This window comes from Artibeus jamaicensis, unplaced genomic scaffold (genome assembly GCF_021234435.1).
Source record: "Artibeus jamaicensis isolate MK-2021 breed Jamaican fruit bat unplaced genomic scaffold, CSHL_Jam_final contig_391, whole genome shotgun sequence".
NCBI classification, from domain to species: domain Eukaryota; kingdom Metazoa; phylum Chordata; class Mammalia; order Chiroptera; family Phyllostomidae; genus Artibeus; species Artibeus jamaicensis.
The window spans coordinates 20,951,036-21,095,214 of NW_026521814.1; the positions used below are offsets into that span (position 1 = coordinate 20,951,036).

Genomic DNA, 144,179 nt, shown 5'->3' on the forward strand with positions numbered 1-144,179 from the left:
TTTCTCTTTTTCTTCCCTCTTTTCTCTCTAAAATTAAATAACAAATAGATAATATATACATATATATTATTTGTGTATATATGTAAAAAATATATTATTTATTTATATATATATAATTTTATTTTATATATATAAAATGAAATTCTCAGTAGGTTGTAAGTGCTTCAGTCACCTTTAAAAACAGGTATTCAGGCCCTGCCTGGTGTAGCTCAGCTGATTGAGCAGGGGCCTGTGAACCACATGATCGAGGTTCGATTCCCAGTCAGGGCACATGCCTGGGTTGCAGGCCAGTTCCCAGCGGGGGACTCACAAGAGGCAACCATACATTGATATTTCTCTCCTTCTCTCCCCCTCTAAAGATAAATAAATAAAATCTTAAAAAAAACAAATAAACAGGTATTCTGAGGTATTTTAGGCCATAAGGGAAAATCTGAGATAAATCTCAAAAAAAATTCTGAAATTTTAATTCTGCTGCCTTTAATACTGTTTTATGAGAAAAAAGAAGGAAAATAATTACATGAATAAAAGAAAGGAATTTCCACTGTCGCTAGCAAGTTACTCTTTAGTTCTCTAGCTGGTTATTCACTCTAAAGAAGGTTCTTGAGGTCAGGATATCTGCTTTTTTGTTTGCTTTACAAACAATTATTTGGAGGACAATGTTGGTTTTTAGCAAGATATTGATAAAGGGAAGACAGCAAAAGGAACTATCATATTTTTCTGTGTATAATGAGCAATTTTTTTGCCCAAAATTTTCAGGGGAAAATAAGAATGCACATTATGTACAGGTAGTACTAATTCTGTATCTATGTACATGTTTCTAATTCTTTATTTATGCTTATGTGCTAAAAATGTAACTCTAGAAAGCAATAACAATATCCATGTGCAAATTTGTTACAGGCACATAAAATTTCTTGTACCTTGTATCTGTTGTGTTTTGTAATTATTTGTTATAAAAACTTTCTTGTAATATAATTTATTCAAAAGTAAATGTTAAAATTCCTTTATAATATGAAAAATAAGTATCTAAATATAAATAAAGAAAATATTGTATGAAAGAATTAAAACAAAATATTTTCTCCCTGAAAGCTTGGTCTAAAAATATGGGTGCACATTATACATGGCAAAATGCAGCAGATATTGAACTTGATCAAATGAACACAAACCTGCTTGTTCAACAAGGAAATTACAAGTTCACATTCCAGGGGACCATAGGATTCTGCTCCACTGAGAGGATTTTAATATTCCTCCCTTTCCTCCTCTGGTACCACATTGCCAGGTGGGAGCAGGGGAAGGCAAGCACACCTGCAATAAAGGTCAAAATGGTGTAAGGGGAGGTACCTGACCAAAGAGGCCTATCAGTCTAGCCCAGGGAAGAAAGGGATTGGTTGGGAGGTAAGCCCATATGAAGTCCATGGAAGCCTGGGAAGTTGATTGGTTCTTTTGAAAGGGTACCTGTTTCTTCCCAAGCCCAATCTCCTGGTTATAATACCAGGGGTGGGGGGGGAGCCCTTTTTCTCCCCACCTGGTAATATACTCACCCATGCATTTGTGTGCTCTCTTGAGACCCAGGAACACTCAATGACGTGGGTCTAGAAGCTACCAGGGCCCACTGCAGGCCATGAGCTGCTTGAAAGGATCAGTGGACTGCAGCTGGGAATACATAGTAAGCTAACTGGGTGCTGGAATGGAGTGCAGAACACTGGCTGTTGTTGTGGTCTTGCTGAAGACACAGCTGAACTTCCTTCATGGTGGAACATAGTGAGATGAGACACTGGAAACCCTGGGGCAACTTTAATTTCCACACAAATAAACCATCTTTTCACCTTGAAATCTCCCGAACATGGGTCCCTGGAATGCTATCATGATCACATGCAAGAGCCTAATTCACATCAACAACAGTTTGTCCTGGTCAACACTTATTTTGCTCAGTTCAAATGTTGCAAATTTTCAAGGAGTAAGACATGTATGAAAGTTCCTCTCAAATGGCTGCTCTTGGTCCTTTTTAAAAATGGCTCCATTTATGTCAACTTCCCACAAATTGAAGGTGCAATAATGTTTCATATAAATAATATGTGTTGGTTATTCTTCAAATTCTACTAATTAAAACTGCTTGACTTATAAACATTTTCTAGGCCATGTATGTTTTGTGAGATAGTCTCATCCTATCATTAACCAGTGTTGTGGCTGGACCAGCCCTTTTGGTTGTTACCATGATTGCAAGATATCCATTAAAAATAAAAGTCAGGAACTTTGAAAAAATTTATAACTTCTAGGTCATGCAAAACTCATGGCGCACCAGGGACCACACATGAGATCCAGGAGCGGGGATAAGAGGTGGGAGGGAAGTACATGAGAAAGAGCCTGACTCTGGGGTTCTGCTTTTGGGGGGTCAAGGGTGGGGGTCTCAGGTTTCCTGGAGTCAGTCTTCATTGATGAAATCAAAACATAAAAGTTAGAATTTAAAGCATAGAAAAAGACAAAGCAAGCAGTTCAGGTGTTCAGTTATGGAAATGAAAATCTTTAATAGAAATGAGTTTGTGGGAGAGTGAGAGGGGTCTTCAGAGGCAAGGTGTAGCTTAATTACTTACTTAGTCAATGTGCTTGTTGTAGATAGCTGGCAGTGTGCTCGTTGGAGATAGCTATTCCTGAAGTGGTTGCCTCTTTGAAGTAGATGCCATGGAAATTAAAGTTTAATTCAGGCACTTTGATTCCAGAACAAAAGAACAAAACAAAACAAAAACAACCAAAAAAACCTGTCAAGGCTTACACTACAATATAGTTTTAGGTGAAGTACTAGTAATAGTATATACATATATATCAATTTAAATACTGAGCACAGTTTTTATATTTAAGCTGTTCTCAGATATGAGTATCCCTCTTATTATAAATAAAATAAACATTAATCCAAATGGTGCAATCCAAAGAATTCCAAAGGGCCAACAAGATAACACCCACCTCTTCTTTACCTGCTTATTTTGAGTGAAGGCCTTAAATATATTGATCTCCATAGCTAAAGATCATTATGCACACATATGGAATTAAACAAAGTTAGATTTATGAGCTTGATGTGGGAAGAGGGAATACCCAAGCATAGAGCTGAGACAGTCTCGTTGTTGTGCTGGGTGATTTAGGAGAGTTTAAGGAAGCGGAAGTCTGTTTTGAATTTGATGCTATGTGGAAGTGAGCACGTCTTTAAGGGTGCCCTTAGCAGAAGCCTGCTGCTCCTTTTAGAAACTAGGAGCTCTAATCTGGCAGAGTACAAAATTGCATAGATAGCAAACATAAATTTCACATACCGATGATTAGAAGTGATAGTTAGAGGTCCAACTCTATTTCTATTCTTTGATTACATAACCTATGCAATCTAACCATAGGATGCGTAGCGCCATACATGCCAATCAATTGTAGGTTTAGTACGTACACAAAATTCTGGAAGACATCAACTCACAGGCTGTCATTCTGAGCTGGCAATTCAGCAGAGGCCCTACTGTTATACTTTTGAATTAGCTGTGTCTGGGTGATGATGCCACATATGCAAGCAAAAGTGAATCTTTTCTTTATGAGCCTATTGTCACACCATCTTTGCAATGAAATCAAACATCTCACTGAAGGATAGTATTCTGGTTTATCATGTCATCTGCAATTCTTAAAACCATGATGCTGGCAGAGGCACTCCAGGCAGGAAAAACAAAACCATGTCTGAGGTAGATGTCGATTCCAGCAAGAACAAATTGTAGCCCCTTCCAGAGTAGAAAGAGGTCAAATGTAATTAAACTGCCAAAAATGGCTAGCTAGTTGAGAAATGGTGCTGTATCAAATACTCAGTGTCAGGCTGGGCTATAGGCACATGAGTATTAGCAATAGCTACACTGACTTTGATTAAAGAGATTTCATGATGTTTATTCTGGTTAGCTACTGCTTTCTAACTAGACATACAGAAACTAGTATTTCAAACTAACAATCATTTTATTATTGATTACAGTTTCTTTAGGTGAACAATTTGGAAAAGTTTTACTGGACTATTGTGTCTCATGTACTCTTGTGTCAGTACAGACAGATGGTGACCAAAACCGGGACAGTGGGGGATGGACCAGCTGGGTACTAGCCAAGCATCTCTCTTTCTCTTTATATAGTTGTAGGTTCCTCTTCATTGTGCTGTACTGAACTTCCTCACAGCATGACTGGGTCAAAGAAGTTAGACTGCTTACTTGGTAGCAGAAGGAAAAAAAACCAAGAATGCCAGAGAAATTGCATTGTTATTTATGAACTAGCCTGGGAAATCACATAATGTTTTATTTGCTTTATTCTCTTTATTGGTTGAAAAGTTACAAAATTCTATACAGTTTTAAGAATAGTGTATTCAGTGAGAATAGTGTCTAAAAAACTGATGTGCAAGAGGAAAAGTTAATGGCATGGATCAAAAGCATTAGGTGATGGCTTTACATCTATATCTATCTCTCCATCCATATATAAATATATATATATTCTCTATATACATGTATAAAGGTTATTAAACTATAGAAAAAGTGAATGTGCTAATAACTAGTTATAACAGGAACACACTTTATTAGTATTCATCTCATATCTATCTCTCTTTCCCCCCGAAGTATAGAAAAACAAACATATTCTTTTTAGATAACATACAATGTCATGTTTTTCTTTCAGTAATATTAAATGTCTATTAAGCTGTTCCCACTTCCTTAGTGGAGTTTTGCAGTTCTACAACATGATTTAGTTAGCCATAATTTATTTTTTCTAAGTGTGAACAGATAAGACATATTTTATTGTAATTTCTAAAGATTAATTGATATTTAAAAGCATTTTTAAATTACCTGATTAAGGGAAATTGTTCAACAGAAGCAATATTTTATTGCATTCTTTCTAATAACTCAAAATGATAGAAAGTTAAAATGTGTTTTCACTCACTTTTATTGACTTATTTTCTCTTTAAAAATCAAAAAGACATTATTCATGCATTTGCATTTATCATCTGATATAAAATTCAGATATGCATCTGGGATGTTTATGCACGTCTGTAGTCCATCTGGGCCATTGTAACTCACTCTGAACCTGGCATGTGCATCTAGCCTTCTTTCTCTGGCCAGATTTTTTTAAACTAATAAATGATATGTAAAAATGGGCAAATAATGAAAATGTGGGTTTAGGAAACAGAAGGAACTAGCAAATGGGAGTTTTAAAATCATAGAGGATGGTTTTGAACAAGATGCTAAAATGAACAGGAATAAGCTAGTGCAATGTTTGAATAGCGGGGCAGAGAGGAAATCGTTCTAGGGAAAGACTGTGTTAACATCATTATCAGCTCTATGCAGCGCATAAATAAAAAGAATATGCAGAACTCAGAGGCCCTGGTATAAAAAAGTTGCTACAAAGCTCCCGCACTGTAATGGGGGCTGCCAGCCACCATATTAGTGACGTTGCTGTTGCAGAAAGGACCTGGATTCATGCTTTGAAATACAGTCTGTATGCTTCAACCCAGTCTCCTTACATGAAGTCTGATGTTTTAAATTTATTTTTATTTTAATTGTTGCTCAAGTACAGTTTTCTGCCTTCCCTCCCACCCTAACCCACCCCCCCACAATATTCTGATTTCTTATTGCCACCTAAGTACTCTGCATCCTCAGCTAGATGTCAGTTAGACATATCAAACTCAATACTTCCAAATGCATCTCTTCATATTTGCCATCAAAGTTAATAGCAATTCCATTTTTTCATAATTCTGGCCAGAAACCTTATATCATCCTTAACTCCTTTATTTCTCTCTTATATCTTATATCAAATTAATCAGGAAATCTACTGACTTTAAACAAATGTATACCTAGAATCCTACCACTTCACACCTACACAACAATAATTTTTCTCAGCCACCTCACATCTCACTTAAAATACAAAAATAGCTTCCTAATCATTCTATGCAGAAATCTGAGGCCAACAGAACAAAGTAAACCTGCAAATGCAGCAATAAACCACCAGAAGCCAGAAAGAGACAAAGAAAGGTTCTCCCCTGTGGGTTTCAGAGATCATGGCCCTGTGGACACCTTTATTTCAGATGTCTAGCCTTCAGAGTGATGGGACAGAAGGTTTATGTTGATTTAGGCTACTCGTTTTGTGGTGCTTGGAAACTAATACCAGCAGTGCAAGGAAACTAATACCAGAAGTTTGTGGTTTCTTGTGACACAAGAAAGAAAACAAGTATACGAAGTTTTGTGGAGCAGTCTGATGTCAATTTAATTATTATTCTGAAATTTTCAGAATATCTTCTTTTTTGTATTTTTAACTTCATAGTATTTTCTCATTTTTAACTTAATTACTTTTGACAGCAACAATAATTTTCTACCCAAAGGATTAGGTCTCTCTGTAGCTCTTAGAAATCCTTGCTCATTCTTTCTGCAAAATTTTCTATATTATTTACTTTTCATTTTTTCTAAAACATCTATAATTTTTATCCTAAATATCAAATATTTAATGTTATGTATTGGTATATTTATGTTTAATTATATATTGTGTGAGTGTGTATACAATATATATCATGACAGTAACATTAACAGTAAAACTCTCACGTGTCTCACACCCAGCTTAGAACTTAGAACAAAAGCAGTAGCCTTAGAATCTCCCGAGTGCCCCTGCATAACCATCTCTTTGATAGAAACTCCAACGTCCATTATCTGAGAGGAGGACAACTTTTCGTATGACTGCGTCGTCTTGTCAGGAATCAAAGTCCCATATTGAGTTTCAGAGATTAATTTAAACTGTGCATTTCCTCATTCAAAATTAAAATCCCTAATGCATCTTGACTACTTCAGACTCTGATTACCAAGGCTTTCCTCTAGGGTTAACATGTTTGGCTGCATGGAAATTTTTAAAATGTGTAGGTTAATTCTCTCATCTCCTTTTTTAATAATCTATTTAAAGTCTGTTTTTGTGACTGTTGGAGATTATTTTAAGCACTTCAATTTCCCATGGTGGCTCAAATGATCAACTTATATTCATTTCAATAAAGTATTTTTATTATCTGGTTGCCAATAGTTGCAAAAGTTTGGCAAGTGCTGAATCCAAGCAATTCAAGAAATAGATTTGTTTTGTTTACCATGTATGGGATTTGTTTTGTTTACCATGTATGGGAAGTTGACATTTGGATACCTTAAATATACATGAACCATAATCCCTAGCAAATTTATCCTTTCATTGCCCTTGTAATTACTTGTATTACTTGTATTACCTATATTGTAATTACACATAATTACATACATTACCTACATTGTCCACAATTACAACAGAATTTATACTTTATAGATTAGGTTGAAAAATTAGAAAGTCAATTTAGAATTCATAATGGAGGGGAACAATTAAACTTCCCCAAGTCTTTATAGTGCATTAAAAATCTTAATTTTGTATAGTATTTCTGTTTTTGTTAAGAATAAAGTGGAAAATGAATTAATGAGTGGATAAAACCCATGTGGTCCCTTTAAAATTCAGTTGCATTATTAACTGACACTCACCTCTTTTATCCCACTGTATCTTACATCCAGGGTAGATTTAGATACTCCTAATACTGTTTTCAATTTTTTCTGTCTTGAATGTGTATAGTTTGATTTCTGAAAACAGCATTGTGACATACTGTTATATCACTATATATAAATGATACAACTATTCACATATATAAGTATGTATATAACTATACATAATCATTGTATATAACTATACACATAATGTATATACATCTTTTTATATATATAAACTTTAAAAATATTCATCCATGTGCCTCTGCATTCATGTAATCTATTGTTTCTGTACCTTACCTATCCTCTTACCCAGTAACAGACACTAATATTGTCTACACCACATTGGTGACATAGATAGCACTGTAATAAACATTGCAATGCATGTCCTATTATTAAGCTTTGTGAGAGGTTTTGTGGGGACAAAATAGAGGGTGGAATATGTAGTTAGGAGAACAATTGCTAGGAAACAGGGTATGAGGATAATTAATTGGACTGCGTGGTGTCAGACTGTTCACTTGAATAGCTGCTGCATTCTGCATTCCAAAGGTGAGGGATCATTTTACATATTTCCATATATCACAACACTTGGTTAAGTTCTGTACAAATGCCCTTGTCCTCCTGTTCCTGATTCTTCGGAATGAAAGGTCTTTGTGTCAGTAGGGGACAAATGAACCAAAGGTAAAGTTGTAGTTACTGCAGTGGGGTAGCATGAATCTGTGAGTATCTAGGGAGAGAAACCACTTGATACTGGGGAGGAGGCACCTAGACCCCGGGAGGAATGTAGAAGAGAGAAGCACTTTAGAATTGCCCCTGACATCTCTTCATGAAGGGAAATAACTCTGCTAGGGTCCTCCCAAGCTGAGCTCCCAAACTTGCAAGCATCACAGATTTAAATGATGCTAGGTCTGCAGTGCCCCTCTGGGTAGTTCTGGATGTGACCTGGTTGTTATTCTTCTTAATATTACTGAAAAGGGCATAAAAATGCAGGAGATATCTCCAGCTCTTGTGCCTGTTGGGAAAAACACTTTCAGATGTCCTCCACCCCTCCCCTCTCAGTTATTCCATAAGTGTGTGGAGGAGGCCTCCTAGCTGGTATAGTGGACACATGGGACATCCTAGTTTAACTGTCTTCAGACAGCAAACCAAAAACAAGGATTATGGTCAACTATTTAGCCTGAACTGGGAACCCTGAAATTTACCAACCAACTTCAAGGCCACCTTAGTGGCACTTTCGATTTGTGCTTCTTGTTTGATGTAGACTCCATTGATAGGGAGAAGGCAATAATAGTAAACACAACTTTCTTTCCATGAGTACGTATGTGCTCCCAGAATTGTACATGTTATGTGTAAACAAGCCATCAACTGTCCTGTATTCTGAACGTTCACCTCGAGGGTGCTGATAAAAACTCACAAGTAGATTAGGGAGCTCTCAGTTGACTGAATGGGATTTCTCGAAAATGAAGCTGCATGAAGCAAATTGAATAGATTATGTCCCAGCCCTTGTCAGTCAGATTAATCAAAGGGGCTGATAGGGTGACACATACATGGAGGATTCACCAGAGGTCAAGATAATACAGAAATGAGAACCGAATATTGTTGAGACATTTCTCTAGGGATCTCTTGCATTTCTACATGTCTTATGAGCAGCGACACTGGCAGTGTTTGTTCAAACCACATTTTCAAGGAAGTTTGTATAGCAAACAATCTTGGGAGATGGATGTTGCATCTCCCACTGGAATAAAGGACACATGTGTTTGCTTGTACAGGTCAAAGGTTGGGCAGGCTTGTTTACAGAAACTTATAATGAATTTGGGTTTCAAGCTCAGAGAGCTGCTCAATAACAATGCAAACCTATGATGTATTCAGTATCCACTTGTTTCCTCTTACCTCTCCCTTGAGATATTAGGGGCCATAGTAAATAAATAGAAATATGAAATTCATATTACCTTCTGTGCTATGAGTAATAAATCCTTCATCTCTGACCAAGGAATCTCAGATATCTTTCAGTCCAGCACCCAGAAAGTCACACTGGTAACTTACAAGTAGGGTAATAACTCAGACACCTTATAGTTCACGACATTACTACAGGTTTAACAGACATCCATGAAAAAGTATTGCTCTGTTATATCAAGTGAACAAACAAAAAAAAACAAAAAAAACTCATAAACACAGACAATGGTATGGTGGTTATATGAGGGAAGCAGGTAAGAATTATTAAAGGATAAAAAGGGTAAAACATATAGTGACCAAAGATGATTTGACTTAGGGAGACAGGTACACAATGCAATATACAAATCATGTATAACAGAACTGTACAGGTAAAACCTTTATAATCTTATTAACCAATGTCACCTTAATACATTTAATTTAAAAATAAATAAAATGTAAGGCAGAAATAAAAAAGTTATATTTATGATACTACTTTAATGTCTATTGGACAACCAAAACTTTTTATCACATTAATGCTTATAATTGCAATTTTAGAAGTGACTGACTTTCTTGCTCTTAATTTTGGCTATTTTCAGAATAAAGGTAGCCCTAGCCTTTTTCATACGCTAAAATATTCATTTTTATGTAGGAAAAACTATTGCTCTTACACCTACTTTTCTCTACCTTACAAAGGATCTAACTCATTTTTAAAAGTAGAATCTGTGTTGTCAAATTCACAGCCATGTGCTATATCTCATACCATCTAATCTAATGCCAAGCAATCACTCCTTTTATCAATATGGACTTATACCATTAATAAGATATACTCATATGGTATATTACAAAAACAAAAAAGGAAAAATAAACCCTGGTATTTGTATCTTTTACAAACAGAGTTATCTGCTTTATAATTACTTGTACTTATCTCTGAATTTTTATATTCTAACTGATAATTTTATTAATTTAACCAAATGTTTTACAGATATATAAAAGGTTTTAAAGGAAACTTGTAGGCATACTAAAAAAATACAATGTGGACTCCATATAAACATTTTATATTCTACAGCAGTTCCTCTGGAAATCCAATGCATTCAGCATCATTCCACAGACTACATTTTTCCTAATCAATACACAGTGATACCTAAGAAAGAAGCATCCTTTTATACTATGTTCATTTACATATATTTACTCAATGAATATTAAATTAACACAAAATGGATAATTTGCAGCTGTGCAAACAAATGGCTTGTTTAGAGAATCATAGTGACCCAGTTTTGAAAAACAAAAGCCTTGTTTGTTATTCCTTATGCTTCTCCTTATGTCATTTTTGGTAATATATGAAATTACGTTAAATAATATTGTTTTCATATTCCTTTGTTTGGTTGATACTTAATAAAATGAACAGATGCAAACTAGTTTTCCTAAGTTAAAAGCAAACAATTTTGTAGTTTGAATTGAAATTTTTTATAAATACAGTCACATCATGAACTAGATAGTAAGCATGCAAACAAAAACATATGCATTTAGAATAATTTTAAACTGTCCCAAAATATCATGATGTCAAGAGGATCAGGGTCATTTTTTTCTATTATTCCAAGTAGATGGTTAGCAAGCAATTATGTATAAACATGAAAAATCTATATATGTTCATTCTATAAATTTTCCATATTCATTTTTATTTTTAATTCATTTTACTTGTCAAGTTTAGACCAGCTAAACTACAGGAAAAAAATATTTTATGTTGTAGAAAAATGTAGAAAATTATTTATTATCACTGATATTAGAAAAGTAATAATTGCTAATTTATTCTAAGAAAAACCTAATGAGCTTTCTGGGATAATTAGAAAAATTAACATATATTTGAGAATATATTCATTTACTGTATACTGTGAATTGACAAATGATAAACTGTGGTAATCTTAAAATAAAAAATAAAGAGAATGTACATGTATAAATTTATGGATTATAAATTGTTTAATGCTTTTTAAAAAGTAAAAAACATGTAAGTAAAAAGCAAGGGAAATCAACACCAAAAGACACCACAGCATAATTTAAGCTTTTATTTTAATCATTAGGCTTCAAATAAAAGAATTTCTTTCATATTGAATAAATTGTACATAATATGATAGTCTTTACATTCAGTTTACATTCATATATACCTTATATTACTATGAAAAATCAGTATGAGAAAAATATAATTTAAAAATGATGCCACACTAAACCCTATGAAGAGCTAAGTTAAAAAGAAAAACACCTGGTGTGTATGGTGACAAATATCGGATTGTTTTTAGAATGATGGGTTCTAATCTGTAGAAATACAGATATGCCACAAATGTATCTGTATTTCTGGTGTAGCAATTTTTAACTTTTTCATCTCATGACATAGTAAGATAATTACTAAAATTATGTATACACCAAAATAATGCTATATTCTTTGTCAATCTGATAAAAATAGGTATAATTTTGATTCATTTATATTGGACAGGTATTGTTGTGCTTGCTGTTGTCATTTTTTTAAATTGGCAATCTAAGGGAAAAGAGGTCAGTATCTATAACAATGTAGTCAGATATTTCATGCTTTAAAAACTCTTGTGGCACACCAGTGTGCCTGCCATGGGTTGAAAAGCACTGTTCTAGTGCATATAAAATAAAAATGAAAACAAAGATAAAGGGGATGTTTCCTGACTCTAAGAATACCTACATTGTAAAAATGGATTTAATTATAACTTGATTTTTCTTGTTTGTGTTCATGTAAAGTAATAATCTTGTGAGAAGCAATTTCAAGTTTTGAATAAGACTGTGCATTAATAAAAATATTACATTTAGACATTCAAGACTTCTTTTTTACATTCTGCACCATACTTGTCAGGCCAATATTAAATTTATAGCACTAATTTACTGCTTTCATTCATCATGGCACTGGCTGCTCTCTATTGTCAGTAAAATAATTTTAGATATCTTAAATCTTAGGCTATATTTCTGTGTGTTCCCTTGTTCTTGCTCTAAGAGCCCACCATCATTTAACACTTTCACAAGTATTTTCTTTTCTTTTTTGAACCCTGTATCTCAAGATATCAATATCTGGCACATGTGACAAACAAAATGCTGAAGAATATGGTCAGAGGTGATTCCCAAATCATTTGGATACTCTAGACATTATGTGTTTTTCTTGAAGTCATTATATTTTAAACATATATGTGTTTAACAGATAAATACATATTTATTTCAAAATAAATATAAAACTATAGTTTATTAATAAGAACTATAGAACTATAGTTTAAAAATATAGAACTATATTTTATTAAAGAGACTTCCAGTTAAAATGGAGGTATAGGTATACATATTTCACCTCCTCATGCAACCATAAAAATAATTACAACCAAATCTCAAAACAAATAACACCCAAAACTGTCAGAAAATCAAACTGTATGGAGATCTGATAACCAAGGATTTAGAGAAGCCACATTAATCCAGTTGTGTAGGAGGGGTGGAGACACAGAGACAGGGCAGAGAGGCTAGGAGTCACAGTATGGTGCTGAGAGGCAGTGGCAGGGGCAGAACAGGCACAGGTGGTCTCACATTCACGTGTGGTGGATGAAAATCGGAAGGAACACCTTGGGAGTGAGTGGTCCCGGCCCCAGGTCAGACTTCAAAGCCTAGAGTTCCAGTGCCAGGAGAATAAATCCCCATAACTTCTGGCTGTAAAAACCACTGGGAATGGGCATTGGAAAAAAACTGCCAGATTTTCAGGAAACCCAACTTAAAAGACCCTCAAAGTCTAAAACATACACAAACTCACCCACTGTGGGATTCAACACCAGGGCAACAGCTAGAAGGGTGCCAGTTGCATAAGAGGAGTGGGTGAAGTAATTTGAAATGGGGTAAATGCCAAGCAAACCCCCAGAAGCCAAGCAGCAGCTCAGTCCCTTTTCTATTTCCTCCCCTGTCACAGAGCCACAAAGTGGTGAGGGAGATTGCCTCACCCTGGCGATTATCTAAGTGTGCCCCATACACTTTACAAGTGTCTTTTACAAGGAGTCAAAGAAGTTCTACCTAACACACTAATATGAAACAAAGCAGCTCTACCTAACACACTAATGTAGAAACAAACACAGGGAAGCTGCCAAATTGAGGAGACAAACAAATACAGCCCAAATGAAAGAACAGAACAACCCCCCCCCCCAAAAAAAAGAACTAAGTAAAACAAAGATATCCAACCTTGAGATTCAGGGTTCAAAATACTGGTGATCAGGATGCTCAAAGAATTCATTGAGTATGGCAACAACATAAATGAAGAAATGAAGGTTGCATTACATGAAATAAAAATAATCTATAGGGAACCAACAGTGAAGGGAAGGAAGCCAGGGTTTAAATCAATGATTTGGAACATAAGGAAATAATAAACATTTAACCAGAACAGAGAAGAGAAACAAGAATTTTTTAAAAAGTGAAAATAGTATAAGACTATGGGACATCTCCAAAAAAGCCAACATCTGAATCATAGGGATGCCAGAAGGAGAAGAGGAAGAGCAAGATATTGAAAACTTATTTGCAAAAATTAAAAAAAAGAATACTTCAGTAATTTGGTGAAGGAAATTGTCATACAAGTCTAGGAAGCACAGAGTGTCCTAATCAAGTTAGATCCAAAGAGGTCCACACCAAGAAACATCATAATTAAAACATCAAAGGTTAAAGATAAAGAGAGAATCTTCAAAGCAGCAAGAGAGAAGAAGAGAGTTACCTAGAGTTCCCACAAGACTCTCAGCTGATTTCTCAAAAGAAACTTTGCCTCTAAGAAGGGACTTGAAAGAAGTATTAAAATTGATGAAAAGCAAGGACCTACAATCTAGATTACTCTATTTAGTAAAGCTATCATTTAGAATGGAAAGACCGATAAAGTGCTTCCAAGACAAGGTAAAACTAAAGGAGGTCACCGAGACATTATTATAGGAAACATTAAAGGAGCTTACTTAAGAAAAAGAAGATCAAAACTATGAACATTAAAAAAGCAACAAATTCACAACTACCAACAACCTAATCTAATTTAAAAATGAAGCAAAGAACTGGAACAAGGAACTGAATTATAGGTGTGGAGATCATTTGGAAGGTTATCCACTGGGAAGAGGAAGAGAGAGAATTGGAGAAAAGTTTCAGGAAATAAGAAGCACAAATTGCAGGTACAAAATAGACAAGGATGTGTTAAGAACAGTATAGGAAATGGAGAAGCCAAAGAACTTATGTGCACAACCAACAAACATGAATAAAGGGGAGGTTTGCAAGAGTGAAAGCGGATAGTGTGCAGAGGAGGGCAGAGGGGTGAAAATTGGGACAACTGTAATAACACAGTCAATAAAATATACTTTAAAATATATATATAAAGGGAACTCTATGTTAAAGAACATAAAAAGGGAAAAAGTGAAAATAAAACATACTCCCACGTACAGACTGTTTTAAATGAGAATAGATATATGGTATAATGAAGACAAGTTGGAAAGTACAAATGGAGAAACACAAGGACACATCATATACTCCTATGTGATGAGCAGCTCTATGATGAATTAAGGTATAAATTACCATAGTGAAAACTGTGCAGATGAAATCTTTGGAAGAAGGTAATATGAGGAATACTTATATTAGTCAGGTAATACTACTTACCAGTCAGTGAAAGACAAATACCATATGATCTCACTTATAAGAGGAATCTAATGAACAAAATAAACTAATGAGCAGAATAGAACCAGAGACGTAGAATCACGGAACAGGCTGAAAGGTGTTAAGAGGGGAGGGGGGAGGCGGGGACTGATTGAAAGAAGGTGAAGTGATTAGTCAAAGAATATATATGAATGACACATGGTCATGGGTAGTGGTGTAGGGATTCACTATGGCTGTGTGTGAAGGGCAGGCTGATAAGATGGGGGCTAAGGGAGAAAAAATGGGGACAACTAATAGCATAAACAATAAAACATTTAAAAAATAAAAATACAGTTAGTAACCAGAAAGAAAAAAAAAGAAATGCAGTATAATGGTACCTAGACCGATCTATTAAATTGAGAGGTAATACCAAGAAAAGAGAAAAAATTTTAGCATAACTACTTAGTCGTTCTTGAAAATAATAATTATTATTATTAAAGAAAACAAATATGTTATATAAAGTTGATATAAATCACAATTTGCCTAAAAGCAAGAGATATGCTTAAACATATCTCTGGGATAAAAATTAAAAAAATTAACCAAGTATGAGAAAAGAAAAGAAAAGGTTAAGGAAAATGCGTGGAAGATAATGCTCTAGTTCTGAATCAGATATAGATTTTAGAAAGTGTAGGAATGTGTGGGTTTTTTATAGCCCTGTGGTTTTCTTTTTTGGCTCCATGAAACAGAAATTGAAATTGCCATCTCAGATTTCAAAATATGTTAGAGCCATTGTTTTAGAATAAATTTTCCTCTACACAAAAGGAAAGTTGAGTGAGCTTTTATCTTTTTTTTTAAAGATTTTATTTATTTATATATCTTTAGAGGGGAAGAAGAGAAGGAGAGAAACATCAATGTATGGTTGCCTTTCATGCATCCCCTGCTGGGAACTGGCCTGCAGGGAACCGGTCTGCAACCCAGGAATATGCCCTGACTGGGAATTGAACCGCGATCCTCTGGTTCGCAGGCCTGTGCTCAATCCACTGAGCTTCACCAGCCATGGCTACTTTTATCTTTGAGAATATATTGCTGTTGACAAAGGGTAGAAAACCTTCATGGAGAGATACAATTAATTCATTCTGAGGGGATGACATACCAATCTGAGTCTATGGGAATCTACATATAGCAACTTTCCTAGCTGATTCGTAGGTACACTAGAGTTTAGGTAGCACCATCTTGAGGATATCACAGATTAGAATAAAAAGATTTTATTCTGGATAGGTTAGCTCAAATTGGCTTTAAGGAAGAGTTTATTCTATTTTAAGATTCCCTGCCAACTCTGTTATTTTTAATGTGAAATAAGATCATATATAGTGTCAACTTCTAAACAGAAGCAGAAAAACAATTTCTTTCATGCAAATGCCTAATAAAGAAATTGTCCAATAAGCCTATTTTATTTAGTGCTTGTAATTATATTTCAATGGCACAGGAAGATAAGTCAGTATCATTTTTAAAATCATGGTAGTCTCTTGAAATTCATTATTGAAATAAAATAGACTTCATAATTAAGGAAAATTTATATGTTATTTCTATAGACAATTTGAAAAGTGGTTTAATTGCTTTTGTGAGTTTTTTTCTCTTCTAGGGACTAATTAATGTGCCAAAGACATGACTATCTAGGAAGGAGTTTTGATTATCACTTGCTTAAATAATGAATCAATTCAAAATAATTATGTGGATTCTGAATCTGAGATATTTTGATGGCTTGTTCACTTATCATAAGTACTTATTAAATGCTTTCTGCACATAAGTAACGGAATAACACAGGCACCCCCCATGCCTTGTGGAATTTACCTTCCAACATGAGATAGCGGTAACTGCTTGAAATCAAGATCTGGGGTTCAAATGTCTGTTTTATCTTTCCCCGTATTCAGAGGGAAACTAAATATTGAAAGTTAGGTTACTTTGGAGTACAAGAGTTTCTCTTCTGAAGGGAATTTAAATTTTGGTCATAACACTTAGAGCACATCTGGCACACAGGGTAAGTAAAACGATAAGTCATTAGACAAACTGCAAAGAGCCGCAGTGGAGCATGCGCCCACGCGTGGAGACGGGAGTGCGCTCCAGGGGGCAGTGCTGCGGCACGTTTGGCCTGCTGTCTAATTTGTCCTGTGTGATTTGTTAAGCAAACAAAAGAACAGGAGAAGCTTGCTTGTCTGAGCGTGCCAACACTACAATCAGGCACTTCTCTCATTCTCCTCAGCCCACCAGCCCTGCGAGAGCTGCAGATGCAGAAGCTCTGCTGTTGCACCAAGGTAAATATGACTCTGCAGCCAGAAAGAACTGTGAAACACAGACATGTGAACTGCAGCTACTGCCATGGAAGAATACACAGAGGTGGAAAAAATAAAACCAAAAGAATATTTGGCTAAATTCTTGGTAAATAATTATTATTGGTAAATAATAAGAATTATTTTAAAGGCCTAAACTATTCATAGAAGGCAAAATTAAAACTCACTCGTAGGTATCTATATAAGTTTGTGTATTTTATACACAAACTTATACATCTGCTGCTCCATCCCCATATAGAAAGCCTGTAATTAGTTATATGAAATCCATTTAGATGGTATCCAGGCATATAATATGAAAATAGCAAAATTTATTAACAAAGATACAAGATACAAGAAACATTGTACATAGGACAATGTCACCTCGGTCCCCTTCAAAGTAGGCACCTTGGAACCTGACGTAGTTCTCCCAATTGCCATCAGCTGCTCCATTGTATTGTCCTGAATCTAATCAAGAGTCTGAAACCTCTTCCCTTCTAAAGGTGATTTTAGTTTTGGGAAAAGCCATAAGTCACAGGGCATCAAATCTGGGCTGTAGCGGGGCTGAGTCACTTGGGTGGTTTACTGTTTCACAAAAAAACTCTGCATGAGATGTGATGCATGAGCAGGTGTGGCGTTGTGATGAAGCTGCCAATCACCAGTTGCCCATAGCTGCGGCCTCTGAATCATCCACAGTTTCCAGAAATTAGTGTTCAAGCTTAATGCAAAATTTGATGCAGACTAGTTGCTGTACTCTGTCATTTTGAATACAATGGTCACACGGTGCACATGCTCACTCAACCACATCTACCGCCCCCACTGACTAGTACAGTGAAGTTGCCATTGTTCGTGCATGTCCATTCCAGTCCACTCCCCTTAGCTGCCAGGTTATATCAATGCCATGCAAACCATTCTCATTCTTGAACAATGGCTGAACATTTTCTGGACAAATATATATATATATATATATATATATATATATATATATATATGCCATAGTCAGACTCACTTCTGATATCTTATTTCATTTTTTCTGTCTTTAGGTTCTTCTGTTTTTTGTATCTTTACATATTTCTGTTTTTGAAAAATGCAGATTTCTTTTAAATTAAGTAAATTTATAAGAAAAAATTGTCTAGCCCTGGCTGATGTGGATTAGTGGATTGTGCATTGGCCTGTGAACCAAAGGGTCACTGGTTCAATTCCCAATCAGGGCACATGCCTAGGTTGATGGCCAGGTCTCCGGTGGGGCGGCGTATGAGAGGCAGCCACACATTGATGTTTCTCTCTCTTTCTTTCTCCCTCCCCATCTCTAAAAATAAGTAAATAAAATCCTTTTTAAAAAAATGAATTTTTTATTAAAAGATTCAATCTAATATTTAATAATATACTAATATTACTTGAATATAAATTCTGATGATCAACAATATCATAAATGAAACAAAAAATCTATTGGCCCATCCCACAAATACTCTCTAACTGATTCCGAGAGTATGATGATGTTCACTGGAAAGTTCAGTGCCAATGAATAACAGCAAAATTGTTTACATTATGCATTCCTGGTATCAAAATAATAGCTTCTTTTTTGCCACTTACAGAGATTAATCGCATAGATCACATTTAAATATTCATTTACTCTTGAAATGTTGCCAAAGTGCATCACAATTCACATACTTTTTACCCTCCCTCCCCTTGTCTAGTCCTAACACATACCTATCTCATCAAAGTGCTCTTTTTTCTTGGTATCTTTTATGATTCCACCTACAAATCAGCTGTGGCAGACAGAAATATGGAAATTATTTTGATTCCTTCCTTTTTTTAATTCTCAGCATTTAATTTATCAATCAATGAGGCATCCATATCATTCAAATCCCTGCACGTTTTTTCTTTTGCATTGCTTTTGTTCAAGATTATACCACCACATTTTCTTGTTTTCTGGCACCTGAGAGGTGTCTTATATTACTACTTATTAAAGAATTTCACACACTGCAGCTATCGACATTTTTTGTTTCTGACTTTGTTAACCCATAATTAAAAGATAGTAGCCATAAATCAAACTATTTATTCTGAATGTACCACTATAAAGACTTAAGCAATAAAGTGGGTTTATCCTGTTTGTATTTATAGATTTTATTATGTCCTTTTCATTCCTCTATCTTTATGAGTACAAGTGTGTCAGTGACTAATTTTATTAAAGTTGAGGTATTTCGCATAATAGAATCAAGCATTAATATATGGCATATGTGCTCATATATGTTTTTACTAAACATATTTTCAAAACTGTCAAGTAGAATTCATTTCATTTTATTTTTTGAGGAAGTGGGTGGCAGGATGCAAAAAAGAAAAGGACACAAACAACAGTGTGGTGATTGTGCAGGGGTTGGTGGAGGTGGTAGAGGGTATAAGAAGGATAAATGATCATGAAAAAGGTACAATAAAAATAAAGTACTAAAAGAATCCATTCCATTCTTTAAACATTTGTGAATATTTATTTTTAATGTACTATGATAAATGGAAACTGTCATTAAAATTCTATGATATTTCAGAACCAGCTGCATGGTGATATTACATTCATGGATAATTCAGACACAAAGAAAAATAGGATATATTTCCCTGGCTGGTGTGGCTCAGTAGACTGAGTACGGGCCTGCAAACCAAAAGGCTGCTGGTTTGATTCCCAGTCAGGGAACATGCCTGTGTTTCCGGCCAGGTCCCCAGTTGGAGGTATGAAAGAAGCAACAGATCGATGTATCTATTGTGCATCCATGTTTCTCTTTTTCTCTTCCTCCTTCCTTTTCACACTCTCTAAAAATAAATAAATAAAATATTTAAAAAAATAAAATAGGATATATTTTTTAGAAAATTATGCATAGTAACCTGGTTCACAATGTATACATAAGAACATTCCAGGAGCTAAACTATCTGGAATACTGAGAGTTGGGTGCGGGAAGAAAATTAAAGGCATTAATTTTGTATACCTCTTCAGTTTTAAGAGATTGTTGCTTGTAACTCTTTATAATCTGTTAGTATAAAAATATAGCAGTTAAATTTGCAGGAAGAAAACATGACCTAATATACCCCATTCTTATTTAGTGATGAGCTGTAGTGATTTCCAATTATTTCTTTCTATAACTTGTGCAATTATAATATTGGAAATTAATATTGCTGTTGCAATTTTACTATAACAGGATTTGTACATTCTAGCAAGACTATCCATTTTATAATGCTAACAAACTGAACTTAAAAATCTATTTTGCAGATGTTCTTATCATATTAGGATCCATGAGGAATAAGCTTATTTTAGTTTTCAAGTGCTATCTTAGTCCTATAATTTCAATGTCTTTTCCATTAAGTAATTTAACTAATAGAATAAATAATTTAAGACCCTGGCTTATTAACAAAAAATATGTAAGAATCAGTTTTCCCTCCAAAGATTAACATGAAGTGACGACCACAAAAATTTGCTCAGAATGGAGTACTGTAGGGAAGGGAATTACAAAGAATGAGAATTCCAGGTGTCAACTGCTTTTGACAAACGAAAGCAATTTCATTAAGAAATTATTGTCTTTTTTTTCAACAAATGAAGCTGGGACCCTGTACATCCATATGCAATAAAAGTAAAAAAAATAAAACAAAATAAAGCATCTAAACACAAACCTTACCACTTGCACAAAATTAACTGAAAATGTATCACAGACATAGCTGAAAATCTACCTAACTTTGGGTTTGGTGATAGCTTCTAAGGTACTACACTAAGCATGATGTATCAAAGGAAAAAACACTTCTCCACTGCAAAAGACAGTTAACAAACTGAAAAGACAAGCCACAGACTGGGAGAAAATATTTGCAATACATGTATTTGATATTGACTGGTATCCAAAATATGCAAACCACTCAGTAGTATACAAAATACACCCCAAAAATCCCACCTCGACAATAAGAAAACAAAGAACCCAATTGAAAAATAGACAAATGATCTGGACCTCACTGAAGATATATAGATGGTAAGAAAGCATATAGATAGATATTCAACAACATATATTACTAGGGAATGGGAAATTAAAACAACAATAACAGATACTACACATATTAAAGTGGCTAAAATTCAGAACACCAATGACATCATATCTCACTGAGGATGTGGAGCAACAGGGACTTTCATTCACTGCTGTTGGAAAAGGCAAACTGTGCAGCCACTTTGGAAGACACTTGGACAACTCCATACAAAACCAAGCAAAGTCTTAATCACATTATCCAACAATTGTGTTGTTCGGTACTGAATTTACACAGATGAACTGAAATTTATGTTCTCACAAAAAGTTGTGCACAAATGATTCTAGTAACTTTATTCATGATTTCTAAAACTTGGAAGTAATCAACACGAACTTCAGTTGATGAATAGATAACCAAACTGCAGTATATTAGAAAATGGAATATTCAGCATGAAAAGAGCTGAGCTCTCAAGCCATAAAAATACATGGAGGAAACTTACATACATTTTTTCTAAGTGAAACAAGCCATTATCAAAAGGCTACATTTCCAACTATATAACATTCTGGAAAAAGCAAAAATATGGATTCAGTAAACGGTATCAATGGTTCTGGGTAGAGGGATGGTAGAGGGGAGAAATAGGTGGTTCACCAGGGACTTTCAGGACATTAAATCTATCTGAGATTGTAATGATGGATACATGTTGTTATAGATTTGTCAAAACTGACAGAAAATGTAAAAGTGTGAACCCTAATGTGAATTATGGACTTTAGTTTATAATAACGTGTCAATTTTGGCTTGTCTATTTCAACAATGTACCACAATGATGCAAGATGTTAATAATACAGGCAATGGAGCAAACGACAATGTATCTGGGAAGTCTCTGTACTTTCCACTTGATTTTTCTGCTCTGCATACCTAAATTTTCTCTAAAAAACTAAATCTATTAATTTAAAAAGTGAATAAGACAATTGAACAGACATTTCTCCCAGAAAAATAAACCAAAGGTCAATGAGCACATGAAAAATGCTCATCATTAGCCCTTGGGGACACTTTAGAACCACAATAAGACAGCAATTCACACTCACAAGACTAGCTGATAACATATAAACACATACACGCATAGACACAAGAATACTGGAAGGATATGGAGAAATAGGAGCCATTATACTGAAGCTCATGGAAACATAAAATGGTATAATCTCTGTGGAAAACATTTTGGCAATTTCTCACAAACATGAAACTACCATGACCCAGCAATTCTACTCTTAAACATATACCAAAGACAATAGAAAATATATTTTCACACAATAACGTGTACATCAGTGTTCATAGTAGCACTGTATTTAATAGACAATAAGTGGAGACAACTAAAATGTCCATTAACAGATGAATGATAAACAAATGAGATGTATCGATACAAAGGAATATTATATAACCACAAAGAGGAGTGAAGTACTAATACATGTTACCATGTGCAGAAATTTTGAAAATGTTACACTAAGTGAAGGAAGACAAAAGTGAAACATCTGACAGTAACCATAGGGGAGGTGGGAGGGGATACTGGGGGGAAGGGAGAAGTGTTTTCAGCAACAACTATAAAGGACGCATGGACAAAAACAGGTGGGGTAGAATCAGAGGAGGGAGATGGGGATGGCCGGGGTTGGAGGGAGGGGAGTGGTGGGGTGAAAATGCAGACATCTGTACTTGAACAACAATAAAATAAAAATAAATTAAAGATTGAGAGGGAAAAGAAAATTGCATAAAGCTATACAAAATGAAGTTTATTTCCATAAAGCTCAAAAAAGTATCAGTGCATTAAGTATTCATTCACATGTGATTAGTCAAATAAAAAGAAAATAATTGGTAAACAAAAATAAGTAAAATGTCTAATAATACATGACACTATTCACAAATATCCTAAAAAATCTACAGAACAGCAAGAGCATTCATGATTAATTATACTTGGGGAGTGTGGGAGAATATAGAGATACTGCCTAAAGTATCTGGGTTTCTTCCTGAGGTGATCAAACAGAGTGCAACAAATAGACTGTGTTGATGGTGGCTCATATCTGTGAGTATACAATAGTTCAGTGAACTGTTCACTTCAAATATGTAAATTTTATGTTATATGAATTATCTCAAAAAGCTGTCAAACATACTGTTGGAATAGTTATTGGACATGCAAAAAAGTATCATAATTAGAATCCTAAGCAGTAGAGAAATCACCCATAGTACCAGTATTAAAATGAGAAAAAAATAGAAAAAGAAGAGATACTAAAACAGCTATTATAAATATACACAAGGAAATAAATGAAATATGAACATGGAAAATATTAAAATAGAAATGAAAGATATGAGAAAAAAACTGAATGACTCACATGCTGAAAAACATGTGAACTGCAACATATGAAACTACTACTCAGTAGATGTAGCAGGTTAGACACACCCAAACCAACACTGTAGACTTAAATAAATAGCAGAGTGAATCACGCACCACAAAAAAAGTCATTTGGTGAAATGTGGAACAATGTAAGTAGTGTATCATATGAATAATAGGTATTAGAAGGTTTAAAATCTTATTGTGAGAAAATAAAGCCATTCAAAAATGGAATGACATTTTATAATATAAAAATAAAATTTAAAAATTAAAATTTCAATCTTGAATTTGATATTGAGGAAAAAATTCATCAAATAAAGAATAAAATAGTTTTTCATACAAAAAAGTTGAAAGAGTTCATGGATACCAGATAGGAATTATTATAATGACTAAAATATGTGATTCAGTAAGAAAGAAAATGATAAACTTGGATCTACTACTCAAAGGAATTACCGAAGTATTGTAGATAAATACGAAAGATGTTTTTCAGCGTGTAATTGCATTAACAAATCATTGACAGTTAAAACTAACAATCATTGTGGATTTTATAACATATGTAGGAAAAAAACATGACAATAGCAAATAGAGAAGAAAGAAATGGAGTCACCTGTCCTGAGAGTCGCAGACTTGGGGCGAAGTGGTTTCATCGTATTCACGAGAGACGGTGACAGGACAGAGATGCGGACTGTGTTCTCTGAAACAGTGACGAAACTAGAAGAGATGCAGACAGGGGTCCATGCAGGAGACAGCATGGACCACGAAAATATTCAAAAAAGAAAAAACAAATGATAACATATGTGGCAAATAGAAAATTGAACAGGGCAGTGAGTCCAGATATGCGACAACCCAAGCTAGTTTCTTCCTCGAGCCTTAGTGTCGTTTATTCCAATATTTGTACAGTTATCTCAGTTTCCAAAACTGCTTATAATATTTTTGATTTATATTATCTAAGGTCTGCACCCCATCCCGCTTTTCTAGAACTCAGGATTCAGCTCCTTGGGCTGTAAAGGGAATTGCTTCTCAGTGCCATAAGTCTTTATGTCAACACTGAATTATCTAACTATATATAGGTCACTTAAATCCTGACTATGTTGAACCAATGCGCGGATATATATTTTTTTAATTTTAGTTTTACATTTCTCTGCAATAAGCATTTATACCATAATTCTCTAGATGCAAAAAGTAAATGTGAAAGATATTCCGGAGATATTTTCAAACGACTTTATTTTTTGACGTACCTGGTGTTTTTGTTTTTGTCTTTGTGTTGATCCTCAGAATCCTATCACTGCCTTTTGGAGTCTCTGGAATCCAGGCTTTATATTCCTCTCCTTTGTTGAGGATTTATTTCTGGGTATTTGGTCGCCCTCTCTATGTGAATTTAGACATTGGATTTAGGTTACATAAAGCAAGTCCTGCACATAGAAACTTTGACAAATAGGAGTTTATTTTTCTCATGCAATTAGAAGTTTGAAATAGGCAGTCTAAAGCTCATTGAGATGTCAAAAACATCTAAAAGGAAATAAAAAGCTTTCTTCTGTCTTTCAGTATTTGAGGAACTGTGGCTTTTTTCTCACAGTCCAAAAATGCTATTTTAGCCATTAGTCTGCTATTTACATTCCCATGAAAAAGAAAAGAGCAGGGTGAAGTAAAAAAACTTTCTCAGAAACCCACTTCACTGACTTTAAACCTACCTATAATTCTACATGGCCACGCTAGCTGCAGGAGAGTCTGAGGAGGTAAGTTTATTTAAATGGACACATTGCTTCTCTAAACAGAAGTACAGTTAATAAATTGGGGAGGCACTGAAAATCAGGGATGCAACTGCATAGCCTTCCGCAGGTCTGCTGTGATCAGGCGGGGCACAGAGCAGTGGCCATATCTATGTTGGCCTTGCCCGCCAGAGGCCCATAAAACTGAGGACCATGCAAAATATCCATACCTGCCATCTTGGCCATTTTTATCATTAACCCATTGAGCAAAGAAAGGAATGACTAAGGGAAAAAAGATAACTAGTATCCCCAGAACAGGTCATTCTTTGGTGAGCACTCACATGGAACATAAATATCTTCATAGTTTTGCTCTTTCACAGAGAATTATCTACAGAATTCCTTAATGGAACAGTGGGAGAAAAGTAATGGTATATATTTTTGGCAGTGTGGTGGGGGCCTTCCTTCATTCCAGAGGGTCAGAGTGTGTACCTGTTCATGTGTGAGTGTTCACAGAGGGACCATGATTTTGTTTTGGTGATTTAAGTTAGATGTATGTTAACCAGCACTAGAACTAGAACTCTTCTACTTACACAGATTAAGTAAGAATTTAGTAGACTGCCCATCTCTAATTTTTCTAGGGCTATCAGAAGTAATCAACTAGCTATTGTCATAGATATTTGTGAGTCAGGCTATTTCCATCACTGCTTTGAATCCATTATGCATCACAGTAATCATGCCAGATTAGTGTTAGGTAATTACATGCCATTATTTGAATCCTGCCATTCAGAATCATATTATTCCCACTGTAGTCAGGAATCACAGTTTGGTTGTAGAAGTTCCACTGCAATTTTTGGCCTAAAGAGAAGAGTGAACACAGCACTGTTTAATTCAAGAATGCTGGGATTCCGCTCACAAATTTGTTAGTTATGTACTTTGGCAGCCATCAAGTCACCAAAAGTTTGTCACCCCCCATTTGCTCATCTGTCATACCCCCCAAAAAATACTTTCCACATATTTCAGTGAATCAGGATCATTCCATTAAATCCTACTTCTAGCACTGACTATGATGGCGGTCTCCAAGACCATTCTCAGACTCAATGATTTGCTAGTAAAACACACAAAAGTTTTCATACTCATTATTATGGCCTATTACAGTAAAAGAATACAGAAAAAGTCAGCAAAGGATAAAGAATGGATGTAGATATACAGTAAATCAGGTCCTCTAAGTCAGATCCCATGTCTTTGGTCCTCTCCCAGTGGAATCACAGAAGACATGATTAATTCACTCAGCAACAGTATGTAACAATATATACAAAGTGTTGCTTAACTAAGGAAGATCACCTGAGCTCAGGTTTCCAGGGCTTTTATTGAGGGTCAGTTAGGTAGATAAAAGGCACCTGTGTAATTGACCTCAGCTATTCAAGCTCCAAACTGCCAGAGGAAAAGATGGTAATCACCATAAATCACACACTTAGCATAAACTATCTCAAGAAACTGGTACAGCTTGACTCAAAGACTGAGGCAGGCAAGAACACTCCAGGAACACTCCAAAGCAAGGGCTGAGTTTCCAAAAGTCAGACATAGGACAATATTGAAAACAATTTTCTCTTGGGAATGTGCAAGGTTTGAGCAGCCCAGAGATGCTGAGTTAACTAATCTTTTTCTGCACAACATATAAATATATTTTTTAAAGTCGCTGTTTACTATCCCAAAACTTTCAACATGTAGAATTCTAACAAAGGATGTACAAGACTCCCATGAAAGAAGCTACAGACCCTGGCTGGTGCAGTTCAGTGGATTGAGCACAGGCCTGCAAACCAAAGTACCACTGGTTCAATTCCCAGTCAGGCCACATGCCTGGGTTGCAGGCCAGATTCCTAGCAGTCACTATGCTGTACATTAAACTCCCAGAATGCATTTCTTTTGTCACTGAAAATTTGCACCCTTTGGGTACTAAAATTTGGACCAACATCTGTTTCCCCCAACACCCTTCAGCCCTGAACAACTGTCATTCCACTCTGTTTCTATGAGTTCAACTGTATCAGATTTCACATATAGGTGATATCATAACAGTATTTGTCTTTCCTATTTCATTTAGCATAATATCCTTAGGGTTTGTCCATGGCAACATCATTTATAGACCTTGTGGACACTGATAATGTTCTAGATCATGGCCAAGTGATAGTTGCACAAGCAAATTCATCTTGTAAAATTCATAAAAATATGTATTTAACATTTGTGTGTACCTACTGGATGTAGAGTATGCTTCAATAGAAAAAGTTAAATGGTAAGGAATCAAGTCCCAATTCATGTACAGTTTCATCAGCTTCAAGTAAATCTATGGCATAGCAAGACTGCATTAAGACTGTGGAAATCTTATTTTTAAAAAATTAAAGAAGCTATTATAATACATATAAAAACAAATATCAAAAATATAAAATACAAATTGATGGCAATGTGTGATGCTCAACAATTAACACAGAAAATATTTTTTTAATTTTATGTTTCATGATTTTAAGATCAGCATATTTATACTCAAAGAAAGATTGTGACTTGGACTATTAATACCCAAGATTCCAATCAGCAGGAAAATTGGAAAGACACTACAAACATAGTGTCATGTTAAGTTCTGGTCACTTATCATTTGACTATATTTCATTTTACTGTAACATAAATACATACCACATAATTTGTTCTCAAAATCTGAAAATAAGCCTTAGCTGGTGTGCCTTACTTGGATGAGCATCGTCCCGCAAAGTGAAAGGCCACCAGTTCCATTCCTGGTCAGGGCTCATGCCTGGGTTGCAGCACAGGGAGAAGCAACAGATCGCTGTTTCTCTCACACATTGATGTTTATCTCCCTCTCTTTCTCTGTCTTTAAAGACAAATACATCAAATCTTTAAAAAAAGAAATACAAAAATAAAGTACTTTTTTAATATAAAGAAAACCTTGTAATTGTTCTAGATTATCTTTTGGGTACTTGTAACTACCATAATCTTGGTAAGAAGAAGAATTACTATTACTAGAATCTTCTTTCCTATATGACTCCAGGTTAAAATTTGCCAGTGACAGTAATTTGTGGGATATAAAACTGAAACTCACAGGCACAGACAACAGTATGGTGGTTACTAGAGGAAAAGGGGTGGGGCTGGTGAAAAGTAGAAGAGGCCAGATATATGGTGATGGAAGGTGATTTGATTTTGGGTGGGGGGACACAATGCAATCTACGGATCATATATTATAGACCTGTATACACTTGCAGCCTGTGTAATCTTATTCACCAATGTCACCTCAATAAATATAATAAAAAGAAGAGAAAAAAGGAAGTAATCTGTGTGGACAAATGGAAGGCAGAACTGAAGCAAAAGTCATTATTTTCAGAGATTAGTCATGGCATCTTAATCATACTGCCTTTTCAGGTGACTTTGAAAGTTCACACTGTCCCACTGAGTCCAACTTTGCAGAACTCTCTATTAGCTCCCTCTTCATGTTCCTTACCTTTTGGCCAAACACATTCTGTCCTCAGAATTCCCTCTAAATACCAGCTTTTCTTCCCTCTCCAGTGCTTTAAGCTGAAGTTGTGACTGTTTCACTGATCATCCAGCTGTGGCGTTCCAGATGTTCACCCCAGTTCCTCCTGCTTTTAATGACTCCTTTCACCATACCCTTCCCTCTAAAATTCTACTGGTTCAGTTTGACCAACTGAGAAGCCACTTTCCACTTTGAAGTTTTCCAATCTCATTGGCTCACTCACAGACTTTTTTATTAAACACTGGACCTGACAAAGTATTTAAATAATCTAAAGTAACTTAAAGAAATTTAAATTATCTAATTTATGATAATAAGCACAGTGCATGAATGTTAGAGGAGAAAAAATATTTTCCATATTCTATATGCCAATTTTAGATTTCATTAACAGAAACAAATTAATAATGAACAACCTTCTTAATTTTAAAGGTGGCATTGCTCTCTTTATCACTCTAAAAGCCTTTGTAAACTGTGCTACATAGTGAAAATTTTTGAATTATTTTCTAAAATAAAGTTTTTTAATTCTTGTGCTTTATGAAGATTATAATAACTTTTAATAATTGTGATTTTGAAATATATTTTATGAAGTTTAATAAATTTAAATATTAAAATTTTGCAAAGTTAACATTTTTCAATGTTAGAACAATCTCAATGAGCAAAGAAAAAGTATTCTTATCTATAATGAACTAAAATATATTTTTCGAAGCATGTTTTAACAACAACATTACAAACCATAAATTACTGTCTACATACTCAACAACAACAAAATAAAAGGAAAAATTAAGGAGAGAGAATATGTGAGACTAGGAGGAAAAATAAAAGAAAAAAGAATTAAAAAATAATGTAAACTGTGTAATAATTCAATTTCTGCTACCATTGCTATGCTGGAATCACACTAAAAGTTTTGCCAGCAATTTAATTTTCTTCTAAATGTTTAATTCAAAAGTACATTATTATTTTGGGTTTTTTTTGTTTATTTTTATTTTTATTTTTAAATTATTTTTCAACTACAGTATTCTGTCTTTTACTCCCATCCTAGCCCACCCCCCGGTGCCCCCCACCTCCCTCCCCTTTCCACCCCCCTTAGTTGTTGTCCATATGACCTTTATGCTAGTTCCTGCAAATCCTTCCCTCTTTTCCCCTGAAATTCCCTCCCCTAAAATCTTCCATCATAAGGATTTTTTCAAAGCAATTGGTTTTGCATAATTAAGTACCTACAAAAATAATGATTTCAGTGATCACCAAGGTTACCAAAGCAGAGCACAATAAATTTCAGGTGATAACAGGTCTAAATATTATTTTAAATTTTATACCTGTCAGAGACTAAAGATTATATTTAAATGAAATGCCTAGGTATGTAAATAAGGATAAATAAAATATTAATATTTAAATTATAAGCTTTCTCTGAATTTTCTTCTTTCCCTCAAAAAAATTGTATTTTTTTGTATTTTCAAGATCTCACCAGAAACAATGGCTCTAATGGCTTTCAGTATTTGACTACTATTTTGAAAGATATTTTTTTCACTGAGCTGGAAAAAATATATACTCCAGCTCATATACTTACTTCCTGAGCTGGAATGAAAATATTAACGGTACATTAATTTGAGTCTATAATTAAAAAATAATTTTATTATTAATTTTTGTGTAAATGTATCAGAGAAATTTAGAAGGAATATTTATAACACAATCAAGACCTTAAGAAGGTTAAGAGAATAAGTCACCTAAAGAATTATAGTAAAAATAGCATAAAATAATCATACGGACAAATATATACATATTGTTTATGCTAATAAGCAAAACAGGTTAATCTATTGCATTTGAGAAAGAAGATTTGAAATTGTCCCACTAAACAAAGCTCAGTTGTTTTCTGTACATAAGAAATATGTTCCATGCGAAGTGATTCAGAAGAATTTAAAATAAAGAGATAGGCAAAGAGATGCCAAACATATGGAAATACTAGCACAACAGGAGTGAGCTCCTGGTGTCAGATACGGTGGAATTCAGACAGAAAAGCCTTCAATACAGGAGAGAATAATTGAGAGATTTTGTGTGTATGTGTGTGCAGAATGTCTTTCAAGGTATCTTTTATTCCCACCTTCATTACTTTTGAAACCTCACCCATGATAAAACTTTTCTCAGACTGCTCACTAATTAGGTGAAAAAATTAACCAACCAACATAAAACAAAACAAAATGCCCATAACCGATAAGCTGTTTCTTGAAATAACCCTGTGATCCCCAGCAATGTTAATATAATTGACCAGCTGGCAGAGACGATAAGGACATGGTAATATTTTTAATTGGTGCTTTTTCTGAACCCTTGTATTAGAATATTATATAGGTGCCTCATTAGCGCAGTAGGTAGTGCGTCAGTCTCATAGAATGTTATAATACCAACTACATGAAAAGGTGACAATTACCCCACGTTGACAAAACTAATTGACCTTAATTCAATTTTTTAAGGGGTAAAAAAGTAAAAAATATATTTATAACTATAGTTAGAGGTACTTTATTTAATGTTTATTGGTAAGTTTAATAAACATTTAAATGAATGTTCATTCTTTCAAAATTATAAAATATAGCCACATCTATGGGGATTATATTTACTATAATGAATGTGTTTATTCAATGTTTTGAGTAGAGCAGCTCCAAAGTTAATGCTTGGAAAACATAAAGCACTATATTGTCTAAAGCTCTGTAGTTTGACAGAAAACTTAAGTTACAAGCCTAAATCTCCTGCTAATTTAGTTTGTAATTTTAAGAAATAATTTGATTTTACTGATATCTTATATCTTCATTTGTAAAATAAATGTACTCTTGAAATGATGTCCACTAAAATTTTGAAGGGCCTTTAATTTTAAGAATCTTTTATTATAATATAAACACTCATAATCCATTATTTTGGATAACTTTAAAACTTTCCTTCCTTAAAGTTATAATACATACATTGTATATATTATATATTTATGTAAGCACAATAGGTAAATTATATAGCTATAATTAAAGCAAATTTACATGAAGTAAAACTCTCGTTAAATGTAATAGACACTACTTTCTTTCTTCACTTTTTTGCTTTATGTTTAAAAATGATGCTCTTGATCCATTGAGTTAACCTCATAACTTACATACAACTTTTGATCTTCTATTTAACAAAATAACGACAACTTTATGCAGATCAGTAAACCTTGTACTCAGTTTAATCTGTGGGTCCCGAAAGATTTTAGAAGATTCACCGTGTGAAAGCTGAAGAGTCACAATTAAAATATTCTTTTGCAGTCAAAGAAAGTATTCAACAAAGTAAACTATATATATCCATTAAATAAATAAAGGGATGAAAGAGGAATAACAAGTCATAACATAGTTTTTAATATGCCATAGCTCCTGTTCTTCACATTGTGTGGTAAAACAGTAATTTAGGGGTTAAAAACCTGAGACACTATACAAAAGAAGACAGTGCCACTTAGACAGATCACTGCTCAGAGTTAAATGTTTAAAATAACCTGGAGATGCCCTGAAGTATTTGCAGTGTTCATTTAAGCAGTAACCAAGAAAAAAAAAGATTAACTGATTCCCTCTTCCTGAAGCAGTATTTATTGAATACCTACTATTGAGCCCTTTCTATTTAATAACTATTATCTGCCACTGTTCTAGTTATTGAAGAGTACATTGAACAAGACAGACAAAAATCTTCCCTAAGGGGTCTATTTTATTGCAACAAGACAAATAACACAAGATTGACAAGCACAACTATATGCAGGGTCCCATCTTTTGTTGGAGTGAAAAATAAGTCTAAAAAAGATTCAGATACGCAAGATTTCCATCAACAAAGAGAGTGACTGTTCACCAAAAAAAATGTAAAACTCTACTCTGCTTACAAGATTGATTCACTGGAACATTCTTTTGGCTTTGTAAGTGTGTCTGGTGCCGCCAAGATCACCTGTACTCTATAGCTATGCTCACTTCTAGGGTTTATTACAGTGAAAGGATGCATGGTAGGCTCTGCAAGGCAAAAAGACTCAAATGGAATCTGGAGAAGTTCAAAGACAGGTTTCAGAGGAGAATGCACGAAATATGCTCTTTTTCCCAGCAGGAAAAAAAATGCAGTAAAACATGCAGTTTCTGCTAGGGCACCCATTAGAGACTCAGATCATTAGTTCAGTCAGAGTGGGTTTTCTAGGGCTGCCGTAACAAAATATTGCAGACTGGGTGGTTTATACAACAAAAGTTTATGTTTTCACAGTTCTATAGGCTGGAAGTCTGAGATCTGGGTATTGCCCGGGTTAGTTTATTCTGGGGCCTCCTCTATGCTTGACTTGATGGTCTTCTCCTCATGTCTTCACATAGTCTTTTCTCTGTGCTTATCTGTGTTCTAAACTCCTTATAAGGATACCAGTCCTATTAGATTAGGGCCTACTCTAATGATCTAATTTTACCTTAATGACCTCTTTAGGGGTCTTCTCTCTAAATATAGAGACATTCTGAGGTACTGCGGGTTAGGATTTCAACATGTGAATTCTAAGTGGACATAATTCAGCACACAACAATTCCAAACGCCCAGACAGAAAGCATGTATTCAGTAGAAATCACAGTCTTTACAAAGAGTCTCAGTGCAGTGACCCAGCGGTTTCAGCGTGTGGATGGCCCCACTGCCAGGGTCCCAGATGCCCGCCCAGAGAGAGCCTCACAAGCAGGCGTTTCTGAGAGAGAGCAGTCTCCAGCCCACTGTCGTAAGTCTTTTGTGTGCTCAGGCTGACAAATTCAAGATTATTTCTAACTCATGGTACATTTCAGGCTAAATATATTCATAAAAGTTTGTTTTGATTTTTAAAGGCTACAAAAATCGTAATATTTTGCAGGTTATTTTATAATAAGCCACTTGAACACTACTTTTCTTTTACTCACCCACTAAGGTTATATAATTTTTAAAGTAACAGAAAATTATCCAGTGATTTTGCTTAAAATTAGTAGAGCAAAGTTTTCAAAATACAAAATGATAAATACAGAGAGTTAAAATTGAGGGAAAAGAATTGCTCCTGTCTCCAAAACAAACAAAAAAATTAGAAAACTAGTTTAGTCATTACTTGAAATAATCTGTGAGCAATATGTACCCATGATAATAAAGAAAGACATTCAAAGCAGGTGCAACCTTATCAAATCTCCATTTGGGAGTAACTAGATAAACTAGTTAGTGACAAACTAGATTAACTGCTCCGAAAGCAACATACCCTTCATCCAGCAATCTATATACAAGAATTCCCAGAGATATTTGTAACAGAAAGAAATCTAATAATTCATAAAAAGAAGATTAGGTAAATAAATTATGACACTTATAGCACTGTATACCATAATGTGTAGTTAAAAACTAAGTTAAATTGTTGTGCCCATTGGAATGATCTTTAAGAACAATGTGATGTGTGAAAATCCACACTAAATACTTCATAAGGAATGTTTACACATGCGTAAAGATACGCAGACTACCGTTATTTGCTTCCAATCAAGAGTATTAGGATCTTAAAAAAAAAAGAGTATTAGGATCTTAATAGGAAGGTGAACTATTTTATTGTTTAAATTTTTACCCATACATGCTAGCACTTTACTAATATAAAATTCTGTCTCCTGTGCCTCTGAGGGACACAAAGTGATTAAATCAATTAATAAAAGAATAAAACTTGAGGGCTATCATAAACATCAATCCATCTTGGAATTTAAGACAACCCAGGCAAATTGATAATTCAGGCTCACGGGAATCATAGCTGTTACTCAGTGTCATTTTACTTACAATTTCAAGGAAACATAGTCATGAGGCACAAGGAGAAGTCCAGGTCCTCCAGTGCAGCCTCCCAGCTCCCATCATGCCACGTCAGAGGCACTCTGGCCCAACCTGATACCTGACGTGTCTGTGAGGGAGGCAGTCACCTACTATGTAACATCTACTGATGTTACATAAATCCATATATTCCTGTTTGCTTACCATAAGCAATTATAGAGAATTAGGCATGTCCTGCTAAAATCATTCTATAGAAAAAATTCTTTTGTTGTTGCTGCTGTTGTTGTTACAGAAGGTTACCATTAGGATGTTTACCAGGGATTACTTTGGGTCACTGCCTTCTTCTTTTCCTGGAGAACCCGCAGTAAAGAGAGAAGCTGTATTAAAAACCTGCAACTCAACATTTTCTTTTCCAAATGACAAAGATGTGCGACCATGGATGTGTTGATCAGATAGATTTACATTAGATGAGGAGAGAGTCAGTGAACTCTTAAGGGCCAGGAAAAAATTAATATTTAATTCACATTATAGTGAATTTATATTCTATTGAATTAAGCACAGAAAATTAATGAAGCGAATTAATAAAATAGTCTTTGATAAACAGATAAATGGTATCATAATGAGTTATTGCAGTATGAAAAGTATTATAAAGATTGAATCATTAACACCTGAGTCAGAGTCATGGAAAATATTCAGTACATCAATCCTTTCATGTCCTAACCCTGACCCCAATTTCAGGCTCTCTCAAGGTCATAATGATGCACAGTGTAGATAATGAAGCTATACCCATGTGATGGTTTTACTGCTAGTTTTCTGTTATTTTCCCTAATTTTATGCTAGTGTAGTCCCATGTGAGGAAAATATATGCACATAGTTTTTCAAGACAAAAAGGGAAATAGGAGGAATGGGGTCAGAAGGTACCAACTACCAGTTACAAGATAAAAAACTACTGGGCATGTAATGTGTAACATGATGACTATAGTTTGCACCATTGTAGGATATGTGTGCGTGTGTATATACCTATATATCATATATCAATCACTACATATATATAAAGTGATTAATAGTAAATCATAACAGTTCTCATCACATCACAAGGAATTTTTTTCTTTTTTTGCTTTCTCTTTTTATTGTATCTGTAGGAGATAATGGATGCTAACTAAACTCACAGCAGTAATCATTTTAGAGCATATGAAAGTCAAACCATTATATTGTACATCTGAAACTTATGCAGTGATGCATATCAATTATATCTCAATAAAAGTGAAAAATATTTAAGATGTAAAAATACGTTTACTTAAAAAATGATGAGGAGAAAGGATAATTGTTTGCCAATTAAGAATCCCTTAGAAGTAAGCCAACTTTAAGACTTTATAATGACAGGCAAATTAATTTCTCCAAGTTCAAATTTCCTGTTTGTAAAATGGAGATAGTAAAAACTGTCTGACGATGTTAGTGAAAGGATTTAATGATATACACCCTGGTAGCTGCCTAACACAATGAACAGTACATAGCAAGCATTCATACCTATTGCTATGCAATAAATTGCCCCCACATTTAACAGTCTAAAGTACCAAGCATTTAGTATTTCACAGTTGCCGCACCTCAGGGAGCTGGACACAGCTTAGCTGTGTGCACCTGGCTCAAGGTCTCTCTCAAGGTTGCCGTCAAGCTGTTGGCCAGGGCTGACATTTTCAAAACAAGCAATAGCTACCTGATTAATAGAGCAAAATGCTCCTTTTGCAAGATAACATTTTCCAACTCTTTTTCAAACTGCTTTTTCCCCTAAACACACCAAATATATACAACATCCTCTCATTAATAATGGTGATTGGGATTGTGAGGGTAATGAATTCCAACAATTGAAATGAAAAGAAATAAATCTGTAATGATCAGAAAGTTCAGTCCCTCAATGTCTCTCTGATTTTAAGCAGGAAGACACTGAACTGGAGTAGACTGCCCACTACTTAAATTAATCATGCCCCTATGAATACCACTCAAAGCAATGCTAATAACAAAACTGTCATTGATTGAACATCTCTATGGGTCAGACAAAATGTATGAAGTGGCAGCTTTCATGCCACTAGGCATTAGGCAACATGGGACAATGATCTCTGAGAGACAATAAACGACAGAGTTGAGTTGTACTGTCCCTGCTTACCAACCAGAGTAAGCTTCCAGACCGCAGCATCTCTCAAGCCCAGGAAGAACTATATGGCTAGAGTGTGTGAGACAGAGATCTAGGGAGACAAGAGATACTCAGAACAAGAACTCCTAAGATGAGAAGAAGGTCATCTTTGAGATTCCATGTCTACTGCCCAGCATACGCGTGTGAGGGAACCACCATCTGCCATGGGAAGAACCAACCAGAAGGATCTGAGTGAGTGCTGGGAAGTCGCAACAGAGCTTAAATAGTACTACTGTTCCCACCAGTAGTACACAGAAGCATTTGGTCTTAGTATTAGTGAAAAACTCATCCTGGACTATTCTCGTCCTTCTTGACAGATCTCAAAAATAACACCTCAAAGGCACAGTTTCATAATAACTTCTAAAAGACCCAATGCCAGCTTTAAGCCTTCACTCCTTCAGCTGAAGTTTCAAGCAGCTGACTCCACTGTGCCTTGTCTGAATCACTGAACAACAAAAACCACAAGAGATGATGTTATTATTGTTGTTTTAAGACTAAAGTTTTGGGGAAATTTGTTATTTTGCTATAATTAAGTGCATAGATGTCTGAATTAACAAGGGCAGTATCTAAGGAACTTCCCCTAGACATGATTGTAGATCACAAGATACTGAACTGATAACAATTGAATGAAACTTTTAGTAATCTATGAAGTGGTGGTATTTAAATATGGAAGGGACACGAATCATAAGAGGTCAGAGAATGAACTACATTGATTTTAGTAGCAAGGACCCCTGCTCCCAAGAAAGCAAACCTTACCGCATCTAAACCCTCACCTAGTCCCTCCGCATGCTGACTCTGAACTTAGCTATGTAACTTGCTTTGGCCAATGGGACGATAGAAAATATGATGCTAGCAAAGATTTGAGAAGCACAAAACCACATTAATATTTACCCTCCCTTGCTGCTGGGACCCCGAGACTCCATGCAAAAAACATTGTCTCACCACCTGGAGGATGAAAAAACATCTGCAGAAAATGGTCCAGCAATCCCAACTGTTCCAGCCAACCCATCTGAGGTCCTGGACGTGTGAGTGAAGCCATACTGGATCATTCAGCCCTCGATGAGACAGCCCGAGCCAAAAGAAATGCAGCCAATGCAGAGAACTGTGAGAAATAATAAATCACTCTTTAAACCATTAAATTCTGTGAATGCTTTGTTATGAAGTCAATGCTAGCACATACAGTCTCTGAAAAGACCCCAAACTGCACATATCTCCAAGGATGCAACGAAGTCTTCTTTACACATAACTATAAATTACCGACTGTCTGTTCTCATTGTCCAATCTGCTTCTTATTAAACAAATTCACATATTTGACATTTATTTAGGGAATTTATTTACTTTTCTGGCTTAACAGTTCCTTCCAGAATCCCTGTTTGTCATCTACCCTTTTCCATTTTACAACATCAATCATTCTGTCCAACTCAGCTGTTTTTAAAGTAGGTGAGATGAGGAAGAACCTCGAATTATGACAATGTCACCTCCAAGGTTCCCCAAACACATTCTCCTCCCTTCATTCCCATCACCTTTGACTCATTATTTCAGCACTTGCTTGTTTCTTGCCCATGTAACTACATTGCACGAAGCCTACCAGGTTTCTAGTTTCTCCTCTACAAATGCACTCTCCATATTGTCACCAGAGTAATCTAAAATTAAAAACCTTCAATAGTTGTCACTCAGGTCTGCTAAGGGCAACAAAACTGTACTTAGGGCTCACTAACTGCTCGCTAGGCACAATGCTAAAGCTAAATAAGCCAATACCTGCTTGCAAGGAGTTCCCAATCTCTTAAAGTGGGACTGACAGGTAAAGGGATACTTTTGATACTTTTGGTGAACAATGTTATATGGAGGGAAACAGAGGAAGAAAATTTGTCAGAAAGCCTTGCTAAACAATAATTAAGAAATCTGAAGAGCTGATTGAAATTAACCAAGCAGTGACATATAAAGGGCTGCCGGGCAGATGGAACAGCACAGCAGAGACACAGAGACTAGAATCACCTGGATCAGTGTAGGAACTGCTGCAAACCAGGCTGCGTCATTCCAGGTTCAATTCCAAAAGGCAGTATAGGAAAATCGTGTCTTAGAAAGGGGAAAAAAGGGCAGTGGTAGGTTATAGGATATTCCTTGAAGTTATCTACATCTGAATTTCCAAGACATGTGAATATTAAGTTTCATAGCAATGGGGATTAAGATTGCTAATGGAATTGAGGTTGCTAATCAACTGACCTTGAAATAAAGAAATTATCCTGGGTCATTTAGATGGGCCCAGAATAATCAAAAGATTTTTAATTATGACACAGGGAAACAGAGGTCTGAGTCAGGGGGGAATCTGATGATGCTACACACTGGATCTGAAGTGGGAGGAAAAGGAAGCTTTGAGAAGCCAGAAAGAGCATGGGCACAGATTGTGCCCTACGGACTCCAGAAAAATGCAACCTTGCCAACACCTTGATTTCAGCACAATGAGATTCATTTCAGACTACTGACCTCAATTATTGTAAGAGAATACCTTTGCGTTGTTTTAATCCACTAAGATCGTGGTCATTTGTTACAGCAGCATAAGAAACCAACACAGGGAGCAAGCCCCAGAGCCTGTTCTAGGCTGTGTGTTGTCTTCCTGGGAGAAATTAGTTTAATGTAGGGTAGAAAAGTGGTATCAAAGATCAATTTAAAACAAGGATTGTTGGGAATAAATGGTGGTAGGGAGATGTTCCTTGTAAGGCTATGGCAATCACACAGATCAAAAGAAAAAAGAAAAAAACTGGGAGAGTACTCTAAAAACAGATAAGAGTGAACCAATTAATTTCAGTGATAAAATCAGTAGGACTTAGAGATCAAATGAATGTGGAAAATAAGGGGCAAGTATTTAGGAGCATTTCTCAATTTCTGACTTGGGAAGATACTGGCATTGTCACCAGGAAAATGCAGGAAAAATAGGGCCTTTGTTTTGTCCTGTTGCAGTGGAGGGTGCTGTGGTGGGTCAGGTTTGAGGACACTGAAGTTGAGATGATTGTGACACATTCCTGTGGAGAGCCGGCAGCGGACTGTGTCCCAAGGTTCGATCTCAAATTTAGGAGCCTAAGCATATGAGTAGCATCAGAACAAATAGAGCAAATCTAAAGCAGCATTTATGGCTTGAAAAACTGCCTCTGGGGACACTCTCTAATAGTGATTTTAATTCTTCTTTAATCTTTGAATAAAAAAAAGTGTTATTATCCATAAGGCTGTTGTCAGGTTTAAATATGGTATTTAGCAGTGCATGCGGTTAGTAACTTCTCCACCAATGGTAGGTATTGTTACTAAATGGCCCCGAAATAACAGAGAACAACTGGGTTAAAGAATCTAAGAGGCTAAATGAAAATTCCTGAAATCAGGTGCAGTCCCTCCCTCCAATGTACTCACTTCCTTGATACTTAGTTCCTTGAAGCTCACGTCAATGTTCTTAGTCCCTTGAAGAAAGTGTATATTTTACTGAATCTCCAGTGCCCAACTCAATGACTGGCCCAGAGGAGTCAGGCACTTCATAAATTTTGGCTGAACGACTGAGAGGAGAAAGAGGGATACAGGAGAAATCAAGGTAGGCAGAGAGGAGGGAGTGGAAGAGAGAAAAGAGCTAGAAGAAAAGTGGGAGACTATAGGTAGGTGGCTGGGAGGAAGGCAATGAGCCTGTAAGGAAGCCAGAGAAAGTTATGTAAGATCTGGAATGGGAAGAAGTCGTGGGAGCCTTGGGAGAGGACCTGGTCACGGTGCCTAAGAGGGGCAAGGTAGAAAGGCCTCTGGCCCTAGAATGAATGGTACAATCACCCTTGGAATGAATGAATGAATGAATGAATGAATGAATGAATGAATGAGTGAGTGAATTACTGAATTCATTTATTTATGGAACCATAGGTCTTTGGAGGTCAGGAGAAATTAGCTTTACATGTTAAGATTTTTGGTTTGACTGCTGATTCCAGAGAGAAATGGTATTTAGACTGTGGGCCTCTCCGGCCAGGGCCCTAGGACTCGTATACCCAGCTCGGGGCTCTCAAACCTCAAGCGTGAGGGGTCAGCCCTCTGAAAGCTCCACCCTTTGGGGCCCCCACGTTCGAACCTGGAACACTGCGGGGGCGAGGCCTCGGGTGCACTGGGGTACTGGCCATTCCCTGTCCGGGCTGGACAAGGGAGGGAAGGAGGGAGGAAGGGCGGCCAGTGCCGACCATGGACCTATACCTCAGCGCCTGCTCCAAGGCTGCCAGTGTTGCCGCCACCAAGACGGCCACCAGCAGCCTGGCCGACGACAGCCAGCAGTGCGGAGATGTGAGTAGCAGGAGTCCTGGCGTCCTTAGCTTCGGTGGGAAGGGGCAAGGAGAGCCAGGCAGCTCCCTTGGTGTCTAACCGTCGCTCTCAGGGCGCCCTCGTGCGGCGCAGCGGGTAGTGGTGGCCGCAACTGGCTGGTGACCAGACCCGAGGTCTTCTGGGCTGTTGGCCAGGGTGGGCCCCTTCAACCCCGAATGGGAGGCTCTTTGGTTCCTTTGGTTAAAGTAGTTGTACATCGTCCTAAACTAAGTAAATAAAGCCTAAAAGCAGAGACAAAACTCTCCAATTGTACCCGACAGGGCGTGCACAAAACCCAGTTTCCAGGGATCGGAGCGGCTGAACTGCTGGATCTGCCTCTTGGGGTCAAGCTGCCCATGATCCCAGGGACCAATACTTTATTCTACACAACGAGGTTAAGTGAAAAGGTAATTTTTGGCTTAGCATTGGTCGCCTTTGCCCATTTCTACTTGCTGTTAAAGTCTGGCGCTACATTATACAAAATTCATTAAGGGAATTCGTATTAACAGGCAGAGAAAAACAAAACACAATAAGACAAAGAACAATCAAACCCACATCTGTACCAAGGTATTGTTTAGAATTTATGCCAAGCAACTTCATCTAGTACGACCTGCCCAGAATCATGGGCTAGAAAGTTTAGATTCTTAGCTCTCTCTTAATTTAGGAAAACATTTTAACTTTTTTTTAATAATAATACTTAAGATGTACCTATTTGGTGTGATTTCATTTATTTAGACATAAATGTTTGGTTTACTTCTAAGTGGAAAATTATTTGTGCTGCCTGCCATTTATGTTATGATTTTAACCAATAATAGTGTGGCCAGAGTTTCTCATTGTGGAAACTTCCAAATGATTTTATTTTGAGTGAATTTCTATTTCATATACAGAAGTGAGAAAAAAACGGAACTGAAATGAGTCGACATGTTTAGGAACCCTAACCTCACTTTCATGGAAGAAGACTCTACCTCCCTAAAGAGACTCCATGATCTGCCCCAACCTTGCTCTCCAGTCTTTACCCCAACCCAGAGCCTCGGCTTTTCTCCCGTTGGATTCTTCTAGATGCTCTCACACACGTTAGAGCGGCTGTGCCTTGATTCACCTTGCCCCCAAACCTGGCATACCTACCCTCTCATCTCCTCAATCTGTGATTTTCAGCCAGCTTTCAAGATTCTTTCTGAACCACCATAGGCCCCAGTGAGCCTATGTTTCCTTAGAGTTTGCATTGCCCCTGGTTTGGATAATTTTACTTGACACTACAGTTCTATAATAACAATTTTATAACTTAAATTATACTGGGCTACATGTGCGCGTTCCTCATACCCTTTCATGTTTTAGTCCTCAGCACTGCTCCTGCTCTCCAAACTTCCCAGCCCTTGACTCGGTAACTACCACTGAAGGAGGGTCAGCACATTCTTTTTGGAATGGTTTCTTTTGATTAATATTGCAAAAACATTCTACAAGGGAGAATTCTAAGCGATCCCCTGACCCTTCTATGCTCTGTGATATCAGAAATGAGTAGGGCTCCTTGATATTTGATACTTGCCTAATTAACATGTTTCTTAAAGTAAGTTCTGCTTCTGGAAAAAATACTCATTTTAAAAAACAAATCTATCCCACTGAAATAGAGCAAGCTAACTAAAAACATGCCTACCTCATACAATTTAACTGAGTCACAGTCAGATAAACTAGCTTTCTTGAAGCATGTCTGAAACCTGTATCACCTCTTTTGTGTCCAAAACTGTATCGTTCTTTTCTCTGCTTCCTCAAATATATTGTTTGCTGTATTACCATTCTCTCTGTTGAATATTAATCCATTTGTTGACTACTTTTTTAAAAGATATTCTCTCTGTTCTTTATTACCTTCATTCCCTCAAATTGCCTTCATTTACTTATAATTAGGCTCTATACCATTTCCTTGAAGACCGAGTTTGTGAGAGTGTTTCTTTTCTTTCAGTAAAAGCTTCTCAGTGGCGTAATGCTGTATATTTATTTACACTTTTAGGGTTTTTTTAAGGGAAACAAAGCAGTTATTTTAATTGACAACAAAAGGGTTATCCTGGCTCCACTGACTGGATTTGTTTAAAAGATGTTCTTTGTTCATAGGTCAGTAGCTCAGGGTCGATCTTGAGAAACAGTTCATCACAGTTAAAAGTCAATATCTTAAAGGAGTCAACAGCTAAATGTCAATGTCTAGAAGAAACACTCACTCCAATCCTTGATTCATGCCAATGTCTGAAAGAAACAACCAGTCCAGTACTGATTGGTTGCTGCATACCTGGTCTCACCGAATTCAGGACATTGCCCTGTAGAATTCCTTTCTTTGCTGTCTCAGGGAAGCACTGGTAATGAAGGAATTATACTTTAAGATTTAGGCTCCTCGGAAGGGATTAAAGCCTGGTGTTAAGCAAGAGAACAGAAACTTCCCAAGGAGTTCCCTTGGGAATGGAAAGGGAAAGGGAAAGCTAGCATCCTGTCAGGCTTCACGGATCTGCCTCTTTGCCCACGTGTAAAGCATCCTCCCACCTACCTTAGTGGACTTCTTTTTTAGGATTCACCCAGCCAGGCTGCTCAGGGTTCAGACTTTGACTCACCTGCCTACTGCCAGACCAAACAGAAGAGAGGTCCCAAAGGGGCACCTGCAGACAAGTCGGGACTGTGGAGTCTTACACATTGAACTGGATGCCTGTGAACCGGGCAGGTGCTCCGGGTTTGTCACGTCTCCCACGTATTCCAGTCGCCTTTCACTTGAGCCAGTTCCTGCTTTGATGTTACTCTGGACTAAAACTTCTGTGGGGTTTTTTTGGCAAAAAAAACCCTAAAGGGAAACAAAAATAATGTAAAGACATTAGGACAATGTCCACTCCTACTTCTATCTTCCCCTTTTTCCCTTTCACAGTTTCTCCCTTAATGCATTAACACCATCTTGCTTTTGAAAATGGACTAAGAACTCACTCACACACACACACACAAACCCACTTTTGTAATGTTTAATTTACAAGTGAGCCTAAGTAACCGAGCTGTTTTCTCTGAAGTAACAGATATAGAAACATGACTTTTGGCTGGTATTTTCCTTCTTTTATATGTTGATGGCTATCTCACATGGTTGTATTTGGTCTTTAAAAATATGAACTAAATTGCAGTTTCTATCAATATCCTTTATAACTGGTTCTTCAATATATTGAACTTTATAATTTAGTTCTTGAAATTTTTCCTGACTATACATTCAGAGATTGTTGGGTTTCTTGTATTAGATAAGATCCCAAGATGCAGTAACTATTTAATCCATCATTATTAACACCTGAGTTCTTCTGTCTTTGATAAATTTGTTTCCATGAATCTTGAAAAAAGGTTTTCCATTTTTCTTCATTTTCAGAATATTGAGCTATAATAGTCATAATTAATATTATTTCTTTATCCTTTGAAGGCAGTGCCTTGAGCTGGAAGTGGGAGGAGGGAAAATGGAGGACCTTAGCATTTGCTTTATACATTTAAACAAATTTTATCTTATTTTATTTATTTTCCTCACTTTCTTCCTTCTCTGGCTCAGAGCCAGGGATTGATAGAAATCAGTGGAGAAACTGAGTGAGGGTGGGTTTTTAGATTAATTTAGGCCAATGGGAGGGAAATTAAGAATATGCAATTAGCATTCATAAATCCAAATCTCTCTGTTGCTGGTTTTCTCCACTTCAAATTCTTTTTGCATGCTTTATTTTTAATGGATATTCTAGGTATTTTAATAAGTTGGTATTTAAAAATTAAATTCACTAATTTTACATTTGGTATATTTGTAAATCTACATTTGCAGCTTTTTCGACCTTCTTACGATTTTAACTTGAGTGATCCTTATTGCCGACTTTTGGGAAACCAATATAAAAGTCTCCATGATCCACACTTAAGAGCATACCACACTCGCAAAGATATCCTGAGGAGACTGAAGAAAGGTGGCTACATCACCAGCAATAATAAAGTGGGTTGAAGATTACTTCCTTTTAATTACTGAAAACTTCCAAGACTTGATATAAGCTTGCTTCTATGCCTCACAGGGTTGGGAGTGGCATTTCACCTTTAACTTGGCCCTGAGGGATACTTATTGAGAAATTCTATAAATTTCTTAGTATTTTAGGTCAAGAGAAGTCAGATAAGAGTTTTTTCCGAATAATAACTACTTCTTTCACCTTTGTTATTATAATATCGGAAGATGATTACCAAATAATTTGAGGAAGTCAAGACAATTTCCCACTGGTATCATAGTTCTCTCTCTGTGGCCAATGACACTATATGCTTGTCAAGGATTATATTCTATTGAACTTTTTAAAAAGTTGAGAGAAAATAAAAACACAGCAAAACTAGCCTGAAAGAATACTCATAGAACATAAGAAAGCTGTGTGGTCTAATTTGTGTTGAATATTATTAGATTGTTATTTCATCTAATAACTCCAACTGTATGTACTGAATTTATAAATCATATTAATAAAGTAGTGAGATTTAGAATGAAATTTTCCTGTTGCTTAACAATTGTAGAGAGATACTACATACAAAATTGTTAGAAATCTATTACTAAAATGTTATCAAATTATATATTATTACTATATTTTCCCTTTAAAGTGATTGCTATGATTTTTAAATGTTTGTATTTATACTTTCTATTACCGTTTTGTTTTTTTTTAGATTGTATGTAACTTGAGGGAACTGAATAAATACAGGCAATATCTTACCAGTTTAAAAATAGACTTTGAAAGAAACTATATAAGAGAACAAGTAAGTTAAATATTTAACTTTGGTTTTTAACATAGGGTTTGGAAGAAAAGTTTATTTGTATAAAAAGTATTTTCTCATCATATTTTTACCTTTAATTTAATAAACTAATTAGATATTTCTTTGCTAGTAAAAATTTAAAGCAGGAATAAATATTAATTTGAAGTTGCTACATTAGGCCAAGCAAAGGAAAGGGACCAGGTCATCTATCAATATACTAGTGGCAGTTGGCATAATTCAGTAGTTAAATTGCTGCTACTCTAATACGTTCATTCTGTCTGAGCTGGGGCCAGTAGCAAGAGTCTATTGTGGTCACAAGACTTTTAAACTGGAACCCAAAACAACTTGAGTAACAGGAACAGTGTGAATAGTTATAACATCCTAGGAGTGACTCAAAAGAACATGTACACTGTGTGTTTGTACCCACACCTGTATCACCTAGAAAAATATTATAAAGATAAAGAAGAATGATTGAATGTAGAGTGAGTGAGTATGAACAGTGATTTCCTTTCAGTTTTTAACTCAGAATTAATGAGTGTGATTGTATGTGTGTGCATACACACGTTCATGAGGGAATTCAGTTTTACGGTCAAGAGGGTTGAATAAAAATTAGAAAGGTATAGCCCTGGCTGGTGTAGCTCAGTGGACTGAGCACTGGCCTGAAAACCAAAAGGTTTCTGGTTCAATTCCCAGTCGGGAGGTGTGAATATGAAAGGCACTGATCAATGTTTCTCTCTCACATTGATGATTCTCTCCTTCCCTCCCTCTCTTCCCTTTCTCGAAAAGTAAATAAATAAAAGCTTTTAAAAATTAGAAAGGTATATGTGTACTTTTACGAATTTATGTTATAAGGTTGAGAGAGTAGTATAGAAATGAGAATGATTACCTATCCCTTTAAGTGCTCTATATTTTTCCATATTTTCCCCTCTTTGTCTAGAGTTTCTTCTGTCCCTCTTTCATATTTTCATTTAATTTTTTCAGAATGAATGGAAATGTATGATAAGATATTTATCTTTCATTTTCAAAGAGAGAAATCTTTACTTTGGTTCAGTTAACCATGCCTGTAATGGATTCAAAATAAATTTCAATGCAGTTAAACAGAATAAACTATTTAGAAAGCACAAGAATTTTACTAAACACTAAATATAAAAAGACAAAGCAAAGGGCAAGTTTATTTCTGATAAATTAAATAAAAATTATATACACATACACTCAATGATATATGTATATATGAGACACGCACTTTTTTTTAATAGAAAATGCTTGCAAGACAACTTAAAAAACTACAAGAAAACAACCAAATACCTGCACATTCTGACGTTGCACAGTTCCAAAACTGGTTGTTACAAGAAGATACCCAATCTTTTAAGGACCAGGAGCGATTAATAAGACACAGGTAACATTGAAGTTTTTGTATATTTTGTGTATACACTATGGACTCATATAAGTTGGAACAATACTAGAAAGAATTAGAGTTAGTAATTTTTTTAAGAACTAGACCCTATTTAACTCCACTATTGCCCTCAGTAGGACAGGAAGGGGGCCCAAGGGACACATAGATTGAGAGCTTTGATGGCAAAGGAACAAAGAGCAATTTCCACGAGAGGTGGCCAGGTTTCTTGGGAGTCCCCAAGGTAACATGAAATCCTTCCTAGTTGGAAATGGAGGAAAAGTATCTTTCAGCATAAGCCTCTAACAATAGCTTCTATGATCCATCTTTAAAAGCTGAGAGCATTAAATTTGAGAAAATTTAGTGCAAAGTCAAAAGTGGAAGTTTGATAAAAATTGTTTCTAATACCAATATAAATATGCACTGTCCCTAAAAGAAAATGCATAAGCTTTTCAGATATCACCTACTCCTGTTCAGTTATTACTGTTCTGTAGATAAGCTCATTACTGTTTTGTAGTCAAGCTCATATCCCTTAGGAAGGGATATTATAGTCCTTTTTCCTCTTCCTCTTTCCTTCTTTATTAAGGTGAGGGATTGGGTTTCACACCTGACTTTTATACTCTGTGATTTCATTTTGTGGTAGTTGCATGACCATAGTGATATACCAGAGACCCAGATGGCAGATGGAAGATTTGTTCAAGGCTTTGTAAATCACAGGGTACCTGGGTTACATCTTTTTCTTAGGAAATTTAAATCTTTTTTTTCTAGACGTCAAGTCAATTTTTCAGTTGTTTAGAACTTCTTTGCCAGCTCATATCCATAAGCCCACTGAGTTATGAATAATTACTGTGCACATTTTTAGTAAGTCTGCACCATATTTTAACATTGTATTGGCCATAAGAACAGACACTGATGTGGTAGGGAGATCTGTGTAACAAAATATGGTGAGAGCTAGTTTACAAGTCCATGAACAGAAGTGATAGAAAACTATAAAATTCCTGCAGTTGAAGAGATGAAAAGTGAGTAAGGAAGTGGTTTGGGCAAATCAAAGCAGCAGATGTCACTGCAGGGAAAACCCTCGGCTCACCTTTACTTGCATGTGCGCTTTCATTTAGATACTTGGATATGATAAGCAGGGAGCTAGAACAGCGGGAGCGCGCCGCGGAAGAGCAGCGCCTGCTCCAGATGGACAGAGAAGAGAGACGACAGCGGGAACAAACGAGAAGGAAACTTAGTCTTCGTAGAAAAATCGAAGAGGTGAGGTGGTACATAGAAAATTTAAGAGAAAAATTGTGTACAGTATTTTATTTGTAAATAATTTTAGCTGTCTCTCCTGCTTCTTAAAATATGATGTCACTTAAGGTCTAAATAACTTATCATCATTAATCTTTCTTCACAGCTATAATACACAAGTTGTGACATAAAATAATGAGGCTGATGCCACAAACTACATATGTGAGTCCATATTGGCTGTTAAAGAGATGATCATGAAAGTTGCTGGACACCATTTAACTCCCCTATAGCCCCCCGATATGAAGAGGATACTTTTTAAAATTTAGCTTTCATAAAAAATAGCCATGCCAACAATAACCATGCCTGCATTCTTAATAGAAATGCAGTAAGGAAAGCCTATGCGAAAACCAGGGTATGACGTCCATTGTACTTGACCTGATTTCTGTCGGCTGGTGACTTGTCCTAATTTGCTTGTTGGTGGTGGGCAAAACACACAGGTTTACTCTAAACCCTAAGTACAGTCACACTGTGTTCTCTAGGAATGGAAGGCAAAAGAGATGTTACTTCTGAGCAAGATTGGAGAAGACGTTAAAAGGGAAGCTCGGATAGAGGAACAAAAGCGCAGAAGCAGAGAAGAGAGTGACAAGAAGGTAGATTTAACTTGAACCTCCAATTTGGGCTGTTAGAGGGAAGCTTTTGCTAGTTTTGATTTCTGAAAGGACACAATATAAGATGGCAGTGGATCAATTCCCCCAAATGATATGTGCTATACAAAACTGGAAGTTTCAAAAATTTTACTGTATTTGGTCCATATTATGTTCTGACTATAATATAAAAAGAACTGCCCTAAAGTCAAAGATATCCTCATGTTTGACTTTATCTTAAACCATAAACTGTACTTGTAATTCCTGTAGAAAAAATGACATAATTTTTTTTTCTTAAAATCAGAGTTGCTTCAAAAGAGTTCTCAATTTTTACCCACTAATGTTTAGAGTTAGTGCTTTTAATTTTACATAATACATAATATTTTATGATTTAGAGTCTAAATCTGTATAGAGAGAAACCATCTGGAACCCAGCACCAACACATGACTTCATTGGCACACACACGTGCACACAGGCACACTCCCACAGTATTTCTACAAATCTTTACGTAGTCCGAAAATAAATAAATTCATGTTATACCCTATGGGCTTTGTTATAGATTGCCTTTTCATTTAATTAAATATCAGTGACAACATATCAAAAATAAATGACACCATATCAATCAAAAATAGTGTAAATAACTTCCTTAAGTAGTTTATTTTTGACAAACCTAGAGATAACTGTAAGATTTATATAATTTGGTTATATTGATATATACTGCTATGTTACAACTTTTTTAATATTGAAAATTCAAATGTGTGTGATATGATAATCTTTTAAACTACTTTTGTCACATGTACTTTTTCATATTATCAGGAACTCACGGCTCATATGGCAAGTTCACTTTATTCCAACTTATTTTAATAACTATTATTTTTTTAAACCAAAATGCTTTTTAAAAAGATTTTATTTATTTATTTTTAGAGAAAAGGGAGAGAGAAAGAGAGGAAGAGAACTATCAATGTGTGGTTGCCTCTTGCACACCCCCTACTGGGGACCTGGCCCCCAACCCAGGCATGTGCCCTGACTGGGAATTGAACCTGTGACTCTCTGGTTTTCAGGCTGGCACTCAATCCACTGAGTGATGGCAGCCAGGACAAATCATTATTTTCTAATATTGAAATTTTCACCATTTTTTAGAGAGATTTCTCTCCATGTTGGTTTTTTTTTTCTTGGTTTGTTTTGTTTTGTTGCCTTCAGACCTCTCTGAAAGTATCTTTGTTTTGAAAGAGCAACAGAATGCTCCAGGTTTCCCCTTAATTTTTTCCTAATGCTAATTCCTATTCAATGGGCCCTCACTAACTGTAGTGGCAACTGGTGCAGTGGATGCATTTTGGCACCAGGAGTGACCATTACACATGACCACTGGTGGCAGGCCCGGCAACACCACAGGCTGTTTAAGCTGTGTTAACAGCTAAGCTATTTGAAGTATTGATATTTCCCACAGAGTTATTCTAAATTGTCTTTTTAAAACCAGGTTTTAATATAAGAGGCTTTTAATTTATTTATGTGGGTTTCAGAAGATTTTTATATATTTTTCTTTCAAATTTGACATTATATACATTTTATTGCAAATGAACTTAAATTAGTTACATAAGTCTTTCAATGATTTTTGCATTTGCATATTTGCCAAAAATACGTTGTATCGGTCTATTTCTGAACTCTTTTATTTTGCTCTGATTTGTCTGACTTACTGTCCTGATTGTTGCATCTTTAGTAATTCTTTAAATAAGTAGTACTGTAGATGAATGCAGGTCCCGCTGCCTGCTGCTTCAAAGGCCAGTATCTGAGAGGCAGGTGCTGATGTAAAGGCAAATAGTTTATTCAGATGCCAACTCTCTGGAAAATGAGAGACTCTTGTCTCAAAGCTCATTTCTCTGGGAAGATGGCGGACTTTTGTCTCAAAGTCCATCCCCACAATCCAGTGCCGGTAGAGGTCTTTATAAGAGGGAGAGGGGAAGCAGAACAGAGATCGAGAGAGAGGGCTGAAAAGTTCTCTATGAGCAGACAAACACACTCCATTCTGATAAGGCGAGTGATGGTTCAGTGTGCATCATCCTGGTTTGTCATCCTGGATCCACATCATCCTGGACCCACAGTTGAAAGTTAAGTCCCCAGAGCTGGGATGACTGAAGGTCTGAGTCTGTATCTTTTGAAGTTAGTCCCCAGGATTCTTACACAAACATAATGCTTATCTCTAAGCTACATATTAGTCAGAGTCAGCACTTAGAGAGAGACACAATGTCAAGAGAATGGTGGAGTGGGTTACATCATATTGTCTATAAATAAAGGTAGTTTTATTTCTTCTCTTTAAACCCTCTTCTCTCTTTCTTTTCTTGCCTGATTGCATGAACTAGAACCTCCAGTATGTCATATAGAATCGGTGATAGTAAACATTATTATCAAACATTTTTTTGCCCATCTCTCCTCTCTACAGACATATTAGGCAGCTTGACGATGTCCCAGACCTCATGATACTGTCTTTGTTTTGCAGTTTTCTTCTTCTAGTCCTTCCCTTTGGGGTGGTTTCTGTTTCTGTACAGACATTAATTAGTCTCTTCCCTTGAACTGTCTACTGTGTTGTTACCACATCCATTGCATTACCATCTCACGTTTTAAAAATTGATTTAGGTCTTTTCTACATCTTTCATGTCTCCTTTTTACCTTTTAAATTTGTGAAATGTAGTTTTGCTATCTATGTTAATGTTCTTATCTTTAATTCTACCTTTTGTGTCATTTCTGGGTCAATTTTGATTGAGTGATTTACTCAGGTTTAAGGTCATACTTCCTTGCTTCTTTAGATGCCTAGGAGTCTTTGATTGGATGCCAGGTATCATGAATTTTATTTATTAGGTGCTAAGTATTTTTATAATGCTATAAGTATTTTTACTTTTTTCCTTGGATATAGATAAGTATCTATCTAAATCTATGTAGATTTATTTAGGAACAATTTGATTGATATAGGTCTTGCTTTTTAAAATTTGTTATTTGGAACCAGAACCATGCTTAATCTGAGACTAGTAACTCCCCACTGCTAAGGCAGTACTCATTTTAATACTCTACCCAATGCACTGTGGATGAAATGTTTCCAGAGTGGCTGGTGAGAATAGACATGCTAGGTAGGTTGGGGAGCAGTGTTCTCTCTAATCCTTTAGGATGGACCTTTTTGTGGCCTCAGTGGTTTTCTTTTTTTTTTCCCACATACATATACTGATCCATTTTCTTGCTGAATATACTAGGGAATCATCTGAGGAGTCTGGGGATTCTTGTTCTGTGTGATTATATCCTTTCTAGTACATCCAGGATGGATATTAGTCCAGAGAGTCACAAAACAAAGTCACATGTCATGTATTATATTATGTTTACCAAAGGTCGGCCTGAGTGTCTTGTGATCACTCAGTAATCCTCCACTTATAGATGATTTAGAAATTTTCTTAAATTCCCAAGATAGCTATTGATTAAGAGACTATCCTTTCTGATCTGCAACTGGACTACTCCCCTGAAAATATACAGTGAAGTAAACTGAATCTTTGTGTTAAACGTGTATATTCACCATGTTTGGCCACAAATGAAATTTCACCCCTTAGTGTCCTCTCGTATTTGTACTCAGAGTTACCTTACAAGTCACAAGACAGAAACGAGTGTTGATTTCCAATGTACTAGTATATTATAAATATTTGTTTTGCATTTCTAAGTAGCAAGTTGATATTAACCAATATATTTCCTGTGATGTTTTAGAAACAAGCCCTTTTAGAGAAAAAAATGGCTTATCACATACAAAGAATGCAAGAAAATGGCTTTAAAAAAGAAGAGACAGATAAAAGTATATATGACTACAGAGGACAGGATGGAACATATTGTGAATGTAAGAACACTGAAGCTGACGTGGCTCTGTAGAAAGTATTTTTCTATGTATTTATCTAAAAATTATTTTGTAAAACTTTGTTTACTTATTCTCACTATACTTGCTTTGTACCAAGTGCAGTGCTAGGCATTTCCCTGTTACAGTTCCAGTTGAAAAGTAGACATATGTAAAAATTGAAATAAACCACAATAGTGGTTCAGTGGGCAAGCTTGGCTATACTATAGTTCTAACCAATTTCTCTATACTTAAAATTAGGTATTTTTTGCTACTAAAACTTGAAAAGGTTGTGAGTAAGATAATAAGTGTTGTATACCGACATAGTTTTCTGCTATGTTGCCAGCCAGAGAGAATAGTAGCCAGCACCAGAGAAAAACGAAGGGAAGAAGGGAGGCGTTAGAGAAACAAGGGAAGCGAGGAAGAATGGAAGGCAAGAGGAAGAAAATTAAGTTTAAAGGAGGAGTATTGACTTTGTTAGGACCAAACTGTCTCAGCTTCCTTTTATTTATATCATGATAAGAGTATAGGGGCATTTATACAATGAATTTAGGTAATAATATTAATGAAAATTTCATGGCCAGAATGGAAAAATATAGACTTGTTTTCATTATTTGTGACTACGTAGTATCAGAAGAAACATGCTCACCTTCCATGAAGTAGTCACCACAGCATCCCTCAGTCCCATCCGTCCCATTAACCCTGTTTTTAGGTGAGCGCCCACCTGTGCCACTCCTGTAGGATACTACTAGTCTGCGCTGGCCCTTCGTTTAACCCACTTCAAATCCATTCTTTTTAAACTGCTACCTAATTGTACTTAAAACTCTATTCTGATTGTTTCTTTTCCTGGTTCCAGAACGTAAAGATCCCCTTTACCTCCTAAATGAAGCTCAGACTTCCTAGGCAGTCATTCCTCATCATCTAGCATCCATATGAAATCTAACTTTGTTTTTACTTTATTTCACGTATCTCCTTGAAGAGAACAGCTGTGATCTAAGCACTGCATATACAGACTCTTGAGACAAACTGAAGTCCAAGTCCTGCTTTACCATTCTCTAACCATGTAAATGGCTTGGACAATAGCTTAAGCTCTATATGCCACCATTTCATCATTTAACAACAAAGATAATAGTCCTAAATAATTCCCGTAAAGGGTGTAAAATTTCTAGCCCATAGTAGACACTCAGTTTATTTAACTGTCCAGTCAAATGAGACTACTGACCATTACTAAAGCATAAATCACCTTTCATATTTTCTGTGTCTCTCTTTTCCAGTGTTTTCAGACTGGAATGGCATGCTCACCAACCATCAATCCAAATCCTGTAATTCTTTAAGCTCCACTGTAAATGAAACTCCATAAAGTCTTTCTTAATAACCCTAATTGGAACAACCCTCTCCTTTGAATACCTACAGTACTTTGTGTCATTCTTGATACACCTATTAGATACTTCTGTCTCAATCTACCATGATATCATAATCTTTGTACTTGACAGAGTACCTAGTACTGTATGTACATATGCATGCATGTATGTATGTATGTATAGACTAACTATATGTTTGCCAAATGAGTTAATTCAATCTATTCAGCTCGTTGAGATGAGGACAATAATGTATTTCTTGAGAAAAGAAGTCACTTTAATAAGTATATACATTCCTTACTCTTGAACTGTTAACTGTTTCATTTAATAAGAAGAGAGTTTCAGGTAGACATTTTAAACATTTTTTACCTCAAAACCCCCTCTTTTGAAGAAATAAAATGTAAACTTAATTTGTAAAATCTAGGTGACAAAGGATAAGAATATTTGTTTTGTAAATGAAATTAAATGATACCTCTACTGTGATGTTGTCATCTTCTGCAAAGTAGGCAGCTTCCAGGGGTACCTGTGAGGGGGACACAAAGACAGTGGGGGAGGGCCTGTCAAGTGGATCTGCTCCAGTGGGAAAGCAGATGGCCCTCACACTTTACACCTCAAATAAAAACCCACTGAGCACACATGTTGTGAAGATCCTTTGCCCTCATAAGTGGTTAGGGACAGGAACTATAATCACCTCTATCATGAACAAGGGATATGTAAGTGATTGTTGATGCCAGGCTATGAGGCACATCTAACAACTGCAATAGTGACTGTGGGCTAATGGGCCTCTGGCCAGTAGCTACATTGGTATCCATCACCACACAGAGGAGATTACATTTTACAGTTGAGCTGTGTGTAGCTTTTCCTCTCTGCCAGAAGAAAACTCTGTCCCTCCAAGCATATTATTTAACTTGAATGGATAATATTTCAAGAGTTATGTCTTTCTTTGTATTTCACATCTCTCTCTTTGCTAAAATACCTCCCCACAGTCCCACATATAGATTAACATATGGCTGAATTACTCCAGGGCATGAAGAGATAGTCTATTCTGGGTAATTCTGTCATCACCATTATTAAACATAAATGTTTTATTACATTTCTTTAAGCTTATTTGCCAAAGAAGAAGAAGATTCATGATGATATAAAGACAATTTATCCTGTTGCTGACCAGAAAGCAAACAAAGGTACTTATGATAATTGACTTTTGTGATAAGAAATACTATATAGTGACTTGGGAAAAGACTGTGTTTTGAGGACTTCTTTTGCTTAAATGCAAAGAAATCCTCAAATGACTGTTTTAGAGTGATTCTTGCCAACAGTGATAGAACCTACATTGCTTTCAGAAGCTGAGTTTTAGATATTGATTTAGTGTTTTGAAATTAACATTACATTATCATTTTAGAAAAATTAAATGAAGGGTGTATCACTATTAAATGAACAGTACATGAAAATGAACAATTTGCAAAATAGTTTTTATAATGCTCAAAATGATTTTAGAAAACTCTGAAGTGAGTCATAAATAAAGTACATTAACTGCAAAGCCACCTGGAACCCTGTTGAAGTATATCTTCATTACGTATGTCACCCTGTTACTTCACCTTGTCTAGTAGAGCTCATTGGAACCCAATGACAGCATGAAAATCCCCCAAATATTACACTCCCAAAAGTATAAGATTTTCCAAAGTTAAACAACATTAATCTCCTCCCACTATTAAAATTCCAGGGGAAATTAAAGTATAAAAGTTAAATCACTTTGATCTTATCGGTTAAGATCTAAGGGGGGGAAGTCCAAAATCCTCCCCCGAGTACCTCGTTTGACTAGTCAGTCTCATCAAGGTTCAGGGGCCTGAGAAGAGACAGGGTAGCCTCAGCTGAAGCTCTATTTCATGCCCAGAACCACTGAGGTTGAGTCGGTTCATCTCTAAGCTTTTTGTATCCCATTTTTAAATCCCACAGATTTTTGTACAATACACTGAAATGTTCTTACAATACACACAATTATGACAACACCAGCTACACATCTAATAAAATTTGGACAATAAAACTAAATGATCAGTCTCTAAACCAGTTATATCACATAGGATGATCTTCTAAAACTCTAGTGTTTAATGCAGCCTGGACTGGTCTTACTGATATCAACAAATCCCAGTGGTATTGAAGGAAAAGATGCTAGATGGAAAGTATCATTTTCAAACTCACCAGGGTACCCGTCTAATTGTGACAACTGTCCAGGAATCACACCTGTAGATTTAAGTGTACTTTGGAGGCATATTCTATTAAATGATGAATTCTGAAACTATATTAATACATACCAGGAATGGAGGGGAACTTAGCTACCTACTCTCCACTCTAAGAATGGCATTTGAATCATTCTATTCTGTGAATTTTGGAAATGTACAGAAGTACATCACAAATTATGTATTATTAGAGGTACCAGTGTTTTCCATTCACCAATATCAAACCTTCTCAGTTTCCATTTTATCGTTGAACCATGACTACAGATGCTATACAGTGTCACTGATCTCACACCCTTGGGGCTGAACCCTTTCCAACAGAGTTAACAGCTCTGAATTTTGTATGGTCTCTGCTTCAGATCTTGTCTCTGCATTTTTTCATTCTCAAAGAAAGATCCTGAGGTATTTTGATTTTAAATACCCTAAAACAAAATAGAATTTTTGGTGCAATTTCATAAATTTTAACATATGTGTGGATTTGTATGGCCTTTACCAAAATCCTATAAGAACAGTTCCAATATTCTAAAAATTTTCTTTTGCAGGCACACCTCCCTCCCTCCCAGAATAACCCCAAACAACCACTATATATTCTACATTACCATAGTACTTTCCCCCTTTGGAGGATGTCTTATAAATGGGATCATAAGGTATTCGGCCATTTGATAATGACTTCTTACACTCAACATAATGCCTTGAAATCCATTCAAGCTATTGTATGTCGTTTACTCCTTTTTATTGCTGAGTGGTATTCCATTATATGCATGACCCAGAGATTGTTTATATATTCACCAAAGAACATTTAGGTTGTTTCCAGGTTTTAATGATTATGAATAGAAAGGTTAGTAGTATTTGTATTCAGCGTTTTGCATGAACAAGTACTAGGTCATATGGTAAGTGTATGTTGGTGTTTGTAAAGAACTGCCCCAGTTTTCTAGAGTGCTGTAACATTTTGCATTCCCATCACTAATACAAGGGAGATCCATTTGCTATGCATCCGTGCAACCATTGGTATTATCGGTGACATTTATTTGAGCCATTCTAGTAGATGTAATGGGGTCTCATTGTGATTTTCACTTGCATTTCCGATGCGTATCATACTGACTATTCATGTACCTGTTGCCTTTTGTAAATGTTGCTTGGTAAAGTATCTGTTGAAACTTTTTGCTCATTTTTAGTTAGGTAGTTTTCTTAGTGTTGAGTTTGGGAGTTATTTATGTATTCTAAATATAAGCCTTTTTCAAATATGTGATTTGTATTTTCTGTCTATGATTTGCCTTTTTATTTTCAGTTCCACTGATTATCCCTTACCAATACTGTACTGTCTCAGTTATTGTAGCTCTTTATTGTCTATAAATGAGGTAGAATTCCACTTGTATTTTTTTATTTTTAAAAATTTTATAGCCACTCTAACTCATTTGTTTTTCATATACATTTTATAATCAGCTTGTTTACCAAAGTTATGCTGGGATTTTTTTGGATGAAGTATATTAAATCAATCTACATGTCAATTTGAGGAAAAAATGTATTTACTATGTAGGGTCTTCCAATCCATAAATATGGTATCTCTATTTGTTTAGGTTGTCCTTAATTTCCTTAATACATGCTTTACAGTTTTCAGCATAAAGATCTTATATAAATTGTGTTATATTAATACATAAGTATTTCAATTTTGATGCTGTTGTACATGGTATTTTTAAAATTAGGTATCCAATTGTCTATTGCTATTGTTGTTACTGCATATTTTTGCAAAGAACTTTTAGTTATTGTTCCAGATAACAAGGTGCTTAGTTTTTTACAATCAATTATGAATAAATATTTTATCTCTCTAAGTGAAATATGGAAAACTCACCACTGCATATGTCTTTTTATCCTTCTCACCTTTATTATAGTTCTTATGTATTACATCTACATACGCCAAGTATCCATTTAGGTGATATAATACATTTGGTTTTATATAACTACATAGGAGAAGCATAGTACTGTAAGTACTTAGTTTTCATTTTGGTTTCCCTTTAATTCCTGATATCTCAGGTTTATATTTCTATTTTTTGTCATTATTCAATTACAGTTGTCCCCATTTTTCCCCATTACTTTTCCCCATCCCACCCCCACCTCCAACATTCATTCCTTCCCTTACTCTTGTCTTTGTCCATGGATCCTCTGTGCACGTTCCTTGACAACCCTTCCCCTTCTTTGCCCCATCACTCCTCATCCCCTTCCCCTCTGTTTTTTTCTATTGTTTTTTTTTTCTCAGTCTGTAGAACTTCCCTTAACATCTCTTTTAGTATAGATTTTCTGGCACTGAATTATCTCAGTTTTTCTTCAGCTAAGAGTGTCTTTATTTCACTTCCATTCCTGAAAGAAACTGTTTTTACCTGATATAGAATTATAAGTTGACAGGTATTTTGTTTTTTATTTTTCCAGATCTTAAAAAAAATGTTATTATACTTCAGTGTAGTCACCATGGTTCTAATGAAATAGTTACAGTAGTTGAATATTTTAATCCTCTATAATTAACGTGACATTTTTCTATGGTTCTTTGGCTTTTTTTGTGGGGGTTAGTTTTCAGCAGTTTGATTATGTGTATCTTTGTGTGGGTTTTTTGTTCCCTCCCCCACCCTTTAGCCTTCACTCAGTTTCTTTTCATTGTTTTTATCTGCCAAATTTCCATTAAGCAGACCTTTTTCCTGACAAAGAGAACTACCATATTTTGCCACATATAATGTGCTCCCACACACAATGTACACCCATGTTTTTGGCCCAAACTTTCAGGGAAAAATATTTTGTTTTAATATTTTAATTCAATGTTTTTATTTATTTATATTTAGAAACAAAACCAACTGTCATATTCCCAGGTATTATTTTGCATACAGATATTATTATTGCTTTCTAGAGTTACACTTTTAATGCATATGTATAAATAAAAGAATTAAATTTTTTCTCTTTTTTTAATGTTGGTCAAGTACAGTTGTTTTCATTTCCCCACCACCACCTCCCACTCTCTGTCTTATTCACCTTTGGCTCCGTCCATATGCCCTTCATACATGTTCCTTGATGATCCTTCCCCTTCTTTCCCGTGTTACCTGCCTCCTTCCTCCCCTTCCTCTGGTTCCTGACAGTTTTTTCATTTCAATGAGATATGGAATTAGTACTACCCATACATAATATGCATCCTTATTTTTCCCTCAAAAATCTGGGCAAAAAAGTGCATATTATAGATGCAAAATATGGTACTATTTGAACCTGGTGATTATCATAACCATCATTTTAAAATATATTTACTACACGAATGTGTGCCCTTAAACTATATATAGACATATGTATACATACCATTATTAAGATATTTTAATGTAACTTATAATGCTATTGTAACTTGCTTTTTGAGCTCGGTCTTATGTTACAGAAGTTTTATCTGTGTGCTACTTGACACTTTATTTCATTACTAATCTTATCCCATTATGTGAATATAACACAATTTATACATCTGGGTTTTTTGTTCATAGAACTCTCTGTTATTTGAACAATATTGCATTGAACATTCTTGTACACATAAAATTCCTGGTATGCATGGAAGAGATTCTCTAGGGCTTATATACCTAGGTATAGGATTTCTGAGTCTTGTTTCCTCTTCTGGGAAATTATGTTTTCAAGTATCTTGTCCACTCGCCTACTGTATTAGATCTTTTACAGGTTTGAAAGTTTTTTTTAGTCCTACTAGACATTCATTATTATATACATAGGTATGGCATAGGAAAATTATTCCAAATTATGGTTTATTTCTATTCTTTTTGTCTTTGTGATATACAGAAGCTCTTAATTCAAGGTAATATAGTTTTGCATTTTTTCCTTCATGGTTTGTATATTTTGTTACTTTTTATTTGAAGTTTATTTGCATGAGTTCTCTTTGATATGGCAAAAGTATTATTCTTTTGTCTTATTTATATGGCAAATATTCTTACATTTTTGTCAATGACTTTTTTTAGCTTTTTTAATTAAGCATTTCAAACATTTAAAACCCCCAATAGAACCCTTATATGCCTATCACTTCCCTTCACAATAACTCATGCAAAACTGTGCCTTGTCTGCGCACTCAATCTCTTCCTGCTGTCCTATTGTTTTAAAGCACATCCCACGCAGAATAGCATTTCATCCATCAATATGTCAGTGTGTATCTAACAGATAAGGATTATGTTTTAATACATAACCACAGTACCATTTTCACATTGCACAAATTAATAGTTCCCTAATGTGATTAAATATTTAACCACTAATTTTCTAATATCATGAATTTTATTAACAGTGATTGATATTAGTTTGAATCTGCATTGGCATCCATTGCAAGTTTGTTCTGTGTGTCCCTCGACCTTTCTTCCTCCCTCTTTTTATAAACTACAATGTATTTGTTGAATAAGCTGAATTGCTTGTCCTGTTGTGTCCCTCTCAGACTGGACTTTGCTGATCGCATCTATATGGTATAGTTAAGTGTGTTATTTCTTCTGTTCTTATAAAATATTGGTTAGATCAATATACCCTCAGGTTCAATTTTTAGTAAAACTGGTTCACAGATGACAGTGTGTCTTTCTCTTGGGAGGCATAGAATATCTCATTGTCTTTCTCTCTGTGATGTTAGCAGCCATTTATATTCAAAACCTAGATCTAATATTTAATTATGGGCTGCAATATTGGGATATTTTAAATTCTATCATTTCTTCTTTCTAAATAGGCTGGAATACTTCTATAAAAAGAAACTTCAACTATTGTTTGGTTACAGTGTGGCATAGGATATTTAGGAAAAGCAGACTGATGCTTAGTATTTGGCCATCATTTATCAGTTTACACTATAAAAATGGTTTGTTAGCATCCTCCAACATTGAACAATTATTTGTGTGTATGTGTGTGTCAGTCTGAGTTCATAAATTTAAATAAATTTGATGTGCTTCAACACACTGTTGTTACTGTGTTCACTGATGCTGATGTTGTGACAGCTCTGGCCAGTGGGAACCCCCTCACTACTACTACTCTTTGCATCATCTGCAACATAAGCTTAGAGATTCGGGGCGGCTTCTTTTCTCTCTGGGAAGAAAGTATTATCCAGTGTACCTTGTACATGTTCAATTGCTTCCGCATGATTGCTATTGGTATCTTTGAAAAGATAAAGTGACCATGTATAGATGGACCTATTTATGAACATTCTCTTCTTCTTTATTATTCCATCTTTCTGAATGAAAATTCATTATACTCTTAACTACTGTAGGCTTATAACAAATCTTGTATTTGGCAGTGTGAGTTCTCTAACACTTGTTATTGCTCATGATTTACTTACTTTGCTAGGGACTTTGCATTTGTATAAAAATTTTAAAACAAGTTTCTCAATATCTACAACATAGTCTGCTGGAATTTTATTTGGATTCATGTTTCATTTCTTTCCCTTCCTAGCTAGGACCTCCAAGTTGGTGTTAAAAAAAATGGTGATTGTGTATCTTAATCTTGTTCTAAAACTTAAAGGAAGAGATATATATATAAATTAGAATATTAGTTCTAGTCTCTTAAAGATATCTTTTCAGAGAAAGGACATGACCCCATATTTCTAGTTCACTAAAAAGTTTTGTCATGAATAAGTATTTAACTTTATCATATTTACGCATCATTGACATATCTGAATTTTCTCTTCCTTTCACTTAATGTGGTTAATTACTCTGACCTATTTTTGAATGTTAAACCAACCTTGCATCCTTAGGAGAAACTTCACTTATTTATTATGCATTATCTTTATCATATATTATTATTTCAGGTTAGTATTTTTTTATATTTTTGCTCATGAGCAACATTGACTGAGGTTTTTTTTTCCTGTAATATCTTGAAATGATTTTGCTATCACAGTAGTCCTGGTTCTAAAGTACAATTCAGAATAGGCATTCACTGCTCTTTCATTTTTCAGAGGAGTTTGTGTAGAATTAGTGTAATTTCTTCTTAGATGTTTAATGTAATTCAGAAGTGAAGTCACTTGAGCCTGGAGTTTTCTTTGTGGAAATGTTTTTAACAACATATTTAAATTCTTTAATATATATGAGATTCTTTATATGATCTATTCATGAATGAAATTTTGTAGTTTATTTTGTTCTAAGTATTTGTCCCTTGCATATATTTTTTAAAAAATTATTGCGGATGCAGGAGAGTGATGGAGGGAAAAGGCAAGCAACTGTACTTGAACAACAATAAAATAAAGAAAATAAATAAATAAATAGAAAAATGTATCGTCATACATTTTTAATAGTTTTCCTTTGTTATTATGTTTAGTATTTTTTGTAAACTCTGTTATACTGCTATCTCCAATTTAATTATTGCTAGAAATTTGTGTATTTTTTTCTGACCAATCTGGCTATCCCTTTATGAACTTTTCAGAGTTGGATGTTAGTTTTGTTTTTTTCTCTTGCTTTTTTATTTTTTTGATTTTCATTTTGATCCTTACCAATTTCTTTCTTATGCTTACTAAGTATTGACAAGATATGAAAGAATTAAAATGCTGATGCACTGGTGAATGCTATGTAAAATGGTAATCTCACTTTGGGAAAAATGTGTGGCATTTTTTAAGTTAAACACATACCTACCATATGACCTAATATTCTACTACTAGGTATTTACCCAGTAGAAATGAAACAAATGTCTACACAGAGACTTGTTCATGAAAGACATAAAGTTTTAGTTACAAGAGGCCAAAATTGTAAATAATCTGAACAACAGGGAGTATGTAAAAAATTGTGATGTATTCATTCATACACTGAAAATATATGGAAAAAATTTATTAACACATGCGACATTATGCTGAGTGAAAAAAGCAAGGCAAAAACAAAAAGGTCACAACACTGTCTGATTTCATCCATATAAAATTCTAGAGAATTCAAAACCATTTCATGTGATGCCGGACCATGCTGTCAATGAATGGGAGGGTTTACAAGTGGACGAGGACACATCTGAGGGTATCGAAAGTGTTATTTTGATTATAGTGATGATTTCACAGTAGTATACATTTTAAATGTGATAAAAACAACAATAAAGTAATTTTAAAAAATACATTCAATTTAAATAAACACAGTTTACTGCATTTCAGTCATTTTTCAATAAGCTGTTAAAAAACTAGTGTTTCTTTCTTCCATTTGCTTTTAGAACTCAGAACAAATGTTATTCAACAATCACTAAATATGTCAAAGAATGTTGGGAAAAAACCAGTAACTCCAGTTGTTTGTCAGTCAAATATACAAGATAACAATACTGAGCAAAAGGTATAAAATTGTGTGTCAAACTTTTATATGGTGATTATTAACTTATCTAGTTCACTTTCACTTCTATTAACTACCTCTTTCCCTACAAGCACAGTACTGATTGGTTGGGAATATTAAGGTCTATTCATGAGACATGATTTCTGAAAGTGTAGAGTTAACTTTATGGTCCACTCATTATGTAATTTATCAGAAACTAATCTAAACAAATACTTAGCAATAATAATGATAATACTAAGCGATACTTATTGAGTATATCCTCTTGGCCAAGCCCTGAACTAAGCCAGAAGGAAGGGAAATGAGAAAATTGGGTCACACAAAATACAAAGATAAAAAGACAATCATTGAGGACTCATTGTCAAGTGGACCTAAGAAACACTGTAAAATGGTGTTTACACTAAAATGAAATTCTGGAGTGATAAGTTTTATTTTGATTCTAAGCAATGTGTTCATTAAGCATTAGATTAGATTGGAATAGATTGGATTTTCTTGCCCTGAAACAAACTGAATTATTGTACAGCTTTAGAACCAATCATTGAATAGTCTCCATGATTTAAACAAAATATTGAATATTGGAAGAGGAACACTTTAGGACATTGCTACATACTGAACTCAATTTCAAAATAGTTAAATTTGAGATCCCTGGGAAATGTATTCTAGGAGGTTCATAAGATGTAGTGTCCCTGAGACAATTTTCATGAGATAATTAAGGGATGGAGGACAGGGGAATTCTGTATCTGGTTGATAGAAGGCAAAATCTCTTTAAAAAGTATAGTTACTAATGAATATTTTTTTCTTTAATGTTGTACCATATAGAAAGATGGATCCATAAGTAAAAAAACAAGTATTTGTAATGATAGAGGTAAGAAAATGAAAAATATAATTATTTTCTTATTTGTTAAGGATATATTATGATTTCATCATAGTTTCCAACCTATTTATTTTACTAGATTTCATAAATTATAGTTGTCTTAGAGAACAAAACATGGTATAAGATTGTTTTTGATCATAGATGTTATAATTAGCTAAAATATTTGAGCAATTGCTTGATGAGTATGGCTTTTGAAATTTGCAAGGTGTGAAAGTTAGGGTCCCTGTTGTGGCTATTTATAACAATAGGTAGGGGAAGTTACTGACACATAATGGGTCACTAATTTACAGTACAAAAATCTGGAAGATCCATATGGGAACCAGTGCCATCGATTTCCCACAGACAATAACCCTATTTCCCACATCCCCTTGAGTAGGATGTACATTGACTTAAGTTTTTAATGTGCCTTGTTATATTTCTGGGCATTACTAAAAAGCTCCTTCCTATGCTTGTCAGAGAATATCAGACATCTCCATCCAGTGGCCAATAGCCACTTCAAATACAACACAAAATTAAATTCATCATCTTCCTGATCCTTCTGTTTTCACCCAGGAACAAAACCTGAGTTATCTTTGACTCTTCCTCTGTCTTGTACTTCGCATCCCAAACTTGCCACTTCTGTATAATCTACCTTCTTAATTTACCCTGCCCTCTCCTCTTTCACATTCCTGCACCCTCTGCCTTGTTTTCTCCATCCTTTAATATTTTAGTACCCTTCCTCCAATCTCTTCCTCCTTTTTTAAATTCACCCTATGTTTGCTGTGAAAACGTTTTTCCTAAAAAACAGCCTGGTTATTTAAATAGTGAGTGGTTTTTCCATTGCAGACTGAATGAAATGCAGTTATTTCTGGCCAAAGTCTTTGGTTAGTTATACAGATTAAGCTGGTCTTAAAATTCAGTAAGTTAGGATCGAGGTTGAAGAATTTGAGACTTTTCTTTGGAATCAGTGGTGAACCACTCATAATTTGTAGGCCATGAACATCAAAAAAGGTCCTGTTATCCTTCTGGATACATCCTAAACTCAAATAAATCCCTCATTGTGGTAATCCAGTGATTGTGATGGTTTAGCAGGAAGAACACTCGATCAATTCTATTAATATTCACCTTCATTCCAGCAATATTACCTTCTCATATTTAAAAGTATCTCTTCTTTTTCTAGGAACTCTGTGCATTTCACCTCAAGATTCAGTTACTTCAGGTCAAACTTCACCCACAAGAAATTGTCCCAGATCTTCACAGTCTAATATGGCTCCTCCAAAATTTGAGGTATGTAGTCTTCCTTTTACCCCAAATGCAAACAGAATTAATCTGGTACCATCTTAACATCATCACTGATATGAAAAAAATCATTCATAAAGTGACTATGTGAAAGAACCCTAACCCTGAAATTAGTACCCTGTAATTACATTTTAATAGCCTTAGGATAGTCTTCCTAGGGTACAACATGGTACTCTATAGTTGTACCTGTAACATTAAAAGGAAGTATAAAATTGGCTTTCTTTGATTGGTTTTGCCTAGTACTGATAGGTTGTTTAGAGACACCCACACTGTCCCTCCCCATTCCTTTTTGACCAGTGATGAGTTACCTGCTGTTGGAAAGTTACCAGCAAAGAGTCAGGATACAGCTTGTTGTTATAGGTATTAAAATCACATCTTCCATTCCACTAGTAGCACAGTGTTCACTGGTTAAACTGTGCTGAAGAGGGAACATGGTTTTAAAGAGACTTCAATAAACTGAAAATTGGTTAAATTTTTTCAAATAAATTTGGAAAATGGCATCATTTTCTGTGTTCTCTGATGCAGGAGTCCCCAACACCTGGGCCATGGACTGGTACCAGCCCATGGCCTGTTAGGAACTGGGCCACACAGCAGAAGGTGAGAGCCGGGCAAGTGAGCAAAGCTTCACTTGTATTACTGCCTGAGCTCCACCTCCTATCTCCACCCCTCCCCTGTCCGTGGAAAAATTGTCTTCCACAAAATTGGTCCCTGGTGCCAACAAGGGACTGCTGCTCTAGTGCATAATATGGATTCTGTCAGGAAAAAGTTCAGGCATTGTTAATGTAATGAGAACAGTTTGCATGGCATCGATATAACCTGGTAACCAAGGAGAATGTACTGGGATGTGCATGCATGAACAGTGATACTTCTCTATATTAGTCAGTGGGAACGGTAGATGCCATTGAGTGAACATGTGTACCTTGTGGCTGTAACATTCAAAATGACTGAGTGACTAGAACAATGAATCTGCATCAGATTTTGTGTTAAGCCTGAACATTTCCCTGGAGACACTATTTGGATGATTTGGAAGGCCACAGCTATGGGGTGTGGGATTGGCAGCTTTATCACAACAGTGTGCCTGCTCATGTGTCATGCAGAGATTTTTGGCAAAGCATCACATCATCCAGGCAATTCAGTGACCCCCTACAGAACATATTTTGTGCCCTGAGTCTTTAGAATTTTCCCAAAACTAAAATCACCTTCGAAAGGGAAGAGATTTCAGACCATCAGTGAAATTCATGAAAATACAGTGGGGCAGCTGATGGCAATTGGGAGAACTGCGTGAGGTCCCAATATGTCTACTTTAAAAGGAACCAAGGTGTCACTGTCCTATATACAATGTTTCTTGTTTCCTGTATCTGCTTCTATAAATGTCTCCATTTTCCATAACATATGGCTGGATACTTTTTGGGCAGGCCTTGTACATGGCAGACTACATTGTACATCACTTTTACAAGGTAGTATATTTATTCTCATGTTTATTATGCTTCTCTGTAAGGGCGTTTTATTATAAATAACATTTTAAAGTTCAATGTTCTATGTCAATATCTACCTTACGTGCGTCTTAAGAGTCATAAAAATATTTCTTAACAGCTCTGACAAAGCTCTCATATTGCTCAACAAATTTCTAAACCTATGTCTTTTTACTAAAAACAGACAAAACAACTCCTTCAAAAACAGTGTCTAGATTTTATAATTTACTTTTTTGGGGTATTAAGAGTGTTATTAAATTTGCCATTCACATAATCTCAAATGAGTATCAAAATGTCTACAAATATCTAATTTATGAGAAATTGCATTTTATTAATGTAATTATTCATCCTGTTTCCAACATGTTGTACATGGACTACCACTGTCAGAAAATGTAGTTCTTGTGGTCTATGTTCCTCCTTCAGAATTGGTAAAAAGAAAAGTCTATTGCTCTGGATTTACCTCCCTGAGCAGATTAAATTCTTGGAGAAGTCTACAGAGCTACATCCCTACACATTCAGAGAAACTATTCTGTCTTCCAGCTCTTTTAGACCTTTCTATCGTTAGCTTTGCTAAAAAAAACAAAACCTATTCTTTTGCCCTATTGAGTTGATTGACTTCCTTACTAATCAATGCACTCCAGAAATAGTTAATTTTTGAATACCAGTGAAACTATGGTGCAGAAAAGAGTTGACATAGCAGACTTGAGACCTCTGTTTTTAAAAAGGTCTTCTTGCAAGGTATGCCTTAGGCCAGTGTTTGGGAATTTGGATTTTCTAATATTCCCTGATATAGAACTTTTCCAAACTGAGTAGGTGGGACACTGTACCTAAACCTTGCAAAGAATGTAATTTTTGCCAAGCATCTGATTGCCACTTGGGAGGCTGGAACTTTGGCACGCACTAAGGCAGGGGTGTCTTCATGACCGGCCTTCAGTAAAAACCTTGAGTGCTAAGTTTCTACTGTATTTTCCAGGGCATGAAAATGACATATTTCTGCATTTTTTATTGCTGGAGAAAGGAACATGATCAAGCATGTCCTCCCACAAGAGGGAGAGAGTGTAGGGAAGACAATGCATAGATTTTTCCAGACTTGGCCTCCTTATTTTTTCCTCAATGGTCTTAGAGTGTATCCTTTATTTTGTAATAAATATTAGACATAAACACAAATATACTCTGAGTCCCATGAGTCTTAACAAATCACCAAATGTGTGAGTAGTCTTGAGGAACACCTATGATATAACCATGACATTTTAAATTCTGTAAATTATAGATTGATTATAAGCAGCAAAAATATGTGTACTTCTTAAAAATTGACATTTAAGGGAAATCCTCAAAATCTTAAATTTGTATGTTTAAATATGTGTGTATTGATGTTCAAATCCTGGAAAAAATCATTTTGGGATGTTTGTTTGTTTTGTCATTTGGATTATACAGAAGGACATAAATTCCGATTGGAGTAAAAAGCAAAACAAGAAATTAAGCGACTTCTGTGAATCAGGTAAACATCAGCAACAGCTACTGAGTCAATTATGTGATCTTTTAAATCAATATCTCAATCGAGCCCCTTATTCATGCTGGGTATGGTGCTGAATATTGAAAGAAGAAAACCTATTGTTCTTATCCAAGACTGTTAAGGTGAAGTGAGGAGATAGGCATGTCAATAACCACAACTCAAAATGATCCGTACAATAAAGGCAATAGGTATATGCAAATCAGAGCAAGTAGAGAGAAGACAGTGCCTTGGTCTACCTAGGGGTAGTCAGGGAAGCTTTTATAGGATAAACATAATCGAGGCCCTGGACAGGTAGCTCAGTTGGTTGGAGCGACACCCTGATATGCAAGGTTGCAGGTTTTATCCTCAGTCTGGGCACTTACAAGAATCAACCAATGAGTTCATGGGTGGGTAAAAAAATAAATCAATTTTTCCCTCTCCCTTCACTCTCTAAAATCAATGAATGAAATTTTTTTAAAAAAGGAATAGACATAATTAAGGCATACTATCTTCCCCATTCAGGAATAAATTGTGTTTATCATAGTAAAATTTTAATATTTTAAATCAAATCTCCTTTATCCTATTGCTTATGTTGATTTTTAAAGTCATTATGTTAAATAATAGTAATTCGATCATATGTACTATTCTTTTTCTATGTATCTGAATCCATTATGCCAGTTTCTTGTTTTACATTTTTGTTTCTTTAGTCATTGTAGTGATTGTTGCATAATTTCCATTTCTCATAATTTTTTTTTCCATATAAAAGTTGTGCTATTCTCATAAGTATCAATCCTTTATTATCTACTGGAAGAGCTACAGAGAATATTGGATTAATTTTTTCCTTGAAGATTTTGTAGAATTTACTGGTGAAGCTATCAAGGCTAGGAGTTTTCTTTGTTAGGCAGTTTTTAATTAAATTAAAAAAATTAAATATATGGTTATTTAGTTGCTACCCTTAGTAAGTTATCTTTTTCAAGGAATGAATTACTTTACCTAAGTTTTCAAATGTATCAGCATAAAATCATTCATAATATATTACTTTGTGAATATATTTCTTATACTAATATTTTACTGTTTTAGAATTAAAGCCTTTCAGGAAATACAAATTTTTGTGTTCAGTAAATAATCTAAAAGCACACAAATCTGTGTAACCTCAGGTATGAACATGAAATATAAAATAATCTGTACTGCCAAAGCCCCATGTTTTTCTTTTTCAAATCAGAACATCCTGCCTCCTTCTCTCATAACTATTCTCTTGATTTCTACCACAATATTAGTATTGCCTTCTTTTGAAATTTATATAAATGGAATCAAGGTGTATATATATATATTATTTCTGGTTATTTCTCTTCATATATTTCTGAGTATCATCACTCTCTTTGTGTGGAGTTGTGATTTATTTTTATTGTTGTATAGTTTATGAACTACACTATTTATTCTACTGTTCACAACTATTTGGATTTTTCCAGATGAGTTGATAAAAGGAACTCTGTGCCTATTGGATATATATCTAAGAATAAAACCACTGGGCCATTTTGTATATATGTGCATGTTCAACTGTAGTAGATGATGCTCAAGGTATTTCTGAAAATCTTACGCCCCTTCAGAAATCACAGGAGAGTTCTTGTGATTTGATATCCTCAACTCTTGATGCTTTATTATTTAATTTTAGCCATTCTGGTGGGTTGGTATCTCACTGAGGCTTGAATGAACATTTCCCTTATTAGCAATGAAGTTTCATATCTTTATTGGCCATCTGGAGATCCAGGTTTTGAAGGTTTTGTTTCCATCTCTTACCCAGTTTTCCATCCTGCTGTGCCTCTGTTGCTTGCTGATTTGTAAGCAGGTTTTGTTGCATTCCAGACGATGACTCCTTTGTTGAGTATAGTGATGCTTTATATCCTCATGCTATATGCCTTTCCTCTTCTTTTTTATTATGAATTTTGAAGAATGGGTTATTATTCAAGTTATATTTTATTTTTGATTAGTTATTCCCCTCTCCTGTGGAAGAAATCTTTTCCTAGCCAACATTCATACATAATCTTTTTTATTTAGGAAACTTTTGTGAGAAAACTTAAGTTCTAGTTTATTAGCAAATTCCAATTATGCAATATAACATTATCAACCACAGAAATTATGTGCTACATCAGATCCTCAGACTTTACTAATCTTATAACTAAAGGCTGGCCCTTTACCAGCCTTTCCCTATTTCTTTCATGCCCCAGCCCTTGGCAACCACCATTCTACTCTCTATGTCTAGGAGTACAACTCTTTTGTAAAAAAATTAGATTCTTTATAAAAAATATGTGTCTTTGGTTTATTTTAGTTAGCTTAATATCCTACAGGTTCTCCATGTTGTCACAAATATTAGCTTTCCTCCTTTTTAAGGCCAAATATCATCACTGTGTGTTTGTGTCTGCGTGTATGCATACACACATATATATCACATTTTTATGCACTTATTCACCAACAGATACTTAGATTGTTTCCATATCTTGACTGATGTGAATGCTACTGCTGTGAATATGGGAGTACATATATCTCTTCAAGATGTACCTGCAGGTGGAGTTGAGAGATCATATGATAGCTCTATCTTTAATTTCTTGGGGAACCTCCCTAGTGTTTTCCACGGTGGCTGCACCAATTTCCATCCCCACCAACAGTGCACAAGGGTGTTCTTTCTCCACATCCTTGCCCATATTTGCTATGTCTTGTCTTTTTTGATAATGACCATTCTGATAGGCGTGAGGCTTTGATTTGCCTTTCTCTGATGATCAATGACATTGCACATCTTCTTATATGTCTGTTGGGGAACTCTTACTTTTAATTACCCATCGGGTTTAATATCCCCTGTTGTCTTACACCTTCTGACCCACGGTTAAGCTTGCAGACATGGTCAATGGCTATAAGACAGGCATCAGCTTCAATAATTGCTAACTAGTGCAGGTCTGTGTTTCCCCCCATTTTTACTCTCAAGGATTTTTCTTACCTCCTTGAAGGCCTATCTGTTCTTAAGGAAAAGGTTGTAATGTTTCATACAGAATTGTAGGCATAAATTATTTTATAATATTTACTCTGGCCTATTACTAAAAATTGATAGGAGTGTTTTGCTTTATTATTTTGCTTTTAAAATAGTGTTGACTTCATATTTAACTCCTAGGGTGTGTGTACCCTTGCTCCAGTTGCTTCTCCTCCAAAACTGAACACACACAAAAACAAATTTACACCAACCAACTCAAAAGATTTCATAAGATTTAAGCAAGACTTTTTATACAAATTATGGGTACCTGTTAGTCACTCATTCATTGGAAGAAACAAGTGTTGCCATTTAAACTTGACTTTGAGCTGGCTATAATTATTAATACTACTATCTGTAAACAGGACAGTCTGTTTGTCTAAAACTTCTATTCATTTAAGTATCTGCATAGTTGAAACACAGCAGTCCAGCATGCCTGTAGAGATGTTCTGCACAGGCACTTATATGTCATCTTCATTCAGAGTATTTACTGCAGTTTGGTGATGGAATCTTGCTAAACTGCACACCAAGCAAGTTAGAAAGTATTTGAGTGGTAAGAGAGTAATGACAGACAAATCAGTAAGTGTTGAGGAAACATATTAATTAAATTAGGTATTCAACCAATAAACATTATTAAATACTTAATATGTGTTAAGCTCTAAAGATATGGAGGCAAATTTATGTCATATCCAGGAAGACAAAAGAATAAGCAGTTAATTACACCATAGCATTATAAGTTTTATAAGGATGCTTTAAGAAAAATAGAGAAGGGTGTTTACTGAGACAAGTTTTGTGGAAGACTTTCTGGAGGGCTTAAAAAATTGAGAAGTTAAAAGAAGACATAAAGTGTTCTACACAAAGGAAACAGCGAAAACAAGGGCCCAGAGGCTTGGAAAACATGGTATATTTAGGAAATTAGAAGTTATCCTGTGTGTTTGCACCATAGAATACATCTGAAAGACTAGTCAGAGAAGACCCTGGACAGGTAGGTAAGAGCACCAGAGTTCGTGGTGTATTTTATGCCTTGCTAAAAAAGGCGGATGTCATGGTAGAGCTCCTACAGACTTTTTTTAATGAATTTATTTATTTTTAATGTTACTGATTTTTAGAAATTTTTATTTAGTTATTTTTCAAGTACAGTTTTTTGTCTATTTCTCCCATCCCAGCCCCTCCCAGGCCCCATGCTCCCCACCTCCCTCCCATTTCCACCCCCCTCAGTTCTCGTCCCTGTGTCCTTCCTATTTGTTTCTCCAGATCCCTCCCCCTTTTTCCCCTTAAATTCCCTCCCCTCTCCCCTCTGGTCACTGTCCCCTTGTTCTCTATTTCAGTGTCTTTGTTTTTTTTCTGCTTGCTTGTTTGTTTTATTGTTTAGCTTCCTGTTAAAGGTGAGATCATATGGTATTTGTCTTTCAACACCTGGCCTATTTCACTCAGCATAATGCTTTCCAGTTCCATCCATGTTGTTGCAAAGGGTAGTAGCTCCTTCTTTCTCTCTGCTGCATAGAATTCCATTGTGTATATGTACCACAATTTTTTGATCCATTCATTTACTGACGGGCACCTAGGTTGCTTCCAACTCTTGGCTATTGTACATCCAGAGACACATGAAGAGATGCTCAATATTGTTAGCTATCAGAGAGATGCAAATTAAAACCACAATGAGATACCACTTTACACCGGTCAGGATGGCTATCATAAACAAAGCAACAAACAACAAATGTTGGAGAGGTTGTGGGGAAAAGGGGTCCTTAGTTCACTGTTGGTGGGATTGCAGACTGGTACAACCGTTATGGAAAACAGTATGGAATTTTCTCAGAAAAATAAAAATCGACCTGCCTTTTGACCCAGCAATTCCACTGCTAGGATTATACCCCAAGAATCCTAAAACATCAATCTCAAAGAACCTATGCATCACAATGTTCATAGCAGCACAATTTATAATATCCTACAGACTTTTAAACAAGGTGGTGACAACAGAGAATGAGTACTTACTAGAGGATATAACTACAATTTTATAAGAGGTATAATTAAAATTTTATACGTTTTATAAGTTTATGCTGGGGAAAGATACAAATTAACTGTACTTTTCCTCTTCGGATAAATAGGACCTCAGGCTTCTGCCATACCCCAGTGTATTTTCCCTTCTCGTGTTTCATCAAATATGTAAGTAGATAAGGAGATTAATGTGTTCTTATAAGTTAATATTTTAATAATTACATTACTTCTATTCAACAGTGAAATATGTGGGATCTCCCTCATAGTTCTACTTGGATTTTGTGATAATTTGATCTTTTGGTAAATTTTAGCACTGAGATTAAATTGTAAAGACAAAGGGAATGTTCTTCTTCCTTCTCTATTTTCTTACCCTCATTGTGGTTCTACACCTTCCTACATTCAGGGCCTTCATGCCACTTTCAGGTAATGTGTCCTACCATGACTCTCCTCTTCAAGTGGCTTTTTAGGATTTTTGTCCTTTTACCTTTCTCTTTCAAATGTGTACCATTCCTTAAGCGTTTACAGATTATTGGCTTCCTAAGGATGGTAAGTGATGTTACTATAAGTATTAATGACTTAAACATTTATTCCTTTTAAATTTTATTAAAATTTATTGGATTTGCTGTATAATCCAATATCATAATCTCTAATGATAGAAATTACAAGTCTTTGAGAAAGAAGTTTTAGGAATCGAGGGACATTTATTCTTCAAACCTTGGTGATCACCTGTTCTGTTGGTGTTTTTATATGGTTTTTTCAACTTTAAATGAGAGAGACTTTATCTTAGACCCAATACTATCACCTTTAAAAGAAATCTACATGCCACATAAGGTCCAGGGTACACACTTTACAAATTTCAAATCTTTACAAAAATGGTTGGTTAAAATTAAATGGTATAGGGTGATAAAAAGTGACTTATTTAGACCAAAATTCCCCGAAGGAAAGATCTTCACTTTAGGACTGATGGAGGTCAGTTTGACTGACCTACTGAGGGTTCATGGCCCCATAGCACTATAACAGATGCAGAAGGAAGAAAAGTGCCCAGGTTAAACAGACAGAACAAGGTGAAATAATGATGAGCATATATACAAAGTAACCATTCTTTGTTTACTGAAAAAGTTTTATTTAGAGAAAATATATCTGCCTCTTTATTTTAAAGAATTGGAAGAGGCTTATAATAATGTTTTAATCCTTGTCTCTTTATTTTTCCTCACCCAAGATTACAGAACTACAGAGTTACCTGAATATTTCATAGCAAATACTTTGCAAACTCTTTTATTAAAATTTTAGGTCAGCTAAAATGAATAAATCTGTATGACCTGGAGCCTCTTCATCACTCCCTGCCAAACTGACAGGAATAAAATACTTTCAGCTGCACTCACCCAACCAACATCAGGTCAGGGTACAAACAAAACAACGGCTACCAGTGCTTACCAGTCTCTCTCTGTCCCTCTTACACTTGCCACAGTCTTCTGATTTAACTTTAGATTCCATGACTGTACTATAGAATCATCGCTTTTGTTCTACCATCCACCTCCCTCTTCTCTATTGCTTAGTTCCAATTTTTCTAATGGTAGCATATATTCAGAAAGCTTTCTAAAATATACGTGGAAATTTAGAACCCAAATAATGAAGGCAAAGCAATGAACAGTGGGATAAGCAGAGTTGCAAAAGTTAAGCATTGCACTTAAATAATAAATTCATATTAGTGAAGGAAGACATAAGTAGTGACAGAGTCAAGAGAGCAATAAATCTGCTGCTCTGCCAACTAAGGTCAGAAATTTGTAGTTTATTTATTGGATGACATTAATAAACTGCCATTTATTGACATGGTTTTGAGAGGGAATGTAATGGTCAAATTAGCATACAGGATGGATAACTCTGGCAGCAATATATAAGAAAAACTGAAGGCAAAATATTTAGGAACCACTTCTAAAGCTCTTTTAGTGACCTAAACAAAGACTTCCTTTTATATAAGACTAGGCCCAAATCTAAAACACTTAAAATGGGAATTTATTTATAAAACATTTAATGAGGACCTAGTATGTTCAAAATATAGTGCTAGATGTTAAGCAGACAGAACAGTGAACAAATATGTCCCTGTGGTGGTGAGGTGGTACTTTTCAGGGACACTATGGAGCTGTAGAAAGGGGTCAGGAGGAGGAGAAATTAAAATACCACAAAGCTCACTATTCTTACCTAGATGAGCCATTTTTCTTAAAAAACACATTCTGCATTTCTGAACACCATTAAGTAATTTTCAGAGTTATGAAAACATTCACCATGAAATTATGAAAAAAATTTCTGACTCTGGCCATTATGGCTCATTTCATTAGGGCAACATCCTGTAAACCAAAAGGTCATGGATTCAATTCCCAGTCAAGACATGCCTGCGTTGTAGGTTTGGACCCAGTCAGGGCACCTACAAGAGGCTTCTGATTGATATTTTCGTTTTCCATCAATGTTTTTCCTCCTCTCTTTCCTCCTCCCTTCCCTTCTCTCTAAAATCAGTTAGCATGTCTTTGGGTAGGGATACATATTTTTTCCAGTTAACCCAGTACTTTTATGGAGGAATAAATTTTCAGAGCGCTCTACTCTTCATTTTTATTTGGTTATTATTATTGATTTTTAGTAGTCTTCACTGACGTTTCCTGTTATTTGGTTAATTTTATTCCTAGGTCTCTGCTCTTTTTTAGATCTATATGTATGCCTTTGAGGCAGGAAGCTTGTTGAGCACAAGTATAAGTCAACATACTGGACTCCTTGAGTTCCCTGTGGTGCGGGCAGGGTAATGGAGCCAGCAGTATAATGGGAAGAGAACAGAAAAGTAAATAAGGGAGAGTTAGGTTGCAGAACATCTAAAAAGAAAACTATGGTTAGGTTAACCCAAGAAACCAGATTCTGAAAAAATGAAAGAGGCCAAAAGATAGTGACTATGTCCCTGACATCAGCTCTCATGCCCCAGGTTCCATATGACATAAAGACACTAGTCTAAGTGTCCTGATTCCTGAGCTGAAACCAATGAGGTGGTTTTTCTGCCACAATTTAGAATACTCATTCTTAATGTTTCTCATAGTTGAATTATAGGCTTTGGGAAAATCAAATTTTATAATGTAAAGTGCAGGCCTAGAAAAAATGGAAAAGGAGTGTGCATTTTCTGTTATGAAAGTAGGAAGAGGGATAAGCAAAGGGCCAATGTTGAAATATATGAAAATAAATATTATATATATGAAATATGACTACTAGTCTTAGACCTTATTAACTATTTGTTTTCTTGTTCTATTGTTTCATTTCTTAAGTTGTCCTTTTATTTGTTACAATTCAGAAAACTCTGTCTTTGATATCAGTGGGCGGTGATAATGCTAATTAGAATATGTGATAGAATAGTTATATATGGAAAGGGGCTGCACATCAGTTGGTACTGAAAATGGCTAGAAGCCTGTGGTTTTAACCACGGTTACTGAATAATCACTCACATATTCCCTTCCTACTATTTGATGAAAATGTGGATGGGGCCATGGAATTTGAGGTAGTAAAGGATTATCAGAAAACTCTGGGCAGATACTTTGCCCCCTCATGTCTTTTAGAAGAAGACAGAAAGGACTAACTCACCTTTTCCATGCACTTCTATGTCCTTCCTCAGAGACCCATAAAGCAGCTATAAGTAAGGCTGTTCTGAAGTAGACTTTTTAGATAGATATATATTTTGTGTAGTATATACATTTCATTACTTCTCTGAGTAATTAAGTGTGTGAGTCAGTATTGAAGAATGAGGAGAAATGAGTGGGTCTGGGGGGACTGGACAAAAAGTTTATGCTTCCTTTTGAATTTCTATAGAGAGACTCTCAGACATAAAGAGAAGAAACTGATTCAATGATTAGAAATTTTTGACAAAATTTCATAAATTTTTGACAAAATTTCATAAATTTTTGACCCTAAGTAATAACTGATCAATTTTTTTACAGACATCAGAACTTCCTACAAAATTGCTTGCAAAACAAAGTATGTATCATAAAACCCATTGATAAAACAGCTACCAGTGATACTTTCTAATGTGTCATAATAGAAAAAAATGTGAATCGAATAATGAGTTATTATCTATTGCTGTTAATCTCTCTTTGCCCTTTTTTCCCTTTTTAATGTTTACTTTTGGCTAATTATTAGATTTTGTAGTGGTGCAAAGTTCTTATCAAGAGATAATGCTGGCCTTGCAGGAAGGGGTCTCATAAGGCTGTAAGAACAGCCTCAGATCCCACAAAACCATTCTGTCATGAGAAGCCATTGAGAGGAGTGGCTTTGCAGGTTTGGCTGGTGGGCTGGGCTGACAGATCAGCCATTGTCATAAGAAGGCAGCTGGTCACCCAAGAAGTTCACATAAGAAGGTTCCTAGTCACCTATGAACTGAGACTTGGAACAGACAGATAGGGAGGATATATTTATAAGTCACAACTCTGGATCTGGTCAGACGAGCCAGAAAAAAGAAAAGGGTGAGAGGGCAGCACATATTCTTACGTACTTCTTCACATGGGCACCTTCTCAATTCATTCAATGCACAATAAATGTGAAAGGTTTGATTCAAGGGCATATTTCTCTGTGTATTATTGTGTTGGAATGCAACTGAAAACTAGATTCTATTTACCATATTTCACTACATAGAAAACTTTAGGAATATCTATTTTTTATATAGCAATATTGGAAACACTTCTTCTCACTTAGCCTAAGAAAAACAATGCAGGTCTGTTGTTTATTACCTCTGATTATAAGACAAATAATATATATGAATGTCTTAGTTTATACATGTTGTAGTAGATTAGAGCAATTACTTTCTCTTTTAAAATGTATTTTTTCCTATTAATGTATTTGTTTTAGGATGTGACTATGTGAGGCAAGTATTATACAACATATGCTATCACCCAAAATATGTTGTACAATTGTACAGTAAATGAAAACATATTGTTAGGAGATTAGGTGATTAGAGCAGGTAGAAATGGCTGTCCCTGGAGTACCCCTCAACACTCCCAAATGCATCAGGAGAGAACGTGCTACATGGGCGATAACTTTTCTTTGAATGTTGGCCTGAAACATGAATAATCCCATGCCAATTGAAGGCAGTATTTGGAGTGTGAACTATTGTTTACCTTAGTGCCTATATACTAGACTTGCGCACTTTCCTGCCAATTACTGTTTACGGCCTTCATGTCTTAAAAGTAGTAATTTAAAAACAGTCCACTAGTTTATTACAGGCAATAGGATTTTTGCAAGCCCAAAGTAGATTTTCAGTAAGTAGTGGGATAGAGAATTGTACAGATGCATTTGGTTGCTACTCTTTGGTCCAGTTTAATTTGTGACAGTACCATGGACATCTAAAGAAATGGTCACACAAAGATGGCTCCTGTGTTTTATTTTCAGCTCAAAATGAGAAACTCTCCCTCCATCTTCCCTACCCCAGTTCAGCCCTCCTGTCTCAAAGATTCAGTTCCAGATCAGCCGTTATTTTTTATCTAAACCAGTGATTCCTTCATCGTATCACCTTTTCTTGGCCTTTCTAGCCAGGACAACTGCACTGATATTCTTTTGTTGGATGCAAAAGCATTCAATCTCCACAAGGCGTTAATTTTTTTCCTATTACATCATTCTTAACAATTACCTGTAGTCATTGCCGTATACACAGATCATAGGCACATCCCTGAATCAGGAAATGGGGAGCTATCCAGATGCTTCTAAAGGCACCCAAATGTTTCCACTGCATCTGTTTTGAGAAATACTTTGTTAAAAATAATCTGCTGTATTTTCAGAAATTTCCTGGGTCAGAGATACTATGTCTTCTTGCTACCATACTTGCATGTTATGATTCTAGATGATAATTTAGTGCTTTTTCTCTCTTTTTTTAAATCAAAAAGTCATATATCCCAACAATAAATGTCGGGGGTAAAAAGTTCTGAGGGAATGTGAATCAAATGGAAATGTATATGAAAATATTCTATGGTATACAGATAAACCAATTTGAAATTAATCTGAAATTCTAAATAGATTCTATACACATTCACTTTATTACCATGATCGTATCCAGGTAAACATTGCTTGATATAAAAAAAATATGTTACCCTCTATCCCAGAGTAGAGTAAGTTCTTACCGGATTTTCTTTTCATTCTTGCTTGCTTCCTTTCCAGGTAACTTCTGAAGAATTGAATAGTACGATTCAGAACATCATGACCTGGGTTGTGGCTACAGTGACCAGTATATTATACCCAGCCATCACAAAGTATGAAGAGAGGTTGCAATATAATGCATACTCAGTGTCTGAAGAGTCTGTCCTCTCTTCAGATAGTTCAAGTTTCTGTAGCACATGCAGTGAAGAGTTCACATATGGAAGCTATACATCTGCAACAACTAAAACATTTCAGGAAGAGCCCCGTACATTTGCAGTTGACATTTCAGTAAAGCGACCACCTACACCTTTAAAACCACCTTCTGCCTGTGTGGAGAAAACAGTTGTTGAAAAAACATATCACATGGAAGGGCCACCTTCTGCCCACATAGAAAGAACAGTTGTTGAAACAACGTATCACATGACAGGATCACCTTCTGCCCAGGTGGAAAGAGCAGTTGTTGGAAAAACATATCACATGAAAAGACAATCTACAACTTCTGAACTCAAATGTCATAAAACCAGCAGGACATATGTACGCCCTCAGCTCAGAAGCTGTAAATCCGATAGTTACCTTTTAGCATCATTTGGAAAAGGCACAAACAAATCTAAGGATGCTACCACTGAAACAGATGGCTTAGAGAGTCCACACTTAGCTGAACAAAAAGCAAAAGCTGAACTAAAGAATTTAAGGAAGATTTTTGTTAACTTTAAGTGTCATTTAAAGGGGGAAACTGAATTGATTTTAGAAAGCATCTTTCAAGAAATAATGTCTGATCTAACCCAGGCCATTCCCTCTATTTCTTCTGTTACTGCTGAAGTTTTTGTTGACCAAAGTGAGCCTGAAAAGAGAGACTTGATGTCCAATGCTGACATCAGCTTAGTAGCTTCAGAGATTGTGGACAATATGCTTGAAAAGCTACAGGTTGCAGTTGAGAAAAAATGTGCTGAGATGTTTACACAGGAAGAGTCATCACCCCACCCATGTTTAACACCCAGTGAAGAATATCTCACTCCATCAAGTGGAAAATCTTTGAAGGCATCACTGCCTTACACTACGGAACCCATGTGTGATATTGCAGAGGACATGGTGCATGCCATTTTAGAAAAGCTGATGGCTCTTGCTCTTAAGCAAAATGAACTTCCTCATCTCAAAGATGCAACAAAACTTTTCTATCAGCAGCATATGACAGACTCAACATACACGGTCCTTAAAAAGGCTGACAAAAATAAATGCAGTCCTGAATCTGATGCAGCAAATTTAATTGTTAAAGAAGAAATACAAAGTTTAATATCAAATATTATTTCCCAGTCATCTTTGGTCAGCTATATAGAAGAAGCAATCAGCACTATACTAGGATATGTACAAAGTGAACTTAAAAATGAGAGACTTACTGCATCTGAAGAAACAGTAGTATTCCTACAGCTACTCGATGATATTTTCACTCAGCTACATCAGAAGCCAGTAAAAGCAGATGCTCAAAAAAGTAGACACTCTAGAATGAGAAGTCTTTCTGACACTGAAGAGAAGTACAGACTAACTGGCACTAGGTTGTCTAGTGACCCTAGGTCTAGGAGACAATTCCCACCTATCAATGTTCCTGGCATGGTTCTTTATTCTGAAGATGATAATGAAGAAATAGACAAAATTGTGAAAAATGTGCTCGATTCATCTATTAAAGATGAAAAAGCAGCATCACAAGAACAGAATTCTGAATATTGGTCTACAAAAGGAAACACCTGTTTCGAACACAAAAGAAAAAGAAAAGCACCCACAAAGCCTGCTTCTGTAAAAAACAAAGTTGCATTTTGTGAAGGGGGATTAAAGACTGAATTACCATGTTTTAATAATAAAGAAATTATAGAGAAAAGACCCTGTTTGAATGAAGACATTTTCATTTTTAGCCAAGATCAAAAGCATCAAATACAAAAGGCTTCACAAAATGTACTCAAAAGTATTTTAACAGAAATGGTCAAAGATTTATCTTCTGTCCCTTCTGGTCACTTAGACATTAAAACTGGCAAAGAAGCTTCAGTCCTTTTTTCAGAAAAACCTCAAGGACTGTCACTTCAAGAATGGACAGACCAGATGTTCTCTGTGTCAGAAATTAATAAAGTGGCTCGAGAAATAACAGATGCTGTGTTAAATATACTTCACAAGGCATCGAGCTGCATTCCCAATAGCATCGAAAGTTCCATGTCAGCATCGGTTCATCAAACTTCTCCCGATAGTTCTGATACTCCCAATATGGTCAAAGAAGCACCAAGTAAAAAACCATTAAAAATATGGTTTGACAGTGAAAATAAAATGAAGTATCTATCTTCACTCAACTTAGATCCTGCAAACTCTTCCTTATTAAAGTCCGAAGGAAATGAACATAAACCTATAGAAGACACTACTGATAGCATCATTAATGCAGTATTTAAAAAGCTGAAGTCACTCGTTTATCCAAAATTGCAAATGGGCTTCAAACCTTCACTTGCAGAGCAATCTTCTCTACACTCTCAACTTAGTACTTACACAACGAAGGTAGTAAACATTGTTTTGCATGCTATCCAGAATGAACTGGACCTCAATAAGAAAAACTTAAATCTGCAGGGTGCAGACCACACCAAATTCTTTACAGGTAAAGAATCTTGTGCTGACACCGATAACCTAGAATCCCTTGTCTCAAGTCTCAGTGATGACATTATGGCATCTCCATTATTAACTTGTATTTGTGAAATGTTATCATCAAGTGAACATTCAAGTCAAAGTGACATTTCAGATAAGCCAAGCTCTTCAACTTCATATGGACCTGACAATGTTAAAAATCAAAACACTTTGCCCAGTAGGCAAGATAAAAAATCTTTTCACCAGTTTTTAGCTACTCCATGTGTTCTCCATAGTGACTTTAATGGGAAGGATCCCAAAGAGAATGCCAGGTTGCAAGTGTTAGACAGTATTGGGGAAGCGCTATATGAAATGTTGTGTAAGCTCATAGGAGCACATCCTGATGGTCAGCACGGAAAGATGAGTCAGCAAATAGCTACTAAATTGCAGTCTAGTATTCAGCTCATTTCCAAAACAATTTTGGACTATATCCTTGCAAAATTATGCAGTGTTGACATGGATACTAAGTTTGCAAGTTCTGGAATTAAAGTTGTCTCAGAGCCTCTTGATATTGATAGCCTGTCATTTGATTCAATTATTGAGGAAATAACCAAATGCACTGACATAATCGCCAGCATCCTTTCCAGGATGGTTCAGGAGAGTAATAAAAAGAAGACTAAAAAACATGCAAAAATTATGGCTCCTGCATCTTCCAAAACAGGAAGCACAAAAGAAACACAGCTAAATGAGCTGAAAGCTATGGCTTCTGACATTCTTAATACAGTTTTTGCTAAACTGGAAGGATTTGCCAATGGAAATTTAGAAACTCTGGATTCTACTAGCACTGAAAATAAAAAAAGCAATAAGATAGACTTAAAATGTGAAAGTCCCAGTGTTTTCACAGACACACATAAAAAGCTATTGCTGTCTACATTATACACACATGCAAAGAAGGTCTCAAGTACCATTTTGAAAGCTATTCAAACAGAATTAAATATGAATTCATTAGATTTGAGTTCAAGTGTAAAAACTCCACCACCTGAGAAACAAATTTTTAAGAACATAGTCAATTTAATTTTAGATGCGGTATCCTCAGATATGTTAAACGAAACTGAATCTGACGAGAAAGACATAGAAAAATTTCGATACAAACCAACTTATGGAAACTTTCTTCCGGGAGGAGCTGAATCAGATTCGTTTCTGGAAGACTCTGCACAGACAGAGAAAGGATTCCCCAGAGAGAGAACATCACTAAGAGAAGAAACTAAACCAGAGTCTTTTAAACAATGGATTCTAGAAAGAACCTTAAACCAAATTGAAGTGAAGCTGAAAGAACCACAGAAATCTCCACTCATTCCCATTATTAGAAACATTTTGAATGAAATTTTTCAAGGTGTTTTGGCCAGTCAGTTAAATGTGCTTTCTCTCTCCCACTCCCATTTAAGCGGCGTCCCTCGCAATGTTGATGAGCCGATTGCTCAAGCATCTGTTCCATTTACAGATAAAATGATGGATCCTTTAGTGTCTGAAGCAGATGTAATCATAGTAGTAGGTGATATTGTTAGAACTGTATTTCATAAACTTTATTCAGTTGCCATGACACAGAGAAATGCAAATGAAAATAGGTATAAAACCATCACCTTTTCAGCAAATGTTTCTTTTCGTGAACACACCTATGGACAAAAATCCTCTATCACCGTGCTGGACAAGAGTCCATGTGCTGTTCAGTCCAGCATCAATGATGACAAACGGGTTACAGTAAATGTAGCTGAAGACATCATTCATGCAATATTAACAAATTTAGAAACTTTTGCTACTTCCAGAGTAAAATCTCTCTTTTGTCCCCAGATCAACTACACAGTTCCATTGGCTTTACCTAGTCAGCAGGAGAACAGGGCATTAAGCCAAGTGTTATCAGCCAAAGATTCATACTCTGATTATCAGTTTTCTTGCTGCACGGTGGATCATATTATGTCAGAGAAGACCAGTTCATGCCAACTCTCCTTAAATAAGTTAAATACACATGCAACAGAAGTGGCCAGAAAAATTTTACAAGGAATCAAACATGAGTTAGACAGAGAAAACAAAAGTCCCTTCTTCACTCACAACATTATGGTTCCTGAAGGTATTGCAAGCCAAATTGTCAATACAGTGTTAGATATCGTATCATCTAAAAGTAATTGTGGCAAAAACAATCCTGACAAAGAGCTTCATTCAGATCAGCAAGAAGGGATCATTGAAAAAATGTTTAATAAGACTGAATATCGGAATGTACTTCAGTTTCAAATACAAGATACCATCGAATGTATTTTGTGTGAGATTTATGAAAAAACATTGTATCAAAATAATCTCTCATTTGCCATGCCCACTCTGAAATGCAGCATAGCTGGTAAACCCTCCGAAGCAAATTCCGAAACGTACATGGAGGGGGTAAAGAAGATCATTCGAAAACTTTCAGTTCCTAAGTCAGATGTCGTTTTGATATCCAGTGATGTCGTCGATGTTGTTCTGCATAATGTCAGGTCTGCTGTCATGCTTGGCATAAAAGCAGAGGATCCCGCTTCTGCAAGATGGCCCCCTACCTTTCGTGATGTGTTTCCAGGAGCAGAGTGCCAACCACTTCCTCTTGTGGAGTCACAAAGTGAAAGAAAAACAGAGCGTTTTTCATCTTCAAGAAATCTGAAATCAGCTTACGCTGTCGATAGTCAGATAACTGTATTAGAGAAAGAAGAAAGCAAGAAGCCTCCTGACCCATGGGAGGAGAATGCTAACTTCATTACTAAAACTATTTTTAAGCAGTTAGAATCATTTGCCACAAAAAGAGTAGATTCATTAATTACTCTTGCTTTCCAGCCTAAAGAAAAATCATTTGTTAGCCGGGAACTGGAAAATTGTAAACAAGATGACAGCATTTTTTATGAATCGAGACAAACTGAATCAAACATGAATGTCCTGAAAATACCCACTGAAACTGTCCTCAGCCAAGAGCTCCCAGATTCCGCACTTGCCAGTTACAGAGCAAAACTCGGAGCCACAATTCCTCTCTCACAAGCTAGTCTTAAGGAATACGCTGACATTATTGCCAGTGTCGTTTTGAAGCTTATTAAAAATGACTTAGACCTGGAAATCCAAAAGGCATATTCACATCCACACAAGACTTCATTCCAAGAAAACATCATTGTGAGTGAAATTGTCAACAGTATCTTCAAGATTTTAAATGATAAAAGATCTGCAAAGGAAATTAGTTTTTACTCAAAAGACAGTTTATTTTCACAATTAACTCGATCAAAAGAAATGTTGCTGGAACAAAGAGAGCAGGAAGAAAACACCAAATTATCTCTGTTTTCATGGCATCCATTAGAACAAAACCAAATGGCAATGGAAAAGGAGAGCCAGAGAATTGTTTTGGAAGAAATATTTATGAGAAACGAAGAATCAAAACAAAAGGAGAAAACTGCCTTGCTCAGTGCAGTGAAAGAAGTTTTAAATGAAGTGTACCAACGAATGCTGGAAATCAAAGGCCATTTGCCTCCTTTTAACGCAACCCCCTACTTTGCATCTAATTCTAAAATTAGAACATCAGTCTTAACACAAAAAAACTTTTCTCAACCACATATTAATAGTGTAGCAAACGACATCATCGAAATTGTGTTAGGGGAAATGTATTCTGTGGTTGTATCATCTCTATATGAAAGCGACAAAAAAGAAGCAGTATTTGACAACAATGATACTTTATCCGTGAAACCATCACATGCCACAGAAACTAAACAAGCAGGAAAAGGGAGTGATTCCCCTAGATATGCGACACAGCAGGTTTATCCTTATCTGGGCAACGACAATGTCTCTCTGTTAGAAAACAGTTCTCTGCAATATTCACCATTGCAAGTGGGGAGAGATTTGGTCCAAATGGTGGTCAATAAGATCGCTAGTTTTGCTTCATTTCATCTAAGAGATGCTTCATATCCTGAAGGTGGTTTGGATGAGTTGCAACCTCTAAGCCTGCATAGTTTTAAAGTGGGGCCTAAGGGCAGCTTTCAGCCAGGGTTTAAGACAAATTTAAAAGCAAAATCAAAAGTCACCCCTTTACCTAAATTTAGAACAAAACCACCCCTGGGACGTAGCAGTGTTAAGGCCAAAAGCAAGACCAAGTTAGGACCTGGAGAGAAAACACTGAAGGACAGCCAGCCGAAGACTGCCATTGGGAAGCCACGTAGCCTAACAGCAGGGGACGCCAAAAGCTTACTAGAAATGAAACTGCCCACTTCAGAACTCACAACGTACGCCAAGCACATAATAAGTAATATCCTGGAAACCACCGTGAAAGAATTTGAAAAGGTGAGGCACACTAGAGCAATGGTAAATGTGAAAGCTCTGCCATTTGATGAAATTATGGCAGCAAATGAAATAGTTCACACAGTTTTGCGAGAATTATATGCTACGGATAAGCAGAGTTTGGCTCATCCCATCAAACTCTCACGTCTGGATGGCCTCGGACACTCACAGGAGAGTGCAGGTGCAGGGGCTCGTGCCAAAACGCAAGCATGTTTTTACTGGGAAAATGTTTCTTCACAGCTAGAACAGATTTTTCCTAAAGATGGTGTATTTAAAAAGATGTTTGACAAATGGCAAGCAGAATCAAATGACATAGAAAGTGAAAAGTGTAACTTACTGATAATAGCTGAAAATGTTTTGACTGTAATTTCAATAAAAGCAAAAGAACTAGAATATTCTCTCTCGCTTTTAAATTTGCCACATCTTGAGGGTTGTGGAAGTAAGTTCCGTAACTGTTTTAAAAGAACTTCTGCCAAAGCTGAGGATACCAAAGCACAAATTAATATGTTTGGACGGGAAATTGTTGAAATGCTATTTGAAAAATTACAGCTGTGCTTTTTGTCCCGGATGCCCACCCGAGAGAGTAAAGAAACCCCAACAGGTAGAAAGTGTGGTTTTCCAACCAAGGACAGCCTCAGCAGCGCACCCACCCACGACATGAACACAAAGGACCAAACTTCTTTGGGTTCTAGCAAGCAAGTTGTTCAAGAAATTGTAGAAAGGGTTTTAAACGTATTAGAGTCATTCGTAGACTTGCAGTTTAAACATATCTCTAAATACGAGTTTTCTGAAATAGTGAAAATGCCGATAGAAAACTTTTTTCCTGTCCAACAGAGACTATTGACCAAAAAGATGTTGCCAAAATTACAACCACTGAAAAAGTTTTCTGATGAAGCTAAGTCAAGTACTGTTATTTCCAAGGAAAATGTACAGAATACTGTTCTACGTGTTCATTCATTCCATTCAGAGCTGCTCACATACGCTGTTAGTATCACCAGTGACATGCTTAGTATAATTAAGAATGAGCTAGACAAAGAAATAACTGAAATAGAACCATCATCAATCAACATATTGAATGAGAACATTGTAGCAAGTGACCTCATTGGCACACTGATAGACCAGTGTACTTATTTCAATGAGTCTCTAATCAAAAACCTTCCAATGGAAAGTCTGTGCCCAAAAGTAGAAAATACCTACATCGTTAATCAGGTTGAATTAGAAACTAATATGAAAATCCCCAAGTCAAAGTTAAAGCAAGTTAGTTTTATGAATAATCCTGCACAAATCAGTGTACCTGGTTTGGTGTTTCATTCTGAGGAAGATATGAAAAAAAACTATAGGGCATCATCAAATTTATCTTCATATGTCAGAGACTCTTCAGAAGACCCAGTTAAAAGCTCAGAGCCAATGGAAAGGCCAGAAAATACACCAACATGCTTTAGAAACAAAGTACAGAACTATGGCCCAAGAGAATGGCCATTTTATCAACCCACAAAAAGAAATAGCTCCCTTCCTGAAGGCAGTGTCTTACAAAAACTGTTTAAGAAAGTGAATGAATCCACAGAAGAATCACTAAAGCAAGGCATGTCATTCATAGAAATGGGAAGAGGTGGAAATCCAAAAGTGTTTCGTTACGAGGCCCTAAAACCAATTGTTGAACCCAACCAGACTCAGACAGCTGTTTCGCCACTCAAAATATGCTTAGCCGCAGAAAATATTGTCAATACGGTGCTGTTGAGCTATGGTTTTCCAAGTCAACCACCCAGTAATGAAAGCATAGAAACAATGAAACCATTTTTTATATCAAAGCAAAACCCCGGAGGACAAAAAAATGAGAAGAAAAGTTTGCTAGGGACATGGGATAAAAGGATCAGCTGTATACCTGAAGAACAAAAGAAAAATTCTGACACAAGCAGTGGAGATTTTTCTTTACTGCAAAAATGGGAACACGTTAAGCACCCAAAGATAAAGACTCTGAAGGAACTCGATATCATTGCTTTTGCCGATCATGAACTGGGTCCAAATGAAATTAATGTGGTAGCAAGACATGTAACCACAGCTGCAGTCACCTATTTCCAGAACTTCAAAACGAGAGGTAAGCAAGAGATAACTTACTTTAAAATTGGCGTAATTTAGAAAAAAATGGATATGTTTAAAGATTTCCGATCTAAGAAGCCACAGTTACTGTTTTTCTGAAAACAGCCTAGGAGCTGAGGTATTTAATACTCCTTAATACATCAGGATACTTTTAAAAAAAAAAGCTTAACACATGATTTGAACCTGAAAGAGTTCATTGCCTATGAGAGAAAATGGGACCATATTAAAGCAGTGTTGAGCATAAGGTATGAGTTCCAAAGAGTTTTCAAAGTTCTTATGCATGGCTTCTTTATACCAAAGCCACAGTTAGTTGATTGTGGTTTAGAGATTCATCTTTTCAAGGTGTACAGTTGAAGTCTTTGCCATTATTCACAGTTTATAAGATTAGAGGTATTTAATATCTTGTTTATATTAAAGTATTCTTGAATTTCTTTTAGATGTAGTACTTTAAACATATTCTTACAAAGATATTTTCACTACTTTTCTAAGAATGCTTGTCTGTGTATGTTAGGTTGAACCACATATAAGAGCCGTTTTTGTATTTCCAAACCTGTTGATTATTGGCAATTTCATAAAATTGAATCTAATAACACTAAAATAACCCTTACCTGGAGCAATAATGAGTTGCTACATTACAAGTCCAGATAAATCACTTGCCCAACATTCAAGTAAGAGCATATAATACCAGTCCTAACACCTGCAGGAAGAGGTCATTTTTCATTCTTAAAACTGACATTTTTTGAAGGTGGACAGTTGTTTGACTGCAGCTGCAAGCTCAAAGACAAATTTTTTCCAAGCATAGCTAATTGAATGTAAAAAAGAAAAACAAAACTAATTCATTATTCCAACCCATTGACATTTGGTTCTTCTGGCAAATCAATTCTCTATTCTCAGACATGTCCAGGGCCTTCGAGTGGTGCCACTCAGGTTCCCCCTTTCAGGTGGAACATTTCGTTCCTCATTCCCTTCATCTCAGTGTGGGCAGGTCTTGTCAAGCAATCAAAGCTCAGCTAAAAGCCTCCCATCTCCACAAAGACTTACCTGACTCCACATGCAGGGGTACAACAGATTATTAAGTTCTGAGGAAGCTGTGAGAAAGAAGAGTTGCTCTCACCAACATTCAAAAAAAATTGGCCATCCCAACCAGGTACATGATTTGCAGTAAATACTCTGTGGAATGGAATAAAGAATGGAGCCCTGAGTCTGGCTGGCTTGGCCTTCCATTTTTGTAAAAAACTGCAGTCTAAAGGTTGAAGTACTACCAACACAGTCATCCATCCCTTACATCTCCGGAGCTATCACACTTTTATTTCAGTCAAGTTGTTACTGCAACACACCCCCTTAGTTTTCTAAAAGTAATATATAGAATAACATTAAATGTTTTGACTAAAAATATTTTGTATGCAATTACATGAGGTCTCTGAGATCACTGCAGATATGCTAGGATGTAAAACTCAACTTGAAAATCACATTTATACCCCAGAGTTTCCAATTTCTTAGGGTCCATAACCAATTAAGCAAGGTGGATATCAGCATTTGCCTTAGAAATTTGAATTCCCTACAGTTCTTTTTATCAAGTTTCTGGCTAAAATTAAGATTCTACAAGATGGGAAATAATTAGAAGAAAAAAACAATTTTTCTTGACTATATTTTTCTTTTTCTTTAGTGAGCTGTTCCAAAGGTGAGATTTATATGTAAATAATTATTGATATATTAAATTTTTATACTTATCTTACTGCATGCTAATAATTGTGTTTCCTTTTTTAAAGTGTCCACTGAGAAGATGTCTATTGTTTCTACACTATCAAGGAAAGAATATGAATCAAAACAGCCTCTAAGAACCATATACAATGATTCTTCACTTTATCAATTATGCGAACATCTCACTGAGTGTGTCATTTGCCATTTAATTTTAAGCATTTCTGATAGCACCAAAGATAGTAGAGAAAAGGAGAGAGCATGGGAAAAACAAAATGTAGGGTTTAACAAGGTTATTTTAATTTATTCTCAAGTGTTTGAAAGCAGGTCAATATCTATTGGAGAACTTGCTTTAAGTATTTCCGAAATGATCACTAAAACCCTTTTTAATAGTAACATTATAGAGGCTAACATTGAACAGCAAATGTGTTCTTTAGAAACAAAGTACATTTATTGCCCAGGAATAGTTGCTGCTGACTTTGATAATCTTTTTCAGGATCTCTTAATAGCAGTGATTCATGTACTGTCAAAAAAAATAGGAATAACTCATCACTTTGAAAGCAATAGAAGAAATAAATCATTTTCCTTGCTTAGAAGCAATAGTGTGCCAATTTGCAACAAAACAAATGCCATGAAAACACAGATGGGTTGCACAGATTGGGAATCATCTACTCAGCAAAGTGATCATCTCATTCAAAAGAATAAATTAAATTACCTTGCACATAAGTTAGGCAGGCTAGTTAGCAACCTAGAAACTCGTGAATCCAAAGAAGTAGTCAATAAAGTCTTCAATATTGTCCTAGATTTATTTTCTCCAGATGAACACCCAGATGACACTATGGATTCTGATAAAAAAGCAAGAACATTTTTCTCATCCTTGCATGATCAGCAAAGTAATAGCACACTTGGAAATAACCTAGGGCTCACTCCAAATTCAGTTTTTCTTCTCAATGTTGTATGTCAGAAACTTATTAGAACACTTTTGGAAAAATGCACAAGCACTGTCTTTCTTGATAATGGCTCTCTTACTGATGAAATATCAGCAGAAGAATGTCAACTTTTAAAAATACTTCAAAGTGTGGAAGATGAAGAATTTGATTATTGTAAGCGAGCAATGGACTATGAACATTTTCATGGAGCTTACAAGTCAGACCTTTTGGAACATCTGGCAAAAATGGATCAAGATTTGTTGTCATCAGACTCTATGCTCACAATCATTTCCCACAGTTTGGTTAAATCGCTGATGGACAAACTATGTCACAGTATGCAACTCCCCCAGAGTCCACCTACTGCAAACAAGCATTTAAAATATAGAACAAGAGAAATACAGTCTAGTTTTATAAAAGCAAAAAGGTCAGAATTAGAACAAGGTACAGATTCTTTAAGATTCATGAATTATGAAGGTAATGCTTTGACAGGGTCCCTGAATAATCCCAGTATAATTAACTCCAGGACACAAGCACCATTTGGCAGGAAGTGGGCAGTAAATTCCTCTTCTGTGTCACCTCTTAAAAGACAAGGGACAAAGGATATGCATACAATAGCCATCCACAATAAGCTAAACCTGGGAGGTATAAATACAGGAGTTTATTCAGCCACATTTTTAGAGGAAATAATTTCAGAACTGTTTTTTAATCTCTCTACTTCATTGTGGGGCAAAACCGAAAACATTACTGAGGCCTGGCTTCATGAGATGAATACATTATTTGTCAACAATGTAGTGAATGAGTTTAATAATGCGCATGTCACTGTTTTACGGAATGCTGAAGAAAGGCTGTGTTTTCCACCAGTCCATAAAGAAACTGTTAGTAGCATTGTTGACTCGGTTTATGATGATGTTTTACAGAAATATAAATCAAAAGTAACCTGTGGTGGTAATCTGGCACATGACAATGCCTCAATAGCAGAACAAATAACTAAATGTGTATTATTAGAAATTTTGGACTACCAGCTCCCACCTTGCATCATGGAAAAACTCACGCCTAATTCATATTACCCTCTCAAAGCTGAAATAATACTGCAGAAACTACAAAATAGCCTGAGAGAATTTACTTCAAAGTCCAGTTCAACATGCTATAGCACAAGGTTGTCACACTCATTTTTAGAAGATGTCATCAGAAGACTTCTATCTCAACTCATTGCTCCACCCAGGAAGGCTACCTCTTTGGGGAAAAAACATTTCACGACTTCAGATTTTAATGAATTGTCTAACTGTATAGTAAATAAGGTTATATCAGCCATTTCAAAACATAAAATTTGGTTCACTATATATAATAATCAACATCTATGTACAGGGAAAAACCTCCAGAAGATGGTGAATTCTGTTTACAGTAATATCATGCAAATGTCTGACTCTCTTGCTTCAATACAGAAAAGTATAGTCAGCCGAAGCCCAGCTATGGTTGATCAAATAGCTAGTTTTATCATCCAAGAGGTTATTGAAAATCATCTTCAACCATTTTTGTGTGAAGAAGGTTTTCCTCGTCCAAATACACCATTGGATGCAATATCAAACATGGTTAAACAGGTCCTCAGTGAAGTCATAGAGTCACATGAACCCAAGACACCATCACCCATAGGTATTTACCCTGGCATATTCATCAGAGAAATTGTTGCCAAACTTTTATCAAAGATTTTCAGTCCGAAGGATAACACTGAAATTGAGCTGGAAAACATTGCACAGAAAATAGTGAACTCAATAAATAGCCATTTCAACAAAGCTAAAATTCCTGTTGTATGTGATGAGGAAGAGCAGTCTTACCCCTCTGTAGATTCAGACATTGTGGATGAACTTGTCTCCTCAGTTTATAGAAATGTTTTAAAACAGCATGGGCTAGACGCAGAGTTTGACAGAGAGTCTAAAGGAAGTGAAATTTTTGTGGAAAATATTACCAATTTAATCGTAGCAGCTATTTCAGATTGCCTTCTTCATCCACTGTTTTCTGGGGATTTGGCATCATCCTCCCATTCTATTTCCATAGCTGAGAATATCATTCAGGATATTATTAGTAATATCAATAAATCTGCCACGCAAAGTCAGAGTTTATCTCCATATAACACTCTGCTACCTTACAAATTTTTAGAAGACATGATCGGAGTATTATTATCTAGAATCTTTCCTTCTACACCTAACCTTGCCCTGAACACAGAATCTCTAAAAGATAGATCAAAAGTGAATTTCAATGAAATTGCTTCAAATATAATCAATGATATCAGGATGAAAATTTCTCAACATGAAATTCACTTCTCAAAAGATGAAGAAGAAACAAAGTTTGTTTATTCAGAAGATGATGTTCACCATCTTGTTGATTCAGTATTCAAAAATATTTCACAAAACTCCGAGTCTCAAGAATCAGTTGAGCAAAATATCACAGGGGGTAATGATGTTCTCATTGATAGAATAGCAGGTTTTATCATTAAGTATATTTGTCGACACCATCTCCAGCCATTTCTAGATAGAAAGTCCTTGCCTTCCTCATCATACAAATATCTTGACAATGAGACAAGGCAGTGGTTTTATGCTAGTGTTTATTCTTCCACTTTTTTGGAAGATGTGGTCTCTGGAGTTTTGTACAAAATATTCCACAGAGTGTTAGGTATTGTACAAACAAAATCAGTAAGAGACTTAGAAGATGAACTTTTTGATAAAGCTGAAAAGCTCATACATTTGATAGCAGAGGAATTCTCAAAAGCCCAAGTTAGCGTTATAGAGAATGCAGAGGAACAATTGTGTTTGCCTCCAGTAGAGAGAGATGTAGTCAAAAATGTTATTGATGTGGTATTCAGCAAAGTTTTGCAAGAATATGACATGAAAATAATGCCCAATAATGATTTTCTAAATGATGCAAAGACCTTGGCTGCGAGGATAACTAACATCATCCTGGCTGAAATTTCTGATTTCCAAATTCATCCAAATATTATAGGAAAGCTTCCTTTTCAGTCACTCTCCAAACTAAATGTTAATGTTTTGATAAACAGAGTTCAATGTGACATTACTAAATCAAGATTCCGAAGACAGACATCAACAATATATACGACTAAGTTATCACACACTCATTTAGAAAAAATTGTCACTCAACTTATGTCTCAAGTGAGTCTGTTGGCCTCCAGTGCAGAATGCATAGATACCTCCCAATCAGACATAAGTAATACAGTCATAAAACTGGTCAATGAAATTATATCAATAATTTCAAAACATGCAGTATGTATTGTCAAACACGGCAATGAAAAGCAAAGTATGATTTCAGAGAAAGATATCCAATCCATGGTTGATTCCATTCATGCTGATCTTTCATATTCCAATGTATACCAGTCTCTTACAAAAGATAAAAAAGATATAAGTAACATACCTGCCTCAAAAATAGCAAGTGTTATAATAAAAGAAATATTTAACCATCATCTTCAGTCATTTTCATCTAGAGAGAAAACTTTCATTTCGCCTGCATTTGATCAAAGTGATAAACAAAAAACAATCAATTCTAAACAGAGAGAGTTGTCTCTCATAGTGAACTCAGCTGTCTTTTTGGAGGAAGTAATTTCTGAACTTTTGTGTAAACTCCTTTATGCATTCTCACATAATGTCTTGGTTGCTGAAAACCCAGATACAATAAAAGTCAAAATTACTGGCATTGTTACAACATTAGTAAAATCAATTGTTCTGGAGTTCACCACATCAGAGATTTTACTTGCAGATTATTCTGATAATGATATATGTTTTTCAGACAGTTATAAAGAAATGGTTCAAAAAACAGTCAACCAAATTTATGAAAAAATATTAGATGAATATAAATCTCTGATTCAAGTATACAGAGTTATAGAAAGTGACACTATTTGTTTTGGAAGGAAAATATATCATTTGCTGCTGGAAGAAATTTATGATTATCAGGTGCAGTCGTTAGTTTCAGGAGAATTAGTGTCTTCTTCCTATACTTCCCCTAAAGCTGATAATATCATCAGAAAAGTGCTAAATGTCATCTTGAAGGATAGTTACACCTTCCCATCATGTGTTACTATGCTGCCTCGCTCTCTTTTACAAGATATAATTCACAAGCTTCTAGGGCATTTCTTCCCTTCAACTGACACTGAAAGTGAACTAAAAGAGGAAGATGTCTCACCAGATTATGAGTTTGAGGATGCAGCTTCAAAAGTGACTGATGAAATTATCAAAGAAATTTCTGAACATGAAGTTCGTGTTGCCATGGCAGAAGACAATGCAGAAAGTGTGCAGTTAGAAGCGATTGAGAATTTGATTGATTCAATATGTAATAATATCTTGAAAAAATCTGAATTTCAAGCTGAAGTGCAAAAAGATGCAGACAAAAAAGGAGGCTCATTCCTCAGTAAAATAGCTGGTTTCATTATGAAGGAAATCATGGATCACCATCTGCAACCATTTTTACAGGGCGAAGAATCCTCTTGCAGTAACGATGACCATGTCTCTGTGCTCACCAAACATGGTGAAGAAAAGACACAGACTTCTCTATATTCAGCCACGTTTTTGGAAGACGTAATTGTTGACCTTGTTCGCAAATTTTATTCTCTTCCAAGTATTACTGAAGCTTTTGAGAAAAAAGAAATGCCAGACACAGACATTGTAGGCTTGGCTATAAAATTTGCAAACTCTCTGATAGGAGAATTTAGGAAAAGTGACATTAAAGTTCTACCAAATGCTGAAGAAATGTTTGCTTTTCCACCAATTGATAAAGAGACAGTTGATAAGATATCCGATTTTGTGTACGATCAATTCATAGGAAAGTGTGAGTCTAATGAAATTCAGAAGGATGATAAAAGTAACAGTGGAATAGAAATGATTGCTAATTTAGCCCAAAAGGCAATCTCTGCTTTCAAGATTCAACCACTTTTTTCAGGAGACTGGTCATCCACCTTCTTTTCATTTCTAAATCCAGAGAGCATTACGCAAAAGGTTCAACACCTGCCACAGAAAAGCCCCACACAGAACAGATGTGTAAAAGGAGACCGACTTACTTTTTCAGAACAGTCGTACAAGCACACTTCTCCAACCTCAGACCAGAGGAATTTGTTAGACACTTTGGGAATACATAGAAGTGGAATGAGTATAAAGAAAAGTTTCCAAACTGAGGAGACATCTATTAAAAAAGGTGACATTCAAGATCCAAAAGTTACTTCTACCGCTAGAACTGTGAAAGACAACATTGTTAACCTGTGTTCAGGGTCAGCTGCAGGTGTGACAAATGAAAAGAAGGAGAATGAAATTCAAATGGCAACTTCAATTAAAAAATATAATGGGACTGTAACAAAAGTTACATCTCCAAATACCAGTGTGAAAAGTGAAGGTACTCAGAAGCCAGATTTGGGGGTAACACTTGAAGATGATGAAACTGACAAGAAATGCAAATCAGCTTCAAAAGACAAAGAGAGGCAAGGTACTGAGGCATCCACACAAATGCTAGGAGCCTCTGATGATACACTGTGTAAGGAAGAAATACTTGAACCAGATATTGAAGAAAACACTGAAAAGAAGATTGGTAAAACAAGAGAAAATTCATTTCAAAAGGAAGAGAAGCCCTTCCAGTTATTTTTGACACACAAAGCGAGAAATGCAGGGACACCAGAAACAACTGGGAAAACAGTAACCCAAAAGCCAAACATTGAGGAGAGAAAAGACAATCCACCTCTAATAGATATAAATGAGAGATACTACTCAGCTGATGAATGTGTTCAAAATATCACTGAAAATATTTATGATAACATCTTAGAAACAATTTCTAAGGACAGTTCTCAAGAATCAGTAGGTTATTCAAATCTTCAAAGTCCATCAAGTGAGACATTTTCTGTAATTCAAGAGTTTAGCAAGGATTTTGCACAGTATGCTTCAATAAAGGATTTATCCCCCTCCATTAGTGAAAATCTCCCTGCCAAAAATAATGAAAAAGAAAAAGAGAAAGAGAGAGAGCATGAGAGAGGGAAAAAACAGACAGAGAAAGACAGAGGGGAGGTTAAGGTGATTAAAAATAAATCTAGTAAACCAGACAGTTCTCAAGACCCACCAGAAGATAAACCTGGAATTTTTCCTGCTAAATTTTTAGAAGATATTATCACCGAAATGGTTGACAAATTGATCTTTTCTACCTCACCAGAAACACAAACACATGATCAGTGTCAAAATGTGTGTGATGGCCAGAATCACGCTGAACTCTATGACACAGCTATGAAGCTTATTGATTCACTGTTAAAGGAGTTTTCCGAGGCTCAAATTAAGGTATTCAGGCCAAATAAGGAAAATCAGGGTTTTCCACCTGTGGCTAAGGTGTCATCAGTTCCTAAAGTTCCTAGCAAGCATAAAGAATCAACTACGGATGAAGCCACATCTAACATTAAGAAAGTAACTATGGATAAAATGTCACATATGCATAAAGTGACTAAAAATAACATATCTTTCTTAGATAGAGCACTAGCAATCGATAAAACATTAGTTAACAAAGTTGTTCACTCCTCTGTATGCAATATTTTGAAGGAATATAGATCTCAAGACTCTATTTGTAAAAATATAAAGAGTAACGGGGAAAATTTAGCAAGAAGACTGACTAATGCAGTGATAAATGAAATTTTTGAACATCGACTTAATTTGGTATCTTGTGATGAGGTTCCAGCTTCAGCATGTTTGCCTCTGGACTCTAAGGAGGTTGTCAAGAAGGTCCAAAAGGTGGCTCAAACAGCCAGTAAAGAATGTCAAACATCATTACCGTATGGCATCATGCTGCCTCATGAATTTCTAGAGAATCTGATTTCTGCTCTTTTATCTAAAATTTTCTGCGTAGTATCCAACACCAAAGCAGGTACATCTGAGGGCAACTGGCTCACCGAACTCGATTTCCTTCAAATGAAGTTATTAAGTACAGTCACAACAGAGATCTCCAAAGATGAAGATATGGTTATTCAGTATGTGGAATCCTTACATCCTAATGATGATGAAATTATTCAATTAGTGGTTCATTCTATTTATAATAATCTCTTGTCACAGTTTGGATCACAAGAGATTATACAAAATTGTGTAGGGAGTGGATGCAGAATCCTTTCAGCAGCCATAGTTGATTTAGTTCTACGAGAGGTGGCTGGGAATCAGTTGCAGAACTATTTTTCTGGAGAGCTAACTCCACATCAGTGTGCAGAAGTTGATAGTATTGTTGAAAATATTCTTAAAGATGTCATTCATACTACTGATGCTCCCCAGCCTCGACCATCGTGTGTTCATATATTGCCTTATGACATAATAGAAGAAATTGCTGTAACATTTTTATCAAAGCTTTTTTGCATGTTTCCAAAAGTGGGTAAAGAAAGAAACAAATCTGTAGCAACTGAAATGCAAAACATAGTCTCAAAAGTATTAAATTCAATACAAGAATCTATCTCAAAAAGTAAGATTAAACTTGTACCACCAGCCAAGGAATTGCCTACTGTTACTTTAGCTGACAAGGCAACTATTGAAAGAGTAGTTAATTCTGTGTATACCAGTGTTTTAAACCACTATGGCTCACATACTTCTATATTCAAAGATTTAATGGGAAAGAGCAATGTCCTCTCTGACATAATAGGATTTTTAGTGGTGAAGGAAATTTCCAATTCTGAATTTCAATCTCAAGTAGAAGAAGAAGTACCAAGTTCAGAATCAGTTCTGGAAGCTGTCAAAATTATGGAAAAAGTGGTCAAAATTGTTGATGAATTGAAGTCGCAGGAAAAGTCTTCATCTAGAAAATGTTCTATGTTAGATGCCACATTTTTGGAGGAAGCATTGGCCTTATTCTTGGCAAAAATAATAAGGCTGCCAAGTGCCTCAAGCAAAGATGCAGAAAACTTATCAAAGCCTGAGTTAAACAAAATTGCATCTCAACTGACGAAATCAGTGACAGCTGAAATTTCCAAAAGTAATATTAGTCTTGTTGCTACGGATTCTGAAAAACAGTTTTTAAAACCAGAAAGTGTAGAAATGATTTCTCAGGTCATTGACTCTGTTTATAGTAATGTGCTGCTTCAATCTGGAAGCCAGAAAGACCTTTACCATGATATAAAAAACAAAAACAAAGTCTTCCCTAAAAAAGTGGCCAGTTTAATCATTAATGAAGTTTCAAACTTTCCAGTAAATACAGAGGACTCAAAGAATTCAAACGTTGATCTCTTTAGTGATCTAGACATTAATAAAATTGTTGAAAAGGCAGAAGACCATGCTTTTAAAATGATCCCTGACAAAGAGAGAGAAGAGTTAAATCAAAGTTCAATTGGAGAGGAAATGCCAGTTAAAATAGTTCCACATATTGGAAATAAACCACTGAAAGTAGATCCAGGCATTATTTCAGACCACTTAGCAGTAATTTCTATAAAAACTCAACCTCTTGAGAAACTTCAGATGGAGTGTTTAAGAAACACTGGACATAGCATAGCAGAAGTGAGAAGAGCATCAATAGATGGGAGAAGTTACTCTTTACCAGACACACCTAACCTGAGAAGGATAAAGAAGGAAAGGCGTACCTCATTGAGCAACACAGGACGACTGAATATGAAACCCTTAGAGGTGAGTGCTAAAGCAACCATAGAAAAACAGGTGAAGGGTGAGACGTGGTAGTTCTGTGATTCCTTTCCTCAAATAAGTGTTTCAGACTGCATTTTTTTTTGTTATTGCCCAGCCCAATGGGAGGATTGGTTGTACTGGTTCATCTACATAGTCACATGACCTATTGGACTTGACATATCCATGGCTCACTTTAAAGGGCTCAAGCTAGTGTTCCTAAGACAATTGGTTTAAACTTGCCTTTTAAAAAGTTATAGAAGAAGAATACATGGACATACCCTTAATAATAAAAATCGAGCTGACTGATTACAATCTTCATTTGAAGAGTCACAAAAAAACAGTCTCATATAGTTCCTATAGTTCTTATTTCAGATATCTAAAGGTGTTCAAAAGGGCCAGTTAGAATATTAGGATACGTGAAGTTTTAAAGACCATAATAATTTAAACTTATCAAACTTAAGGCACTACAGTAGTAGTACTCTTTTTACTTTTAGCAACATTTATCAACCAAAATTAGATTACAAACTTATAAGTTATACTTGTTTCTTCTTATTTCAGCTTGACCGTATCAGCCTTTTTCAATTTCTTCTATAGTCCAACAAAGTACCCAGTTTTTTCCTCTTTTATCCCTGTTCTAGATCCTGCAGCCCTAGCACTGACATTTTCATGAACCCGTTTCCTGTTACCATAGATCCAACTCTGCCTAAGCCCCAAATATATTAAACTAATCAGGACTTTAAAATGTCAAAATGATGCCCTTGTTACAAGGAAACTATATCACCGAGGACAAAGGGATTTTCCAGACAATGGAGTTACAATGATCCACTATGCCTTTTGGCTTTTATCAAAGCCCTTTGTACTTTGAAAAAGTGTTTATTCATATGAGTTCTACATGTGTTTATGTTTATAGTCTGTGGCCTGGAAAACGAGAATACAATTTGGAGTCATTCTCTCTGGAGTATAAACTTGAAGTGGATTTTCTCTAGCACCGCCCTGCAGCCCACTGAACTAAGTCTCAGGGCTGATAAATACGAGTATGTTAACGGGTGCCTTATAATTTCATACCCAGACACTAAGACAGTAATTTCGTCTCTTTTGTCCTGAACTTTTTCGACTAGATGACAGTCCTTATCAGCTCAAAAAATTTGCTATTCCTTATGAGTTCTCTTTATCATGTTAGGGTATTACTTGGTAGTCCTCACATATTTATAAATAATCTTAGGAGTAAAATTTGTATGAACGAGCTGTAGAATGACTACTCTAAATCACTTTTTAATTACCTGTGGAATTTTCTGTCACAAATTTTACACTTATTTACTAGCTCTCTTCGCTTAATTCATTCACAGACTCCAGAAAGCAGGAAGGAAATATTTTAATCAAATAGTTACCCTGTCCCCTTAAGGGAAAGAAAAGTCATCCTAAGAATAAAAAAAAAACCCCAAAGAAGCAGAGATATAAGGGAGACCCCCCTAAATGGAATTATCTTCTGGAGGGTGGGCCCCTTGTAGTAAAGGTTTCCCTGCTAGGTGAGTGTTCTAGAAACCCATCCGTATCACTGTGCCACTTGGTGTCGTGAGAGGCTGCATTCGGCTTCAGTGAATTTTTTTGAAGACTCTTTCAACGTGCTTGTCCACTTTATGATGGGTGATTTACACCTCACCTACTCACACTGTGCTGAGTGCTGGGCAGTTTTTGCCCCAAAATAGCATGACCCCTGTGTCCCACCCTCCCTATTCACCTGATCTTGTCCTGAGCAACACTTTTTCCCCCCTTGGATAAAAAAAGTCCTCAAAGAGAAACATGTTGCCAATGTAGAAGAGCTGAAACAAAAAACAGCAGAAACACTGAAAGGCATCAAAATCAAAGAGTTCAAAAATTGTTTTGAGCAGTGGAAAAAAACATCAGAATAGATGTATTGCATCAAATAGAGAGTATTTTAAAGGTGACTGAAGTTTAGACATATAAGAATAAATATACAAATTTTTAATAAATTCTGATTTTTTGGAGGGCCACCCCTTGTAGCTCACTCTGGTAAGTATGTGATTTGGATCAGTGTGGGTACCAATACTGTCTGTCTCCAGCATAGAGGAAGACAAGAGATAAAAAAGCAGGAAATTATATCAGAGAATCCAGACACATGTTGGCTTCTCCTCAAAGCTTTATTATCTTTTTTGAGGAACATAAATTCCCAGCACACGAGGCATTTGCACTATAGGTATGGAAGAGGGTATTTGGGGGATGATGGTGATGAAAAAATTACAACAAAAATGAACTATTTAAACAATGGTTAATTAAAAATTAAAAGAACATATATAGTAATGAATTTCAAAGCCATATAGAATGATTTTAGACTTTCTAAACCACTGGTTCCCTCCACTAACACAGAAAATGAAACTCAGTTGTTTTAATTTTTTAAGGAGGAAGTTTGTACAGTCTGTTTCAGTAGAACATATTATTTTAGGGCAGCATTTTCCGAAAACTCATTTACCATGTTACAGAGACATGTTGAGGTCTATGATTATTAACTTAAGTCAGTTTGGAGGTTTTGTGACATCATCAAAAGCTACAAGATAATTTCTATTTTTGAATTATGGTTGTCTTTGAACTCTTTTAGTCATTGAAAATGGAAAATGAAATTTGATTAGGGAAGTGAGATTATATCCAAAGGATCAGAAGTAGAAGGAGATGGATGAAGAAATAAAAAACATCACAATTTTGGTTTTTTGTATTTCAAAAATCAAAATTAGATAACAACTAGATTTTTATTTTTAAAAAAGTAGATTTCTCTATAATTTCTTATCTAGAATTTTAGAAAGATAGATTGTCATGTCTACTCTGTGATAAAATTTTAGAAATATACAAAATGTAAATAATGATGGAACAAAATATATAAAGTTTAAGAAAAATAAGCTATGTTAGATCTTTTATACTTTAAAATAAATTATAGTAGGTTAATATGATCTAAGTGTAAAATTGATAGATAAAATATTTTTATAATTTTTAATACTTTTCATTTGTATCTTTTAAAAACATTATTAACTATAAGTGAGTGGTATGTGAACATAGTATTACCTACTTGAAAATAGAAATCATATTAACATAGCTTTATCACAATAGAACCATAAGAAAAGTGACTGAGGGATTTGTCATTGTAATTTCAATTTCAGATTGTTTGCAGAAATTCATTTCAGAATATAAGAAGGCCAGATATCACCAAGGTGGAGCTTTTAAAAGATGTTCAGAACAAAAAAGATCTTCTCATCCGATTAGTAGCTCATGATATTGAAGATGATTCAGAAAGTAGCATGAAAGAGGAACTAACATCTGATGACTATGAAGTTGTTTTAAAAGAGGTTATTAAAGAAAATCTCTCAGGAGAACAACTTGAAAATCAAGGGAAAGAAACCACAAAAACAAATATTGTAAGCACTGAAGAAACCTCAGATTATCTAAACGTACATAAGGAGAGAGAAGTTAAAAGAGCTGTTGCTGAGCTTGATATTTCTGTTACAACCCTGGCTGTAACAGAATCTTCTATGGAGAAAAAGCCACAGCATAAGGTGTGTGAGAAACATGACTATCAGTGACCAGATATAAATGGAAAGAATAGAGATCTTCAGAAATTCTGTCTAAAAATATACTTTAATTGGGCAGAAAAAAAACTAAAATGGTTCCAGTGTTTTCCTTGGCCTGGTAATATTTATAGACTAAGAGAAATAATAGACTAAGCAATAAAACTCAAATGAGGGAAAGCAGTAAAATGTGTTATCAAATAATAAAAGGGAGGAGTAAAAATATAAAGCTTTGGATGTGTTTAAATTTAAGTTGATAACAGCTTAACCTAGACTGCTATATATTTATGATGTTATATGTAAACCTCACTGTAACCACAAGAGTAAACACAAAAGAAAATAAGAGAGGATTCAAAACATAACAGTAAATAAAACCATCAAACCATAAGGCAAGAGAGAGAGAGAAGAAGAAACAGAGTAACTACAAAAGCACTAGAAAATGAGTAAATGACAATAAATACACACTTACCAATGACTACTTTAAATATAAATGGACCAAATCTACCAATCAAAACAAGAGTAGTTGCTTGGATAAAAAAACAAGACTCATATGCTGCTTAAAAGGGATTCACTAACAGCTGTAAGGACACACGCAGACTGAATGTAAAAGGTCAGAAAAATGTTGTATGGAAATTAAAACAAAAGCTCTATACCTATAATCATATCAGACAAAGCAGACACTAAAACAAAGACTGTAATGAAAGACAATGGCACTACATAATGTTAAAGGGGGCAACCATTCAAGAGACTACAGCATTTATAAACATATATGGACTCAACATAAGAGTACTAAAATATTAATGAGCCTAAAGAGAGAAATTGACAGCAGTACAATAATAATAAGGGACTTTAACACACCACTCACATCAATGGATAGCTTACTGAGTCAGTAAATCAGTAAGGGAATATCACATACAACCAGATGAATATATACAGCATGGGTCAAAAGTATTCTTCCAGTTCATATGAAAATAATAAATAAGTAATAAATAAAGATGTAAGGATAAACTCTGTTTCATGTAGTCCCACATGTAAACCTACTTTGGCCCCACCCTGTAGAGGCACACATGCAGACCATTCCATCCAAAAGCAGCAAAATACACCTTTTCAAATTAACTTAAAACATTTTCCAGGATAGATCACATGTGAGGCCACAAAACAAGCCGCAATAAATCCAGGAAGACTAAAATGATCAAGTCTTTTTTCTGACCACAATGGTATAAAACTAGAATGCTACCTAAGTGTCCATCAATGAATGAATAGATAAAGCAGTTGAGGTTACACATACAATGGAATACTAGTAAGGCATAAAAAATAATGAAATCTTGGCATGTTTGGCAAAATGGACAGACCTTAAAGGTGTAATGTTAAATAAAATAATTAAGAAAGAGAAAGACAAGTACCACATGTTTCACTCATATGTGAAAATATTTTAAAAAAAAACAAAACATAAAAAAAGCCTCATAGATTCAGAGAATAGATCAGTGGTGACTGGAAGAAAGTAAGGGAGTGGACTGATTGGTGACAGGGTGGAAGGGAGTCAATCGTGTGGTAATGAATAGTAACTAGACCTATGGGGGTGAGCACTTTTAGTGTATGCAAATGTTGAATTATAATGCTGTATTTCTAAAACCTATACTATAATAATTTTTAAAAAAATGTTTTAGTGTAACATTAGCAAAAGTTAAAATAGATTGTATGAATAAAATATCAAAATAAAGACATTCTCATCAAAAAATATGGCCATGAAATTACACATGATTTCCCACATGATGAGTGACCTGAAAATCTTCTGAACTGATCAGAGTTATATCTGTTCCTTTTGTTGTTGAACTCAGTAAGATATTATTAAAATATTAGTAAAGTGAAGAAATGGTAAACTGTATTCTTCAATATTGTGTCAGGTTTGTCTTTAAAATCTATTCAAATTCTAATATTATAATAATGGATCATCTTCACCGAGCCAATTCCAAAGAATTATATTGGAAAGACATGTTTTAATTAGAATTATAGGGTTCTCTATCTTTTAAATAATCTCTAGAATCTTTTCTCATATTGTAGATTAGAGTGCAGTAATACCTGGCTTTCACTTTTTCAGGAAGAAGAAAAAAATACTACTAGTGAACCAACACATTACCTCATACACAGAATTATGAGTTCATCTTCATACAACCAAGAAGATCTGATTTCACCTGCCAGGTACATGACATTAAAGCAATACAAAAATAGAAACCTGAGATGAAAGCAATGCCTGTAGGAAGAATGGTTTCCCTGGTAAAATAGTAACTGGGTGAGTGTTTAGTCCTAGACTCCTACTCATCCCTCATTCTTCCCTCCCATACCACCCCATCGTAGACACTTCCTAAGGCCTTGCCTTTCTATTTGATCCCCCCTTTTTATTCTCCAAGCCTATACATTCTGTCTAGTCCAGCAGTGTCTTGGAACGAGAACTTGCTAATGCAGTTTTATTTGTTTGTTTGTGTTTGTTTATTTGTTTGGTTGTTTGTTTTTATCTGGGAGATAAGTACTGGGTCACAATCATATTTGCATCACCTGCCCAAAGGCTTCCTGCTCAAATCTCTTTAGTAACTAAGTGTTCCAGTCCTACAACTGCTTGTAAGAATCCCAAGGAGAGAGGGGTCCATGTAAGTTGGAGCATACCAAAATAAATTCTAGAAAGCAATGGAGTTTGATGTGGGACTATAAGTTTGGGGAACATTTGTATGAGGAGAAGACAATCCAAGTTGAGATGACTATAGGAGCAGAGTCTGGACAACATGGCATTTTTGGAGGACAGGGAGCAAAATACACTGTAGACTTGACATCTGATTAATAACTACATCTAGAACAGTTAAAACTTGCCTAAAGTTGTTCTTAGTTTATAAGATTATGCATAAACTGGAAGAGGTAACACTCCGTGTTATGGAAAAACAATGGATATAAGGAGAAAAATATACTTGATTACATTTCTTTTTCCACACAGCATAGAGGAATTGTTTCTTCTTGACTGAAACTAACACTATTTGGGGACATTTATTTCTGGACCATTATTGCCTTTTATTCCTGCAAAATGGTTATTTAAATGTACATGATTAATAACGCAAGCATCTCCCTACTGTTTATATCAGTGATGAAGACAAGGGCACAGAAAATACCAATGAAAGTTGATTTAGAGCAAAATAGAAGAGCAGAAAACTGAAGGCCCTTGTTTGCTCAGAGAAACAAAAAATAAACCACAGACTGATAAAACAAGTTCGTGGGAGCCCAAGAAGGATGTATGCCTAGAAATCACACAAACTCTTTTCTAATTACAGTGGAATAAAATTGGAATTCAGTAGCAAAAGGAAAACGGGAAAATTTACAAAGACATGGAAATTAAACAACATATTCTTAAACAACCAGGGGTCAAAGAAGAAATCACTGGGAGAGTAGAAAATATTCAAGACAAATGAAGATTAAAACAATATGGTACTAAAATGTATGAGATGCAGTGAAAGTAGTGCATTGCAATTTACAGCAGTTATTTCTTCATTAAAAAATCATAACAATAACCTAATTTATACCTTAAATAACTAGAAAAAGAAAAACTAAACTAAACTCAGAAACTAGCAGAAGGAAATAATAGAGTACAGCATAAATAAACAAAATAAAGACTAGAAAAACAATGGAGGAAAATAAGTGAAGTGAAGAGTGGATTCTTTAAAAAGATCAACAAATTGGCACTTTTTTCTAGATTGTCTAAAAAAGAGAGAGAGAGAGACTACTTGAATACCTAAAATCATAAATGAAAGAAGGGCCACTATAACTCAGTGTATATAAATAAAAAGTATTACAAGAACGTACTATGAACAATTCTATGACAACAATTGAATAACCTAAAGAAAACAGCTAAACTCCTAGAAATGCAAAACCTATCAAGACTGAATCATCAAGAAACAGAAAATCTGCAGACCTAGACCTAGTAAGGAGAGTAAGCCATTAATTGCAAACCTACTAACAAAGGAAAGCTCAGAACCAGATATTTTCACTGGTAAATTCCAAAAAACATTTAAGGAAAATTAACACCAAACCTCTTAGAAATCTTCCAAAATATTGGAGAGAAGGAAATATCTTCAAAATATGGGGCTAGCTCTACTTTGATAAAAAAGCCAGACAAAGACACTACAAGAAAACTACAAAACATATCTCTGATGAATAATGATGCAAATACCTTTTAACAAAATTCTAGCAAACAAAATTCAACAGCACATTAAATAAATTATATACGATGGCAAAGTGTGCTTTATCTCAAGAATACAATGGAGGTTCAAAATACAAAAATCAATCAATGTAATACAATGCATTAACAAGGTAAATGAAACACACACATTCTCATCTAAATTACTGCATAGAAACCATATGACAAAATTTAACAACTATTCAAGATAACAACATTGAACACACTAGGAATAATAGGAAATTATCTCAAAATAGTAATAGCCATATATAAGAAACCTAGAACTAGGTTTCTATTTAGTGGAATAGAATAGAGTACCAAAACAAATTATTCATATGTGGTCAAGTTATTTTTTTCTAAGCATGGCAAGACAATTCAGTGGGGAAAGTAAAGTCTTTTTAACAAATGTTTTTAGGGAAACTATATAACTATGCACAATTGGAACTGGTGATAATTTTATAGATAAAACACTAAAAGGAACACAAGGAACAAAAAATATTAAATAAATTGGACTTTACCAAAATTAAAATATTTTGTGCTTCAAAGGATAGAGTGAAAATTCAACCCATAGAATGGGACAAAATATTTGCAATTCATATACCTGATGTATCCAGAATATATAAAGTATTCCTGTAACTCATGATCACCATCAACAACAAAACAACATGATTAGAAACTGGACAAAGGACTTGAATAGCTATTTCTCCAGAGAAGATATACAAATGAGAAATAAGCACATGAAAAGATGCTCAACATCACTAATCATTAGGGCGATGCAAACCAAAACTGTAATGAGATGCTGTTCACATTGATTAAAATAGTTCTCTTTTAAAAATCAGAAAATAATGTGTCATCAAGAATGTGAAGAAATTTAAACCCTCATACATTGTGGTTGGGAATTTAAGATGATACAATCACTGTGAAAACAGTATGACAATTTCTCAAAAAAAAATTAAATGTATAGTTACCATATGATCCAGCAACTCCACTTCTGGGGATACACCAAAAGGAATTGAGAACAGAGACTCAAACAGGTATCTGTTTGAGCAACATTATTCATAACACAAATCATGGAAGCCACGACATGATGGAGGAATGGTAAATAAAATGTGTTAATACATTCAATAGTATATAATTCAGCCTTCAAAATGAGGGAAATTCTGAGACATGCTTCAATGTGTACAAACATTGAAGATGACATACTAAGTGAAATAAATCAGTCACAAAAAGACAAATATTACGTGATCCCACTTACATGAGATACTTAGAGAAGTCATATCAGAAAGCATAATGGTAGGTGTGATGGGGGAGAGCAGGGAATCTGGGGTATCAGTAACAAATGGGTACAGAGCATCAGTTTGGGAAAATGAAACATTCTGGAGATGGATGATGGTAAGAGTTGCACAACAGTGTGAGTATACTCAAGCACAGAATTGTACACTTAAGATAGGGTGACAGTGTTAAATTTTATGCTGTGTTTATTTAACCAAAATTCTGAAAGTGGAAAAAAGTCAATTTAGATATCAAATTTATTAATTTGGATATGCAGCAATATAGTATTCCAAGGTTATTTCTATATGAAGATTGACTGACAGATTGTTCTTTTGTTTAACTGGTAATTCTTTTATTCATTAAATGCACAGAAAATGAAATGTTCTTTTTCTTTTGTTTTAGTGAGACTGAAGATTGTATTCCAGATACACATGATAATATATCAGAAGGTCAGATTTATTTTTTTAACTTAAATTAGAAAGTATTCAAAAGAGGACTTTGTTTACTGTTTTGATATTTTTTTAGTTATCAAATCTAAAGTTTATACTGTGTTATTGTTATTTGCTGAGAATTTTAACTACTTTTAGAAATATGATTTAGTCCTACATCACTCAGATGTTTGAATAAGCCAAATAGTTTGCTTTGTTTGATTTGCTATTAAGATTTTATTAATGATTTTGATCAAGAATATAGTATAATATTATAAATTTACATTTATCATGCTCCTGTGAGAAATATACACAAAACAGGGTCTGTCATACCATAGTTTCTATCTGAGCTAGAATCCATGACACTAGGATTTAACAATTTTTTGAAAGTTTATTCTGCCTTTGTGCTTCCATCTTCATGGCCTCTACCTTTGTGCCCAACCAAAATGTACCTTAAAAAGGGTGTGGGTGAGGGCTTTCAGAGCTAAATTTATTTGCTGACATTACAATCTGGCTAGTATGAACCTCACTTTTTAAGAAAAATCTCTTAGTACCCACTCAGAAAACTTGTGAGGACCTTTTGGTTTTCTATTTGTTGAGTCATCAGGGGATCAGAGTGGTTCTAACTACAATGGCATAGATGAGAGAGAAGGTGCTGTGTTTACTGTCAAGTGGCCTTGAGACTCAGACCACAGGTTTACCCTAGCTCTTTCAAACATCCACTCAAGAACAATATTCTCTCACAGAAGGTCAAAGTGGAAGTCATTTTCACTAAGATGGGTCATAGTTCAGCACCAATAAGTATGCCAGAATTCTATGAACACACCATAACCAGGAGGTATCACAATAATCACTGATAATTGTGCCTGTATTATGGAATCATAGACTGTTAGAGTCAGAGAGAAACTACTTAATACAAGGTCCTCAATTGTTTGCAAGAGGAAACTCAAGTTCAGGGTGAGGAACAGACTTGTCCAGGGTTGCTTTGAGTCAGATACAGAATCCAGTCTAGACCCATACAGTCAGTTTGTTTGTTTTTTCCTGCTTTGTTGCAATCATCATTTTTAATTCTTTACTAGTATTGCAGCTGTCCAAGTCAATCATTTACTTATTCACTCATTCAAAAAATTACTGAGCATCTCCTCTGTGTTACATCCCAGGTGTGAACAAACCTGACAAAGTCCTTGCTCTCATAGAATTTACATTTCGAGTTGGGGCAGGGTATCAAAGGGTAACATAAACAAGATAATTTTAGATAATAAGTACTTCCCAGTTTATCTGGGATAAAAAACAAAGAAACTGCAATGGCTTTCAAAACCCTACATCATCTGAACATTACCCCCCAATCCTCTATCACCTCTCTAACCACCTGTTTTGCTCCTCTCTCTGACTCCTTCTGCTCAGGCCTCACCTGCTGCTTTGCTCCTCCTTGAACACCCCAGGCATCAGCCGCCCTTGCATTTGCTGATCCTTGTGCAGTGCTCTTCCTCCTGTAGCTGCACTGAACAGTCCTCTCCTTCAGAATTTGACTCAAATGTCACCCCCTTGATGAGGTCTTCTTTGACTAAACTTTGTGAAATTGTAACCTCATTCCCAGTATGGTGCTACCTACTCCACTTCATTGCTTATTTTTCTCTGTGGCATTTGTTATTATCTGGCTGTCAATTTTGTTGTTACCTCCTTATAGAGGGTAAACTCCATGAAGATCACAGCTGTACTTTCAAGAGCCTAAAACAAGCATGCAGTAGGAGGAGGTATTTAGTACAATAGGAGAGACTATGGAAGTAACTAAGGGGAGAGACACAAAAATTCTGTTTTAGTTCTGATAAGATCGAAGTGCTTATTAGACATTCAAGTTGAGGTGCCAGTCTCATAAGCAATAGGATGCTTGAGTCTAGAGCTCAATGGAGAGGTCAGGGTTGAAAATACACATTCTTAGTTTTATATAAAATATACAATGAAATCTGAAATGATTTAAACCTGAATGAAATCCTTAGCTATCAAGAACTTTTCTGCAATTCTTCAAATAACTAAGGCAATGTCTACAACTTTTAAGATAGACAGATGTCAATCTCCAATGTAGCCAAGATTTTGAAGTTTTCAAGCAAAAATATTAAAGCTGTGATTACAAAAATTTCCAAGAAGTAATGGCAAATATGCTGGAATCAAATGAAAAGATAGGGGTTCTCAGCAGAACTTGAGTGTATTTATTCATTTGAGACACATGGTAGCATCTGCTCCCTGCTTTTGGATTAGGAATTGTCAACTCTAATTCTCGTACATTAGAGTTATGTGTGCATTTATTTTTAAATATCAATATCTGCCCCACTCTCAGGGGTTTTCTTTCAATTGGTGACTTGTGATCCAAGGATTCATACTATTTTTCAATTTCCACAAATCACTCTATTACACACACAATGAGAAGCAGTGTTTTAGACATCTCTACTCCATTCTATTCTCATACTGTTTGAGGTCTCTTAATACATACGCTTCTGCTTTCATTTCTGAAATAGACACCTGCCTTGTATAGAATTGAAACATGGTTCTCCATATGAGTTTAGTTCATCAGGCTTCTTCAGAGAGTTTTCTGCTAGGCAATGAAAAGCAATTTTTGCATATTTGACTACTGAAGCCTCAGAGTGCAATAGGTATAATGATGCACTGAGAACAAGGAGGCTGGACCCCGCCCCCTGACCTCGGCCACTTTCCACTTGAGTAACCTTAGGCAAGTTGTTCAACCTCATCGATATTCAATATCTTTGGATATATGGAGATACCATTCTTCCTTTTTCTTCACAGGAAAATAATCTTTGCAAATTATTTTATACCTATGAAGTATTTTATGTGTCAATTTCTAAATTCTACAAAGTCAATGCTGTAGTCTGATTGTATTATTAAAATACCTAATAAATATGCATATTACTTATTTGCTTCATCCACAGGAGCTCCCAAGGCCAGTACTTCCAAACAAAGACCTAATGTGCTGGCAAAGGTATCTTCAGCTCTGGCAAAGGTGTTTTCTCGAGCCAACACTGGTATTTCCAAATCTTCATCACCACCTCACCAGGATAAACATTAAAGCTTTTATACTTGATATACAATGCTCATTTCCCTTAGAAAAATAAAATGATTTTTAAAGCATAACTTAGTGTCCTATAAATGATTTATATTATACTAAGCAAAAACTTAAGGACAAAGAAAAGTAAAATAGAGGCCTGTGTAAGAGAAGGGTTTGGTAAATGTTTTTAATACTCATTTTGTTTTGAGAAGATGGTGAGTGTTAGCATTACCTGTGTACCATGAGGATAAAGAGACAAAAAATGTACCTAGTATACCAGTCAGCTCTCAGTTACCACCGGAACGTGAACTTGAATTGTTTTCTGTTAAAATTTTACAGATATTTTTACCAAAATAGTTAGCAAATAGTTAGCTTCATCTTGAGATGAAACTCAAGATTGGTTCTATGACACAGGTACAGTTCACTGTGTGTATTTGGATGTTCAAATAAAAGTACTTACACCAGATAGGAGAAATCCGTGTTTTTCACTGGAAGATAAAATTTCATCATTTTATGATATACCTCCCAAGCAAAAGGATGCAAGTATGGATAAAGCACCATATAGAAGTAAATAATTACTGTGTATAAAATACTAGATATGCATAAAATGATCTCCATAATTAAAAAAGAAAAACAAAAAAACCCCAAACTATTTTCAAACATAACTTTGTGAATAAAATAGCATCTATAAATAAATCATTGGTCAGTAAAAACATAACACCTTTGTAGATAAAATAATATCTATAAATAATTGGTCAATAAATTTATCGAACCTTTAAGTAAGTATTTTAACATGAAAATAGATATCAAGTATATGCTTGTAAAAAATAACAAAAAGTAAAGAAGAAAGTTTAACAAGTGGATATCTAGAACAGTGGTAAAAGTAATTTTTCTAAATTAGTTAGCTTGATACTTTGTGATATGAATCCAACTTCTGCATATTTGGCCCTGGAATCTAAAAATTTTGTTCAAAAGATCCAAAAAGGTGGACCAAACAGCAAAGAATGTCAATCATCATTAGTATCAGCCCTAATGCTGACTCATGAATTTTAAGAAGTGGGATATCTTCTTTTTAATCTAAAATTTTCTTGACAGTAGCCTTTGCTAAAAGCAGAAGCATCAGAGAAAATTTTGTTTTACCAAATTTGATTTCCTCTAATAAAATTAGTCAGTGAGGGTATGACTGGGAGCTCCTCAGAAAAAGATGGGATTATACAGCAGAATTTTTACATTCCAATGATAATGAAGTTATTCAATTAGGACTTTAGTCAATTCATAATAATCTCATAAATTATTTAATCTCAAAGACCATACAAAATCATGTAACCTATACACAGAGACCTTTTCAAAAATGTCAGTTGATGAGAAAAGACCTCCAGTCCAGTTTAAAACTATTTTCAGGAGGACTTTTGTCAAAAGGGAGTAGGTAAACACTGTGCTTACCTCCTCTCAGGAAAACATTCAAACTACAACTAAATTATAGAACAATCACCCTGAGAACTGCCTGAAGACTAGCTGAACAGAACTCCTCTAACTAAGGACATAGTAACTAAGGTTTCTTCTTTAAGAAGCCACATCAAGACTTGTAAAAGTGTTAGAGATGCAAAACAGATTGGTCCCATACACACGTATTGCAGTTAAGGATCAGAAGGGATATCTTGGGTGCACATGTGTCCCCTGAGAAACAAAGGGTTCCATCCCTAGACTGGGCTCCCTAGTCTTGAGCACCAGTACTGGGATCAACAACAGTCCCCACAACATCTGGCTATAAAATCAGATTGGGAATTGCATCTAGTGCAATGGAGGACCATTGGAGACTCAGGCATCCTCTTAAAAGGCTCAAGTACAAACATTCACAAACACTTGCCCTAAGCTCCAGAAAATGAACAGCAACTTAAAAAACACCATGAACATGCCAGGACAGTATGGGGAAAAAGAAATTGTCTGGCTTCACAGGACAAGGGCTCCTGGGTCAGCTCTCTCTGGGACTAACATCTCAGCAGGCAGCATTGTTTCTCTGAGGATCTCTCCTCCACACAGCAGGCACAGGCGGGCACCAAATTTGGCCAACATCATTCTCACTCTCACCTCCCCAGTGATTCTGTGATACCCTGACACACCCAATCCATATGCCAGCCTAAGATCTTTCAGAGGCTAATAAACAACACAACCAGCCTGGGTCCATGCTGCAGACTTTCCTAAATCTCCCAAAGGTCCCCACACTCCATACAAGCAGCAGCTGGCTTCATCGTGCCCTGTAACTCTTGCTAAGTATGGCAGCCAGACTGGGTTCACAGTGTAATCATTCCTAGGCACCTCCAAGTCCAGCACAAGCAGCTACCACATGCAATTCACTGTGTAGCTCCTACCAGGGGACCCCAGGAAAGATACAAGCAACAGTTGGCCTATACCCAGAGCCCCTCCCAAGAGGTCCCAGAACCAACACACCTCATGGCCTGCCTCAGATTACACCAGAGCACTACCCTAATGGTAAATTTGGCAGGCACCAGAGCCTTGATAAAGTGAACCCCATTCAGTAGGGTCAGCCTCCACAGCAGGTCAGTGCCCACACAATAGCTCATCCTCTGTCTTCATGGTTGGTCCTCACAGCCAGTCAGCCTGAGGGCCAATCCCACACTCTGACACGCCAACAGCAGTCAAGGCTCAACTACAGTAGGAGGGGACACATAACCCACACAAGGAACACCACTGGTAGCACACAGCTAAGGCGAACTTGGAGACTGTGCCACTGGGGCCCACCGGAAACCTACTGCACAAGGCCACAAAGCCACAACTGAGAGGCATAGCAGATCTACCTAATAAATAGAAACCAAAGCAGGGAGACAAAGAAAGATGTCCCAATGGAAAGAACAGGACAAAACAGAAAATAACTAATCAAAATGGAGGTAATCAATAAACAAAATATAGAGTTCACGACAATGTTTATAAGGTTGCATAATGAACTTAGGGGAGGAATAAATTATCTCAGTGAGAACTTCAACAATGAAATAGGAAACAAAAAGAGGACATAGAAAACAAAATAAAAAAGGACACACAAATACAATGCAGACATGATGTATTATAGAATTGTATACCTGAAACATATATAATTTTATTAGCCAATGTCACCCCAATAAACTCAATTAAAAACTCATCAAAAACCAAAAAGAACCAGACAGAAATGAAGAATACTGTAACAAAGGAAGAACCATTAGAAGGAATCCACAGAAGATTAGATGAAGCAAAGGACTGAATCACTGATTTAAAACACAAGATAGCAGAAAATACCCAAACAGAAATGCAAAAAGAAAAAAAAAAAACAATTCAAGAAAATGAGACTTTAAGCAACATCTGGAGCAACATCAAGCATAACAACAGCAGAAAGAGGAGAGAAAGAGCAAAGGATCAAAAACCTACTTGAATAAATAATGACTGGAAACCTTCCAAACCTGCCAAAAGAAATAGACACATAACTCCAGGAAGCACAAAAAGTCACAAACAACATGGACACAAAGAAGCCCACACCAAGGTACATCATCATTAAAATGCCAAATTTAAAGACAAAGAGAGAATTTTAAAAGCAGTTAGTTACCTACAAAGGAGCTCTCATAAGATTGTCACATGATTTCTTAACAGAAACTTTGCAGGCCAAAATGGATTGGTAAGAAATACTCAAAGTGATGAAAAATAAGGACTATATCCAAGATTACTCTAGCCAGCAAGGTTCTCGTTTAGAATTGAAAGAAATATAAAGAGCTTCCCAGATGAGAAAAAGCTAAGACAATTTATCACCACCAAAGCAGTTTACAAAAAAAAATGTTAAAAACACTTCTTTAAAAAGAAGAAAAAACTTAAAAGTAAGAATAAGAAAGTATCCCCCCAAAAAACCTTCTTACTGACAAAGCCAAACACATTGTAAAAGCAATGGGTCAACCAACAATAAAGGTAGTAAAAGTTTAAAAGAAAAAGAAGATCATGTGTAATTACAACAGTAAATTAAGGGATACACACAAATAAACAAAAGTAAATTAACAAAAATAAATGAGGTGGTTAGTAAAAATGATAGTGATGGAGAATGTGTTTGAACTTAAGTGACCATCAACTTAAAATAGACTGTTAACATAGCTTGGTATATAGGAAGCACAAGGTAACCACAAACCAGAAATCTATAAGAGATACACAAAGATAAAGAGAAAGGAGTCCAAACACAACACTACAGATAGTCAACAACACATAGAGAGCAAGAGAATAAGAAAGGAGCAGAAAACTTCAAAAACCACTAGAAAAAATAAAATGCCAATGACTACATACCTATCAAAAATTCATTTAAAAGTAAGTGGATTGAATGCTCCAATCAAAAGAGGAATGGATGTGGAAAATACACAGGGTCCAGCGGAAGTAATACCTGCTTAAGTGTGGTTGGTAGTGTAATAATATGTGTATAATAATTATAGTTTTAATTTGGACATTTCACCTAAAATAACATATGGTATGCTTGAGTATGATATTGTTATGCTACAGAATTACATGCTTATGATTTTTTAATAAAAGATATGGTAATAAAAAGGAGCATTATATATGCCAGACCTTGTATACAATGGAATATTACTCAGCCATAAAAAAATCTTATTTTCCACAACACTGAAGAACCAAGAGGGTATTATGCTAAGTGAAATAAGTCATACAGGTGAAGACAAATACCATATGATTCACTCATATGTGGAATCTAGAAAGCAAAATAAATAAACAAACAAAACAGGAAAAACCTCAGAGATACAGAAAACAAACTGCTGGTCACTGTATGGAAAAGGGATTGGTGTGCTGCATGAAAAAGGTGAAGAGGTTAAGAAGGACAAATGGAGAGTTACACGGTAAAGTACAGCTTAGAGAATATAGTTGATAAGATTGTGATAACTAGGTATGGTGTCAGGTAGTTGCTAGAACCACTGGGTGACTAACTGCCTTCGTTAGGTAACTGTCTAGCCACTATGCTAATGCAAGCAGAACGTGGAAGTTAGATGAAACACCTGCAGGGACCAAATCACATCATTTTTAAACTACTGAACTTTCTGTTCTGTAGGAACTATATAAATCAATTTGTAGAAAATTGAAATAAAATCTTTTGTAATAAAATAGACAGCTATACAACTTATGGAAATATCAACAAAGAACTCTCCTATATCAGCATCCTGGAAAAGAATCTGGAAGTCAGGTACAAGAACATGTAAAGAGACATTTATAAATATGCATGTATATAAGGAGAGTCTAGAAGGTGATATGGGGAATTGAAACTGGTATTAGCACTGAGTAGCATTCTTTATTTGTTAACAAAATATTCTAGAGGATAAAATAAGTAAAATTAAATACTTTGTAGAATTCAAATATTATCTATTATTTGTTATAATGTGAATTTTTAACATTAAAAATCACTTCTTTTATGTTTCAATGTCACAGATTTTCAAGCACTTTTAGTCACTGAAATGCTTCACATAATGGTAAATTTAACAATGTTAAAAAGAGAATTATATAAAAATGCATATTTACAAGCCACCTTTATTTTGCTATATCAAAAGTGTGGGTAAGGAAGTTCTGAAACATGAATTTCATTATAATTTTCTGACTTCTATAGAAGTGCTTAGTTTCTCAGTTGCATAACCCCTCAATATAGTAGATTATATAATCATATAATGTAAAATAATCATCAGATACTTTTACCATTTTCATGTTTATAGTCAGATTTTGTCAATTCATTATTTTCAGTAGAATAAACATTTGAAAGAAAACAAAATCATTTTAATTCTGTCACAAATATCCATTGAGGAGTCTAAATATGCTTCCTCAAATAATCACATTGCAAACACATTTGGGAATTGCTTAACATCATGTTTCTATGTTATGTTTTGGATAAGCTGAAATCCTATTTTTAATTATTTATAAAACATATTAGGTAATCAGGTAATAAGTACATTGTCCTGATGATTATTATAACACAATAATCACTATATTGAGCTAGTTTACACAAAGTGAATTAAATTATCATCACATTTCAGTGAAAGTAAGATTATTAATATTTAAACAAAATGAGATTTTTACATAAAAACAAAAGCACATTTCTATCCTCAATTTGAATCATTTCGTGGATAAAGATCATGATTTAAATCCCCTTTCAAATGAATTTTTAGCAAATAAGCAAAGGTAACCCATTCCCAAAACCCAGGAACAATATCCTAATCAAATGTGATATATATAAGAAACATATTCTCACTGAATGTTCTCAATATTATGTGAATTAATCATCAAGTGATTGGAGAATAAGATCTGTTATGTTATCATTTCTCTCTTTTAATTTATTTTTATTGTTGTTCTGGTACGAATATCTCCATTTTCACACCTCCATGCCCCCCACCCCACCCATCCCTGCCTCCCACCCTCAAGCCTACCCTCTTTGGCTTTGTCCATGTGTCCTGTATACATGTTCATTGATAGACCTTCCTCTATTATCCCCCAACATCCCCCTCCCCTCATCCCCTCTGGTTACTCAGTTTGTTCTTTATTTCAATGTCTCTGGTTATATTTTGCTTGCTTTTTTTGTTTTGATGATTAGGTTCCACTTATAGGTGAGATCACACTGTATTTGTCTTTCACAAATGAATTGCACGATGGCCCACTAGAGATTCCCATTTCTAAAATAGCATGTAATTTTGCTTAAGGGGAAACTCCTTTGACTAACTTGATTAGAGATTAAAAGGATCGTGAGTGAGAAAGAACCACTTTCTAACACCCACCACATAGTTTTGTAAACACATAAGACAAAAATGAAGGAAAAAGAAGTCAACACACAAAGCTAAATAAATTTTGGGAGAATATTTTTTTGTCTTTGGGGACCAGCCACTGTAATTTTACCTAGGGATAAAGGAGATAAGATGGGAACTTTATTTGGAGCTACGTTTGCCACCAGCATTTACTAGTAACATCACACTGGATGCAGCCAACTGACATGGATAGAAAAAATAGGTATATGAATTGGCCCTGGCTGATGTAGTTGAGTGGATTGAGCATGGGCCTGCGAACCAAAGGATCAAGTCAGGGCACATGCCTGCGTTGCAGGCCAGGTCCTCAGCAGGGGGCATGTGAGAGGCCCCTGATGTTTCTCTCCCTCTCTTTCCCTCCCTTCCCCTCTCTCTAAGACTAAATAAATAAAGTCTTTAAAAAAAAGAAATAAAAATATGTGTATGAACTGGTCTCACAAAATTACACTTAAATTTATTCCCTATACATATCCACATAAAATAAAATAAACATTAACTCTCACCTCTCATAATAAACAAAAATTTACTCTAAGTGTATCATAGATCTAAACCTAAAGGCTAAAACTATAAAGTTTCTGGAAGAAAATATCAGATAAATTGTTTGCTGTGTAGTGTAAAAAAAAGACTTTTTTTAAAGGAGACAGTATATTTTAGTAGACTCTTTACAAAAAAATTCTTGGTTGGCCAATATGTACCTGATAAGATGCACAGCAGGTAGTGGATTTTCAAATGATAGTATATCTACACACAGTGTTCAGCTACAATAAAAAGAAAGTGAACAGCTGATACATGGGACAGCTGATACATGGCTGAACCTAAAGATAATATTCCTCTGTGAAGTGAAATAGCCACAAAAGAGTGTATCTTACATGATTCCACTCATATAAAATTTCAGAAAACGAAACCTATATGGCGATAAGGGGCAAATCAGATTGTCTGCAGCCAGGGACACATGAAGGGAGGGGCTCCAAAGGCACATCCAGAACCTTTTATGTTGTGCTGGATGTGGTCTTTTTCTTAATTGTAGGAATGATTCTATAGGTATATTATTGCTCAGAATTCACAGAATTATATATGCTCAGTGGGGACTATTTATACAAATTATAACAAGAATTTGATCAAACAAATATATAAAAGTACTTTGTACAATAATTAACATCATTGGAATGGAATTAGGAAATTAGGATACTTTTCTAATTTCTAAATAGGAAATTAAAGCATGGTTCATTTCAATATGAGTTTAAATTAATCTAGTTGCCTAAATCAACTCCACTAAAACTGGAACTTGTTCTTAATGTTCAAAGAAGCATCATCATAACTAGAGTTTATCAGACTGCCAAAATTTCTTGGCCCAAGAGATGAGATTGCAGCTTTATGTTTTTAGAATTGGTTTTGTAAATATTTAGTATAATCACATCAATCTTCCTTTTCAATTATTTACAGTAACCATCTACTACTGTGTTTTCCTTCTATGATGAAGTGCATGTCCAAGTACATGTCTTTTGGTTAATTCCCATCTAAGCATTATAATCTGGTGAATAGTAACACAGAGTTGGGAAACAGTTACTACTGGGTGCATATGCACTCTCTGTCATCTACTAGCTATTTTACCTTGGACAGGGTATCTGCTTTCACTGTAAAATAGGATACTAAGAATTCTCACTTCATAGAGATGTTTTGAAGAATTATTGAGACATGTATATGCTGCTCAATAGTTGTTCTTATAACTTTCTATGATTACCAAGTACTGATCTTGTTGAGCAATTTTATTTTACAGATGAGAAAACTGAGATCTAGAAAAGTTAATAGACTGATCTACGGTCACAGATCGCTTCGTTTAAAGCCTGGTCTACAGTTATTTATTTTAAATACTACTTAGCTGTGAAACATGTTGATAGACTTTAGTTGAATTTACCATTCTGTCATTTTTGCCTAAAATTAGTGAATGAATATGTATAATTCATAAACACTTTTTATTCAGATCAAATATACCCAACCCCTCAATTTAAAACAAGACCATAACATTTCTTTGCAGGTCAGAAATACTCCACTATTGAGGCTTGTGCAGGCAGATGTTCTATACTCTGTTAAAACATGAAAAGGTGAAAATCTCACCTACCCTGATTCTACCTGTCTCTATACTCAGAAACCCTTCTTGCCCTGCTGTGAGAAAAGTGTTTCAAGGTAAAAATTTGGGGAAATTTGAAGGACTCACCTTGTTTGTTTTTCTTAAAGTATTACAGATTTATATTGCATCTAGTCCAATGTTGGAAAACAATTATTTCATATATTTTTATTTTCCTTTAGATTTTGTTTTTGCATGAAGAGAGAGGGCTAATCCAGTTCATTATTTTGTCATGAATAGAAAAGGAAGTTATTCTTTTGTTTTTACTCTGCTTTAAAAAAATTATTAGCATTCTATTAGGTAATTTTAGTTGGAAATTTTCTACCAGGTTCTGATCAGCTAATACATTAAAATACCTCATGGATTTTTTTCCAGTACAAATATTTTATACACTAGGGTTTTATCACCCAGTCACGATCAAGAGAGGGTTTTATGCACATTCCCTGTTGTGCACTTGAACCTCCTCTGGGTTTGAACCGCCAAGTCTAAATATGCTTGACTTTAGAAAACAATTAAGAGTATATGAGTTTCATTTTGTATTGACTTCAGAACTGCAGTTTGGATAAACTATTTTTTGATGTGCTAAACTGATTCATCATATTATTCAGGAACAATTATGTGTTTTCAAGTTTCCCATTGCTAATGCGCCAGGCTCTGATGGAATTAAACATACCTTTAAAAAATTTTACATCTGATCATCTTTTGTTGATGATTACACAGAGGATTCCAAATTTCAATAGCTTCACTTTTCTTTAAAGTTTGAATCGTGGGCATTTTGTTTATCTCAAATAAGAAATAAAAGCTTCAAAAGGATACTGCAACATGATTAGAATAAATGATCATCATCAATATGTTTCATTTTTAATTACATATTCATTTCCCAAAAATTATATATTTCTAACTAGCTGAAAGCCCATTTTAAACACTAAATAAACTATTTTACCCTCCAGTGCATTTCTTTTACACTTTTTTATTGTGATATAGGGGGGAAGAAAGCAGCTACATTCTCCAGCTGTGACAAAGTGTTTCAATAACTGAGACAAGCAACATCAGTAATAAATAAAGCAGTTTAATTCTTTACAAAAATGACTATCTCCTATTTCATAGCAAAGCTGTAGGCAGTGGTCAGGCCTGGCAGCTGGTACGGCTAAAGTGAATACTTACTGGGAAATCAGGTTGCCACTGTATCAGCTATATTATACTGACAAGGGCCTACTGACATTCCTGAGAAAAAACATTTAAAAGCTTTTGAATTCACAACCAAGAAACTATCTCATTTCACTTGGTCACTACAATCAGCTGAGTGACAGAATGCAGTTCATTGTTGCTACCGCAAAGCAATTAATATCCACTCTCTATTGTAGGCAGAGTCCACAGTGTTCTTTAATGATAAATAGGAAGAAATGTACTAAATCTGTAAGATTTATGCAAAAAAAATAATAATTATACACCTTTCCAAATGTTACTATGCTTCTATAACATAGGGGTTATGAAAATAGAGCATGTTCCAATATGACGTTGTTGGGTAATTCACTGTTTTATACACACACACAAATGCACACACTTCCCCTGCTTATCAACTATCAAAAGTTACAACTATTACAAAATTAAAATTTCCTAAAGTGTCTTCAGAACTAATTGTATTTTCTAGCAAGCACTTAATCTATAAGGGGCTATGATTAAATTGAGTTTTGGACATTGGTAACTAAGAAACCACAGAACTAACCAAAAGCTATGTATGAACTTTCAACCAGTAATCATATTCTCACACTAATATTTGGATAGTAGTGATCTAGGCATCATCTATTCATGAATCCAGGTATACATCTTGAATTTACATCAGACTAAGGAAGAATACTGTGTCCATTTTTACTAAAATATTTATAGCTTTTATTTATATATCACCTTACAATTTGTACCATATTTTGCATATATTAATATATTTAATAACTACATAAGATATGGAAAGAATTATTGCCTCATTTGAGATAGGAGCCTAATTTCAGAAGGGTTAAGTAATAGGCTTTTGCAATCTCTGTGTTTGCTAAGTTGTGAAAAGAATAAAGTACACAGACACTATCAAAATAAAGTCATTATTATAGTGGGAACACATCAAATTTGGGAAGTAAATTAATGATAGAACTAAGAAAAGAGCTTATAATAGAGAATTAATGTAGAAAGGAGATGATTGCAAAGGAATTTCTGATGAACTTGTAGGTTCTCATCAATATTTCATCATATATCTTTTTATACTATAGCTAGAAATACATTTCTGTACATAAAAACCCAATTATTATGCATATAACTTGTGGAGAAACTCTGTATTTTGAGTATACTGACATTCTTGTCAATTTGCTTGAGCTGCTAACTGCTCAACACACAACTCTGATCAGAATTTCCATATCCCAAATGTCTGGCGCTGAGGACAAATTTCTCCTCAGTGAGGGGAATTTTTCCATAGCTGTCAAATGGTATAATAAATGATTATAGCAAACTAGTAGGTAACTTTAAAAGGATGCTTCTTGATTTTCTACATTCCATGAGATGATTAGTAAGGTCAAACTATTTTTCTTTTTCTTTTCTTATGTTTGCTTTTTAAACTTTTTAGTTGAATTTATTAGAAGGATATTGGTTTGCAAAACTTTTCTTAATAATACAAGTTTGTCTCTTTCATCCTTTATGAGTATTCCGGATCACATGATGATGATAAGAGAGTGAATAAGCTCTTGTCAGACCAAACACAGAAGAGATTTTCAAAATGAAATGACAATGCTACTATTGTTGCTATGTTTTACTTTGTATAATAAAATTATGTTTATAGTTCTTTAAATGTATAAAACATTTTATAAATATATTTGTATTATTTATGTTCTGTTACGTATTTTATATAGTAGATATTTAAATTAGCTAATAAATATTTTTTAATTCTCCATTTAAATAGCTAATATCATAAATGTAGATAGAACTTACACCCATTAAGGTTCTCAATAATTTTTTTTAATTTTATTTTTATTTTTTTATTTTTAATGAAACTTTCTATTTACTGTTAATTTTTAAAATTTTTAAAAATTACTGAGACCACATTTGGAAAGTGCACTAAATTATTAGAGTATGCTATACCAGGTAATAATTAATATATTTGTCTTTTCAAATGGGAACAGATTTCTGCTTATGCTAGGTATCATTTAATGAGTTCTCTTTTATGGTATACTAATTAAGAGTTTTAGGATAAACATTTATAAACACTTCCAAAAATTTTGTTTATGACTATACATTTGGCCTTCTCTCGTTGGTCCTAAGTTGAAAGCAGGAGCAAAAAAATTAATGAAACTGTCCGTTATTGATCAAGTCTTGACAGTTTGGGGCCAATGTCCTATGAGACAGTGGTTCAGTTTCCTTGAACTTGCTTGCTGCTGGCTGAGGGCGGAATTTGACTTTTGTATATGGTCTGGCTATTATATTCAGTATCTCAGTAAACAAAGTAGCGAAACATTAGTACAGAACTTTATGACCAAATTATACTGTCAGTTCCTAAATACAGCCCAAGTAGTATATATTCTTTTCATTGTTTCCTGAAAACTAGAGTTTATATGTGGAATTGAAAGTAACACTAATATGTTCTGGGTAATTAGAATTAAAATTACATTGTAAAGTAGGAAAAGTATTCACAAAGCACTAAATTAAGTGTAATAAGTGTAATCGTACTATAAAACACTGAGCAGAAAAAAATCAAAGCCTGGAGTTCCCCAGAGGAGCGCAAATGCAATGTAGCTCACATATACAAGATCAGCAGATTCGAGATCCTAAAGGCAAGTTATGCTTTTAATTTACCACATTTTTTTCTTGGAAAAAATAAACCAACTTGGATTTAGCACTGAATTGTTAATGCAATTCTAAAGCATTAATAAAATAATGATTGGAGAACAAACTAAACTTTGAGCTGTCCCTCAGCTAGGATTAAAATAAATGTTGTTGCATTTGCTCCTTTATTTAAAAGAATGAAGAATACCAAAACCTCAAAGAAGAGAAAGTATTGCTTTACTTTTAATACTGAAATACATTTCTCAGAGCCTAGTAATTTGATATGATGATTAATAGTGTACTCTCTGGAGTCAAACTGCCTTAGGTCCAATTTTATTTCTGTAACAACCTGGTCAATTTTCTCTGTAACAAAGGATCCTTGTTATGATTATGTAATTAATATATTTAAGCCACTTAATATAACACTTAGTACCTAGATTAGTATCTCTTCAAACTTAGCTATAAATGTATTATTCACATAAGAAGTAATTGTTGATGTCACAAATAGTAAGATTTCAACCTTTTTTACAAGTGATTAATATTCCATTGCATGTATATACACCACATCTTCTTTATCCAATAGTCTATTGATGGTCACTTGGGCTGCTTCATATCTTGACTATCTTTAAAAACACTACAATGAATATAAGGGTGCATATATTTTTTCAACATAGATGGAAACATTGGGTATTATGTTAAATGAAGTCAGTCAGACAGTAAAAAATAAATATCTGATTTCAGTCATATGTGGAATCTAAAGACTAAATAAACAAATAAAACCAAAACAGACTCATAGGTACACCGAACAAACTGAGAATTGCCAAATGGAAGAGGGGTAGAAGGAGGAGTAGCAAAAGCAAAGAGAGTGAAAAGTTACAAAATAGTCACAGGGTATAAAGTTCAGTTTAGGGAACATAGTTAAAATAATATAGTTAATTGTAGCAACTATGTATGTTTCCAAGTGAATATTAGAATTATCAAGGGAATCACTGGTAAATTATACAATTATACTACACTGTACACTGGAAACAAATATAAAATTTATAAGAAAAAATAAGGTTTTGGCACCTATTACTTTCCAATCACTGTTTTAAACACTGAGGATATAGTATTTAGCCAAATAGACACAGTCCCTAGTTTATAGTTGCATTCTGGGGCTATATAAATGCTGTTAAGAAGATTAGGGCAAAATAATAGCTAGAAGGTAATGGTACAAAGGAGTATTCTATGTAAAATACTGGAACAAAGGGTTCTAGGATGAACTCTCTGACAAAGTAAACTTTCATCAGAGGCCTGAAAAATGGGGGTGGGGGGTGTCACATGGAGAAGTATAATGTATCTGATAGAACAAACTTGGAGTGATAAGTATATCTCAGTGCATTCCTAATGTATTCCAAGAACAAGGCCATATTGCTGGAATGAAAACTATGAAGTATTTTAAGAGCTGAGTGATGACTCTGGCTGCAAAGTTTATCTGAGCAAAGAATAACCAGATGGCACAGAATGCCCTGCCCCACACCTTAATAATAGATTCCAGAACCCACACATCCACACACCTCTCACCATTTGTAGATAAAGTCTAAGTTGGAGAAGCCTGAGAGAATAAGCACTTTTTACCTAGAGATACTGAATATTCTGTTGAAAGATTCTTAAGTAATTTATTTTCTATAGTAAGTCTAGCTTTCCTGTTGATTTCCCTTCACCTTCAATCCAGGAAAGGGTTTTCGGAGGGTCTGTAAAACAAAGAAATTATTTATAAAGAAGAAATGGCTTTTCATCTACACATGTGTGTGGTTGTTTGAGGATTTTCTTGGACTCTCTGCATATTCATCGTTTGAGATTTTGTTATGGAAAAAGCATGGCTTCTGTGTCTGAAAAAGAACCTTTATGATTATATTTTTTTAGTGCTGAATTTATCCAGTTTACAAATTTAGAAATATACTTGCTTTTAAACTTCTAAAAGCTGTTATAATCTAGTATGTTCCATTATAAATATAGTAATGGGAGTTATTATTAAATGCCTCTATTTGGGATATTTGTTTTTAATCAAACTTTATTAGGGTATACTTGAAACACAAAAACTATTTAATGTATACCATTGATGACTTTGGACCTAGGCAAACTCCTGTGATATCATCACCACAATTGAGGTAAGAGACATCCAATACCTTCCAAAGTTTCCTTGAGTTCCACTGTTGTGTTCCATCTTTCAATTTTTTTAATAAGAACATTTATAAGAGATCTACCTCCTAAACCAACTTTGAAGTGCACTGTACCTTGGCTTTAACCATAGGCACTATGTTACACAGCAGATGTCTAGAATTTATTCACCTAGTACAACCGAAATGTTGAACAACTCCTTTCTCTACTGAACAACTGAACAACTCCTGAACAAATCCACTGAACAACTCCTCCTTCCTCTACTCCCAGCCACAGTCAACCACCATTTTACTCTTTGCCTCTATCAGTTTGACTTTTAGACTAGATACCTTTAGATTCTATAGGTCAAATCGTGTTTTATGTTCAACTGATATTCTTTTTTTCATTTTTGTTTATGCTGTTACAGTTGCTCCTGCATCTTTTTTTCTTTTTCCTACCTCCACCCACACCCACCACACCCCTTCCCTTGTCAATCCTCTTATCATTGTCCTTGTCCTTGGGTTGTGTATACACGTTCTTTGGTTAATCCCCTCACCATCTTTAATTCAATCCCCCATCTCTGTTAGCTGTCCATCTGTTGCATGTATCTGTGCTTCAGTTTCTATTTTGTTCATTAGTTTATTGTATTCATTAGATTCCATATATAAATGAGAGTATGTGGTATTTGTCCCTCACTGACTGGCTTATTTCACTAGCATAGTATTCTCCAGGTGCATCCTTGTTGCAAAAGGTAAGAGTTTCTTTTTTACTGTTGCCTAGTATTCCACTGTATAAATGTACCACTATTTTTTATTTACTCATCTACTGATGAGCACTTAAGTTGTTTCCAGATCTCAGCTCCTGTACATAGTGCTGCTATGAACATAAGGGTGCATATATTTTTTGTATTGATATTTCAGGATTCTTTGGATATATTTTGAGAGGTAGAGTCTCTGAATCAAAAGGGTGTTTCATTTTTAATTTTTAATAATACTCCATAATGTTTTCCACAGTGATTGCACCAGTCTGCATTCCCAGCAACAGTGCACTAGGATTCCCTTTTCTCCACATCCTCACTAACTTGTTTGTTATTTATTTAGGATAGCCATTTTGACAGGTATGAGGTGATATGTCATTGTGGTTTCAATTAATATTCATTTTGATGAGAAATTTTTCTAAACATCTGGCAATGTTTACCAATTTGATTTTATCTGTTTCTAAGACAATTCTAACTACATCTGAAAACTTAGTCTTAGCTGCTTACCAATGTAGCCAGCTTCCTAATGTTTGAAAAACATTTATATCTACAAAACAAATTTTTCAAAAAATCACCTGAAGTGTTTCTAACAAAACTACAAAGCACAATGATTATAAAACTTGTCACTACATCTATTAAATAGATTTTTACCAAATATTAATGTTATAGCTTTTGATAAAAAGCACACAAACACTTGCATGCATACATATATGCATAAATAATTATAGGCATAAATAATACATTTAAAAAATAAATATATCAACGGCTTAAACACTGACCCACTCTTAGACACCATCCACTTTCTCCCATTCTCCCACCCACTCACTCTTACCTCATATTGGAACCATTCAAACCTGTCTGTAAAAAGACCCGTACATTCAAATGCACATTTAGATATAGGCCAAGATGGAGGCGTAAGGTAGACGCACTGTGCCTTTTCACACAACCAAAATAAAAACAAGAAAAATTTAGAAACCAAAAAATAACCAGTACTGACACAAAACTGAACTATATGGAAGTCTGACAACAAAAGAGTTAAAGAAGAAATATTCATCAAGACTGGTAGAGATAGACTTCCGCCAAGATGGAGGAATAGGTGGAGACACCTTGCTTTCTCACACAACCAAGTTTAGAGTCAACTAAATATTATCAACAGAAAACACAGCCAGAACACAGAAAATTGAACTTTTCGGAAGTCTGATAACAACAAATTATTCAGCCTGACCGGTAAGAGGGGCAAAACCAGCAGCTGGCGGAGCTGGGTTGCACAGGAAAACTCGGTCAGACGGACTCAGGTGTGCAGCACCCAGGTGCAGGGTTGCCACGGGTGGAACTAGGGAGTGACGCAGAGAACGACCGCTGGGAACCAGCGAGGGAGCAGGGCAGAGATTTGACTGTGGTAGCGCATTCGTGCGCTGATAGACCAGCCAGGGAGTGGGGGGGTTAGATGGGACCCAGCAGGCCCCAGTGGCTAGCAGCAGCAGCCGGCGCTGCCACTTCCCCGCTCTGACCTCACCTCCACCTACAGCGTAATAACCCAGCGACTCTGAGTGGCCCTACCCTGGCGAAACACCTAAGGCTCTGCTCCTCAGCCAGGGGTGCGAAACAGCAGAGGGGGTCGCCATTTCCCAGCTCTAACCATGCCTCCACATACAGCGTCACAACCCAGCGACCTGGGAGTCCAAGGCTCCACTCCTCATACTTAACGGCTCGAACAGAACAAAAATGGCTCAAGAAGATCTCAAAGACCCAGAGCCTATAAATCTAAGCAATGAAGAAATAGCAAAACTCTCAGATGCACAGTTTAAAACACTGGTGATTAGGATGCTCACAGATCTGGTTGATTATAGCCACAAACTAGAAAAACATATGAAGGCGAAATTAATTGAAATGAATGGAATTGCACAGGAAACCAGTAGCGATGAAAAGGAAACTGGGACTCAAATCAATAGAGTGGACCAGAAGAAAGCAAATAATGGCCAAACAGAAAAGAGTGAAGAAACAAGAATTCAAAAAAAATGAGGAGAGGCTTAGGAACCTCCAGGACATCTTTAAACGCTCCAACATCCGAATTATAGGGGTACCAGAAGGGGGAAAGGAACAGCCACCAGTGGAAAACTTATTTGAACAAGTAATAAAGGAGAATTTCCCCAATCTGGCAAAGGAAACAGACTTCCAGGAAATCCAGGAGGCTCAGAGAGTCCCAAAGAAGTTGGACCCAAGAAGAAACACACCAAGGCACATCATAATTATATTAGCCAAGATTAAAATGAAGGAGAGAATCCTAGAAGTAGCAAGAGATAAGGGGACAGTCACCTACAAAGGAGTTCCCAGCAGACTGTCAGCAGATTTCTCAAAAGAGACCTTACAGGCAAGAAGGGGCTGGAAAGAAGTATTCCAAGTCATGAAAGGCAAGGACCTACATCCAAGATTGCTCTATCCAGCAAAGCTTTCATTTAGAATGGAAGGGCAGATAAAGAGCTTCTCAGGTAAGGTCAAGTTCAAAGAGTTCATCATCACCAAACCCTTATTATATGAAATGTTAAAGGGACTTATCTAAGAAAAAGAAGATAAAAATATGAACAGTGAAAGGACAACAAACTCAGGGTTATTAACAACCACACCTAAAACAAAAACAACTAGAACAGGAACAGGACAACAGAAATAGATATCACATGGATGGTTAACAACAGGGGAGTGGGAGGAGGAGAGAAGGGGAAAAGGTACAGAGAATAAGTAGCATAGATGGTAGGTAGAAAATAGGGGGAGGGCAAGAATAGTGTGGGAAATGTAGAAGCTAAAGAACTTATGACACATGGACATGAACTAAAGTGGGGGAATGTGGGTAGGAGAGGGTGTGCAGGGTGGAGGGGAGTGAAGGGGGAAAAGGGACAACTGTAATAGCGCAATCAATAAACTATATTAAAAAACAAATGCACATTTAACTCACATTTACATATGCATATATAAATGTAACTGGAATGCACTCATAAACATTGGAATAACATCAATCCAAATAATCTTGCCACATTAATATATTCTGATGCTGTAAATATCTATGTGATATAATAGTATCAAAATATAATTGAATTGCTACATTTAGTGCTGCAATATAAAATATTCATATTAATTCTTGAGAGATTGGCAACTGTATATCATATTTGTTCTGTTTTGTTTCAAATACATTATTTCTTGGGTGATGTTCAGCTATAGATATTTAAGAAGTCACTTTTAGTCCTTAAAGTGAACATTATGATGAATGGAACATTTTTGTATAGTATGTTTTCTATTAGATGCTGACACCTGCTTCAGTCATTTTTATGATTATTTTAGGCTTTTCATCTTTTAATCTAGCCATTAGAACTTTCACTGCAACTTTTGTACAAACTTATTAGTCATGGGGCTGAAATCAACTAGCCCGGGGTGGCCATTATGAAATGGACATGAGGTGTATACACAGTAACAGTGGGACTTGCAAACTGAAGCAGACAAGAATCTAACTTAATCTGTTAGGATTAGATTTTAAAATAGAAGGAATAATTTTATGTAGTACACATTTGATTCATTTCTTATAATAAAACCTCTTGCTAGTTACCTTCTGGATAAAAAATATTTTTGTTGTTCTGGATATATAGAAAAATAATGTTTTATTGCTTTAAAATATCTTTAGATTTATCTGAAGATACGGTGTATTTAAATGTACTTTATTTATTAATGCTAAAATTTATAATTTATCAACGAGTTTATTTTTAGATTCCGTATGAATTCATAATTAGACCAACCATGGTTTGAACATAGTTTTATGTTTGTACCAAAGAAAATGAGCATTTTGTGTAATTAAATCGTAAATTTGACCCACTATGCCTGAATTTTATATCTATATCTTTCAGAAGAGCTCCAACACCCTCAATTGCATCCTGTATTTTTTTGAAAAATAGTTTTGCTTTATAAATTTATTGCATAATTGTTTCAGAACAATATGAGAACACAAAACTTTTACATTCATTTTGTAAACATATTTTTCTTTTCACTGTGTTTCATGGTTGTATAGGGAACTATAGTTCTGTATTTTGCATTTTATTTAAATATTGGATACTATATTAATTTATTTAATTTTTTGCCTCTCTTGACACATTTATTCTCAGTCTAATGATAAGGAGAACTTCATTCTTTTGAGGGCTTGGCTTTATAAAGAGCATTTTATGATTTGTTTTGCCTTAGAAACAAAATAGTAAACACAGGAGTATGTATTATTTTTGACATGCTAAATTTACAAACTGAATAATCATTATGGGGTTAGAGTATATATATCAGATTATCAGATTGATAGGTCATATGGTAAATTGATAGGAAATTGTTGAGAAACTGCCGAACTGGTTTGAAAAGTTGCTGAAACCATTTTACATTCCCACCAAAAATGTGTTCCAATTTCTCTACAAAACATTCTGGTTTTATTTTTTAATATATTTTATTGATTATATCATTACAGTTGTCTCATTTCCCCCCTTCATTCCCCTCCATCCTGCACACCCCCTCCCACCCATATTCCCCCCTTTAGTTCATGTCCATGTGTCATAAGTTTTTTAGCTTCTATATTTCCCACACTATTCTTGCCCTCCCCCTGTCTATTTTCTCCCCACTGTCTATGCTACTTATTCTCTGTACCTTCTCCCCTGCTCTTCTTCTCCCACTTCCCTGTTGTTACCCATCCATGTGATATTCATTTCTCTGGCTCCGCTCCTATTTTAGGTGTTCACTCAGTTTGCTTTTGTTTTAGGTGTGGATGTTAATAACCATAAGTTTGCTGTCCTTTCACTGTTCATATTTCTATCTTCTTTTTCATAGATAAGTCTCTTTAACATTTCATATAAGGTGTTGGTGATGATGAACTCCTTGACCTTGACCTTACCTGAGAAGCTCTTTATCTGCCCTTCCATTCTAAATGAAAGCTTTGCTGGATAGAGCAATCTTGGATGTAGGTCCTTGCCTTTCATGACTTGGAATACTTCTTTCCAGCCCCTTCTTGCCTGTAAGGTCTCTTTTGAGAAATCTGCTGACAGTCTGCTGGGAACTCCTTTGTAGGTGACTGTCCCCTTATCTCTTGCTACTTCTAGGATTCTCTCCTTCATTTTAATTTTGGCTAATATACTAATGATGTGCCTTGGTGTGTTTCTTCTTGGGTCCAACTTCTTTGGGACTCTCTGAGCCTCCTGGATTTCCTGGAAGTCTGTTTCCTTTGCCAGATTGGGGAAGTTCTCCTTTATTACTTGTTCAAATAAGTTTTCCACTGTTGGCTGTTCCTTTCCCCTTCTGGTACCCCTATAATTCGGATGTTGGAATGTTTAAAGATATCCTGGAGGTTCCTAAGCCTCTCCTCATTTTTTTGAATTCTTGTTTCTTCACTCTTTTCTGTTTGGTTGTTTCTTTCTTCCTTCTGGTCCACTCTATTGATTTGAGTCCGAGTTTCCTTCCCATTACTGTTCATTCCCTGTGTATTTTCCTTTATTTCACTTAGCGTAGCCTTCATTTGTTCATGTAATTTGTGGCCAAAATCAACCAATGCTGTGAGCATCCCGATCATCAGTATTCTGAACTGTACATCTGATAGGTTGGCTATCTCTTGGTCACTTAAAAGTATTGGCTCTGGGACTTTGATTTGTTCTGTTTGAGCCATTTTTGGTCAGGTCACACCTGTTAAGTAGTGAGGGGCAGAGCCTTAGGTGTTCACCAGGTCAGGGCAACCCAGTTGCTGGTTTTTGACACTGTATGTGGGGCCCAGGTAGAGAGAAAATAATAGCACTTGCTCCACTCTCTGTCGAATTTCATTCACTTCCACCATTTCCCCCAAGCAAACTGGGCCCTTCTGGTCTTGGTTCCAGGTGGGTGGGCTTGTGTACATTCTAGGACCCTGTGGGTCTCTCCAACAAACTTTTCTATGAGGCTGGGAGTCTCTCCCGGCACCTTTTCAATTGGTGCTTTTAAGCTTTATTTCTCGGTGCTGGGGCCCTGGATTGCGTAATCTGTCTCACTGTCCATTTTCACCTAGTTTATCTTCACACGAATGTGTGACCACAGTCAGCCAACCGCCTTGTGCGCTCTGCTCCTTTTCTCCCCGGGCCTGGGTTCTGTTAGCCCCGCACCACCTGCACTCCCAGATCTGGCAGCCACCTCCTTTTCCTGCCATGCTACCCCTTTCCACTGGCCACCAACTCTGCCACTCTTACCAGTCTGGTTGAATGGTTGTCAGAAATTCATACAGTTCAATTTTCTGTCTGTTCTGGTTATGTTTTTGCTTCGAAATCTTTCTTGTCCTTAACTTTGCTTGTGCAAGGAGGCACAGTATTTCCACCTACGCCTCCATCTTGGCCAGAAATTTTGTTTTTATTTTTTTATTGTTCAATTACAGTTGTCCCCATTTCCCTCCATTACTGTCCCCCACCTTACCCACTCCCACCTTCCACATTCAATCAGTTTCCGCCAGCCAGTTTTCTTTGCCCATGAGTCCTTTGTACATGTCCCTTGATAACCCTGCCTCTTCTCTGCCCCACTATCACCCTCTGCCTTCCCCTATGATCACTGTCGGTTTGTTCTTTATTTCTGTGTCTCTGGTTATATTTTGCTCGCTTGTTTGTTTTGTTGATTATATAACACTGATTGGTAAGATCCTATGGAGTTTGTCTTTTACCACCTGGCTTATTTCACTTAGCATAATGCTCTCCAGTTCCATCCATGCTTTCTCAAGGGGTAGGAACTGCTTCTTCCTTCTGCATAGTATTTTACCATGTAAATGTACTATTGTTTTTGGGTCCACTCACTTACTGATGGGCACTTAGGTTGCTTCCAGCACTTGCCTATTGTAAATGGTGCTGCTATGGACTTTGGGGTGCATAGATTCTTTTGAATTGGTGTTTCAGGATTCTTAGGATATAATCCCAGTAGTGGAATTGCTGGCTGAAAAAGCAATTCTATTTTTAAAGACTTACAGTAGTCTATAGTAAAGAAACTAACTCCACCTTTTTGTTAAATGTGATGTACCACCTGATCTGCCATCAGGAAAGCTTACTGCCTAAAAAACAGTAGAAAGGAAGATGAGAAGAGAGCTTCCAAATTCTTCAGAGGTTAAACTCTACTCAGAGGTAGAGCCAGCCTGCCCTAACTTCATGCCCTTTCCTGTACCCAGTGACTGAGAGAAATGAGGGGACAAGGACCTGATTCTTAGGGCCCAACAGGCTATCAACTGATGGGCATCACTCTCCTGAGAGTTCTGTGCCAGGCTGACCAAGGCTTTTTTTGAACTTCCAATACGGTTTGAGTATTCTTCTACTCAAAGCCCATACCCAGCAGTAGCAGTAACTGGTATATTTTTTAAAATGCGAAGTCTCAGAACAATCTTAGAACTCTGCATCAGATATTCTGGGAGTGGGTAGCAGCAATTTCTGGGTGATTCTGATGTTTGAGAACTGCTCTTTTCAATCCTTCTTCCTCTCCCTACCCATGACTGACAGCCCCATCCTTTCTCAGCACGTGCATATGAGGAACCTGAGCTGTGACAATTTTGTTATACTAGTACCTAAGTGAACCATAACACTTAATATCAACCTGAAATAAATATGTATGCCATTTTAAAGAACTCACAGAACTCATATGTGGTAAGGTCTTTACTAATCTAAAAGCATTACAACATTCTGTCAGGAATCACTTGCTAACCTACCCCTCTAAATTTCTCTTCGTGATGCTGACTTTGAAATCTGTAAACTGCATTTAGCCAACTCCTTTACCCGCTGAGCATCAGTCTCTTCTAGTGGTAGTCAGTGGTGAAAAGTTAAAAGGATGGAAGTTAGGAGAAGAGCTTACAGCTCCCTGGCCTTGCTGATCTCACGCTGCTTAGAACAGGTAAATTCACAACCCAGCAACTTTGGACACCCTGTGGATTATGAATAACAGCCCAGAAACAAAGCAATCAGGAATTAGAGTTTCAGGAGCACCAACTTACATCCACCTCTTCTCTGCACTCTGAACTCATCAGACCACAGCCCCTCGGAGGAAGTTTAAGCACAGATGCAGAAAGTGCCCTCCACTAGCCCCAGGGAATGTCACCCCTTTCCTTTGGTTTCTCTGCTCAAAGGATGGTAGGAGCTTTATGCCACTTTGATTTTCTGTGTGCACGTCCATGTGTGTGTATGCTGGAGAAGGGCACATATCATATGCCTAAAGGGTTTGGATGTTTAGAGAACTGAATAGAAAAATATCAGACTGTAGAATTGTTGGCTCTTTCTCATGGTCTTATCTCGAAAGAGGTAGAGACATACTTTACTAAGAATTACATACATTGGAGAATTGTGCAGACTATGTGAGGACTTTGGATTTTGCTTTGAGTGAAATAGAGAGCCACTGAAAGATTTTAAACAATAAAATGATATGACTCAATATAATCATTTTAAAGCCTCATTCTGGTTTTCGAGTAGAGAATGGACATCAGAAATGCAATGAACATCCAGTTGGGAATCTGTTACAATGATCTAACTGAGAAATGGTAGTGCTAGAGGTTTGTAACAGTGGATGTAATAAGAAGTGGTCAGTTTCAGATATATAGGTCAGTCCAGACATACTAACTATGAAAGAGGATTAGCTGATTGCCAGTCTCATAGTGATCAACCAGACAAATTGAATAACAAGTAACCTACCATTATCTGGAAATAGTGACCCCTCCCAGTTTCCTGGAGACCCCTCAATGCCCTTTTCAGCTCTCTTAGTGGAAATGGGGCCAGGGTAAGATATTTCAGAGCTCATTTAACCAGCTGCTGTACTAGCAAATCAAGACTGTCAATTACCCACATGTTAGTGCAGAAATAGTCGCATTCATCTAATTGCATCAAAAAATTCATACCTTAGAACCTGTCAGATGACATCTTACTTCCAAGTATCAGATTTTAAGTATTGGGGAAATTTTTACTGCAAATGATATTTAAAAACCACAAATTAGTTCTAATAACAGAAAATACAGTATCTAACTCGAGAATTTGATGAGGGAAACTGAATTCAATCTTCTCTTTTCCTGTTGACTTGGCCTAGTCTTACAGCAGAGACTTTTGTGATCTCTCCAGATGGCCTTCCACCATGCCAATAGATAAGAAGACCACCAGAGACCCTTTCTCACACCTCATAGTGCAGGGGATTTTGAAAGGACTTTTCTCTCTTGATGTTCCTTAAAATCAATATTTAAGAGTGTGTCTCATTAGCGCTGTTTAAGTTACATGCCTACTTCTTTGACAAACACAAAGAAAGAAAGAGAAGCCATAACTGGCCTGATCTTCCTCATTGTTCCCCTAAAACTTAGAAGTCTAGATTCTTGGAATGCCTCACCACAAGGATGCTACAAGAAAGTGATTTCCCAAAGAGAGGTGTGCTGCATACGCCACTGGAGTGTGGCTGGGAAGAGGGGATTTCTCTATACATTTTTTGTTTTTGCCATACTATGTAGTGTATGTCTTTTCTTCTGATAAGACGTGGTAACATTTGCCAACTTACAAATTCTGCATTTTTCACTCTAACAAAGATTTCTCTCCTGAAACAGAATGACACATTTTTCTAAGAGAAATGAACAAGAATCTCGGTATTAAAGTTTTTGTTCAAGAAACTTCATGGGTGATGCAGATCAATAGGAGTCAGGACACTGCAGTGGGATTTATGAAAATACATGATTTAAAGCCATATATGGGTAAAGGCCTCAAAATTTTAATTTATAGTTTAAAGTTTATGATATGAATAGAAACAAACCACTATAGCTATTAATAGAGGAAAGATTTTGGATCTAAAGACTTATAAATTGATAGTTTTCCATTATAAAAAAACAACCAATTATAACATAATAGCATAAATAAATAAATAAATTCACCCAACAAAAATATAAAAGAACTTTATGTATAATTTTAAACATCCATTAAAGAACATAAAAGAATACCTACATAAATGCAGATATATGCCATATGATGAAAAATATCAGTGCTGTAAAGATGCCATTCTCTTCAAAATAATTTAAATATAAATTTAAATAGATGCAAACCAAAATATGGTATTATATAAAGGGTTCTTAATACTTACATGGAAAAATAAATGCCTACAGCAAATAATTAAAGAAAACACACACAAAGAGAAACCAAGAAAAATGCCTCCAAACAGATATTAAGCTACCTTAAACCATTGCAATTAAACAAAAAGACCTGATACAGACAAATAAACCAAAACAAAAAATCCAGAAATCAGTTGGTTTATATAGAGTTATCATCACAAACAAAGTGAAAATAATATAATGTTCGATAATTTGGGAGCTTTGACTTACTGTATGAAAAAAACAAGATTTTATTATTACTAACCCACATCCTGTATGAAAATTAGCCCCAGGTGGATTAAATGCCCAAATATGACAAGCAAAATCATAATACCTAAGAAGGTAAAGCTAAGGTGATTTTATGAAATAGGAAGAGTTTCTTAAACAGGACCTAAAAGACACAAATTATAAGGTAAATCTTTGATAAATTTTACTCTAAAACATAATGATAAATATACATTTATGTAGCTAATATAACTTTGATTTAAATAATTTCTAATATAAAATCATCAAAAATTATTAAATAATTAACAAATGAAAAATATAAAAATTACTATTGGGACCACAAAAAGTAAATAAAACAAAAAATCCTTTTCAAGAAGTTGACATGTGCATTAATAATATATTAGGTATATTAATAATTATGATTCCAAGTAAAATTTGATAGATTTTATTGTAACTCAAATTATTAGCCTTTTTTGCTCACTTTATGTTTAGCACAATTTGCTATAAAAATCTTTTCTTTTTCCCAGACAATTCAGTATAAAGATACATTCAATAATTTTTATGAATTTTTATTTAATATTATCAAACATACTAATATGTTTGTGAAAATTCTCCTAAGTAGTTATTAATTTCCACTTAACTTTAAACCAACCTAAACAGGAAAATTTATAAATGCTTACAATAGTTGTTTGGTCAACAAACCAGTATTGTTTAATAATTGTTGCTAAAATTTTATGGGCTCTCCCTCCCCCTATTGTAATATTATAAATATTTTCACATAAACCATACACCACATGGACCATACCAGAGAAAATTAACATCACATTATAAAAGGCCTTTTTTCCCATTAATTAGGATATTAATACTAACAAATTAAATCACATTAACCATTGCATCTCAAGTTACCTACAAAATTATTAACTGCAAGACTTAGATTCAATTAAATATTTTGTAATCCCTTTTAATCTGGCAAAGATGTTCACTCTTCTCACATGTCCAGTTATAAGAACATAATGGTAAATATTAATACATTAGAATTAAGTTTATAATTTGTATATCCAGAAAAATTAAGTGTTTAAAATATGCATTTTGGTAAGCATGATCAGAAATGAAAGAGGAGAGATTACAACTGATACCACAGAAATACAAAGGATTGTAAGAAATTACTATGGAGAACTATATGCCAAGAAATTTGAAAGCCTAGGTGAAATGGACAAATTTCTAGAAAAATATAATCTTCCAAAACTCAATGAAGAAGAAGCAAAAGGCCTGAACAAACTGATAACAGCAGATGAAATTGAAGCAGTAATAAAACACTCCCAACACACAAAAAGCCCTGGACCAGACAGTTTCACACAAGAATTTTACAAAGCATTTAAGGAAGAGCTAACCCCTATACTTCACAGACTACTCCAAAAAAATAAAAAATGATGGGAGACTCCCAAACTCTTTTTAATGAAGCCAGAATCATCCTAATCCCAAAAGCAGATAAAGACACAACAAAGAAAGAAAACTTCAGGCCAGTATCACTGATGAACATAGATACTAAAATACTCAACAAAATATTGGCAAACTATATCCATCAATACACTAAAAAGATCATACACCATGACCAAGTGGGATTCATCCCAGGAATGCAAGGATAGTTCAATATTCACAAATCAGTAAGTGTAATACATCACACAAACAAAAGCAAAGACAAAAATCACATGGTCATACCAATAGATGTAGAAAAAGATTTTGATAAGGTACAGCACCCATTTACGATAAAAACACTCAGCAAAGTAGGAATAATGGGAGCATTCTTCAACATAATAAAGGCCATATATGAGAGACCTATAGCCAACATCATACGCAATGGGCAAAAACTAAGTTTTCCAGACGAAAAGAAAGGTTTCCACTTTCACCACTTCTATTCAATATAACATTGGAAGTTTTAGCCACAGCAATCAGGCAAGAAAAGGAAATAAAAGGCACCCAAATTGGAAAGGAGGAAACAAAATTGTCACTGTTTCCAGGTGACATGATAGTACACATGAAAAATCCTATAGACTCCACCAAAAAACTGCTCAACCTAATAAATGAATGTGGCAAAACACCAGGATACAAAGTCAGTATCCAAAAATCAAAGGCATTTTTGTATACCAACAATGAAACAGCAGAAGTAGAAATAAAAAAAATCCCATTTGATAAAGCAAAAAGAAACATAAAATACCTAGGAATAAACCTGACCAAGGAGGTAAAGGACCTGTATGGAGAAAACTATACAACACTAAAGAAAGAAATCAAGGAAACCACAAACAAATGGAAACATATACCTTGTTCATGGATTGGAAGAATTAACATCATCAAAATGTCCATACTACCCAAAGCAATTTACAGATTCAATGCAATACCTATTAAAGTACCGATGGCATATTTCACAGACATACAACAAGCACTTCAAAAATTTATATGGAACCATAAATTACCTTGAATAGCTGCTGCACTTTTGAGAAAGAAGAACAAAGTAGGAGGGATCACAATACCTGATATCAAATTGTATTACAAGGCCACTGTAATCAAAAACAGCCTGGTACTAGCATAAAAACAGACACACGGACCAATGGAACAGAACAGAGAGCCCAGAAATAAACCCACGTCTCTACAGTCAATTAATATTTGACAAAGGGGGCAGCAACATAAAATGGAGTAAAAATAGCCTCTTCAACAAACGGTGTTGGGAGAACTGGACGGCTACATACAAAAAAAATGAAACTCAAGCATTAACTTACACCATACGCAAAAATAAATTTAGGGTGGATAAAAGATTTAAATATAAGTCATGACACCATAAAAGTCCTAGAGGAGAACATAGGCAGGAAAATCTCAGATATTTCATGCAGCAATATTTTCACTGATATGTCCCCTACAGCAAGGGACATAAAGGAAAGAATAAACAAATGGGATCTCATCAAAATAAAAAGCTTCTGCATAGCTAATGAAAACAGTATTTAAATAAAAAAGACAACCAACTGTATAGGAAAACGTATTTGCCAATGATACCTCAGACAAGGGTTTAATATCCAAAATATTCAAAGAACTTACAAAACTCCACTCTAAGGAGACAAGCAACCCAATTAAAAACCAGGCAAAGGACTTTAGCAGACACTTCCCCAAGGAGGACATACAGAGGACCCAGAGATACATGAAAAGATGCTCAGTATCACTAGCTATCAGAGAGATGCAAATTAAAACCACAATCAGATACCACTTTACACTGGTCAGAATGGCCATCATAAACAAAGCAGCCAACAACAAGTGTTGGGGAGGTTGTGGGGAAAAGGGGTCCCTAGTTCACTGTTGGTGGGATTGCAGACTGGTACAATCATTGTGAAAAACAGTATGGAATTTTCTCAGAAAAATAAAAATGAATCTGCCTTTTGACCCAGCAATTCCACTGCTAGGATTGTATCCTAAGAACCCTTAAACACCAATCCAAAAGAACCTATGTACCCCAATGTTCATAGCAGCACAATTTACAATAGTCAAGTGCTGGAAGCAACCCAAGTGCCCATCAGTAAATGAATGGATTAAAAAATTATGGTACATATACACAATGGAATTGTATGCATCGGAAAGAAAGAAGGAGCTCCTACCCTTTGCAACAGCATTGATGGAACTGGAGAGCATTATGCTAAGTGAAATAAGCCAGGTGGTGAAAGAGAAATACCATATAATTTCACCTTTAACGGGAATCTAATCAACAAAACAAACAAACAAGCAAAATATAACCAAAGACACTGAAACTGAGAACAGGATGACAGTGACCAGAGGGGAGAGGGGAGGGAATTTCAGCGGAATCGGGGAAGGGTTTGCAGGAACAAGTATAAAGGACACATGGACAATAACAAGGAGGGGTGGAGACAGGAGGGAAGAGGGGAGAACTAGGGAGTGGGCTGGGATGGGGGTAAAGGACAGAAAACTGTATGTGAACAACAATTAAAATAAAATAATTTTAAATAAATAAATAAAATATGTATTTTGGCTTATCTGGATATAACCTAAAAATGGCATGATTATCTCACTGGGTAACATTGCTGCATCTGTTCATTTATATTCAAATGTAAGCTGGCAAGGACTGTATTAAGTGACCATAATTTTTATAAAACACACAACATAATGTATCACATAAAGTAAGTATTCAGTAAATATCCAAAATATCAATTTCTTGTCCTTTCTCTTAAGACAAAATTAACATGTACTCATTTATGGAATTTTGTAACAATTTCTTATTATACTTCCACCACCAGCTTCTCTCCTTTGAATTATATCAGCATCATGCTGCCTGCTTAGTCTTTCAAAGGCACCCTCAAATAATTTCTATGAAGAATCATAAATTCTCCATTGTCTATAGGAGAACTATTTACCTTACTTAGTGTCCTTTATAATCTTGCCCACATAGTTTTTTATCTATATTTTTCCTTAATATCTTAAAGAAAATGTAAAGATCAAGAGTCTACTCACTGCCATATAACTCACTTATAATTTACTGAAATCGTTGAGCACCTATCATGGGTTAGGTACCACTCTAGAACCTTTTTTAATGAAGCATATATCACATATTCTCTTCCGGAGATTCTAATTATTACAGGTCTACACATCATTCATGTGCCGGAGCAGACCCCAGTTGGACCTTGATACCTTTCTTGACTATTTACATTTGGTCATCTCTGTTTGCGCCAATAATTTTTGTTCTGTACAGTGGAAAATACTGATAATGTACTTCTTTGTGTAGTGTTATGTTTTTTGTACTTTTTAAGTATAATGATGTGTACATGTCTTGCAGAAAAATGTTATTAGTGCCTTCAGTGCAGAGGTAAAGTATGAAGTATGAATAAAATATTGTTTCTGCTTTCAAGTTTTTACAGGCTCCAAGTAGATAGCAGATGACCACTCAAATATTTTTCTCTGTTATATGCCTCAGTAGGCATCCAGTATATCGCCACAAACATACACACACACATAGACACTGAGCAGTCACACTAACTTCAATAAAGTGCTTCTCCAGCCCTGGTGGGAGTGGCCCAGTGGATTAAGTGACAGTCTGTGAACCAAAGGTTCAATTC

General features: G+C 35.4%; 1 protein-coding gene across 1 annotated transcript; it reads left to right on the forward strand.

The window, feature by feature from the left end:
- Positions 1–41,160: 41,160 nt before the first annotated feature.
- FSIP2 (fibrous sheath interacting protein 2) lies at positions 41,161–113,128 on the forward strand. Its single transcript, XM_037126451.2, has 19 exons — positions 41,161–41,259; positions 41,559–41,684; positions 45,083–45,244; positions 45,946–46,035; positions 47,289–47,428; positions 48,538–48,679; positions 49,195–49,305; positions 53,038–53,164; positions 55,620–55,697; positions 63,912–64,027; positions 66,055–66,161; positions 78,114–78,150; positions 80,320–80,628; positions 80,743–89,317; positions 91,089–100,564; positions 103,729–104,121; positions 106,232–106,332; positions 110,024–110,070; positions 112,992–113,128. The coding sequence occupies exons 1-19, from the start codon at positions 41,161–41,163 to the stop codon at positions 113,126–113,128; spliced, it is 20,373 nt and encodes a 6,790-aa protein (XP_036982346.2).
- The last annotated feature ends 31,051 nt before the right edge of the window (positions 113,129–144,179 follow it).

Bases quoted from the DNA above. Each gene is read 5' to 3' on its own strand.
- FSIP2 (XM_037126451.2), top strand. From the start codon at position 41,161: ATGGACCTATACCTCAGCGCCTGCTCCAAGGCTGCCAGTGTTGCCGCC. The intron at 48,680-49,194 runs GTGAGGTGGTAC...TGTGTTCTCTAG, and splicing joins TTCGTAGAAAAATCGAAGAG to GAATGGAAGGCAAAAGAGAT. The intron at 55,698-63,911 runs GTACTTATGATA...ATTTGCTTTTAG, and splicing joins TGACCAGAAAGCAAACAAAG to AACTCAGAACAAATGTTATT.